This window comes from Salvia hispanica, chromosome 4 (genome assembly GCF_023119035.1).
Source record: "Salvia hispanica cultivar TCC Black 2014 chromosome 4, UniMelb_Shisp_WGS_1.0, whole genome shotgun sequence".
In the NCBI taxonomy this organism is placed as follows: Eukaryota; Viridiplantae; Streptophyta; class Magnoliopsida; order Lamiales; family Lamiaceae; genus Salvia; species Salvia hispanica.
Genome location: NC_062968.1, coordinates 54,355,596 through 54,494,001, shown reverse-complemented (window position 1 = coordinate 54,494,001; position 138,406 = coordinate 54,355,596). Strand labels below are relative to the sequence as shown.

Sequence of the window (138,406 nt, the reverse complement as noted above, 5' to 3'; positions counted from 1 at the left end):
TTTTTCTTCTTATTTTTTGGTTGAATTCTTCTAGTAGTGTATATATATAGATAGGGAGAAATGTGATTGAACTTAGAGTGCACGTTTTCTGAATAAATACATTTCAAATGAGGAAAGATAACTGTTAAGCTGGGTCTCTTTATGCTTTCATTTTAAATTTCTATTTGTGTTTCATTGTTTGCAATCATGATTTCTTTTTGATAGACATGCACGTTGCAAGTCATTTGCACACTGACGGATCCATTAAACGGAACTCGATTTTGGGGTCAGATACATTGAAAAAGGTAGTTGTCGGGTATTGAAAGGCAGATACAGTGTGACAGTCGCCGTTGAATAAAAAAAGAACGGAAATGAACCACAACTCGAAAGATAGAGCGAAGTTGTCGTGCTGTGGGGACGACGACAACTCCAAAGACTGAATTTAATGGAATTTTTCGATCATCATGAGACGTTGGTTGGATCGGTTGACCCTCGGACACCACCTGACCCTGGTAAAACGAGACGTTGTGATCGATTAATTCATGCATATCTCTTGTAACAAGGGACGTCTACACACTTTCACCCAAAAAAAAAAAGCACTATAATTCATGCATATCTCTTGAAATTGATTGAAGGGGGAAAAGGTTAGATAAAATTTGCTACAAAAAAGATTGCAAAAAATAATTTTCTCTAATTAGTCATGAATTTTCGTAATTGACTAAAATTTCCTAAAATGCAATATGTGAATCTATATTTAGTAATCCAAAAATCATGAAATAATAAGGCATCGTTAATTGCTTAATTAATGTGCCTATAGTGGAGCGCTGTTACCATATTCCATGCCTAAATAAGTTTATGTTCAATTAATTAACCGCTTAAGCAGTAATTTGACCCCTAATATACACAGTTTTTTTAATCTACTTTGAAACATTTTTTTTGGTTTTATAAATAAACGTTCAAATACATACATACAAGTTGTAAATTCCAAAGTGATTCCAGCATAAGTCAACTAATTTTGAGTGGATGTTAGTTAAAGATTACGAGAATGTTAGCCAAATTTTCTTTATTTTGTACTTTAAGCCATGTCAACTTGAAATTATATTATTATATCTTATAATCTTAGATTAGGCTGTATAGATTATTGATTATTGCTATAGTTACTACAGTACTATATTCAATTATTGACTAATTCTTGGATTTGTGAATAACAATAATTGTGTAATTTTATGGTACATGAGTTGGCCATGGCTTCTACGATTCAATAACACAAAGTCTATTTGTGTCAAGCTAAAGGCTGCTATAGATATGGGTCTTTGTCTCATCATTTACTTATTATTTCTTTTGAGTACAAGAAAATTAGGTGACATATATTTGGTTTACATAAATTTTAAAGGCTGTCAATTAATCATAATTTGGCTTGCTAAATAAAACACAATGCACTATCATATTATGGAAAATGGACCAATTCAAATAAACCTAAAATCAAGAAAAGTGAAATCTTTTGAAATCCTCCACACCCAAATGCATTCCTGTTTTATCTAATTTTTTTAAAATACGTTTGCTAAAAAAGATGTTTCTAGAATTTTGTTTGTTTGGCCAATAGATTATTATATATGTGGTGTGTTAAGGTTTATTGCTTGTCCGTATCGATTCAGTTGGTAATAACAGTGAGTACAATTATGGAAAGATATGCAAGTTCTTAGAAACGAATTCATCTTTCTAAAAAGTGGAGTAATAATATAATCAATTGCCACACAAATGTAATGTAATTAGGAGAGCAAATTTGCAAAGAGTTGTGGCTAGCCCAATTCATTGTGGTCTTATCTACTAGTGTAGTATATAAGCTTTTCACTGAAATGTGATTCAAAATTCAGATTCCTGAATATAAATTCAAGTTACAATATTGGATAAACAAAATCAATTCAAGAATCTATCCACTTTCCTTGTCAGCACCAGCCAACTCAAACATATAAACTTTCATAACAAAGTAACTGTTGCAGTATGAAGCTATTCTAACAAATTAAATATATTCATGTAGCACAGTTGAAAAATTACTCATGTAGCACAATTTCAACCATACTCAAGGAAGAAGAGATCAATAACTACTCTAGTCTTGAAGAACTTGTAATCTATGGCATCAGAAAGCTCACAGTCCATGTTATGATGAGCTTGGTAGTGATATATCACCTTTTCCTATGCTCGAATAAGTCCCCTTTCGAAACCGTGCTTTTCCATGATGAGAACTGCAACATTGGCCTTCACTTGATCAGAACTGGAAGATCCATCAAAAGACACAACCTTGATTACCTTCAAGAAACAACATAAAAGAATTAAAATCAGCTCTAGAATGCATTGCAAGAGCCAAGAAGCATTCTGATATCATTCACATAGTTTAATAGACTCAATCCAAGAAGTGAAAGCAACCTTACTTTCTATGCAATCTATCAATCTCTCACTAGTATATTACAAAAATCAGTCTTTAGTCCAAAAACCAAAATATTATAGTTCTTTCTAACCAAAATCAAGGAACCTTGTACAAATTTGCCGCTAATAACTTCATGACACTAACCCAACATTACTTTTATCGAAAGATAAAAACTCAGAATCTCCATTATCCTAAGAAACAGTCACCAAGTTATTTAGTGGTGAAACAACTAAATCAACCTATATTGGCACTATGCAGCAAGATATTTGATTTGAAATGACAAATCAATAGTTTCACAAATCACAAGCAAAGACCTCTCAAATTAGCATAATACTGTATCAATAGTTATTAATTTCACAAGCAAAAACCTCACAAAGTAGCATAATATATCAATAATGAATAACCAATCAAGATAAACAACAAATTATACCACATTACCACCATAACGGATAACTGTGGCCAATAAGTTCAAAGCAGGAACAATACCGACCTAATCGCCAAAATTCCATATCTAAACCACTGCTCTACGCTGCTGCACCTTCGCCTTCTCCGCATCAATGATGGATTCCATCAACTTAACCGAACCCTCCAGCTCACCCTCCTTATTGACAACCACATAATCAAAATCCTTCACATGCTTCAGCTCCTCCTTAGCCGATGCAACTCTCATCAGCAAAGCCTCCACCGTCTCAGTCTTCCTACCTATCAACCTCTTCACCAGCGCCTCCTCACTCTCGGCCACCAAAAACACGAAAACAGCATTATCTCTCAAGATCTTCCTCAAATAAGCCGCGCCCTGTATATCCACCCTCAACACGACATCACACCCTTTCTCCATGTAATCCCTAATCTGCTGCTTCGGAACACCCTTATAATCCCCATACACCATTGCATACTCCAACAGCTCATTTTTCTCAATCATCGACAAAAACTCCTCTTTACTCATAAAATAGTAATCTTTGCCATCAACTTCTCCCTCCCGTTTCGGCCGGCTAGTTGCCGTGACCACAAAATGCAAATCCTCCCTAACTTCCCTCAACCTCTTAATCACAGCATCCTTTCCTACACCACTAGGACCACTAATCACGATTATCAGAGGGTTAGGGTCCGGGATTAGGGGTTCAGAGCTGAATGATGACCCCAAAGAGGCTTCTAGAGCCCGGAAAACTTCGGCCCGGCCCGCAGAATCAGGGTGCGGAATGGGGCCCACTGGAGGTCTTTTGGAGTCATCCATATGCGAATTCGTGGAGCTTTCTGAAACGAGACTGTTCGGAGTTGCGGAAATGGCTCTTCGCGAGGCTAATCTTAGGGTTTTCAAATTGGGCGAATATACTGAATAAGAGGTTGGATTGCGAGAAGGGTTTGTCAGTATCGGGGAGAGGGAAAATGGGTTGTGATAGGATTTGGAAATGGAGCAGCAGATCCTTCGGAATAGCATTGAATGCGTGGAATTGGGGACGGAAAATGGTCTAATTGGAGGATTCGGGCGAGTTCCAGAATGAAATTGAAAAGTTATACAATCGAACTTACAGATTTTGCCGCCAATTTGGAAGAATCATGAGCACAATACCTGCAAAACTGAGATCAGGGTTTATCTGGATAATAATAATATTATTCAATTCCAAGTTTTTTCATTTTGTATTAATTTATAATCGCATGGGCTTCATGTGCTCAACTTTTTGGTTTTGGGCTTTTGGATTGGATTTATGCCGATCTAAATTGATCCATGAAAATTGAAATATCAAAAATCTAAAACCCGAACCGAATCAAATAAAAATTATTTTATATATTATGTTAGAAATAATTAAATAAAATTATTTTGTTTGAATAAAACCATATACTGTAGTAGGGTCCTATTCTAATGCTTATAGCACCCTAATCCAAAATCAAGACTAAATCTCCACCCTTGGATTTTAAAATGAGTGGATGAGATTAAAGCTCACAAATCTCAATAAATAGTAGACAAAATATCAACAAAAGGGTAATATCGTCATTATGTTATCATATGATAATTTTCGTGAGTGTTTTTTTATATCAACATTGTGTATTACAAATATCAACAATATGACATTAGAATATCAATACAAGGACAAGAAAATATCAACACATTTTTATTGAGATTGGACATGCATATGAGATTTTTTCTACAATATATTGAGATTTTTTATTGAAAAAAGCCTGCTTATCAACATGTACGAAAATTGAAATATAATTTATCAAATTTCATCACCCGAACATCGTCGGAATATATGCAATTGAGATCTCGTTGGAATCCTTATTAAATTATCTTTAATTTGATATATTTTTTGCGAAAAAATAATTTAAATTGAGAGAGTTACGTAAATTTAAAGATTTGAGATGATTTTGAGGAGAGAGAAAGTAGTTAGTTATAATTACTACATATATGATTTGACATTAATACCCTTTTAATTTAATTAATAATTATTTAAATTTAAAATATATTACACTTGGCATTATATTAACCACAAGATCTTCTAATCTAATGGTTGAAAATTGGTCTCAATTTGGGATTGGTAATTAGTTAGCAATTGATTACATCCCATATATATAATATAAAATTAATACAATATATATAATATTTATTATATAAAAGTATATTAGAAGAATAGGGTCTTATTCTAATGCTTATAGCACCCTAATCCAAAATCAAGACTAAATCTCCACCCTTGGATTTTAAAATGAGTGGATGAGATTAAAGCTCACAAATCTCAATAAATAGTAGACAAAATATCAACAAAAGGGTAATATCGTCATTATGTTATCATATGATAATTTTCGTGGGTGTTTTTTTATATCAACATTATGTATTACAAATATCAACAATATGATATAAGAATATCAACATTAGTACAAGAAAATATCAACACATATTTATTGAGATTTTTACATGGTTTTATTGAGATTTTTTGATGTATTTGTTGATAAAAATCTGGGTATCAACATTTACGAAAACTAAAATAAAAAATATCAAATTTCATCATCCGAACGTCGTCGGAACATATGCAATTGATATCACGTTGGAATCCTTATTAAATTATCTTTAATTTGATATATTTTTTGCGAAAAAATAATTTAAATTGAGAGAGTTACGTAAATTTAAAGATTTGAGATGATTTTGAAGAGAGAGAAGTAGTTAGTTATAATTACTACATATAGGATTTGACATTAATACCATTTTAATTTAATTAATAATTATTTAAATTTAAAATATATTACACTTGGCATTATATTAACCACAAGATCTTCTAATCTAATGGTTGAAAATTGGTCTCAATTTGAGATTGGTAATTAGTTAGCAATTGATTACATCCCTACTATAGTATTAAATATAACTAGTGTTATCACCCGTGCTATGCACGGGCCAAAATAGTTTTCACATGCAAATGAGAAACAATATTATTTTGCGGGTTTTAAAAATCAGATATGCATATAATTCTCCGTCTCATAAAAGATGTCACACTTGAATAATAACATTAAATTTTAGAAAATGTATTTTGTGTATTAAGTGGAGAATTTTTTTTATAGTATTAATATTGGGGAGAGGGGGAAGAAACCAATTTCCAAAAAAAATTAACAACTTTTGTAATACAACCTAGAAACAAAGGATCAGAGTCTAGAAAACTATTACTATTAAAAAGTAAAATGTGACATCTTATCGAATAATAACTAAAAAATATAAATTTATTTATATTAAAAATTAAAATAACATGGCCGCATATGTTGATTGTAACATCTAATATACGAATATTATTAATTATGGAAAATTTAACATGCATGCACAAATTTTAATAAATATTATCACTATTAATAATGAAACAGATTATTTGCACCCGTGCCTTGCACGGCGGAAGAGAATGATGTACCTTAACTATTTATTAAAGAAATATGCCACAATGCGGATGGAGTAGTAGGTAGTTTTAAGAATATAATAAAATTTGACATTATATGTTTAAATAACGATTGTGTTACTGACTTTAATTATAAGAATTTTATATATTTTTTTTAATTCTTTTTTTATATATTTTTTTTAATTCTTAAGCTTTAAAACTATTCCCTCCGTCCGCGATTAGGAGTCCCAATCACTTTTGCACACTCATTTTATAAAAATGATAAAAAATAGTTAAAATGGAAATATGGTAAAGTAAAAGAGAGAATAATGTTGAGAAGACTCTTGTCAACATTATTTTCTCTCTTACTTTACCATTTCTCCACTTTAAATTTTTTTATTATTTTTATTAAACGGGTGCGCAAAAGTGACCGGGACTCCTAATTGCGGACGGAGGGAGTATATAATTTCATAATTAAATTCTTAATATTTTGAAATAACATTAATGTTGTAAAGCTATATAAAAAATATTTTTTTCCTTGGTAAAACCATCTAACTATATTAAAATTTAATTTGACGGAAATGCAATGAAGGAAGAAGAAGTTTAAAATATTGATAATAATTCGCATTTGATGTAGATACAACTTTACAGATAACCATTCACTATAAACATTCCGATAATTTGTGAAACCTCAAAAATTAAACAAATCTCTACTCATTTTTAAAGATGTATACTGCCTTTAGCAATTTAAATAAACATATACGTACCATTTACAAATTACATAGCATAAATAGTTGATACAATAACAAAGTGGGGCCATAATTCTTTGTCTCTCGATCCAAGCCCAACTCGCTTTCGGCCACCTCAACCAGAGTCCTGATTGCCTATCCGGCCAGCATCGCCACCATGCTGTCACTCTGTCTAGCTGTTTTGTCGCCCACCTGCTTCACCTGCGTGGATTCAGAAATGCTCAAACGATTTCTGAAAAACCTGCACCTTTAACTCTGACTTCAAGAGTTTCCCTTTAATGAGAGAGAGCAAAGGAGAAAAAGATGTCCGTTTTGTGAAATACTCAATTTTAGAGCCTCTCAGGCCACGGCGAGCAAATCTATGCCCAACTTAACTCTGTCTGTTTATACTTGGCGCGTTGGCGCTCGAGGCAGTCTGATAGGGACTCAACCACCAAGTCCAATGATACGACGGACGGAGAGAAGACAGCCCAGCAGCAAGGTGATGAACACGAACCAAAGACAAGAGGAAGACGGAGGGCACGATTGACTCCGGAGCAGGCGCGGAAGGAGAGACCGCCGAAGAGGAATGCATCAAGGCCCGCAAGGTTCAGGGACTTCACGTCCCATTAGTATTAGGATTATTTTGATTAAAGTATTTTTGGTATTTTTGCTTTATTTATTTATTTTGAACTTTAAGTATTTTAGTTATTAAATCTTTTCGGGTTTTCTTCTTGATTCTTTCCCGAATCGTAAGTCGAATCAAGCAGGGTCCGAACTCTATATATAAAGAGTTCATTAGAGAGTCAAAAAATCATCGAGAATTAAGAAATAAAATCTTTTCTCGAAACCCTAGCCTCACGCTCTATTTTTCTTTTCGTTCTTGCAATCACAAACGGTGCTCTGAATCAATCGATAGACCCCAAGGTCTATCATCTGGTGCTTTACATTGAGTTCTCTTCTCCCACCATTCGCAATGGCATCTGTTTCTTCTCCACACAATGACGAGGAGTCGCCGCATACTGTCTATTCGAATGAGGAATTGACTCAACTGATGTTCGACATGAAAATCAGATACGCTAACCAGGACAAGAAGTTGTCGTCCAACCAATTCGACCTCGAGGCCTTCTCACGACGGCAAGAGGCAACCAATAGGAAAATCGAGGAAAGCCTCGCTCTGCTGCTCGACGCGAGCCTTCAAAACAAACCGCCCGACGCAGCAGGCCCTCGCGCTACCAGCAAGGGATGGCGACTTCCGCCTTCCCTCGATCAACCACCAGCGGGCATCGTAGCGGAGGAGATTCCGCGGGTCAAACCGGAAGCACCACGGTTTAACGGTGATCACGCGGCTGAGTGGATCCGGAAAATTCAGCGGTATTACAATTACCACTATACACCACTGAAGGATCGTCTTTATCTCACGGCTTATCTGTTCGATCATCCGGCATCAAGTTGGTTGACATATTGGGAAGATAATTGTAAGCACAAAACATGGGAGCGATTCCTATTGGCCGTCAAACACAGATTTGACCCGGATTTGTACGTTGATCATGTGGGATGCCTTGCGGAGTTACGCCAAACTACGACAGTAGAGGCCTATCAATCAGCTTTTGAGGACATTATGCAGAAAACGGTGGACGTGGGCGAGACGACATTAATCTCACTATTTATCACAGGCCTACAGGAGCCGATGAAACATGAACTCCTTACGAAACGGCCGGAAACTCTTGAGGAGACGTTCGTACTGGCCCAGCGTTCCGCAGCATGCCACCGCCTATCTGCGCAACCACCAGCCGCGCGCAATCCATCTTGGACAGGTCGGGAGACCCGCCCACGCCAGCAGCAGCCGCCCCTCTCTGTATCCCAGCCCCAACGGAACAACCAGGCTTCCCAGCCGCGCTCAAACATTCCGGTGGTGAGGATTTCTGCAGCAGAGCGCGCTGAACGGACCCGCCTAAAGCTTTGTTGGTGGTGCCCTGAGAAATATACCCCGGAACACGTCTGCAACAAAAAGTTTTATGCCTTAATAGGCGCAGAGGACGAAGACGATGTTCCTGAGCCCTTCCAGGATGTCGAAATTGATGAGGAGGGTGAGCATATGGCCATATCCGGTGACGTCTCATGCATTCACGCCATAGGCCCAAAGCTGCGTCCTCGCTCATTACGTCTGCAAGGCCAGATCCAGGGCTCACGAGTGTCCGTACTGATTGATGGTGGCAGTACCCATAACTTCATCAAGCCCACCATCGCTGAAAAGCTAAGTCTACCGGTTCATGCTATTACTCCTTTTCGTGTTTTTGTTGGCAATGGCGCCTCTTTACGCTGTAAATTTGCCTGTCTGAAAACACCTATCTCCTTGCACGACCACATTTTCGACATAGATCTGTTTATTCTGCAGGTTGAGGGTCCCGATGTGATTTTGGGAGTACAATGGCTTCAGGAACTTGGAAAGGTCTCCATTGATTTTCGAGACTTGACGATGGAATTCAAGTGGGGTAATCGGGTGATTTTATTGGAAGGGGACGAGGCGCCTCCGAAACAGATCTCTTACAACCATTTGTTCTCTCTCATCGAGCAAGAACAAGAGTGCCAGTTGTTCGAATTGATCCCGACTCTGCCGGAAACCGACTTCGCAATCACCACCGTGGACCAACCCCCAACAGACCTGCGAGTGGCCTCGATCATTGAGTCCTTTGGCTCGGTTTTTCAGGTGCCAACAACGCTTCCTCCACCGCGCGAATGGGACCATAAGATTCATTTGCCCGAAGGAACTCGCCCGGTGAATGTCCGACCGTATCGGTATCCTTACTTCCAAAAGGCCGAGATCGAACGACAGGTTAAAGGTCAGATCGCGATACAATTTTTATGAGTGATTTTTGGAAGGAACTCCTGACGATGAGCGGTACAAAATTGCAATTCACTACGGCCTATCATCCGCAAACCGATGGTCAATCCGAGGTGACGAACCGTGCTCTTGAGCAGTACCTTCGCGCTTTTACCCATGAACAGCCAAAGAAGTGGTTTGAATTCTTGCCATGGGCCGAATTGGCTCTAAACTGCAGTGTTAATGTGAGTATAGGAATGTCTCCTTTTCGTGCCCTTTATGGAAGAGATCCTCCTAATATTTTCGCCACGCCGGCGGGACCAGCGGAAGACGCGGCGGTTCGTGCAAATCTAGGGGAGCGGACTGCCTTGTTACAGGAACTGAAGCAGAACTTGGCACAAGCACAATCTCGTATGACTGAGTCCGCGAACAAACACCGCAGGAATGTAGAGTTCAATGTGGGGGATCGAGTGTTACTACGCCTTCAACCATATCGGCAAATCTCTGTAGCTCGGCCTGGTTCAGCTAAGCTTAGTAGGCGTTACTATGGTCCGTTTGTCATTACAGAGCGGATTGGTAAAGTGGCATACCGTTTACAGCTACCTCTGGAGAGTCGCATCCATGACGTGTTTCATGTGTCGTTGCTCAAACCGTTCGTGCCTCCCCTATCAGACACAATACATCATCAGCTTCCGGCCAACTTTAGCAAGAGTCAACCTGTTGATACTCCTGTACGGGCGTCCGCGGAGAGGGTTGTATTGGTCGACGGGCTGCCTCAGGAACAATGGCTTACACATTGGTCATCTGACCCGGCAACGCCATCTTGGGAGTCAAAGGAGGTTCTGCTGCACCATTTTCCGGCGCTCCGCCTTGAGGACAAGGTCGGTTTTAACGGAGGGGGAGTTGATAGGGACTCAACCACCAAGTCCAATGATACGACGGACGGAGAGAAGACAGCCCAGCAGCAAGGTGATGAACACGAACCAAAGACAAGAGGAAGACGGAGGGCACGATTGACTCCGGAGCAGGCGCGGAAGGAGAGACCGCCGAAGAGGAATGCATCAAGGCCCGCAAGGTTCAGGGACTTCACGTCCCATTAGTATTAGGATTATTTTGATTAAAGTATTTTTGGTATTTTTGCTTTATTTATTTATTTTGAACTTTACGTATTTTAGTTATTAAATCTTTTCGGGTTTTCTTCTTGATTCTTTCCCGAATCGTAAGTCGAATCAAGCAGGGTCCGAACTCTATATATAAAGAGTTCATTAGAGAGTCAAAAAAATCATCAAGAATTAAGAAATAAAATCTTTTCTCGAAACCCTAGCCTCACGCTCTATTTTTCTTTTCGTTCTTGCAATCACAAACGGTGCTTTGAATCAATCGATAGACCCCAAGGTCTATCACAGTCTGAATAACCTTTCCAGATTTTCTTCAGTGAAGACATCAGGAGAATTGTTCCAAAGCTTTCTCCAATCCATTTCTCCACCACTGCACTGTAAAGAGAAATGAAAATATCTCATGTATGTAACTTCATTTATATCCTTTGTTACATCAGATTAACTAATAAAGAATTAACGAAAGTACAAAAAAGGGAGGAAGTATGAAACATCAAAACTAAAAAATTCTTAATAATGTTGAGACAACCTACTAATAACCAATTCACAATACCAATCTCAAAAACAAACCATCATAGGACCAACCTTGAACTGAAAAAGAGAGGACATCAACATAGAGAGAGAATTTTCTTAATGGAGTTTTGAAAGTTTTGCTCGTATTTATAGAAAAATATTTCAGTTTTGCTCTTTTAGTTATTGGGCAAATTGAAAGTTGGCGTGCCAACTTTTTTCCCTAAATCAAGATTGCCAGTTTTCTTATTGGAATATGAACCATCTCTACACATAAATATAAAACCTTTTCCATATACACTCATTTTTCCCGCTTAACTGCACAGAAAAGGCATTTTAGATGGAGCTACACTCATTGTAGCTATAGCCTTATTAGCATCTGCAACATTACATAGAAAGATGGATCATCTCAAAAGAATACAACCGGTTGTCCTCTTCTTTTCCATTTTCCTGCCAAAAATGCCACCCAAAAACTGTCATTTTATATAATGAAAGATTTGGATTTTAAGATTCTTTGATTTTCTCAAAAATAATTCGAACCAAATAAAAAATTTGAACTTTGATGAAGAAAAATCTAATCCGATCCGAAAATGACCATTACCGTAAATGATATTTCCATTTGTTTCAATTCAGTTACCCGGAGTACATATATATATTTTGCTTACCCCTATATGATTTCATAAATGGGCATTTGACAATTTTGCATCTAAAAATGAACACAATGCTAGGTTTTGCATTGCAATTTACACACATAGATTTCATAAACAAGTACTATTTGTCATTCACAAAACTTCACATTATTTGCCACACAGTTTTATTGGTATAAGTATTACTGTATTACATAAGCTACTAACAACAGAGACAGAAGCAACAAAATTGTAAACCAAATTCAGTTGAGATACTTAACAAACAATCCAGCATGTCTTTGTGAGCCTCCTCAGCCCTCTTCACGGCCCCTTCGTCTTCGTCTTTGTACCTCACGGACCACCCATGTGAACACCCCGCGAATATCTTCACAAAGCTATCCACCTGCACCAATTCATAATCATTAGCTCCTTCCATTTTTATCAAGAAATAGATAATGAAGTGCAAAAGGAGTCGTTCGAGCTTTTCACCTCAGGCTTTGCGTTTAAGGCAGCTTCGAATTGCTTGACAACCTCTGGTGGAGATACACGATCAATCTCAGCTCCTAGTATCGATAATGGGACCTTCACTCCTGCGATCGATAATGTACAATTATTGACGGATTGCTCGTGTTTTCTTTTCTTCATCCATTATTTCAAAATAATTTACCCTGAATATCTTCTACTGAGACGAGGGAAGGATGTATGAGCACCGCAGCTTGGATGTAAGGATGCTTCGACAGCTCCACAACCACCTTGGCTGAAGTCATAAATTCATCAAAACATGAATAAGATGTAAAAAAAATACTATTAACAAACCTCCCCAGCAGAAGCCAGCAGCTCCAATCTTGGTGATCCCTTTGCTTTTCAGAGCTTCAATAACTGGTTTTGCATCTTCAAATCCCTGATCCTGTAAAAGTGGAAGTAATGTTGCTTTTATCAGTTTATGTAATTAAATTTCAAATGGCCGGATAGAACAAGGGTAACTGACAGGTCCATGAGTTTTAAGCCATTCAGTAAACGTATTCGGATCGGGCACAGTGGGATCTCTGTGGAAGACCAAATCGGGCACCACGGCCCAAAATCCAGCTGCCCCGACTTTGTCTGCAAGCTTCCTACATCATTCATACAAGCCAATAACCATGAGTTAGTTACAGGTTGAACATTTGTCATAATGCAAAATCTAGAAAACTAATTAGTGAGAGTACCTCAAATTTGGAGCTTCATATCCTGCACATAACATGATTGGAAAACAAAAAAAAGATAGAAACTTTACAAAATCCCAAATCAAGAAAAGCATGTACGAGTACATTTTTATTAGTATTACCATAAACATCAGAGACTAAAATGACAGCAAGGTTGGAATTAGAAGGGCCATAAATGTAAGAGCTAAGGCCTCCAAATTCTTCAACTTTCCCACTTCCACTGCCTGAGCTTGCAGCCGGTGGATTATTATTTCTGTGTGTGATCGTATTGGAAAATAATGCTTACTTTAAAGACACTAAAATTCCTAGGGATGTAATCAATTGCTAACTTTTGAAGTTCTTTTTCATATACTCTATTTGTTTTCTCATTTTGTACTTTCCAGTCTCAAAAGCATTATTGACCTTTTCTTTTTATCAGCTTCTCTCTATTTCTTATATTTATTTATGATTTCTATCTCTCCTCTTAATTTCTCTATTGACTCTCTATATTTTCTATATTTAATTTTCTTTCTTATTTATTTAATATAACTCTCTTAATATTATTAGTTATACTTCACATGTAATTAATATTTTGAAACACTGAATGAAAACTAAACTACAACTGATGAAAAATTAATTTCAATTTTCTTAGTTATTTCTATTCAAATTCAATTAATTATATACATTTTCTATCAACATTAGTATTAATTAGGTATTTATAAACTTTATTTGAAAGACTTATTTTTTCTTTGACATTTTTCTTTTGCTTTTACTTATTAATGATCATTATATAATATTATTATTTAGAAATTATTGTTTCTATTAAATGAGAAAGAAGGAAAATAGATTTCATAAATGGCCATTTTGACAATTTTGCTTCCACAATTCAACTAAAAAGTACATATACTTGGTTTTGCATTACAGATAGAGTTCATACACAAATAGTAGGAGCCGTTCACAAAAACTCACATTATTAGCCCCACAGTTTTATTGGTACATTTCAAAAGCTACTAACAGTGAAGATATAAGCAATAAAATAGTGAACCAAATTCACTTGAGATACTTAACAAACCAATCCAGCATATGTTTCTGAGCCTCCTCAGCATTCTTCACGGCCTCTTCGTCTTCGTCATTGTACTTCACGGACCACCCGTGTGCATACCCCGCAAATATCTTCACAAAGCTAGCCACCTGCACAATCAAGATCACCACCATAGCTTTATTTTTGTCATAAGGAATTGCAAGAAACAGATAAGAATAGTAGAAAAGCAAATGCAAATGAACGGCAAAAGGAGTCGAGCTTTTTACATCAGGCTTAACGTTTAAGGCAGCTTCGAATTGTTTGATAAGCCCTGGTGGCCATAAATGGTCAATCTCAGCTGCAAGTATAGATATCGGAACCTTCACTCCTGAGAAAAATGTAGAACTATTGTCGGTTAACAGGATTGCTCGTGTTTTTTTCTTCATCCGTTATGCTCCTCACTTCCAATATTTAAGTATGATACTACAAAATAAATTTACCCTGAATATCTTCAATTGAGACGAAGGAAGGATGTATGATCACCGCGATTCTTCAACTTTCCCATTTCCACTGGCTGAGTTTAGAGTTGGTGGATTCTCACAACATTGAGCTCCAGACATATTTGACTTCTTGATTCTTTTCACTGTATCGGTTCCCAAAATAAAGTGTTACTAATGTACTACTATATTCCCAAAATTTTCCCTTTTTAATTTTAAACCCCTTTCCCCCAAAATTTGTCCCATTTTCCCTTTTTCTTTTTGGGAAAAAGGGGCCCCTTTTCCCCTTTCTCTTCCAATTAAGTTTTTTTATAAAAAATAATAAAAAAGTAGGACCCCCAATCCCTAACTTTTTCAATACTTTAAATTCTTTTTAAAACCCATTGATCCCAAAACGACCAATTTTCTGGAAAGGGGTAGTATCTTTTTGTAGGGGCAGTTTTGAATATATCTACCAGCAAATCCAACAATACATTGTTAGGAGCATATCACTTTTGAAAATTAAAAATAACAATATTTATTATATTAAGTGAAGAAAAAATACAAAAAAGAGATCTTGGTAAGCATTGTAATAGTCGCCGTAGACTATGACAATATTGGGATTCTCTTGTTTGAGTTTGAGGATGGCTTCTTGCAGAAGCTTGTTGTGGTACTCTGCAAATTCATTCAGCTCCGTCACACAATTTTGTTCGTTAAGGGGTGCGCCTTGGAATGTTGTTTTGTATATCGGAAGGCAACCGATTGGAAAGTTTCCGGGAACAACCAATCTTACTGCCCCCATCTCTATGGCTCTCTGCAAAAGTATTCATAATCATAACTTTCAGTCCCATAACTAATTAAATAGCAAATTAAATCATAACTTTTCTACTTTTTGCAATTGATTAAAATTTTGATTAAATTTGTTTGCATTTTTTTTGTTCGTTTTATCAATATATCTTCAATGAATCATCTAGCAAACTTACCACCATAATGTAGAAGAATGCAAAATTTTGGATACGAATTAATCATGAATTGTAAAGGTAGAAAAGTGAGAGTATATTAATTTGATATTTCAGAAAAATGACAAGTTTCTCTAATTGATGCATAGCAATATGTCAACTCACCTTAGTTCCATTAATCACGGCTTCAACCACTTGAGGAACCATGCTTATCAATTCCTTCATTTGTTTCCTTTGAAGGATTGCATAGTTGTAGTCATTCCCACCGGTTTCTCCCACCATGAACAGAGCACTTCGGAGTTTCTTGAAACGATCTATATATACTCACCAAACCAAATACTCCATATTAATTATTCTACTACATAATATAGAGTAGATAGTAAAACATGATATATATTGTTTACCTATCTCATCAAGGCTGGTGGAATTGAAATAGGAGTCCATCCAATCCAATTGAATGCCAAGAGAACTATTTGTCACCGGATTCGTTACGTTATGAGCAGCCAACGCCTCAGACGACAGTGCGGTCGAACCAGCCACGGCAAAGTTGACTCCGTTCCCGAACCAAGTCCCCATATGTTTGTACGGTGGAAGCAAAGGAAGCCCAAAAGCCATTGCTGTTCATTGTGAATATAATCATATATTCACAGTTGTGATTGTAACAAAATTAAAAGCAACTATAATAATTAACCAAAACAAATTAATATTAATCTTACCAATATAATCGATCATTAAAAGGCCATTGGAGCAACGCCCTGTAGCTTCCTCAAAGAACGTTTGACCGTATGGCAATCTTGCGAAATTTGTGGAGGCCCCGACAAGGAACTCTCTAATTAAATTTCCAACATCGCTCATTGAATCACCCAGTTGATAAATTTCATTAAAATGACAATACCCCAAAACATTACGGACAGCACCAACAGAAAAAAGTAAACCAAAAACGATCAAAACACTGAATATAGCTTTAAAAGCCATCGACAAAAATCTAAAAACCTAAAGTGGATTATCACAAGAAAAAAGACAAACACTAATGTATATAAGAGGCTTATCGAATTCCAAGTTATCACAAGAAAAAAGACAAACACCAATATTTATAAGAGGCTTATCGAAATCGAAGTTTGAAAGGATTAGCAATTGATATGCTTGGATTTTTTATATTATACTACTAAGTATATACTAATTTTATGTTGAAGATAATTAATCGTGTATATTAATATTATTTTTATGCGTATTACAAGGGATCAAGAAACATGTACGTCTAAAGGAGTACATGTAAATAGGAAAATAATCATATTAGTATTATTTTTATTTAATTTTAATATTTTCCTTTTCTTACAAACTAAATTACTTGTTAGAATGTTACTAAATCTATTTTTTTTTTATCATGATTGAATTTAATTAGAATAAACATGTATTTGGTACTCCATCAAATAGGACTCGAATTGAACTATATTTAAATACTAGTTAAAGCATATCTCTAATAAACTAGTAGATTATATTCTAACAACAAATCAAACAAAACTAAACCAATAATATAAATACCAAAGAGAACAAAGCGACCGAAAGAAAAACAGCATGGGCGATTCAGATGAGAAAATCTCTCAACAAAGGCAGCCTATTCCACCTAAGCCTCATCATGTAACATGGAAAGGTATGATTTTTTGGCCTCCTGTTTGCATTAAATAAGATTTAGTTAACATATCATATGTTTTGATCTTGTTCATGTAGGTTTTGAAGAAAATTCAGTTTTAGAACCAAGCGGGAACAGGTGTTTCTTGTGCAAACTGGATGTTGTATACACGGCAGGAGGAGGAACAATGTACGAGCGCACAAATCTGCCGGCTGTTGCTGTTCTTCCGTGCGGACATATATTTCATGACCATTGCTTGCAACAAATCACGCCGCCACAAGACTCCAAAACTCCTCCTTGCATTCCTTGTGCCCTTGGTGAAACTTAATGCAATTTTTGAAGAAAAAAAACGAATCCTTTTTAGTTAGGGTTTTTAAGTCCTATTATCTTCTTGTGAATATTTTGACATGTAAAAAAGGAGCAAAGTTTAGGACTCAATAACGATTATATTTTGATAGTATCACATTTCTATTTGATAATTGCTTCAAATTGATCTGTTTAACTAATTGTTGTTTTGTTCCCTCTTTGCTTACGTTAACGTACTAACCGGCTGCGGTATGGAGAAGTGAGAAACTGCAGAAAAACGCAAACATATTTTGTTATTACACATTTGATAATTTTAAAATGTTAATTATCTAATAATAATAAGGGATTAGGGGTTTACTGTCTTTTTATGGTTTTAGATACCAGCTTTAGATTTCACCTATATTTCATGCATTGGTTATGGATTTAAATTCTGTAATTTTCCTGGTCTAATAAGGTTTTGTAAGCCAGGTGTGTAGAGGAAATGCCAGATCCAGGAAGAAAGGAGAAGATTGCCTGGAGACGGAGAGAGTATTTCCTAATTTTGCCCAATCAGTTTTGTAACTCATGTTCAATCTGAAATATCGTGTCTAAAGACCTCTGCTTGCAGTCTACGAGATCGACGATGGCCTCAGTCTCGGGGCGGGGGATGAGAACGCCTTCCTCGACGCTGAGAATGAGATCGCGCCAGTGCTCGCACCCGACCACGTACTGAAACGGCCGCCTCTCCTCGATCCTCTGCCTCAACAGCTCGTACATATCTCCAATCACGCCCTAATTGCTACCTCCGCCACGGCACTGCATTCCGTCGAGAGTAGGGCGGGGTGCTCGACGGCGTCCTCGACCAGCCAATTGAGCTCGCGGAGTAGGAGGGAGGAGTCCGGGCCGCCTTTGCTTCCATGCGAAACAATCTTTCTTTAAGTGGCTGGGCTACTTGCACCAGTGGCAAGAACGCATTTCCTTTTGATCATTGGTAGCATTCTTGGCATGTTCTTGAGATTTCTTGAATGGTTTCTTTTCCTTGAATTTCTTTTCATTCAAGCTTTCTATACTTGAATCAACGAGCTTGATTTCCCCCTTTTGCAACTCCTTAGCCCTCAAGGCCGACTGCACTTCCAACAAGGTGATAGATCTTTCGCGTCCATAAAGAATTGCATCGCGAAGCTGGTCATACGATCGCGGGAGCGCATTCAACAACAGGATGGCCTTATCCTCATCTCCAATAGTGACATCGATGTTTTCGAGATCGTCGACTGTCTTGTTAAAGTCCTCCAACTGCTCCAATACTCCCTTTCCCTCCAAGAACTTGTAGGAGTAGAGGCGTTGCTTCATGAACAACCTATTCGCCAGACATTTCGTGAGGTAGAGCTCTTCCAATTTTGTCAAAATGCTCATCGTGGTCTTCTCCTTTGCAACCTCGCGTAGCACTTTATCGCCTAGGCATAGGACGATCGCGCTATGCGCCTTCGCCTCAATTTCAGCCTTCTTCGCGATGGCCTTCTCATCCGGAGCCACCTCCTTTTCTTTCGGATCTTTCTCCTCCACCGTCAATGCCGATGATAGACCTTGTTGAATTAGCATCGCGCGCATTTTCATTCTCCATAGGGCAAAGTCATTTTTTCCGGCAAACTTCTCCGCCTCAAATCTCGAGGCCATCGTTTTCGCAGGTCCGATTCCAAAACACCGAAAAACAGAGCTTCGCAAGAAATCCGCTGGTTCCCACAGACGGCGCCAATTTGTTAGAACTCGATGATTGATCGGAGAAGATGATAGAGCGAATGAGAAATCTTTATTGAGAGAAAAATGAGCTCACCGAACTTGAGATTACGATTGAAGGAATTGGAATGAATCGAAAAACAGAAATCGGAAATTTTACAACTAATTTTTGAACCCTAACTAATTCCAACGGTCATATTAATCTCACGGCTCAGATTAGTTCTCAAATCTTGAAACTCGGCTTAAGCAAAGCCTATTTTCATTCCAAACGATCCACATCTCTTTGTAGCTCGATCCAGCTGAACATCCAGCTCACATTTTTCGTCTCTCCGAAATTCGAATCCAAATATGCAATCATCTAGCAAGAAATATACATCTGCAATAAATTACACTGTAATAAGAGGTTAATAATTTCTAATCGCAAATTACTAAATCCTAATCAAACTCTATCTACATTTAATTTAATTAAGAGTGAACTACGAAAATAGTCCCTAAACTATGCGTTTATCTCGCCAATGAACCCTGGACTTTAAAAATATCCTCAGACAACCCTGGACTAAGCGTTTATCTCAAAAATGGTCCATTTTCACTGTTTCGTGACGAAAATACCCTTTTAGGGGATTTTAAGAGGTTTGGGAAATTTGGTCTTTTTACATTTTAAATCAGATATTATTTTTGTGATGTACTAAATATGATATTATTTCAAAATTATCATTCTTCTTTTCTTTTATAAAATTAAATTTTAAATTTTAATTTTTAAATATCAATAATTTTTTTTAATTTGATAGTTTCTAATATTTAATTAATAAGGTACAACGTCACCTTAGTTTTAATCAATAATTAATAGTTTTAATCATAAATAGATCATATAACACCATTTATTCTGAAATAAATATGCATCTAATGTATAGGAGAATTTGACTAAAAATATTATGAAGTTGACTAAAAATTTGATATAGGAGATTTTTGTTGAAATTTTTTAGTTAATTTTGATTGTTTTCAAATTAATAAACGAAAATTATATTAGTCTTACATTCGATGCATATTTATTCGGAATAAATCGTGTTATATGATCTATTTATGATTAAAACTAAGGTGTCGTCGTACCTTATTGATTAAATATTAGACGCTATCAAATATTGATTAAAACTATTAATCTGTTATTTAATAGTAACTTTAATAATTAAAAAAATTATTGATATTTAAGAATGGAAATTTAAAATTTAGTTTTATAAAATTAAATATAATATTGAAATAAAGAAACAAAGTGAAGGATGACAAAATGGAAGAAGAATGATAATTTTGAAATAATATCAGATTTAGTACATAACTGAAATAATATCAGATTTAAAATGTTAAAAAGACCAAATTGCCCAAACCCCCCAAAACCCCCCAAAAGGTTATTTCATCAAGAAACAGTGAAAAAGGACCATTTTCGAGATAAACATTTAGTTCAGGGTTGTCTGGGGATATTTTTAAATTCTAGAGTTTACTGGCGAGATAAACGCATAGTCCAAGGACTATTTTTTTAGTTCGCTCTTTAATTAATTATTGACAAACACTTAATATTTAATTAACACTTAATTACAACCTCGCTGAGCGAGCATGTGGATCTCTTTTAATTAGTATAATTATTCTTACTTCCTTCTAGAAAGGAAAAGAAAACGCGTTTCTTAATTAATTATGAGATTTTCAAATATTCATGATTTAATATTTAGTATCTAAAAATTCAGAAAATTATTTTCTATTTGATCGATTAAGTATATTACCAGATATTAATAGATCATTAATGGGGTAGTCACATTATCAAAGCGCAGTGCACTCCTCAACTTATTTTTAATGTTATTCTTCTATATCTCTGGATTTCATATAATAAGCTAAAGTCAACAAGGTTGCATTAATTAATTATTTCTACAACGTGAAGGTTGCATTAGTTAAAAAAAAGAGAATAAGATCAAAATGATTGATCATCAACAATTAGCTGTACGTATCAAATAGAAAATGATAGTAAAAAAAATAAAAAAAATATCAACATAATTGGCACAATGTTACTACTATAAATAAGGTGCTAATCATTAATCACCAATCATCTACTTTGGGATCTGAAATTAATCTCAAATAAATCAATCACAAACTAGTAGATATGTCAGATTGTCCAGGCAAGAATTCTAAATCTATTTTCATTACATATATGTTTGACACTTTTTTTTTGGCTGAGTTTTGTATGTTAGTACTTGTTTGTTCGTTGTGGTTGATTTGATCCGTTTACAGGGAAGACTTCGTGGCCGGAGTTGGTGGGGGTCAATGGCGAAGCTGCATGGACGATGATTGAGGACGAGAATCCGGAAGTGGAAGGGAATATTGTAAGAGAAGGAATTGATCAGGTTACTGCAGATTTCCGTTGCGATCGCGTTTGGATTTGGGTCAACACTAATGGATTTGTCAGTCGTGTTCCCACTGTTGGTTAAATTAAAATTTCTTACTGTATGTTATTTGGTTACTATGAAATTTATCCTGTTTATCTTAAAGTTATAATTCAATAAATTGTTGGATATGATGTGAAGAGTATTACTCTTGATATGTTATGAAATGCCCAATGAATATTTTGTAATGTCTTATTTTGTTAAAATGCTTAGTGTTTGAGATGTTTTTTTGTGTAAATCAAATTATTTTTTAATATTTTTTTGGCTTCACGAGGGAAGAATTTATAATTCTCTGCTTCATTAACTAAAATAGGGTATTAATTATAAGTTCAATCTCAACACAAGCACTCAATTTCCAATCTCATGTAATTATTATAACTTGAATCAAGATTATATGAGTAGATTAATAGATTTTCTCCACGTATAGGCAATAGGATGAGCAATGAGCTTTTTCTTCTTAAATCGCCAACATCCAACATCGATAATTAGCAATTACGACTATATAAGTTTTGTATTCTTAATTTTTTGGAATAAAAATCTGAATCAAACTTTCAACTAGAATTTACTCGGAATTTCATTCAATGGTGATAGTACTTTTAATGCTACCTTCATCCATAAAAAGTATGTTGGTCGACAAAACAAATTTTAGTATAAAATTAATAAAATAGAAAAATAAAATTGAAGCATTTATTATTAATAGAAAATGCAACCCACCTTATAATATTGATATGGTTGCAAAAAAAGGTTAACTGCGTGTGGATTCAGTTAAATCAATAATCTGTATATTTGATTGGGTAACTAGATGTTAATTAATGATACTCTCTCCGTCCTGCTTTAGCAGTCTCATTGACTTTTCTGCCCTCTTTTTGTAAAAATAATAAAAAATAGTTAAAGTGGAGAAATGGTAAGGTAAGAGAGACAATATATTATTCTCCCTCTTAATTTATCATTTCTCCTCTTTAACTATTTTTTATCATTTTTACAAAAAGATGACAGAAAAGTCAATAGGACTGCTAAAGCGAGACATAGGGAATATAAAATTAGTAGTCACGTTTATTTATTTATATATTTTTTTAATTTGCATAAGAGGATAAAATTAAACGCGTGCATGTGGAGGAGCGAAGGCTACTTAATTAGAAGTGGGAGTGAAAGTTTGGATGATAGTATCTCCATTCTCCGCATAAATTCATTACAATCAAAATTGAAAATTATAATCCCCTAAACAATAAATAAAAATTGCAATGGTCCCATTTTTCAAATTTCAACTTAAACGTGCAATTCTCATTCTCTCTATAAATATGGTGTGAAGTGTGGAATCTACCATCATCAACCATTTCATCTACTTCACTCACAAAGAAATCAAGCATGCAGCAATACTAGAGTATTTCATATATAACTTTACATATGTTTGTATTTCATATATAATACTACTATGGAGTATTTCTATAAATAACTTGTCATGAAATTAATATTTGATTTTAATGTGAATATAGGTATAGGGAAGGAAGCATGGCCGGAGTTGGTGGGGAAGAAGGCGAAGAGGCAGCAGAGGTGATTGAGAGTGAGAATAAGTTCGTGAGGGCGTTAATTATACTAGAAGGGACTCCCACAACCAAGGAAATCAATTGTAGCCGTGTCAGGGTTTGGGTGGACGCTTTTGGTTACGTCGTTACTGCTCCCTATGTCGGTTTAATGTCTATATAAATTGAGATAAAATATTTAGGTAATTTTAATATGAATATTGTATGTATAGGGAAGAACTGCTGGCCATAGTTGTTGATGAAGAAGGGTGAAGACGCAGCGGTGGTGATAGAGAGTGAGAATAAGTTTGTGACGGCAATAGTTCTAAAAGATGGAAGTTCTACTAAAACCTCTCCTTAACTGCTTCAACATCGATAATATATAGACAACATTTTATGTGAAAAACCATTATTTATAGAGAGAAATGGAAGATAGAGATTAATCATTATAGTCTGCATTTTAGTCTGCATTATAGTCTGCATTTTATGTGTGGATAATAGACAACATCGATAATTATTTTTGGGTTTATTTTGGAACTTTTAATTTATTATTTAAAAAAAAAAAAAAAACTTTATACCTAGGGCTCGTTGAACTTCATTTCATTCACACCAATTGTGTTGACAAGTTTCTCTCTCTAAAATATACAAATTTCATTTCTAAATGGAGTACAATAGGAACTCCCCCAACACGAGCGGAGGAAACACACCCACGTTTCCCGCCGGAACGGAGGGAAACTTTTAATGCGGGGATGAATCCCCAAATGGGGGGGATGAATCCCCAAATGGCAGGGATGGCGGGGATTACTCCCCAAATGTTCTTAAATATGTACAATTGGATGAGTCAGATGGGTGGGATGATGCCCGGGGCAGCGGGGATGGGCGGTACGTCGCCAAATATGGCGGGGGTGGGTGGGATGATGCCGGGGGCAGCGGAGATGGGGAGTACGCCGCCAAATATGGCGGGGATGGGCGGTACGCCGCCAAATATGGCGGGGGTGGGTGGGTCGATGCAGCACAGGAGCCCTCAGACGCCTAGGGGATCTGTCTATCGCCCATATATAGATTTGTTGGCCGATGATTCCCCTAGTAGTGTTTCGGAGACTCAGTACGCTGGTATCGAGACTTTCTCCTTTGAGCAGTTGGGGCAGGAGTTAGGGCTATCGCCGATCCGTGAGACTCCCGATGAGGCGGAGCCTGCTGCAAGGGGCAGGGACAAAGGCAAGGGCAAGGCCAGGGGCGGTGGTAAGGGCAAGGGCAACTAGAAAGCCCCGAACACTTCCTCGCAAACGGGGGCAGAGGAGGAGGGTGAGAAGAGGTCGATCTAGACCGTGTGGGAAAACGCCGCGCTTGCGAAGGCCTGGGTCGGTGTATTCGAGGATCCCTATATCGGGGCGAATCAGTATATTGACTGATTGTGGAAGCGCATTAGTGAGGCTTACCTAACACACAAACCGGCTGGGGCGAGGCCTCGCACTTCCGAGCAATGCCGGAAACAATGGGATCGGTTGAGGCCTAAGCTCAGTCGTTTTGCCGCCTTCTACCAAAACAACCTGCGCATGGTGACCAGCGGCATGTCTGAGGAGGATGTGAAGAACCGGGCCTTGGCCCAGTATCCCGAAAAAGAATTGAAGTTCAATGAGTTTGACCAATGGGAGGCCTTTCTCGTGGTTAGAGATTCGCAAAAGTTTTGTGCGGGTGTCGACTCGGGCTGGAAGCGGACGAAGATCAACTCTTCGGTGAGTACAGTAGCAGTGTTGGTTCGCACGAGCTCTCCGAAGCCGGGGAATTGGCCCCGCTACCACGATCAGACTCCCGCCGTCGTCGTCGCCCGATGGAGCAAAAGGATGCGCAACGGATGGCGAGGGGAAGCGTCAGCCGCAGCGGGTCCTTCGAGGTAGAATCGGAGGCCCCTGAAGCCCCAGATGAGTACGCTCGTCTCGCCCGCGCGCAGCTAACGAAGACCCTGAGTCAGACCATGCATAGGTGGTATAGCACGCGCGATCCTGTGTACAAAAGGATGTGCAAGGATGTGGTCGACACATGTCGGCGCGAGTTAGGAATGCCACCTATTGATGATTATGGCGTCGAGGTTGGGGGCGGGGACGTCGGAGGCGGCAGCGGCACGGGCGACGGGGACGGGGACGAGGACGAGGACGAGGAGGAGTGAGAGCCGAGGGTTGTAATTTTTAACTTTTTTTTTTAAGTATTATGTAATTTTTTTTTTAATTATGTATTTTTTTAAATATTATATAATTTTTTTTAATGAAGTATTCGAATTTTCTCGTTTCCAATGGCTGAGTTTAGAGTTGATGGATTCTCACAACAATGAGCTCCCGACGTATTGGAGTGGATCACCTACTCCAAAACACCAATATCTGTTGATTGATTCTTTTCACTGTATCAGTTCCCAAAATAAAGAGTTACTAATGTACTAGTATCTTTAAGAAATTATTGTAGGGGCAGTTTTGAATATATCTACCAGCAAATCCAACAATACATTGTTAGGAGCATATCACTTTAGGTGTTTAATTATCTGTCTATGCAAAAACAGCAAATTCAACAACTCAGTTTTTGGAGTAGTATATCTTTTTTGGTCTTCAATTATTTTTCTATGCAAAAACTTACTATTAAATTGTTCTACTATAAAAGTGATGGATTTTTTTATCATAAGAATTAAGATTAACAATATTTATTATATTAAGTGAAGAAAAAATACAATAAAAATGAAAAATTAAAAATGAGTGGTTTTATGCCCAATAGAAATTGATGACGAAAAAAATATACTGGTGAGACGAAGATAGTAAGGGTAATAAATATACCACTTACTTTATTTTCTTATTTAAGTATATATTCTTGCTTTATCTATCGATTTTATTTTTTCTTCGCTTATCGTATTCGATTGTGACTCGTAATGCATAGTAATTTGCTTTATGAACATAGATCATCGGCTTAGGAGCCCTATTTTAAGATGGTTTCGAAAAAAGTAGAACAATAATCAGCCTAACAAACAAATCAATATTTAAAATTTTGAATTGATAATAGTTCGTTTTGATTCAAAATAAGCGATTTGTTTCAATTTCCTTTCACGTTTCAACGTTCAGTTTTCTAGTTTTTCTTAATCATGGATTAAAATCGGCGATTATAATATATAGCCAATGACAATTTCTAAATAAAGCCTTCTCAATACACAGATTTCATAAACAAAATACTCATCCACAAAACCTCACATTATTTGCCCCACAGTTTTATTGGTACATTACACATATAGATTTCATAAACAAATACTCATCCACAAAACCTCAGCCTCACAGTTTTATTGGTACATTACAAAAGCTACTAACAACAGAGAGAGAAGCAATAAAATAGTGAACCAAATTCAGTTGAGATACTTAACAAACCAATCCAGCAGGTCTTTGTGAGCCTCCTCAGCACTCTTCACGGCCCCTTCGTCGTCGTCTTTGTACCTCACGGACCACCCGTGTGAACACCCCGCGAATATCTTCACAAAGCTATCCACCTGCACAATCAAGATCACCACCCAATATTGGATACAGAGGGACTAACATGTGCTATTCATAATATATGAACATAGATTATCTGATTATCATTAGCTCCTTCCATTTTATGCAGCAACCTCAATGTTTGAGAAGGTTTTATTTATGTCTTAAGGAATTCCAACAAGAGTAAATACACAAACGCAAACGAACTGCAAAAAGAGTCGAGCTTTTTACATCAGGCTTAGCGTTTAAGGCAGCTTCGAATTGTTTGGCAACCTCTGGTGGACACATATTGTCAATCTCACATGCAAGTAAAGATAATGGGACCTTCACTCCTGAGAAAACGTAGAATCATTGTCGGTTAACAGGATTGCTCATGTTTTTTTCTTCATCCGTTACACAAGAAAATTTACCCTGAATATCTTCTAATGAGACGAAGGAAGGATGTATGATCACCGCGGCTTGGATGTAAGGATGCTTCGACAGCTCCACAACGACCTTGGCTGAAACAAAATCCCGGGTCATAAATTCATGAAAGTGAGCAAAATATGAATGAGATGTAAAAAAACAATAAGTAACCTCCCCAGCAGAAGCCAACAGCTCCAATCTTGGTTATCCCTTTGCTTTTCAGAGCTTCAATAACTGGTTTTGCATTTTGAAATCCCTGATCCTATAAGAGTTTTTATGTAATTAAATTTCAATCCTACAAAAATCGAAGGCTAATTGATCGTAAAAAGGCAAACTGACTGGTCCATGATCTTTAAGCCATTCAGTGATCGGCTTCTGATCTGGTACATAGGGATCTCCGTGGAAGAAATCTGGCACCACGGCATGAAATCCAGCAGCCCCGACTTTGTCTGCAATCTTCCTATACCATTGAAATGCCACATTATGAGATAAGAAGCCAATAACCATGTTACAAGAAAAGAAGCATGAGTTAGTGAAAGAATAAAAATTGTCATAATACAAAATCTAGAAAAGTAATTAGTGGTTCATGAGATTACCTCAAATTTGGAGCTTCATATCCTGCACATAACAGCCAAATGAGTAAGCTAATTAAAACATCAATGCTAAGTTTCCTAATACAAAAAAAAATTGTTAATATTCACAGTAGGTAACATCAATTTAAGTAAACACATGAAATCCCTCTCAATATTTAACAGAATAACACTAACTATTCAAGAACCTAATCAATATTCAACTCACTATAATTCACCAAAACCAAAAAATGAGCCCTAAAAGAAGCAAATATCAACAAAAAACTCACCTCCAATCCTAAATCAACACATACCCAAACAAAATATCATAAAGAACATCATGTTTGGTAGCAATAAAACACAAGAGTGCATAATGGAATAGCAAAAAAAGCCCGTTGACTCAACACAAACATGATTGGAAAAGAAAAAAGATAGAAACTTTACAAAATCCCAAATCAAGAAAAGCAGTGGTATATTGTTATTATTATTATTACCAAAAACATCAGAGATCAAAATAACAGCAGCGTTGGAATTAGCAGGGCCAGAAATGTAAGAGCTAAGGCCTCCAAATTCTTCAATTTTCCCATTTCCACTGCCTGAGTTTAGAGTTGGTGGATTCTCACAACATTGAGCACCAGACATATTGGATTTCTTGATTATTTTCACTCGATTGGTTCACAAAATAAGATTATAAAGATTCTATCTTTAAGAAATTATTTGTAGGGGCAGACGTGGAATATATATCTACCATCAAATCCAACAACTCGATCATAGGGGTATCTTTTTTAGTCTATAATTTCTATGCAAAAAACAGCAAATCCAACAACACAGTTTTTTGAATATATCTTTTTTTGGTCTTTAATTATTTTTCTATGCAAAAACTTATTCAATTGTTCTACTATGAATTAAAAATAATACTTTATTATATTAAGTAAAAAATACAATAAAAAAGAAAATTGAAAATAAAATAAGCATAAAACTAAAGTATAGAGAGTAAATGGCCATTTTGACAATTTTATTCTTAGCTCCCCAAATTACAATACTTGTTATTGCAATACACATAGGTTTCATAAACAAAATACTCATCCACAAAACCTCACATTATTTGCCCCACAGTTTTATTGGTACATTACAGATAATAGATTTCATAAACAAACTCATCAACAAGACCTCAACCCCACAGATTTATTGGTACATTACAAAAGCTACTAACAATAGAGAGATAGAAGCACTAAAATGGTGAACCAAATTCACTTGAGATACTTAACAAACCAATCCAGCATGTCTTTCTCAGCCTCCTCAGCACTCTTCACGGCCCCTTCGTCTTCGTCACTGTACCTCACAGACCACCCGTGTGAACACCCCGCGAATATCTTCACAAAGCTATCCACCTGCACAATCAAGATCACCATCATTGGATACATAGTGAGTAATTTGTGATATTTAATAGAATATGAACATGTACACAATCATTAGCCCCTTTCATTTTATGCAGCAACCATAATGTTTGAGAAGGCTTTATTTATGTCTTAAGGAATTGCAAGAAACAGATGAGAATAGTAGAAAAGCAAATGCAAATGAACGAGCAGAAGGAGTCGAGCTTTCTACATCAGGATTAGCGTTTAAGGCAGCTTCGAATTGCTTGACAAGCTCCGGTGGACACATATTGTCAAGCTCAGCTGCAAGTAAAGATAACGGGACCTTCACCCCTGAGAAAACGCAGAATTATTGTCGGTTAACAGGACTGCTCGTGCTGTTTTCCTCATCCGTTACACTCCTCACTTCCATATTTTAAGTATGATACAAGATAATTTACCCTGAAAATCATCTACTTCGACGAAGGAAGGATGTATGAGCACCGCGGCTTGGATGTAAGGACGCTTCGACAGCTCCACAACCACCTTGGCTGAAGTCATAAATTCATGAAAATATGAATAAGATGTAAAAAAATACTATTAGCTAACCTCCCCAGCAGAAGCCAGCAGCTCCAATCTTGGTGATCCCTTTGCTTTTCAGAGCTTCAATAACTGGTTTTGCATCTTCAAATCCCTGATCCTATAAAAGTGTTATTTATGTGATTAAATTTCAATCCTACAAAATCAAAAGTAGATTGAAATTATAAGGCTAACTGACTGGTCCATGGTCTTTCATCCATTCAGTAAATGGCTTCTGATCAGCTACGAAGGGTTCTCCGCGGAAGAAATCTGGCACCACGACACGAAATCCAGCAGCCCCGACTTCGTCTGCAATCTTCCTATACCATTGAGATAAGAAGCCAATAAGCATGAGTTAGTTACAAGTTGGAAATTTGGCATAATGCAAAATCTACAAAAGTAATTACTGATTACCTCAAATGTGGAGCTTCATATCCTGCACATAACAACCAAATGAGCAAGCTGAATAAAACATCAATGCTAAGTTTCCTATACAAAAAAATTGTTAATAAAGGACTAATTAAAAATACAAAGCCACCACCTCATAAAGGACATCTTGTTTGGTTGCAAGAAAACACAAAAGTGCATAGTGGAATGGCAAAAAAAAGCTAGTTGACTCAACACAAACATGATTGGAAAAGAAAAAAAGATAGAAACTATACAAAATCACAAATCAAGAAAAGCAGAGGTATATTATTATTATTATAATTATTACCAAAAACATCAGAGATCAAAATGAGAGCAGCATTGGAATTAGCAGGGCCAGAAATGTAAGAGCTAAGGCCTCCAAATTCTTCAACTTTCCCATTTCCACTGCCCGAGTTTAGAGTTGGTGGATTCTCACAACACTGAGCTCCAGACATATTGGACTTCTTGATTCTTTTCACAGTGTCGGTTCCCAAAATAATACTATTATTTAAGAGTTACTCTTGTTTCCCGAATAAATTGAAAAAATTAGAAAGTGGTGTTGAAAAGTAGTAGTAGTACTAATATAGAAGAATAAAATAGAAAAAAATAAGATATAGCAGATGATTAAATAAAGTAAAAATAATTGGGAGTTTAGTTTTTTTGTCAAAAAAGAAATGACTTAAATTATCAATAAATTTAGTTGGAACGCAGGGAATACTATAATTAAATATGATCGTTTTAAAATTGTACTCCCTCCATCCCCTTAAAAATAGATTATATTTGAAATTTTGGAATGTCCTATAAAAATAATCCAATTCTATTTGAATTTTTTTTTTCTTTCTAATTAGATGGATCTCACTAACAATATATTAATCACTTTTTCATTTTATCTTTTTATTTTATTTTATTTTATTAATTATACATTAAAATTTGTGTTATTTCAAGTACTCCTTCCGTTCTCCATAATTCGTCACCATTTGACCCGCCACGAGTTTTAAGAAATGTAATAGAAAGTGGGTTGAAAAAGTTAGTGGCATATGGATCCTACTTTTATATACGGAGTATTAGTTTTATAATAAAATATGAGTAAAAATGAGTTAGTGGAATGTGGGATCTACTACTAAAATTAGTAAAAGTGAAAGGTGACAAATTTTTTAGAACGAACGAAAATAAAAATAAGTGACAAATTTTCAGAGAGGAAAGGATGAAGGGAGTATTATTTAATTTTTAGGAACAGAGGGAGGATAGGGAGACGTGGACTATATATATACCAGCACCTCCAACAACTAAGTTTTAGGAGTACTAGTATATCTTTTTCGGTCAGCAATTACTCCCTCTATACCACATTTGGAGTCACTTATTGTTATGGTTTGGATTTTAAGAAAGAGTTGAAGTGTGTAATATATGAAGTGAGATGGTGGAGTGTGTAATAAATGAAGTTAGATGGTGGAGTTGGTTGAAGGTGGGTCCCTTTTGACTTTTGATTTTTGTTTTGATTTATTTTAATGTATATAATAGCATTTTTATGTAATTTTGTTGAAGAATGGGGTAAAATTGTATGACCAAATATAAAAAATTCTAAAAGTGACTTTTAAACTGGAATTGACTTTTATGGCAAAAAGTGACTTTCAACGTTTGGTTTTCCAGTTTTTCTTAATCCTGGATTAAAATGGGCAATTGATAGCCAGTTACAATTTTAAAGTTCTTGAATCTGAATCATATTTATATATTATGTATGGCGGTTACAGTTTCAACCTATGTAAATTAGTTTCCAAAACTGAAACTACTGATCTATTTAAATCGAACCTATAATTCTAATTTAATCATGCATCTCTATTTACAAATAAATTATTTTATTATTTGTAGTGTCAATAAAAAATATTCATAGAAGAAAGTAACACACATTTTTAAAAAATATTATAAGTGAGTAAATATATTGTAAGAATATTCTAAATAATGAAAATAGATTCACATATTAGTTGGTAATAAGGGGTGGTATCAATTAGTACTACTAGTAGATAATATCCATGGATAAAAAAATTTAAATTTTATGACGTCCGAAAAACAAAATTATGTATATGTTTGGGTTTGTTTTGATTAAAATTTTTGTAAGTAACTAGCCTTAATGTATAAGGTAACGGTGCCTCTTAATTTATAGGTTTAATTTAATGTGGTTGATTTACTTTTTCCGTTTTGAATACTTACTTTATTCTTGAGTTTCAAGATGAACCAAGTAATTTATAGGTTTAAAACTCATTAAAAGAGAGGGCCCTAAGTTTTTGTATAGTCTCTTAAACTATATTGGATACTTAAAATAATCAAAAGGGTGAACCTCTTATTTTTAATGAACATGAACCTTTTATTTATTTATTTTTTATTACAACTCTATTTAAATAAAACAATCTATTTACTTAAAATTGACCAGAATTTAATATTTTCAAAATTGTAGCTATACGTTTTACCTTATGCACCATTGCCACTTTGATATTCCAAAACAAGGGATTGACTAAAATAAAATCACATCTTATAACAAAAATTATGAATAATTTTCAGCACTTTGATCATAAAAATCTATCACTTTGTTGAATAAATATAAAGTTATTATAAAGAAGGTTTTTAGCATAACCTTTCCACAAGAACATAAACCATAACACACAGATTTTGAGAAAACAATAAAAATCACTCAACAAGAAACCAACTAACATCAAAACACACATGGTTGAACTTTAACCAACATCTTTACTTGATGTGTTTGGTAAACCAGTTCATCACATCCACATGAGATTCTTCAGCACTCTTCACACCAAATTCGTCGTCGTCCTCGTACCGCACGCTCCATCCGTGCGCGACACCAGGAAATATCTTCACATAGCTATCAACCTACACAACATTAATTCACATCCTTAGCATCAAACAAGGCTAAAATAACTGTCTGAAATGAATAACAATTCTTGCCTCAGATTTCTCTGCTAAAACCTCTCCTAACTGCTTCAACAGCTCAGGTGGTGCATAGTTGTCAATCTCTGCTCCCAAGATTGCAATTGGACATTTCACCTCTAAATTTTCAATCAAACACAAATGTCAATGATCAATCAATCTTGAATATATGTAAATCAAATTATTGCACCATTAATTTGGTCTTGTGTAATAGGGCCAGGATGCAATAAAACTGCAGCATCTATGCAATCATATTTTGCTAGTCTCACCACAGCCATTCCTACAACACAAGCACCAACCATGTTAGTTGAGGAATACAACGAAAAGGTCCGAGGCAATGGGCTGATCAAGAGAGTGTTGCTACCTCCCCAACAGAAACCGGCAGCGCCTACTTTAACCACACCTCTGCTTCTCAAAGCTTCAACCACATTCTTGGCATCATCACACCCTTTGTCCTAAAATGTGGAGATAGCGCGATTATTAGCAAACGGACTATAGGGTCGTCTTTCCACTTCACAACTGGCCTAACTAGATGTGAAGTGATGGAGAAAAGGAAGGAAGGCAAGATTACGAACAGGGGTGTGAGCAGTCGACCAGGCTTCTCGTGGCTTCTCGAAGCTGAATGGATCGCCGTGGAAGAGGTCAGGAACCACAACTAAGAAACCTAGAGCTGCAATTTTGTCAGCTAGGCTCCTACATTTTAGAAGAGGTGGAGTTTAGTTTGGAAAGATCCAATAGTACTAATGTAATCACAAAATTATTTAATTTAGTCCATCTAAATATGTGATGAATTAGCCAAATTACTTTATCTATTTAAGTAATCACCCTAAATAAACACCTCCAATGTCCTATGGTGTCTAATATTGTGAAATCAAGAAATCAAGAAAAATTGAACTATGATTATGATAGAAAAAGACATTACAGACCAAGTCAACTGATTCAATCAAGAAATATGAAAATAAAATCAAGACATAATAACTTAACAATCAAGAAATTTTAGAATTATAAGTTATTACCTCAACTTTGGAGCTTCATATCCTACACCAAAAAAAAAAAGTCAACTGTTGATCCATGAAGAAATTAGGTGAAAATGATGTTGTTTATTACCAAAGGCATCAGCAGCTAGAAGAATAGCAAGCTTGGAGTTTTGATCTCCTGTGACATAAGTTTGAAGGCCTCCAATTTCTTGAATATTTCCTGCTCCACATGTTGAACTCAGACTTGGGGGATTTTCTGTGCAGTGAGGCCCCAACATTTTTGCTTTCCTCTTTTCTCTTTGCTATAGTTTTAGTATAGTGCAAGATTGTTCATTAGGGGATTTCATAATTTTATAGTATGCTTAAGAATATTCCATTAATATTTAAAACAAGCTCATGGATGTCAAGGTTTGCATAAAATATTTGAGATTTGACCATGACCCAACTAACTTATTTTGACCAGTTTTGGGTTCGGCCCGGCCCGGCCTGGCCCGATTGTTCTAAAGCTAAGCGCATCAGCGACGTCGTGCCCATCGGCGCATGAATGAACACGAGTTGCGTCATCTAATTAGTAGACGACACAAGCTTTTTTAAATATATAAAACCGTACTTCCTCCGACCCTTAGAAATAAAAAAATTCTAAATTCTTTACTTTTAAAAGTAGAGCACACAATCCACAATACTACTTTCATTACATTTTCTCCTCTTCTCTTTTATTTTATTAATTTTTTTTTTCTGTCTTACTATTCTAATTATTCTTTCTCATTTTAACAATTGTACATTTTTGCTATAGTGCAAGATTATTAATTAGAGGATTTCATAATTTTATAGTATGCTAAAGAATGTTCCATTATAATTTAAAACAAGCTCATGTATGTCATGGCTTGCATAAGCTGGACTAAAATATTTGAGATTTGACCATGATCCAACTAACTCATTTTGACCGGTTTTGGGTTCGGCCCGGCCTGGCCCGATTGTTCTAAAGTGAAGTGCATCAACAACTAAATATTTGAAACTTTCTATATTTTCTATATTTTAAAGTGGCTCCACAGACCACAATCCACCAACACTACTTCTATGATTTTTTTTTCTTCATCTATTTTACTTTACCCATTTTTTCTTCTCTTACTTTACTAATTATTCTCTTTTATTTTAACAATTGTATATTAAAACTCGTGTCGTTTCAAATGTATCTATTTTTCAAGAACGGAGACAGTATTCTTTTAAAGAGAATTTTAAATTATTTAAAAGCCAATGATTTTAAAACAGATTTTTTTCAATTTCTTAAATTTCAAATTTTCAATTTTAAATGCCTCACTTCCCATTCATTTCATTAATATCAAAATTATATTTTCCTTCTATTTTCGTTTCAATTTCTCTCCACTGTTTATTTTTTGGTTGTTCATATTGTTGAAGAAATTTGAGCACGCTTCAGCCTTCGGTCCACTCAGTGATTAAATTTATTTTAATTTATATAGTATGTTTTATATAAATTATATAATGTTTATATTTATCTCAATTACGTAGTTTTTTCAAAGTAAAATTTTTAAAATGAAATTTTTGTATATATATATTACTCCCAATATAAGAATAAAAATAATCCCTTCGTTACTCCAAAGGATTGAATTTTTGAGATCCCCAGGCCCAAACAATCATATTATAAGCTCGATCATACATTCTCTATTTGGTTTATTGGGCTTGGGCCATAATTTTGAAGTCTTTGAGCCCAATTCATTTCTATTCTCTTGTTTGGTTATATAAATATGCTACTTTTGTCTCTCTTTTTTTAATTTATAGCTGAAATGGTACAAAATCGACTAGACCAGACTCTTTTGTTTGCTCCACTTATAAAGAGTAATTTTTTTGAGAGAAAAAAAAAATCATAAATTAAGCTTTCGGCCCGTACCCAACTCTTAACCAACTCACACTAAACCCGCAAACCTTAGTAGTACTCCTACTTAATCATAATTCACTACCAATTTAAAATTAAAAATGTTTAATCTTCGTTCCATAGTAATAAAGTCATTTTGTCATTTTGGTACGTTCTATAGTGATAAAGTCATTTATCTTTTTAGTAAAAGTCAACACATTTTTCCACGCCTACTTTACTCAATCTTACTTTTTTCTCTCTTCGTCTCTCTACCTTTTTCATTTTTCATTTTTTTCTCCATTTACTTAACTCACCTAACATAATTTTTCTTAATTTCCGTGCAAAAAAGAAACGCCTTCATTACTATGGAATGGAAGAAGTATAAAAATATAAAGAAAATTAAAGTCTTATAATAAATGGCGAACCCAAGAAATATGAATAAGGGATCCATTTATTTATAATTTTCTTACACAATTATATATACTAGAAAATAATGTATCAAAAATACTACTACGAATGAGGGATCCATTTCTTTTAAGAATTTCTTCTTCCTAACTTATTTCTACAATCATTCTTTTTCCTTTTCTTTGCAATTTCAGCCCCTCGCAATCCTCCAACTTCCAACATTTCGATCTTTAGAAATTGATTTGATAAAGACCGAAAACAATTTTCAATAATTTTGTATAGGGATGGGAATACGGATATCGGGTATTGGGTTTACCCGTACCCAACCCGATACCCATCAGGTATTGGATATTCAATATCTAATTTTATGAGATTGGATTTTGAAATTTAAGATAAATCGGGTATTGGGTAACCCGAATGGTATTGGATATTACCTGAATATCCAATTTATTATTTAAATTTTTTTTTAAATTAGGTTTAGTCATTTTGGGCTTCAAGAGATGGACTAATTTATTTACTAATTACAACTTACTAGGTTAACTTTCTCTAAACTTATATAAATAAGTCAATCTCTCTTACTAGGTCACGGCTTCTCCAAACTCTCACCTCGTATTCATCATTTGGAATAATTATTTTGACTTTTGAATTATATTATCGGTTGCTTCTACAGTTTAATTAAATGCGTAACATTTATTATTTTATTTACATATTGCATAACCAATTCTCATAAATATAATAGTATACTTTAAAATAAAAGTGACCAATTTTTTTTAATTTTATACTACCAAATAAATGCAACATTAAACATATTAGTCAATTTTGATATTTTTATATTTATATTAATATAAAAAATTTGAATTTTTTTATTAGTTATTAACGCACTAAAGAGTCGGGTATTTGGGTACCCGATACGTCGGGTATGAATACCCAGGGTGGGTATTGGAGTACCCGAAAATATATCGGGTCGGGTTTTGGATAGACATTTACATGATTTTCGAGTTTGGGTGCCCGACTTTTTCGGGTTGGGTATCCACGGATACCCGTATTTCCACCCCTAATTTTATAATATAAAAATAATATTTGGTAGGTCTCCACTTGTCCAACCATGCTTATATTTCAGATCTTTTTGAATTACTATTTATTTATCCTACATTTATGAAATACTATAAATAAAATATTTTTTTGACGAAATTCGACAAAATAGTTAATCACATTTCTCGATATTAAGGACTAACAATAATTGTTGCTTGCTTTGGCAATATTGTTTAAGGTTAGTTTGCTCCCACTTAAAGTCACGTTTTTACATAAATCTAGTGCGAAATAAAAAAAATCCAGTTGATTACTGTTTGATGCAATTAATATAAGAAAGTAGTAACGCGATAGCAACATAGTCAAATCAGTTGAAACCTAAATAAACAAAGATAAAATGTCAATTACAAATTTAGGATTATCATGCAACCCCACAAAGTCCCACCAACTCAAATAGAGGGCAGGTTAGTTTGTGTACTTGCTTTGTATGTTTGTTCTAGTAGATGACCAAAACAAAGCACCCCACCTAATTTTACCTTGTGATTTTGATATATTTATAATTATAACTTTGATACGTTCATAGTGCTTGTTTAAGTAGTAGTTGGTGATAAGTAAAGACACATGCAACATCATGTAAAAATAACTCTGACTCAGAGTGTGATATAACGTTAACACAATGTTGCAGAGTCTTCTATACAACATGTAACAAGTTTTCTAAGCAAAGTTATGGGCATGAGCATCACGTATCGTTGGGCAACAAGCGCCCACTTAGATCAATGACGTCGTGAGTGCTACTCACTCTATTAGGAACTGGTTTCGATATCTACATTTTATTTTCCAAACAAGAAAGGAGAAAATGAATAGCATTTGAAATTTGCCCCATAAGACCCTTAAATTGCACATATGTTTAAGCCTATGTCTCGATTTATGTGTATTATCCTTGTGCAATAATTATTCTAATCTTCTTTGTCTCATTCCAATTTCATCAGATGTCAAAGCACAAACTTCCATACGTAATAAATTTGTGAATAATTCAAGGATTATGTTATTTTTCCTAAAGTATGAACTTTAACATACTTGTACATGCGTAATTCGTATTTATATGTCATTCTTAATTTCCACGAAATTTTTATCATTCTCGACTAATCTTTACCATATTGTATATAATATAATATTACTATATAATATGTGATGTGTGGGCCCATATTTGCACTTGCTAGTACGCATGGGCATGAACATGACCAAGTCACACTCACTTGGCCCTCACCAACCAATCTACTATAATGTGTAATCCAAGTATAGACAATAAAGCTGCCACACCACACAAATTACACACAAAAATCCATTTGCAAAAATATAATTTTATAAAACCAAAAAGGACCCATTTTTTGTATTACTACCCAAAGCAATATCATCACAGAGGCCAACCTTTGATAGGGATGTCCAACCTGTCTTCATCTCTACCTACCCCTAACCACTATCAAATTTTATTCCATTTAATATCTTGAAATCTAATATTCATAAACAAAGTAATTTTATCCATGATGCTATATTATACGAATATATGTATCGGGGCATGTTTATATAAGAGCTAAATTTCCTAAGTTAGCTTAGGAATAATGGTCACTTATAATGCTTTATTTATGGTATTACTTCCATCAAACAAATTGAATCAATTCTTGAGGGAATTTTTGCAAGATGATACTCCCCTATGTATTTTAGGTCTTACATGAAGTGAGTTTATTACTAGTATAAGTTTAGTTTAGAAAACTCAATTGGAGTTATTATGTGAAATATGATCTCTAATTAACCAATGAAAAAGTGGGCTGAATATGAGTTGGTGGGCCATTGAATTGGTGCATCATCAAATGCTTAAATAAGTGGGGGGTTTTTTGTGATAATTTTTCATAACTTTTAATGTGTGCAAAGGGAATGATTCTCAAAACCTTATGTTCTATTTCTTGATTTGGTATCCAATCAAATAATCAATCATAGTTCATAATTCAATAGCTCTTAACTATTAAACATTCCATGTTACCATATTTACCTCATGGGTTTCATCAAATTAATCTAAATGCGTAGAATATCATATTAATTATTACCATAATCTTAATTATTGTAATCATATTCGCTTTAAAAGAAAGCGTTGGTTCTGATTACAACTTATCTCGGTGTCAATGTGTCATCATCATTATCACGTTTAATTGATTACTATTTTTTTTTATTAATGTCACATTTTTTATCTTTATCAAATTGTTACACAATGTTTTAATATTTTTTTAATTGTATACCATGAAAGCTAATTTTCTAGAAAACTGACATTGTCAAAACACATTTGAACATATATAGCAATTTTATAATAATTTAAAAAGTAATTTTTGGAAAAAGCTTTGATATTCATTTTGCCACATTTTCACAGATTTTCTAAAAAGAAATGATCACATGCTCATGGGTCGAAAATGTGGCTGTACCACATTCACTATCATGTGATTACAAACCTTTTTTTAATTAGTAGTACTTACATAATATAACTAGACTATGAGTTATGAGTGTGATTCATTATCATACAAATAATTGAAATATTTGGAACAATGAGTGTGATCAATTTTCATTCAAATATTGGAAATGTTTATAGAGTCAACTTCTACCACAATTTTTTTGTATTAATTATATAAAATAATTGCATAAAACAATTGCCCCACCTCGGTGTATGGTTTGAATTCAGCGAAGCAAATCACGCATACTAAAATATCTAAAATAAAATTTCCGACCTAAAATTTCTAAGTGTTTAAAAGATAACCACAATTTATATAGTTGGAGTGAAATAAATGAATAAATAATAGAGAGACATTACTATATGAACACATTAAACTTAGCTTAGCAGTGATAATAAAACAAAATTAAATAGTAACAAGAGTTTCCAAATATGATTGGAAATTAAGAGAGTATTTTTATCTACTAAAAAAGTAGTTGGGGAAGCTTAATCCACTGGAATCCCACTTCCTTGGGTTTGACATTCACAATAGAAAACCAACCACTTTTCACTTTGCTGCATTCTTGAATTTCTCCCCTTTCTTTAATCCCACAACCGAAAACTGGAATCTTTTTTGTTTCTAACCAATGATGAGCTTGTGAGGAAGAAGATGGCAATGGAGGTGAGCTGCAGCACCATTTGGGACACTATTTTGGTGCAAACTAAGGTGGCCCAAGACAAGGGCAGTGACCCATTGCTGTGGTCAATCCAAATCTCCTCCAATTTGAGCTCTGCTGGAATCACTCTGCCTTGTGTTGAATTGGCCAACCATTTGGTTTCTCACATTTGTTGGGAAAACAATGTGCCCATTGCTTGGAAATTCTTGGAGAAGGCATTAGCTCTCAAGATTGTGCCTCCCTTTCTTGTTCTTGGATTGCTTTCGCAAAGGTTTCTTTAACTTTTTTACTTGAAAAATGTGTTTTTTGGCCAGCAAAAGGTTTCTACCTTTTGTTTTTGTAGCTTGTGATTTTCTGTCTTTAGATTCTTCTTGCTCTGATCTTTAGTGGTGTGGTTGCAGTGCAGTGACTTTGGCTGGTGTTAAATGGTTGAATTTGATAATATGGTGTAGTTTGTTTGATTTACTTTTTTTTTAGAGTTGGTGTATTATGCTTTTGATTTCATGATGCATAGAATAATTAATGTCAATATTTTGAACCATCATATGCAGTTGCTTTCTTTTTTCCTTCTTCATGTTCTTACATTATGATTATGGCATGGATGGAAAATGAAGAGTGTGTCGATTATGCTCTCTATCTCGTGTTCGTCTCAAGTTTTCTTGCTTATTGTGGATCTTTTGCAATATGCGGAGAAGTGTGTTACACAATCATTTATTTTGTTTTGCTTGAATTCTTAAGTTTCTTATTTCTCTATCCGTGAACAGAGTGATCCCGTATCGAGGTTCTTGTCCAGCAGCGTTTAGGTTATACCTGGAACTCATCAAACGGCATGCTTTTTCCCTGAAAGAGTACACAGATTTGCCAAACTATGAGAAGTAAGCATCTTAATGTTCATAGACTTCATGTTGCCTCATTTACTGGTGAATCATATCATTTCCTATCTTTTAGTGTTGCCCGAGTTAAGATACTCTGAATGTCATTGATGATCAATCTTGTTCTTGTAGGACCATGTTTTCACTGGACGAAATCCTCCAGTTATCTCACCTATTTGGCTTGCAAGCGAATGAAGCTAGTGTGCTGCTGGTTCTCTTCATCTTCTCTATCGTTTGGCAGTTGGTTGACGCAGCATTGGATGATGAAGGGCTGCTTCAGCTTGCGGAGATGGAGCCTCGGTGGCCTGTCAAACCTCAAGATATGGAAGTTGATAATGTCCCCGGCATTTTTGAAGGGAAGAGGAAAGAATATAATGAGAGACTGAGAGCTGTTAATACTGTCTTTGCCATCGAGTTATTGGGGGAGTTCTTACAAAATAAAATAACTTCAAGGATTCTTCACTTGGCTGGCCAAAACATGTTAGAACTCAAATCCCTTTTACCAATTTTTCCCCTCAAATTTTCACATCTTATTTTGTTTTTCCCTTGAATGATTCTTGATGGGAATAAACATAATTTCACAAAATTGGTTGAATGAGTTTCAGTATCTTGTAGCATTGTAGCAGGTACATTTATGTCTCTCTCTCTCTCAGGTGTACACATTGGAAAAACTTCACTCAGCGAATGGAACTTCTTGTTGAAAACTCCTCATTTCTGAGAAACTCGAAAACCATTAGACCCGAAGCTCTACTTCAGTTTCTATCAGACACTCAAAGAAGCAACCATCATCACTTCAAGCCAAGCTTAGTGCAGGAGTTCCATCCTACGTTACAATCCAGACCTCTCATTAACTATGCTGGCCTCTGTCTTGGAACTAGCCGGTCTGCTCTCTGGCTTCCTCTCGACATGCTTCTAGAAGATGCAATGGATGGTTCACAAGTGAACGCTACAAGTGCCGTAGAAATCATCACAGGTAGCAAGAAGTATGTTTGAGGTCTCAAGTTTCTGTACAAATGCATCAAAAATTCTAATTCATGACTTCATTTTCTGCAGGTTTGGTTAAATCTCTTCAAGCAACTAATGCGGCCTCTTGGGATGAGATCTTTCTCGGACTTTGGATGGCTGCTCTTCGCCTTGTTCAGAGAGTGAGAACATAACCGAAGATAACCTTCGCTAATTAGTTCTCTGCTATGATAGTGTATAAGTTATAAATGAATCTGCATTGCATTTGCAGGAGAGGGATCCCATTGAGGGGCCGGTGCCTCGACTGGATACTCGTCTGAGCATGTTGCTGTCAATCACAACTCTCATAGTTGCTGATCTTGTCGGGGAAGAGGAAAGTGCAGCCATGGATGAGATCGGATATGGTTTTGGAGCCGAGCATCACGTCCCTGGGAAACGAAGAAAGGATTTGATATTTAGTCTCCAGAATCTACAGGATTATCAGAGCTTGCTCACACCACCACAGTCAGTCATACTTTCTGCTAATCAGGCTGCTGCTAAAGCCATGCTGTTCGTTTCTGGCATTAATGCCAGTGCATACTTCGAGTGCATCAGCACAATGGACATGCCGGTTAACTGCTGTAAGTAACACATCGTCTTATTCAGCATTATTATGAAACAAATATAATACATCAGAAAAATGAAAACCTACATTTTCTGCTGCAGCTGGAAGCCTTTACCATTTAATTGTTGAGTCATGTATAGCTAGAAATCTCTTGGACACATCTGCCTATTTGTGGCCCGGTTATGTAAATGGTCGCATCAACCAGTTACCGCGCAATGTACCAACTCAAGTTGGGTGGTCATCATTTATGAAAGGGGCGCCTCTCACTCCCATGATGATCAGTGCTTTAGTCTCTACGCCTGCTTCAAGGTATGCAGCGCCTTGCTCATACCCTGTTAATCGACAACAAGAAAATCAGCTAAATTTTAAGAATACATTCTCTATTCACAAGCTGTGGAATAGCTTTTTGTCAAGTGATTTTTTTCCTTGAGTGTTGATTCAATGATTTTTTCGAGTAGAGTAACTAAATTTGAGCTCATGGATTTAATGGAAGCTTTGCAGAGATTGAAAAAATCTTCGAGATAGCAACCAAAGGATCAAGTGATGAAAGGACAGCTGCTGCTTCTGTTCTTTGTGGGGCCTCGTTGATTCGTGGATGGAGCATTCAGGTAACGGAGATTTTCTTGTTCCTACTTAGATAGTTATGGCTTTTCGAATTTTACCCTCGTTGCCAAAGATAGATACATATCTAACTGCATACAAACTCTTCCTTGTGCAGGAGCACATTCTTTATTTTATAACTAGATTACTATCTCCTCCGGTTCCTGTCGACTATTCTGGGAGCGAAAGCCACTTGATAGCCTGTGCTCCCATGCTCAATATTCTCCTTGTTGGAATCTCACCAGTTGACTGTGTTCAGATTTTCTCCATTCATGGCTTGGTATGTAACGTCAGTCAAGATCATATTTCTAAATCAAATATACTATTACTAGGAAGGCGAGAGTTTAGCCTTGAGACATTGAGGACGTCAGTAAAGAGGACTGTACTTTCCTTTGACAGGTTCCGGAGCTTGCTGGTTCATTGATGACAATATGTGAGGTCTTCGGTTCATGCGTGCCGAACATCTCATGGACCCTGACCACTGGAGAAGAAATATCAGCACATGTCGTTTTTTCAAATGCATTTGCCCTTCTTCTAAAGCTGTGGAGATTTAATCATCCTCCCATTGAGTATGGAGTAGGAGACGTGCCTCCGGTAGGATCCCAGCTCACTCCCGAATACCTGTTACTGGTACGGAATTCGTACCTAGTATCATCCGGTAACTTACTCAAGGATCCAAACCGGAGGAGGCTTGCTCAGGTAGCAAGTTCTACATCATCCAAACCCATATTTGTGGACTCGTTCCCCAAACTAAAAGTGTGGTATAGACAGCATTTGTCTTGCATAGCTTCTCCTCTCACCGGCCTCGTCAATGGGACTCCTGTTCTTCACACTGTTGATACACTACTGAACATGATGTTCCGAAATATAAACAGAGGAAACCAAACCGTGACAATTGTCTCATCCGGAAGTAGCAGCTCGTCCGGACCGGGAAGCGAGGATGGTTATCTGAGGCCTAAGTTACCTGCATGGGATATACTCGAAGCTGTCCCCTTCGTGGCTGATGCTGCTCTAACTGCGTGTGCTCATGGAAGATTGTCGCCTCGCGAACTCTGCACAGGTCTTTTGCCTTATCAATTTCAATAATATTTGACACTCGGCCTTAACGGTTGACATTCTTGCTGGACAGGGCTGAAAGATTTGGCTGATTATCTTCCGGCAACTTTGGCTACCATCGTGAGTTACTTCTCGGCTGAAGTGACTCGAGGAGTATGGAAGACGGTTTTCATGAACGGAACAGATTGGCCGAGTCCGGCTGCTAATCTCTCCAATGTCGAGGAACAGATCAAGAAAATATTAGCAGCCACCGGAGTCGATATCCCAAGTCTTGCTGCAGGTTTTCTTTCAAGAATTTGATTCTATTGAGATATAGACTTCATAAATGTGGCAACTTATTACTTCTTCTGTAGGAGGAAGTTCTCCGGCTGCACTTCCATTGCCTCTGGCGGCATTCGTGAGCCTCACCATAACCTACAAGCTCGATAAAGCCTCCCAGCGTTTTCTGGATCTGGCCGGACCAGCTCTAGAGTCCCTTGCTGCAGGCTGCCCATGGCCATGCATGCCGATAGTTGCATCTTTGTGGACTCAAAAGGCAAAGCGTTGGAGTGACTTCCTCGTCTTCTCTGCTTCTCGAACTGTCTTCCTGCACAGCAATGACGCTGTTGTTCAGCTCCTTCGGAGCTGCTTCAGTGCCATCCTTGGATTCAACAGCAGCTGCAGCATCTCAAGCAATGGTGGGATCGGAGCTCTTCTAGGCCATGGATTCGGGTCTCATTTCAATGGCGGGATCTCTGCTGTCGCCCCGGGGATCTTGTATCTGAGAGTTCACCGCTCGATCAGAGATATCATGTTCTTGAGGGAGGAGATAGTTTCGTTGCTCATGCAAACTGTGCAAGACATAGTCCACGGGGGCCTCCCGGGAAGGCCTAACAGCGGGAAGAACCATGGCGGGGGTTCTTCTCTCGCTGCAGTGTTAACGAAGGTGAAGCTAGCAGCATCGCTCGGGGCTTCTGTCGTGTTCTTAACCGGGGGGCTGGGGCTCGTGCAGTCGTTAATCAAGGAAACTCTTCCATCTTGGTTCATGTCAATGAACCAAGGAGGAGAGAGGGGTGGAATGCTCCCGATGCTCCGAGGCTACGCGCTGGCATATCTTGCTGCGCTGTCGGGAGCTTTCATCTGGGGCGTCGACTCATCAGCATCATCAGCAGCTTCAAAACGGCGGCCCAAGATCCTCGGGTGTCACATGGAGTTCGTGGCAAGTGCGCTAGACGGGAAGATTTCACTGGGGTGTGATCGAGCTACTTGGCGCGCTTATGTGTCGGGATTCCTGAGCTTGGTGGTGCGGTGCATGCCTACGTGGATACAGGACTTGGACGTCGAGCTGCTGAGGAGGCTGTCGAAGGGTCTGAGGCGGTGGCACGAGGCCGAGCTGGCCCTCGCTCTGCTCGGAGCTGGTGGAGTTGGGGTCATGGGCTCAGCAGCTGAGCTAGTTGTGGAGAGTGAGTTGTAACTTCTGTTTTCTAACTTCGGAAATTTTGTAGATCAATTTGAATGATTTGTACAGGAGATAAGTAGTTACTAATTTTAACAGAAACGTGTGTACAAAGTAGACAAGGAAGGTTTATCATTTCAAATGTTGCAATTTCATAACGACCACCAACCAACCAGTGCACAATTTGATTAGTAATAGTACTTGTAGTTTGATGTGTCAAATCAACGACAAAGCTCTAATCTAGATCATTTAATTATTGTTCATTATTAGTTGGATAAAATTTTAAATAAAATATTTATAAAATTTGTATTTATGGTTTTACTAAGTTAGAAAGAGTTTCCAGGACTTTTGCTCTTTAATTCCTGCTCTATGATTCGAAAAAAGATTTCTAGAAAACTAAAAGGTATAGGACTATGGTAGTTTTTTAGATAAGACAATTATTGGATTAAATCTAATTAGGGAGAAGTATTTCTTTATTTGAAGTAATATTAATACCATTTTAACGTGTGAATGTAGTTTCAGCCATTTTGTTGTATATATAATTTAATTTAATATTCTATAGAGTTTAACTAAAATTAAATCATTTGGTTTTATCTTGTACGAATTTAGTTTAATTTTAAAATTCTCTCAACAAACAAATTATTTCAGTAATACAAATAAAATGCATAATCAAATAATTTAATTGGGTGGTGCCTTATATTAAAACTACAGCAAAAGTTACTAAAGTTGATGTAATACGTATTTCTTACATAACTTAGAAACTTTAAAAAAAACATGCACGTTAATAATAAGATGTGAATGAGGTATTGTACAAAATAAATTAAATATATTTAGTGAGATTGATTGTTGCTATTGTTTTTGTTTCCGTATCGGTACGAGCATGTTGACCTCTTATTTGTCTCGGAGGGTTTTCTTATGGCGTCGTATTCGAGTTTGGCCTTATTGTGTCACGTCGTTATTGTATGACATAATAACAACCCAACACATGATTTGCTAGGCCTCCCTCTCTCTCTTGTATCGACATGATAACAACCCAATGCAAACACATCAATGCAGATATAATTCTGGTAAATGATAATATTAACTTATTTGTCTATTTATTTTCACTTTGGTATATAAAAAAGAGAGAGATACTTCCCCAATAATGTGGGCTTTAGGGTTTCAGTTTCTATGTAAACTGGTAACAATAATGAAACCAACTACAATGGATGAAAATGGTAAGAGTCCTAGCAAGACACTCACCCGTCACCTTTGATCTCCTCCACCATTAAGAGACAGACTCCTATCGAATAAAAGCAGAAGAGCAATGTGAATTTCTACCAATCGAGAAAAAAAGAGATAAAACGCGCATATAATGTGGCAGATGATATGTAACATGAAGAGTGTCACACACTATACAAAGGAATAAAGAGTTTAGCAAATTATAATCATATGTTGAAAACCGGTACTAGATGAACAAATAGACCACATACGATTGAAGAGCTTGTCTATTCTCATCGATAGAAAAGCATATATACTAAAGTTTTGGTGTAGCTTCGACAAGATTATACTTGTTGATTAGTTCAGTTCAGGGTAGAATACGCCAATCAGATTAGCAATAGCTATAAAAGAACCTCACATGCTAGTGAGATGCAAACTTTTAAATGAGCAAACTTCGCCCCTCTCCAACTAGTCAATCTTGAACTACGGAAACCATGGACATGTGAAACATCGGGTGTTTTAACAAGTGTATGAAAATCAAGTCGGTCATCAGAAGCAAACAATAGGACGCTATGTACTAATGATGATCTGCATCCTAAATACAAATACTACCTTGTCTAAGGAGATATCAAATGAATATATGAATACTTCAATAACTAGAGTATAGGAAATACCTAGATGCATAAAGGCAACAGAATCACACGAAACAAGATATTCAATATGTCAGGGCTCAAGTTCCGTTATAAGACATTATATGGTCAGAGGTATCTTAGGATCCTTACTACCTCTGTCTATAACCAGTACTAGATTCAGACAACATAAGACCCAAAAAACCCAAAATCGACAACAGAATCAACACTCCTTGCAAACTCCACCTAAGTTCATCAACTCAAAACATTAGTTCAGGATAAACTAGGATCCAAATCCAGACATTGAGAAGATCAGAAAGATACATTTCAGTAAATTAACAATCAAAAGCTATTTTTACAGACAAACTAAAGACCTTACGCCTCAAACAACTACAAGCCACAACATACATATAATCAGTCAACTTGGCATTTTCGAAACTATACTAGCTAATCAACTTATCCATACCAATAACTAATGTCTCAAAAGTCCATCACCCATAGCTTACTATCCAACCATAGATAACTAGACATACTACAAAGAGAAGAATTAACATCAATATGTTCCACATTGACCTATTGTTGAAACTCTGAACTGCGGTACAAGGGAAGAATAGCAAGAAACGTGTCGTCTCAGAAAATTAATAATCTGGAAAAAGCTAATCTATCAACGAATTGAAGACTAATTCACCTTAAACAACCACTAACATTAACATATGATGACACAATCGGTAGAACATAAAACTAGTCATCCCGGCATTCAGTTCCACACTATCTAAATCCAATCACAAATAATCTGAATAACTTCGAATACGAAACAAATAACTTTCAACATGTTTGGCATAGTTGATACAAGGGACAATCCTTACCCAAATTAGCTCACAACTATGACACTACCAAATCAAACAAGCAAGAGTCTATGCTCGCAATAGATTCATCTCACAAAATCGATCACAAATCCCTAAGCCATGCTACAATGCGCCAATTCTGCAATCCAAAAATCAACACTTAAAAATTGAAAAAAAAAAAACTTGACTCACTTCTTGTGGCGCCGGCCGCGTTTCGGCCCCCATCCTTCGAGTTTGGCGACGGGGCAGCCGCATTTGTCGCGGAAGAGCAGCACAGCGCGGCCGTTAGGCGGCGCCATCTTCCTCAGCTCCGCCCGCAGGCACTCGTAATCAGGGTTATCCTCAACGCCGCCTTTCCACGGCAGCTCATTGACGTCTCTCACAGCCTTATTGCCGGAGCGGAGCAGCTCATCGCCTTGCAGCTGCAAATCGAACTCCATCGCCTTCTTCAGCCCTCTGCACCCTTTCCTCTCGCACCTCCTCGATCTGTGGCCGCAGCAGATCTCGAAGAAGATCACGAATCCGACGAAGGAGAGGGCGAATAGCGTGAAGAAGATGAGCTGCGCCTGCGGATTGGAGGCGAGATGGCGGTGGAAATGCGCGGCGACGGTGGAGAAAGGGGGCAGGATGAGAGAGAGGGACTGGAAGAGGTAGGAGAAGCAGGAGACGATGAGGAAGGCCCCGGAGAAGAGGACGAGGATGAAGATGAGGAGGTCGAGGGTGGCGGAGGGGGAGTGGCGGCAGAGGGAGGGGCAATTTGGGGAATTCGGGTGGTGGTGGTGGTGAGGGGCGGGGGTTTTGGGAATTGGGGTTTTTTTGAGGGAGGAGGAAGGGGCCATGGCGGTGATGGAGTGGTGGAGATGGCGCATGTTAGTGATAAAGGGAGGGGCGGTGGAAGGGATTTCAGATGGAAAAGTTGGGGGAAGAGAGGGCGGTGCGCATGTTAGCAGGGGGCGGCAGGCAGCGGGGGAGAGTGCGTACGTTACTGGAGTAGTTTAAAGAACCTATGCTGAAATTAATTAATGGGTGTGTATTTGATTTTGTGAGATTTGTTGCCTACACTTTCCCCTCCTAATTTAGTGGGATTTCTAGCTGATTTAAATTGTTTTATGAGTGCCATTCAAACTTAATTTTCAATATTTTATTTCCCATAAGGAAAATATCTCCAACTTTATTTTGGAATATATTTTAAATTACCATTTAGAAAACAGAATATGTGGGATGGATACATTCAAAAAAATTATAAAAATAAAATAAAATTGAACCTCTCGGATATACTATTAAAAAAACATTAAAGAGGATCAGTATTGGAGTCTAAAGACATATTCGGTGTCATTCGATCACTATTGATGTCACATAACTATACTAAGACGGTGTAAGGGTTGTCAATCACTATCGATTGTGACAGTTCTGTGGCAGTTTCCAATTCCATAGTGCATAGGGCGTATGAGTTGCTCCTTGATTTTGATTCTATCGTGATTCATTATGTGTATAGGAAAGAAAATTTTGAGGCGATTTTCTTATTAAAATATGTGTACATGTACCATAGAGACACATAAGACATGTCTCATTAATTGGCTCATTTGTGATTGAGTATTTTCTATCTTTGTTAAGGCTTGTCTGGTAGGCCAACAAATATTAACACAAACCCAATGATAATGGTGTTTCATAAGTAGGCTGTTAGACTTGTCCAATATTTGGTTCAGCCCATTTGTGCTGATTGGGCTTTAGTCTATGGTTTGGTTGAATCAGGGTGTGTAGGAAACAAATATTAATGGGTCTAAATTACCCTCCCAGCGTTGAGGAAGAAATTGGCGGCCTTGAAACCAAATTTGATACCAAATTATGCGCTAAATTGGTTCTGATTCCCGCCATTGCTCTCCAAAACCTCATTATTTAGCATAACTAGGTTATTTAAGTACGAGATTGTTATTCCACTTCATTGTAGTGAGAACACCGCTCTGAGCATCAGCAGGATATCTCCGCACCAAGGTTAGTGATAGAGCAATGTTAATGTTGAAGTGTATTTATGTTTGTATTGTGTATGCATTCGTCAATGCTATTTGACCGAGTATTTATTAACGCAAGCGCTTCTGATCTTGTTTTCTGCTCCAAAAACAATTATATACAATGGTGTTCAGCAGTGAGTGTTGTTTAGAGTTTCTCGTCTTCATTAATTTGCTCAAGTAACGTTGCATCCATGACGTCAAAGGGAAAGGCGAAGGTGACGAACACCGGGAGTCTTACTGGTATTCAATCGTCCATGTAATTCAGTTGTAGTGATTGCGTTTGTGTTGAGTGGAAAGTTACTATGCACTGTGCTGTATGTTGTGGTTGTAGTTGGCGTAATGGGTGGTCCATCTGGTGTTGGTAAGTCGGAACGTACGCGGAGGTCTTGGTCGAAGCGCGAGGAAGAGGTTATGATCATGGCTTTGCACGACATCGTTGCGGGAGGTTGGAAGGTGGACAACGGTTTCCAGCCCGGCCACTCTAAGATGATCTACAACGTGCTGAAACGGGAGATCCCATATACTTAATTGAGGGTGTCGCCGCACATTAACTCCAAGATTGCGACTTGGAAGAGAGATTACAACTCGTTGACCAACATCCTAAACCGTAGCGGAGTCGGCTTCAACTCAGACAATGGGCATCGAATTAAGTGCAACGATGATCAATGGGCTCAAATTGTGAAGGTATATTATGGGTAGCTTTGCCACATTCACATTGATCATTTCATTTAACATCAACTCTGTTATGTAGGCTGGCAGCCACGCCAAGCATATGCGGCACAAATCTTGGCCCTTCTACGAAGATTGTAAGCTAACATGTCATATGCATGGTGATTGTTGTTTGAGACTAGGGTGTACGGTGGACAGTTTTGGTGGAAATAGCATTAGGTTTACTAATCATTTTTTATTTTCGGTGTTTATCATCTTCAAACAGGCAGTAGCCACACGGTGGTGTCCCTCCGTTCGAGTTCACGATCTGCTACACCGTCGCGGAGCATCACGACTTCATGGTAAACTGTAATTACCATTTTACACCCTTGATACATGCACTTCTGCCTACAATAAATCACTGAAGATGTGTTTCGTTGTTTTGTTAGCCGTTCCCCGATGCATGGGTGCAATTCTATGAGGCTAATCTGCTTGTTTTCTGCCGTGTTGGACATCCCGATCATGCCCAGTGGCATGTCCAACTTTGTCATCGCGGCGGCCACAGTGGAATGGGTCGCGGTTGGCCATTGTTTGCCCACTACTGTTGTTTCCAAGAAGGGGACTTACTAACGTTCACATACGACATGGTGGACGTTTTCATTGTTCGCCATTTTAACTATTCGCTTGCGCTCCACTTCCATGCGGTTCAACGTAACTTTTTAATGTCGTTGGATTGACATATGAAGTACAACACGTTGCGTAATTTTTTGGTAATATTTTGTTTGTTTTTTATGTAGCTTTGGATCTACCACTTCCTATGCTCGATGGTTTGCATGATGACATCCTAGATTACGATTGGGGTCTTGGTTTGTTCGACAATATGGCTGATGCCGACGCTGATGTACCTCCATCAGCCGGGTCTGAGGAACCGCCCGCGCCGGAAGTAGTAACTACGAACGGCGAGGGATCAAATTCACTTCACCTCCAACTGCCCTCGGCCTCGGTTGCAGCATTTCCCGGGGCCCAAAAAGACAAAGGCAAAAAGCCGGTGGAGGACCACGAAGAAACGGACAACACCGGGCCGCCCCCGGACCTCGATCTGAAACTGAGCGTCGCCCGCTCTACCCGGTCAGCCACCCCGAAGCTGCCTGGTCCATCATTCACTAACACACTGACCGCAACGAACATATCGTCGACAATGGTACCGAAAACAACTCATATACTTCATTTGTTACTTCTTTTGCTCGCGTTTATGACTACTCTGTTTGTCGTCATTGTTTTTTTTAGACCATTCCCAAAGATTTTTGGGATAAGTATATCAAGTTGAACAAGTCCAGGTGCACGTTCAATCTAGAGTCCTGCGGTTTGGAAGCTGGTCGTCTCAACGGCTAGTAGGAGGAAGCGGACCGACATGGGATGGCAGACGTTTCTAAAAGGCAACAGAATCAAGGTTGGAGATGTTCTGGTTTTCGAGATGGTTCCGGCTCGTAAGCTGTACTTCATCGTGAAGATCAACAAATGAGCACTGGTTGTGCGTGTGGTGTGTTAGTATTAGTTATTTTGTCGACTTGTTGGTGATTTTATATGTTGTGGTTGTAGTCGTGTAGTGTGTGGTGTTTTCTATTTTGTGTTTCGATTTAGGAAGGTAATTGCGGTGGTAGCACCGCAATTACTATTAATGTTTCTTCAACCGATGGATGTAATTTTACGGTCGGCCACGATGCCGTGGCTTTTAATCAACATTTCACCGGTTTTGTGTACCACTCTGCCTCCATTTAGGTTGCGATATAAATCTCTATCCCTATGTGATAAAACTTGGAATAAATCCTTATCAAAGCTAGTATTAGTCAATGATCAAAAAATGTATTAATAATGTCACAACATCTGTTCAAATCGACTGATTCTGATTCTACTTGTATGAAATTATTTGCCGAACATGTATGAAATTATTTGTTTGAGAACAGAACACACTATGTCATAAACAAGTAGCTCAACATAATCATCTGCCAATTGATGTATAGTCGAGACAAGTGCATCATTTTTCAAGTACAAAGGGATGAGGAAAATGGCAGTACTACACAATCCAGAAGCAACCATAACTAAACAAAACACCAAAAAAAAGTTTAGAGGCTTGCAATCTCAGTCCACAACACAGTAATCATTCATGTAATGACTATCGATTTTCCCACATATAGTTAGCCAAATTGACGCGCATTTGATTCCAACCGGGGGACGCTTCAATTGTATCCACGAACTCGACGTTGGCCGCTGGTTCAGACTGCGCACTGTCATCGTCCTCGTCACCATCCCCGTTTAGGGCATCCAGTTCAGATTCAACAGGATCGACACCCATCTCCCCTCGAATATAGTTGTGCAGTAGGAAGCAACACATAATCAAACGGGTTTGAGTTTCGATTGGGTAGAAACTAGCGCTACGCAGTATACCCCATCACATCTTCAGAATGACAAACGCACGCTCGATTACATTGCGGGCCATTGTGTGTCACATGTTGTACATTTCCTTTGGGGTGGATGGCCTCTAATTGTTAGGCCCCCATTCCTTGAGATGATAGCGCACACCTTTATAAGGTGTGAGGAAACCTTCGCTGTTGGCATACCCATTATCACACAAATAGTAGCAACCTAAGTTAAAATGCAAGTAATCTATATCAGGAGGTACTTTCAAACATAAGAAGACACCTAAATCCAACTAAAACGCAAGTTCAGTGTATAAAAGTTCTAACCTTTTGGAACTTTGAGACCATTGTTACGAGTCACCGCATCCCTCAGAACCGCTGCATCTGCAACAGACCCCTCCCAAACCAGAAGAATGTACACAAAACGAAGAAACCTATTGCACACGGCTAGTGTGTCTGTAGAAATGTCCCCCTTCCTAGACCTATACCGAGGAGCATCTGCAGCACTAACGCGGACATTAATATATGTCCCGTCTAGTGCACCTAAGCAGCCCTATGAAACGAACAAGTTAATAAACATAACCATGAACACGAAGGCAATTGGTTAGAGAAGACTTTGTTTACCTTAAACCACTTACATCTTGCATCGTCACCGCTGTCATCGACCGGAGTTGGTTGCACGAATAGGGTTCGATGAAGATGAATAACACCACGTATAACCTCATGGATATAGCAACTCACGGTATGTTTGGACCGAAGAAATTGGAATCCAATTACACGATTCTTTGTGTGGTGAGCAAGAGTACTAAGGAACATAGCAACCTGCTCCTCGATGCGGACATACCTTTGATCAACTAATCCACACCTATCACGCAGAATCCGACAAAGCCGCTCGAATGCATTGCGGTCCATACGCAGATTGTTGATGCAGTCCACGTCGGTCACTTTTGTGAGCCGGTTCATATGAGAGACTTGAGCCGGCATTTTGTCTGACATGTTGTAAGAGGCTCGCGTTTCCTCATCCCGGCCGTTGGCGAAGTGTATAACAATCTGTTGACCAGATTCAAAATTGTGAAGCAGTTATGTTGATGGTGGGGGATGATGTCCTCGATCATGACTACCGCGGCCTCCATCTCATTTCTCTTCCTATCTCGGGGGTCCTCCATCCTGAAATGGAAAGTCGGGATCTTAATCTCAAAGGGGCAACACAATGGAATTCGTGGTGGGTGCCTTAAATCAATAGATCATTACTTATTTTCAAAAATGTGATAAATAGGTAAGTAAGACCAAACAACAGAATGCAAAAACTACACATGAACATTGGAAATTTATTCAAAACAATCCCAATTTGCAGCAACGAATGCACAATGCAACATCTAAACCACACATATGACGAGTATTCAGAGCTGCCCCATCCGATGGAGCTTGTAAAAACTGAAAATCTGCATTGCAGACTGTCAACATGTAGACGGAGGGAGTAAATTGTTCTAATCGTGCCGGTATGTACACAAATCCATGCTGAAATCAACATCACAACCACAAACATTGCAAATATTCTTCACAATCCGAACAGATTGACAGTGCAAACAATGCATTTCCAACTTGCATAATCATCGGCCACACACGGAGGGTCAAAATTGAAACTATTTCAACCCAATTTCATACATCAACAACAAATGCATAATCATAGCTAGCAGATCAAACCAAAAAAACCGATAATTCGACATACTCGGATGAATATAGGGCGAATATACCGGAATTGAAAATAGGCGGTCACCAGATTGGATTGTCGGTCGAATTCGAAATTAGGTAAACGCCTTTGCCGACCTCTGAAGCTTTGCAAATTCAGGCGGAATAACGTTCACCTGCAGCGTTGCACCAAAGCAATACATCAACTTTCAAAGGGTAATTTGGTATAATTGGACTCACTATCGGCGTTAACGGCAGATTCATGAAAACTATACCACTCCCTCCTCTGATAGGGCTAGCACACCTCTGCTGATAGTAGTATGTAGAACCTTGAAACCCGCTTGGAGTATGTCGGGTCGGCCGATTGGAGGGACTGCTACCAAACGGGAGAATTGCCTAGTTCTAATGGTGTTTCACAGCTATTTAGGGCTACCAGACGGGCCCTTAGTTTGTTATGTATTCCAACTTTGCCCGATTTCATTAGAAATAGAATGCTAGTACTATATTGGTTCCTCAAATAAACATTTGAAGGGGCTTAAAGACAGTTTGATTAGAAGGGATAAAAGGCATTTGAAGTTTACACTTTTGCATTAGAGATATAATACTAGCAATTAACAACAATATAATTACCGTAAAGGAAAAGTAACAACAAGCATATTTGTGTAACAGTTTTTGCAATAAAAATTGGTTGGATTTCACTAAAGTATATTCGGAACAATTTGTAATATCTATGTCCAAAGTCCAAACATAGGAAACTACACATCAATAATTTCACTGTTATTATATTTTATACAATAACCATAAAAAAGGTTCTTGTGATGCCCAGGCACAAACACTAGTAGTACTACTACATATCCAATTCCAAGTCTGTAACATTTTATAATTTATATACTAACATAATACATATATAAGTCTGATTCGACTCCAAAGTTGAGTAATTACAACAACACCATCAATACATGTCACGTGTAATGTAGCAGTTGGTCTAGTAGAACTCCCGATCAGGAAAGATTATAGGAGCGACAAGGGACCAAATGTACAAGCCAGCCGTGATCCACTCCGTGCAGATTCGGACCCAAACCGACGTCCAACCCACATCAATGAGATCGGAGTTCTCAGAGTCGCTGGTCCATCCCGACAGAAGCATGGCCGAGTACATGCTAGCCAGCGCAAATATAACATGGAAGAAAAAGTACGAGTAACTAACCGGTCGCGCTTCTGCACCCCCGGACTCCACATCCCCCGACTCGAGAAGAGGCTTTTTCTCACCTGCGCATTTTGGGGAAAGACTAACTTGAATATTTTTTATCAATCTATTCCATCACTCAAAGTTTAAATTGATCAACCCATCAAAGTAAACTCTCTGAATAATTTTTTTCATTCTATCATATCACTCAAAGTAAACGCTACCCACAATGATGTAATTATAGCATTGAAATGTGGAGATTTGACTAGTAGGAAAAAAGCTCGGAATCGTTGGTTCAAGTACCTGCTCGAGGCGAAGATGGAGGGGATGATAAGAAAGTGGTCGATGATCCAGCACGGAGAGCAGAATATAGGACGGACAGCACTGTTGTGAGCATCCCTAGTACGAGGGTGCTCGTGGAGACGGCTGTCGACTTGTGAAGACCGTTGCAGGCATAGTCTCGAGGTTCACTAGAGAGACCGGTATAGCACACATAAGCACAGTAGAGAGAGATCACAGAAGCAGGCAAGAGGCTGCCATTAACCTGCCCGAATCACCAGTCATCACTCACAATAATGTATTAATTCGTCGCATCATCCAACAAATGTCGAACAAAAATAGAATGACGTTTACCTTTGGATGCAGAGCGATGATAGCGAAAGCAAAAGCAAGAATGAAGTTCGTGACTAGGAAGAAGATGTTGAGGCCGCAGTCGTTCCCGGAAGGATTGAACCAGATGAATAGAATCCCCGTAAATGTAAATGCTCCAAGGTAGCACGCCACTGACACGACGAGCAAGGCAATGTACCTGAATACAGCACCACACGACATGATCAAGAACTCGACCAACGTGAAGAGTGGGGGTGAAATATTACTCGTAAGTAGTAGCCCCTACCACTTCTGCTCATCTTTAGCAACCCATGAATCGTTCCACGAATGTGTGGCGTCTAACAATATCAAAACCTGGACCAATAAGAAGCACCCGGCCCCAAACTTTGAAATCACTCCTGCATAGACAACAAATTTATTAAAATTAACATTATACGTTACACACAGAAAAAGGCTGGTATGGGATTCAATGGAACGTCATGTTGACACTAGATTCGTTGGAATATATGATAGCAAGACACGAGTGTGATCTTAGCTTCCATAGATCAAGATTTTGCAAACCATTAGGCAGTTTAGATGCACAAAGACCTTAGAGGTAGTAAATCACAATTCAAAAGCAATCCAAGGAATCAGCTAAGTGGTCTTTTTCTATCTCTTTTATTTTCCTTGACAAGAGCTACTCAGAACTACCAAGTCGTGCTTCTTTAACACCCCTACCAAGACACGGAATATCTACTCAATTTGTGGGATCTAAACTTTATCTTAGTAACATGCTCAATATATATGCATGTGTGCGTGCAAGAGACTGACCATATACGTCTATAACAACATTGGGAACGAAGAACATGAGGATGGTGAGCAAAGCCCAAATTATCATCTTAGCAATCCATCCACCATGATGCCAGGCATCGCGCCTGTCATTCTGATCCTTCACACCAATCATAATGAGAGCTAATGTTCCAAAGAACAAGAAATTCGCCATGCTAACACGAAGAACTCCCTGTATTTGGAACCATTGGTCTGTAAGGTCATCGGAAGTATTTATCCCTGCAAACCAAATGATCAACAGATTTCTCAGCTACTCTACAATTGACCAGAGGAAGTGGAGATGGTCATTTATCTCAACAAGAAAATTTACAAACTTAGCAAAGCATTCGACACAGAGTTACTCCGCTTCTGCTATGATTGACCAGAGGAATTGGAGACAACCATCTATTTCAACAAGAAAATTTACAAACTTAGCAAACCAATCAAGATAAAGATTTCAGTTCACACATTTCAGAGGCGAACCGGGACCAGTTCAACAAACGGAGTTCAATCACTAGGCATCAACAGGTTTCAAAAGCATTAGCTCTTATCCGGAATGCTTCTACATTCGATCCATAGTTCATACACATTATCAATTGCCTCATCACACACTCTGGCAATATAAGTATCAATGAATTAAACAGCTAATTGAAAAAGAAATCATTTCAACTGCAAAACGTGTCTACCTTAATGAGGATAAGCACTATTCATCTCTATCATGTACTTCCACTGAAAACTAAACAATAATCAATACATCTGCAACTAAAACACTCATCAATTCGGCCATTTTGCTTACCTGTGAGCTCATGTATTAATCAATGCATTCAAAATACACCAAACTAACATGAAACCAGAAATTAAAGGGGAAATTTTCACACCAACACAAAATTCCGTAGTAACCCTAAAAGCACCAATCACAAATCTTAGACAAAATCAGGAATAGATGAATCTGATAAAACATGCTCTTTTTTCCGAGCTTACAGGAGAATTGTTTGAGGAGAGGTGCGCCGACTTCTCTGAGGATCCAAGAAACAATCAAGGAAACACCAAACAAGCCGCAGTAGGCAAATCTCGCGGAGCGCTTAGTGATGCCAGACGCCACCGATGTGCACAATCCACACGTCAGAGACGCACAGCACGATGCCAGGCACGACATCTCAATTTGGTGATTGGTTTCTCAAACAATTATGCAATCAAACGATGATGATGCCAGTGATAATCTCGAGCTCTCGATCCTTGGAAGTTGAAAACTAGGCTTTCTTGTGCTGATTGTTTTCCCCAAAATTCGAATTATTTTATTACAATTATTTTCAATTTATCCCCAAAATTTGAATGCCTGCGTTAAATAGAATTGCTCATGGAAATCAAGATGATAAATTCCAGAAGCACTGAGGCAAAATTAGCTATATCCATTAAAATCATGGGCTTGATACAGCCCAATAGATTTTAGATCCAACGAAATCGGGTCGGCCCATTCAAATCCGGGATTAGTTTGACTTTCATTTATGGACATGAATCATGAGTCATGATATTAAATTATTAATGATAGTATAAAATTATAGTACTTCTCAATAAGAAAAATAATCTCACTTATGAACGAGTAGAATTTTTGTTTATATTAATAAAATAAGAAAAAGAAAAAAAAAGTTTGCAAAATAGGAGTGAGTAAAGATAAAATTACGATAAAACTAATTTTAATAGATCGATGTGAAAAATAAGACTATTTTTGTAAATGGAGCTCGAGCTTATTTGTAATTTCTCATTTTAAAAAATTACAATATTAAATTTTAATGGACTAACATGAATTTTTTTTTCTGGTTATCAGAGTAGCATTTGATGAAATTATTAATACTGATTAGTAATTTGAAATATAAATTTGTTAATAATGATAAAAGTATAAGACACAAAACAAACACTACTACCTAAAGAATATAATTTGCATGTCAATTATAGATAACGAAAATATAACTTTCTCGATTGCAGAAAAATGTGTTGATTCTTTATGAAAGGAAAGGCCCTACATACTAGTACTAGGAAAATGTTCAATAGTCCAAAAAAGATATAAATATATGGAGTAGTATTTAATTTCTCAATGATGTAAATGACCTTTTGTCCATCAAATTAATGTAACTCCATTTTTAGAAAATAGCATCGTCTATAAACGAACAAGTTCCTACAAGTTCACAAACGTCTTCTCCCATTTGTCTTCATATTTTCATGTCTCGAAATAAAAAAGAATGTCAGACAGAATAGAATCTGATACTATATGCGATAGAGAGAGGCGAGACTAGTTGAACTACACCTAATATTAATTTAGAGTTATAAGCGATATCATAAAATTTAATTTCACTGACATTTAGAAGAATTTTTAGCGATGAATGATAACCTAAAAACTCTTATTTGTAATAAAAAAGACTGTTATATGTATTATTTTTTTTTCACTTTAACTATTTAAAAAACTCTTATTTGTAATAAAAAAGACTGTTATATATATTATTCTTTTTTCACTTTAACTATTTAAAATGACTCTACTATCATTCACAACTAAGACTATTTCGAGTTATAAATGATACATTATGACTTATTTATAATCTAGAGTAATTTTGAGTTGTGAATACTAGTATAAATCTCTCATTCAATTCAGACTATATATTTCGTGTTGCCGAATGATAGCATAAAACTCTCATTTACAATTTAAGATTAATTTTGATTTAGAATTATGAATTATGAAAGTAAAATAGTAAATGTGGACATATTAAAATAGTATTGTCAGAAAACCTCTGATTACACGTCATTTACTCTTTATATCCTAACTTTTATCTTTGACTAAAGTTTAAGACTTTGTCGTGGACTCATGGCGTGTGGACAGTACATACACGATCAATAACAAAATTAATTTTTAATAAAATTTGAGGATATTGTGTACGGTTTGTGTTAAAATGACAACTCCTCTTAAAATGACATCGTGACACTACTTATACAGCAATATTATAAATGCTACACAGCAATATTCAATACGGTAGACAACAATCTATAGATTGCTGTCTAGCGTGTTGGATATGGATGTTCAAGAAAAATTGTTGTATAAGGTATTAAATATTGCTGCCCGTCTTTTTTTTATCCTTGAAAAAAAAAATTGGCTACGTGGCAGCTTATTATTCGTCCACATGTACAAATGATTGGCTAGGAATGGTGGTATGGTGTTATTTTAAGGGGTGGTGGCACCCTAACACTCCCCTATTGTATACACGTACAATTTATGTATATTTTTTTTTTTCTCTATTTAAAATTATTACTGTAATTTTTTAATTCAGATAGCTACGCTACTCACTAAATCAATATCCACAAAATATTATTGCACATTCACTTTTGAGCAGAGACCATTTGCATGAGATAAAGACAGAGGAGAGAACAATGCAAAGAAAAAAAACAAATCATCGGCCTAAGCGGCAACAGAAGACGAGGATCAGTGACGTACCAACGAGTTCCAATTTCATGAATTCTATTTTCTAGATCTATCACTAAATAACGGCTATGAGTTTCGCCTTAGGACTTGTTTGTTTGGAATTCTCTTCTGAAAATTATAGTATTTCAAATAATATATATGGAGTAGTACTACTATATATTATCACTCCATTACAATTTAACTGAAAAAATCTGACTTTTATTATTATGTGTATCACTTAATCTAATTTAATACAAATTTAAAGTCCTATCAATTTATCTTAATTGTCATAAACATGTGATAGGTAATTGATAAAAAAAAATCACATTCTTATAAATCATAGATACCATATTCTTAGACACCATTACTTTCCTATGAAATAAATGGGCTATGCATACTTGTCCTAAGATGCTATCATTCAATATATGGCAACTTCCAAGCAACTCCACTGCTCTTATCACATGCAACAAACAGCAAACAATATCTTCAACAGTAAGACCCCATTTCCCCTAAGTTATGTGTCCACCTTTCAACCAGTGTGCTACTTCAAGGGGAATATTGTGATGGAGCTGTTTCAGTTAGTCACATCTTCATAAACTAAACTGCTTTTCTTGAATCATTATTGTACTTTTTTTGTAGGATAATGCAACAGATAACCACACCCCCACCACTATTGGATTATGTCTAAAAACAGGAGATGGGAGAAATAAATGTCCCAATGTTGTTAAGACAAGTGTTTGTTAGTCTTGGACAGTAACCACAACTTTCTAGTTCCTGTTTGAGCATGTGTACATGATAAATTTGAAAATTTATTTCAACAATGCAGTATTTGAGCTTATATTAGCTGGATGTATGTGTGTAATCAATGTGATGGGAAATTTTAATTTTATCATAAGGTCCACTGTTATCATGTCCTATAGTAGTTGAAGAGATATCTTATCTTTGATTCTTTTGCTTTAACTTGAGATAGCCTAATCTTCTTACTGTGCCTCTCTTTTTCCATGCTAAAATGGGACACATTTGTTTGGCAAGTGACAATGAAATTATGATATGACTAGGAATAGGGTACAAGCAAGGCTCTTTAGCTAGTTCATTTGAAGTTTCAACTAATACTAGGTCATGACTCATGTCAATTAACCTAACTCTTTTATAAATATCATATACTTAATAAACTTAGGCAATAAAACAACTCTAACAAGTACAACAATTTGATGCCTCGTCGCATCCGACCCTAAAGTGGGAAAGTCTGCCAACCTCATCCACCAAAGACGGTCAACAATGATTTGTCTACTCTAAGAAACTGTTCTTTGGCCCGTAGAACTTGGCACATGGTTAGAATTTTAGCTCTTTTAGAGTGACTATACAGTAAAACAATTTTCAATATATAGTATAATCGTAATCATAGAATAGAACTCAACGAATTTGAGAAGTTAGTAAGAAAATGAGACGAAGATATTAGTAGGACCTCAAGAAAGTTATTGAGGGCCAACACTCATCTAATCTTTAAACAAAGTGAAAAGAACCATGTTCAAAATAAGATAATGAGGTGGGGCTTAAGCTTTGAAATGATCACAAATGATTAATATCAAATTCTTTATAGGAAAAAGAAATAGAAAATTGGTAATAAAATCATTATGATATATGATTTTAATTTTATTTTTGTTAATTAGGTGTAAGAGCCACTTTTCTAGAGATATAGTTTGGAAGTTCACTCCAAAATAACAATGCATGATCAGTTGTGATTAGACAAAGATTGGCATACACTTGCCAACAAATTTGATAGAAACGAGTTAGGAAATGGTAGCCAACTTGAAACAGAGTGAAAATGACTATCTCCAAGAGAAGAGATAACTTGGTGGGGCTTTAGCATTGAAATAACACAATAATGATTAATTATCAATTTTTGGTAGAAAATCGAATTGTGGAAAAGTGGTTTAAATGTGTATTAAGATAGGGTTAGTGCACGTGATGTTTGTGTAATGTGAGGGTACAAACTGTCCCTACAATTTGAACTTCATTTGGAGTTCTTTTCAAACAGTTAGTTCAAACAAGTCTATTAAATTGGGAGAAGTTGTGGTTTTCATCATATCAAGAAAATGGGGAAGAGATTTGGGAAGTGGAGAAGAATGGTGAGAGAGATGAGAGCCAAATTCTACATCATTAGAGTTTGTGTTACTATGCTTCTTTGTTGGGACAAGTATTCTTAGTTAATGTAACTACTCATTTTTGTTGTTTTATAAGTTAAATACAGTTTGATCGATGTATCTTATTCTCCACTTAGAGAGCATGTGCGACGGTTGTGCCAAAGATTTACAATGTGTTCTTACAAAACGTGTCACACGTTGCACTGTGTAAGAACACAATCATATGCCAAAGAAACAAAATCACTCATTCAATGCAAAAACACCATCAAAAATATCACCAACAACACCCTACAAACATCATAAATTTGATTAATCAAAACACAAGTACACACAATAGCAAACTCCCAAACTCCCCACCCCTGATTTTAAGGGCTTCCGATACGTCCATTTCCCACACACTCACTTTGAGACAAACATGTGAGAATGAAATTTGTTGAGTCCCTTTCAATTGGAGTTTGGCACCAGGTGGGACACACTACAAATTGATGACTCTGCAGCATCCCCCGACGAAACCGGGCCCCGCGGCGAGCTGGCCTCGCCACCGCTCCAATCGCCCCCCGCCACCTGTCCACCACTATCCATCAAGATTGCTTCACCTCTATATATACACACACACATGAGTCATGACACACCCCTCATTATTTTCTCACATTCATCAACTAGTGGAATTCAATTTCTTTTCTCTGTTGCTACATTCATCATCTTAGTTCATTCACAACATTAATGGGCTTGGCGCGACAGAAGATCCGGGCATGGGAGAAGTGTTCGCGCTACTTCCAAGAGCAGAGGACGCGGCTTCACATCATGTGGAGGTGCTCGGTGATTCTCATACGGTTGAAGCTCGAAGGCGTGAGCTTCGAGGACTGACACAAGCAGAAATGTGTTGGGGCTGTGATGCATACAATGTGTTGCTCAATTGTAAAGTGAAATGGGAGTAATCTAGCTAGTAGTAAGTAGGAAATCATGAGTAGTACCAAAATTTTGTGCATTGAATAAGATTTGTATAATAGTTCTGGGAAATTCATGTGTCAGTGTCACTCTTGGATCTATCTCATCCAAGATCTGAATGAATTTCTGCAAAAATTGAATGATTTTAGTAGAAACCAGTCATTGAAACATCTCCACCAAAAATAATACTCCATCAATTCATCAAAATCAGAGTATTCCTATTGACTTGTAAACACAAACAACAGCAATTGAAATGATGAAAGATCATGACAAAAAATAAAATAAAAATTAAACCCATAGATCAAAATTCCACTTTTTATTTTACTGTCATCAAATATTCTTTCCTTTTTCATCAATCCCAGAATCACAACCTATATATACATGTTTTGTTGTACACAAGTCCATTTATTTAAAGTGAAAACTCTATTTTTATGCAAACAACAGATACAAAAAGGCATTATTAATATCACAATATAATAATTGGACTTATTACAATAGTATCTTTTCAACCTGCAGAACTATAGATTATGTTTTTAATGCTTCTATATCAAATGGACTCATGATCAGAATGAAGGCTTTTACTTCTTGAACTCAATAATTCTAACAAAACCTTAAACTATATGAAATCAGAGAAAAATGTTTAAAGAAACTCTATTCATCATGTAATGGCAATCCAAAAGATTAAATTTATTTAAAAGAACTTTAGGATTAGTTATATTCTTGATGATAGAAGCATTAACAAAAGCACAATTATCACAAATTCACGAAAATCTTTACAGATGACAATGGGATGAGAATCCAAGATTCCCACAGAAATCAATGTCTCCTTTTTCAATTAGGGATTATAGCAAATGGTGCAATGAGATTAAGCCACCACAAAGGTTGATTTTGACCACTAATTATGTGAACTTCTTTTCCACTAGTAGCATAAGAACAAATTATGTCTTTTTATCTTGTGCTGCTATATCACCCTTGTTAGTGAGTGGATATAATAAATAAATACATTAATCAAAGTTAAATCAAACTATTTTTAATTCAATTTAATCAGTTTGACAGGTGACAGCCATTATATAGTTCGCGCTGTATAATTATGTTTGATGAAAATATTGGACAATTAAACTTTAACAAATCTCCTAAATTTTAGTGAATCGAAATTTTAAGTTAGAATGTGGGCTAAAACTAAAAAATAACTAACTCCAACAATATATCTGAGCTTTAAAAGTGAGCTAGTTCGATAAAGTGTTAGTCCAACAGATTGGAAAAAAGTTTAGATTTGAGGGAGGGTGTAGGCAACTGAAATTAGAAATAAAATACTATAATGATCTCACATCGTTGTGAAGAGAGAACTAAATTGAAAAAATTCGACGATAAATATTGATGCTAAATTGCAACTTTTTTTAGATTATAAGGTTAAACAACTTGTAGGGGACTAACATGAAAGTCTCCAAATTATTTTTCAATTAAACTTTAAAGAAATAAGGAAATACAATATGTGTGTAGATGCATATAATGCTAGAATAATTTGGGCATTTCTTTTTGTGGATGGAACACTCACAATTACAATTGTTTTGTGTCTGTCCTTCGATTCCCATATTACCTTCACTTAATGGGCACAAAATTAATTGTTGTTACATGTTAGGTACCTAACAAAATATTCCATTTTTTCATCATTTGTATCAAAGGTCCATTTTATGTCCATTTCCGTACTATAGTAGTACCTGGGACTCGAAGTCGAATATTGTAGTACTATGATTTTACGAGTAATGTTGTCTTTTTTTTTTTATTACATATTCCATATACGTGGCTCAAATACTATATATACATAAAAATGAAATACAAACTAATGTGATTGTAATTTAAGGAAATAATTTCGATACTGGATATTTCAATTTTTTTTTTTTATAAATTAGTAATGATTGCTCTAGAATAAGAACAATTCTTAAGATAAGAAATTAAGAAGATTCGAGAGACACCCATTGGGAAGATTTCATCTTCAAATCTTGTTAATTATAGCCTTATAGGGCAAAGAATTGTGTGTGTGAGTCGAAGAATCAAAATTTCATCGCAAGCGCAAATAAAAATAAAAATAAAAAACAAAAACAAAATTCCATGGAAATTGGAATGGTAATCAAAGTAAAATAATTTAAAAGATGTTTATTCCTTCTTAATTAATTAATTGCTCATCAAATATAAGTTAAATTAAATATAATCTAATTATTATATCAGTTGATTTACTAAAAATGAGTGAAAGTTAAGAAAATAGACGTTCAGTCCTACTTACTGTAATTAATTAATTAGCCAATATAAGGGAAACTAGAATTATCTATATATCCGTTGATCTACTAAAAATGCATGATTGCATAAAAATTTATTTCTTACGTTCTGACAATAGTATATAGCTCGATCGATATGTGTGCGACGAAAATATTGTTGAGAACTCCTTCAAGTCTTGATCGAATGTCTTAGAAAATGTTTTTAAGATTTATGAAATTAATCAACAAAGACTAAATTAAATATCGAAACGAATGTATATTTTAAAAACGTGTTCCCTTCGCTTTTTTGGAAAAAGAATCCAACTTATTTTTTTTGTAATATTTGGCCTTCGGTGATTGGAACTCAAAAGAGAATCTTGAAATACCGAAAGACGATTGGAATAGATTTTGACAAGACATTTCAGCCGCTTGAAACTTAAAAATGGCTAAAATATTAGTAGTAGAAAAAATTAATGAGAGGATGCAGTAGCATAATTAATTTTTTGTAGACTTTGAGCCATGAAAAAAAAAGCAACAAATTAAAATAGAAATACTAAAAAAATTCAAAAAAAAAGTCAACAAAAATAAATATCAACATACTGGCGTAAAAATATGAAGTTTGGTCATTTTTATTCTGATCAATTACGTGACTTTAATTTTTTTTTTAATACACAATTACAAATACCCAATTTATTTGTATTTAGAGGAATTTGTTATATGGAAGCCGAAAATCAAAGTTTTTTTTTTTTTTAAATATTTGTTTATCACTAATAAAATAGCGCAACTTATGTTGAAAAGCAACTATTCTTTCCGCATGTACCTAAAGAATAATCTTACCGCCACGTCTCTCTGCATGTACCCAAAGAATAAACTTAGCGTCTCTTATGTTGATGAAAATCAACTATTCTTTCTGCATGATTCAATTACTACCAGTTAATAACTTAGTATTGTCTCCATGTTTAATTCATTTTAGAACTCTAGATATCCTTTATTCATTTCGTATCGTACTATTTAATAATATACTTTTGATGTGATAGAACTTGGGCAAAAGTCTAACTCCATAATATAAGGAATGTGATTCCCATAAAACTCTTCATGATTAAATTCTAACCTTCACCAATATGAAAATATTCACAGAACCACTGAGTCATTACATTCAAGATTTCAAGTCATACATATATTTATAAAATATATCCGATCGAGTTGTCATATCCGCGAATAATACAGCTCTTTACTAGAATACACAAATATACACCAAACATAATAATTAAAGAGAACCAAATAAACCGAAATTAAAAATAAAATTTTAGAAAAATAGTCACTTCCTCTTTTCCCCAAGATTTCCCAACTGTACGGCCGACCAAGATCGAACTGCTCAAACTGCAGATAGAGACAGCAACCTAGATTACGAAATTTCAGCCTAGCTAGATTCCACCCCAGCGGGCCCACAACCAGTGCCACGTAGATCTCGGAAAAAAATAATTCTAAGTACTAGAATTACTATCATACTTGTTCAATTTAAGATAGGCCAATTTTTTGAATGATAGTGCTAGATTTTAAGTGGAGCTATTAAATACTCCTTCGGTTTCGCGAATAGAAATTCCGATTCATTTATACTGTCCTACATTACACTAATTCATTCATTCTCAACTTTTTTTTCTCCTTTTTCTTAACATTTCTTTTAATTTGTACCGGAAAAAAAATGAGACTCTTATTCATAGATGGAAATATTTGAATCAGCTGAGAGAGTGTGACCATCTTAAATGGGACCGATAGAGTATTAGTATTTCTTTTTTCCTTTTTCGGGATGGGAGGGTCCCACTAGCGGCCGACGGCGGAAGTTATAAGTTGACCGGCGGCTGGCCGGTTTGGCCCAGCCGCAATCGCTGACACAAAGTCCACGTGATCCTCGCGCAGGAACTGCGCGACGATCCTGGCGCTCAGCCCCTCCACGGGCCTCTCCCCGTCGAGGCGGTGCATCCGCCGCTCGAGGTGCTCCGCCAGCCGCATAATGTTCTGCCGCTGGCGGCCCGCCAGAGCCCGGGTATTAAATTTTATCTGATCAATTCCCTTCTCGAGCAGCCTCTCCCTGTAGCCGCCGCCGCCGCCGCCACCCTCGCTCCTGAAGTACCCGTCGAGCTCCGGCACGCCGATGGCGCGCCGGGCCCCGCGGCTGTAGTCTCCAGCGGGGCTGAAGAATCCCCGCGCCTCCTCCACCAGGCCCGAGCCCACCATCCGGTCGACCCGACCCGACACCCGCGGGCCGAGCACGTGCGCCGCCACGTCGACCCACAGGAAGCAGTAGTCGTACCTCGACCGGAAGTAATGGTCGTCGACGACGAGCGCTTTGACGAAGGAGTTGGATCCCCCGGCGATGATGGGCATCCGCCCCCTCGCGGTGATGTCGTCGGCCGCCGCGGAGGCGTGGCGGACGAATTCGCGGGCCCCGAAGTCCGCTGCGGGGTCCGCGAATCCGAGGAGGTGGTGCGGCACGCCGCGGCGTTCGTCCTCGGTGACCTTGTTGGTGACGACGTCGAGCCCCGTGTAGACTTGCATTTTATCGGAGTTTATGACCTCGGCGTCGAACCGGGTCGCCAGGTCGATGGAGAGCCGGGACTTTCCGGTCCCGGTGGCCCCCACCACCACCACCGCCTTCTCCTTCTCCTTTCGCCGGTGGCGCGGAATGAGGTTGATCACCATCGGCGTTTGCTTGGAGAGTGAAATATTCATGCTTTACCTGTAGTAGTATTAGTTACTACTTTTATTTACATTAATAAACATTGAATTTAAGTAGTAGAAGGGAATGAAGTGAAACAATATTGTACTATAGTACTACTATTATTATATGCACCTTAGTGAGAGTGAGAGTGAGAGTGAGGTTTGTAGTATGAACAAGTGTAGTGGGATTATATTATATGTGTAGAATAGGTTCGAGTAGAGACGTATTTATAGTAAGGAAGAGGGGAATTGGAAGGCATGCATGATGTGCATGTAATGGGGTCAATTATAAACACGTCTCAACCGCATCTACTTGTATTCTCTCTGTCGTTTGAATCATTTTTTATTCCTTCGTTGTAGTATATTTTATTTTGTATATGTCCTATCATGGACATATATCATACATACATTGTTGTTGGAAAATTAAAATTTTGTGTTTTCCGTTAAGGAGAACTAATCATTGAAGTATCGGTTCCGCTATAGTTACGAACATTTAGCTAGGAATAGAAAAACAACTACTCTCTCCGTCCTCCGATACAAGGCTAAAAGCATCCACAATAGCATCGGATCAGCAATAGCCTAGCCAAAAACTCTTCTTGACACATCATCATGCTCTTCCCACAGCCTAGCCACTAACAATAGCCTAGCCAATGTCCTAGCCCAACAAATAAATTGACAAATACGATTTAATTCATTTTAATTGTTGGTGTTTATCAAATATTAAAAAAATGAAGTGCAATCAGTTGTAAATATAGAGTATAAATAAAAAAAATAGAAAAAAAAAATAATCGGACAGCGATCGGCTAGCCAGTTAGTCTACGCCCGACCTCTCATCCGCTCCGCGCTCGTCCTTACCGTTAGCCGATTGCAATAGTGGACTAGCCGTCCGCCCTAGTTGCTAGCCTGTGGCTAAGGCGGGCGCTAAGTTTAGAGTCTTAGTTTTTGTTGTTAGCTTAGTTGGGGCATGTTCTGGTGTCTCCTATTTTTAAGTCTCATTGTTTTGGTTTTTCGGGGGGGCGTTTAGGTTGTAGTGGCCTTAGTTGACCGTTTAGTTCTTTTAGCTTTGTATGGAGTATTTTATTTTCGATATATTTTGATATACTCTAGTACAGTAGAGTAGTAGTAATAAATTTTCATTGTTTAATCAAAGAATGTTTATTTATACATGTAATATTGTTATAACTTGTGATTTGTGTATAATCTAATTGGACGTCCCTATTTATATATATAATCATCATGTATTTGCTTATACAAAAAAATAAACTATAGAATTATACTTAGAATAGCTAGCTTAAATAGAAATTTCCTGAAAGGGCATTAATAGGCATATTAGCTTATGTTATATTTACTGGTTTACATACGAATAATTTTGTTTTAATTTGAAGATCTGTTACCCTACCTTAATGTTTGTGCTGTCCTCCTACCTATGGATACTTCTATTTTATGTAAGAATAAATCTAAGTATAGAAAAACGTTAAGCCCTAGTCTGTATATAGGAGTATTATACTATAAGTAGGTGGCAGGTGTCACGCAATAAACTAAGATTCCCTTAAATCTTCTTGCTCAAATTCTACAATTTTGAGAAGTTAAAATAGGGCTTTCATTTGTTAAGTTTTACCGAAATAGACCATTTCATTGTCGCACGCAATCCCAATTCAATTTTCAATCGTATTTGATCAATCATATGCAAAATTTACTTAAATAAGAAAAAAAATCTAAACTTTTTTTATGGATTACGATGTGGTAACAATAATACACCACAAAGTATCCACCAACTAAGCAGGAATTGACACAAAGATCTAAACACACGTACACAAAAGCATCGAATCACATAAATGTTTATTGAATAACTGCAAAAACAAGAGACATAAACTCACAGAAGCTCAACAAAATAACTAAACCATAGAAATACTTAACATCAAAGAAAATTAAAATAAACAAAGAATATCAACAAATAAATAAATAGGTAGATAATTAAACTGCTTATAATTAATTAATTAATTAATTAATTACCTTTATTTTGCAGTTTGTTAAGGTTTATCAATATCTTGCCATTTAACTATAAAAACTGATCACATTATCAGCAGAAGGTGGGCAAGTTGTTTTCCGAAAAGCAGCGCCGAGAATCATTTATAACCAATTATTAATTAGTTAATCACACTTTAATTATACTATATTAATCATAAGCCTCAACTTTTGCTCGACCATTATTTAGTTTTAGTTTCCTAATCAATAAAGTTGACTACTTAGGTTAATCTAAAAGTATTTTTCTGTCATTAGAAAGCTTAAATTGAATCACAAAAGAACTAAAGGTGCCTGGCTAGGGTAAATTGATTAATAAATGTTGTTAACCCTAAGAGAATGGGAATTACTAGATACTCTGCCATACACCAAACAAGGTAAATTGTGGATGAGAATCTTTAACTTATTTTATGAAAAAATGTGAGTTTTGTTATCGTTATTTATACAAAAGAAATTCTTAAAGTCATAGTAACTCATACGTTATCCAACATTAACAGAGTACAAAAAACAAAAGAAAAATATATATACACAGAAACAAACATTCTGTCCAAAATCATTACAGACTAAAAAAAAGAAGCGTACAAACATAAGAAGATAGAACTAAAATAACTAGCGCTAATCCTGTCCGTCGTTATCGGCCTACCTCATTCACAAAAGATGAGATGTCTTACAACAACCCCTAGTTAAGAAAAAAATAAATAAAACAACAATCACAAAACACACCACAAAACATCCATCAGTCGAATAAATAGTGATTCATATTTATTCTCGCAAGCATGTAATTTTCCCTAATTAAAGAGTAGTCCAGTGACTAGCATAGTAGTACTCAATATAAATATGAGATTATCTGAATTAACTAGAGAAGCTTCTGAAAATATATGATGAGTTGATGGTGATCACGTGAATTTTTTGTACGGAACGTTTCATAATATGCTTTCACACTAATTCTTTCTTTAAATAACTAAATAACATTTTTATGGGTATGGGTTGCATCAATAAATTAGTGCTTAAAGTTAATTAGCATAAATTCATCTATCATATCAGCACATCTCTTTATATAGGGTCAAAAGTTAGATTGAAATGTCAAGATCAAAAGGGATTGCAATAGTGCTTAATTAAGTATATATAATTAAGTTATTCTTTCGCTTAAGTATTTGTTGTTTAGGTAGTTAATTATATAACAGTCCTTAATTTTATTGGGATCATCGACTGCACATTAGTTTGATATGTGGGATAGGTTTGCACCCAACAAACCTCCCATCAAAGCGAGACCACATCGGGAACACATAATCGATACATCGAGAAATTACGAGCCCGACTCAAACTAGAGTCATCCAGGGCCCCACTCGATCATGGGTCATCCAGGCCTGACCCTTTGGTCACACAGGGCCCAACCCAAAGCCACCTTGGCTCTGATACCAGTTTGTTGGGATCATCGACTGCACATTAGTTTGATATTGTCCGTTTTAGGTGGAGCCAAGCCCGCACGGATTTGTTTTTGGGTCATCCCCAAAAGGCCTCAAACTAATTAGGGATGGATAGCACTTATATACTAATCCAACTTCCCTCACTCATGTGGGATAGATTTGCACCCAACAAATTTAGTATAATTAATTATTCTTCCTTTTAATAATTTATTGTTTAGGTAGTTAATTACCATCATAGTATATATATATGCTAGGAGTTTAAGCCCATTTACTAGGATTTTAAGTATATTTTAATACAGGTTGGCAATGGATGCAATATTATGCATGCGTCAATTAATCGTATAGCTAGTTATCACCATGTCGATGACCATGAATTTTGTCAATATGATAGTGATAAATAATTATGCATCTTATACAAATGTCATTATTAATTATTTTTAAGTCATTTTATTTATAATCTTTGGAATTAAGGTCATTTTTAGATATTTTAGGTAATGTTTGTAAAAATGACCCATGTATTTTTAGGAAGAATTATGTGGTAGAGATATATGCTAAAGCAATTTCTTTTTTCCATAGAGAAAATTAGTCATCTCAATCGGACTTTTTTTCCTAATAAAGCTTTATACCTTTGCTTTGATATTAATAAGCAATCATGATAAGAGTATCTGTTGGCGAAAAAACTTTTTTTTTTTTCTAAAATAAGGTAATGTAAAATTCTAATTATGACCCCCACTCCACATATGCACACTAATTATTTTACTACTTTAATTCCGAAATCAAGCATGCTGTCTTTTCACTAGATCATCATGCATTATTATTGTAATCTTGGCTGCTCCAATTGAATAATATTTCCATCATCTCAATGCTTATTCCATTCTGACTCCACGTCTTATTTTAGAACATAAATATGAAAGATAAGGCTTAGATTTAATTAATAGTATGAATTAATTAATTATAATTGGCCTGGGAATGACAATCATACTCCAATCATATACTATATATATGTAATATTTTCTCAGTATATATAATTTTGTGAGAGCGCATTTAATCGCTTGAGAAATATTCTAAATAATGTTGAGAGTTCTATGGTAAGTTCCTTAACTAATTATAATAAATTCTGTTAAGTTTGACTCAATTTTAGTTTTGACCATAACTTAAAAATATTCAAAAGTGTACAACAACCTTTTAAAATTGAACATTGATAATTTTCGATTTTTTTTTGCCGTTCAATTTTGCATGCAATCGTAGAATGAAGGGGATCTCTCCTACTAATAAATTGAATTAATAAACAATATGAAAGGATTAAACGGATCTACTTTGACAAGGAAATAACAGAAATAACGGAAATCACTCACCCAAAACAAACACTTAAAAAGGCAACAAGAAATGAAGACACCAATTAACACCAAGACACCTCCTCTCCACCCCAACCGCCGCCGTCAGCCGCTCCTCCACCGCCATGGCGCCCAACTCCCCAACCGGAGCCGCCGCAGCCGTTAACAATAAGTATAAGCTTAACGGGGTGATGTTCAAGTATGGCCCAAAACCGATTCAGGCAAGGAAATAAATAACATCTTAATTAATTGTTACTAAACCCTAGGAGTTTTTTTTATTTAAATATTACTCATATATTTTTGTTTAATTATTCATCCGGATCTAGTAATTAATGGAATAACTTTTCCAAAAAATAGGAAATACTCCATTTTTCTTTATGGTATTTTAATGATTGATTTAATTAGGTGAAATGTTGTTGCAGGTTGCATTTAAGGTAGGAAATTTCAAGCAGCAAGTTGTTTTTGTTGGTGGATTTAAAGAAGGAATTTTGGCAACTGAGTAAGGATATCCGCAACAGTGTGCTAAAAAATTTGTGTTTACATACATATAGTGCACAACATGCGTGTAACACGTAAAAACACAGCTTTGCACGACACAGCGATGTGTGTTGTGCAATTGCGCGAAATCCAACCAACCACACATCGTATCTTTAATTATAGTTTTGCAGATACTTGGAACCTCTGGCATTTGCTTTAGAGAAGGAGCATTGGTCGTTAGTTCAATTCCTATTTTCATCTTCCTACAGCGGATATGGCATCTCCACCTTGAAACAAGTTAAATAATTTGTTTCCGATGTCAAATTTGAGATTAATTAGTATATGAACATCTTGTGAGAAGATGATTAACTTTGTAGCCTTTTCTTGTTTCATAAATTAAATTTGGATTTGCTATATTTGTGGTGAAGGATGCCAACGAACTTGATCAACTCATAAGTTATTTAATCGACAATGAGGACTCTCATGGTGTCATCCTATTAGGACACGGTCATGGCTGTCAGGTTCGTTAGTTGATTTTTTGTCTTTTGTTAGTTTCTGTTTACATATTGTATATGTTGTTTCGATTGTCATCATTCTTGATGGACTCTGCTCGCTAATTCTTGCTTTGATCGAATTTTTGTGTTTTTTCAGTTTTTGTGTTGCTCTGCTGTGTTGATATTGTACTGTTTGGATGGTTATCATTAATCTTGGTGGATTCCTGGATTGTTTGGACAAAAAAAATATGGATGGAATATGAAGCAAAAATATGTTATAATAACGATTTTGAGGCTATGCAGGATATTGTATTTTACTTGGATAGTAATGCAGCATGGTCAAGAGCAGTTACAGCAGTCATTTTACAGGTCCATTTTTATACTCCCTCATAATTAATTTGTGTGCTAGTTTAAGTTTTGTTATCTCTTAATCTCATTATTAATTAATGTTTAGGCTCCAGTTAGCGACCGTGAATACTTCCAAGAGGCTGGCTCCATGATTGATCTAGCCACAACTATGATCAATCATGATCGACCGTACGATTTTATGCCGAGAAAAGCACATCCAGACGCTCCAATCACGGCCTATAGGTCAACAATTTTGACCTTTTTTATCATATTGTCCTTTAAATGTATACATGTATTTTTGACCTATCCTCTCGCTCAAATTAAATTGTCTACTCATGATGGCTCGCTCAGGTATCACTCTTTACACACGAGGAATGGTGAGGATGATATGTTCAGTTCCGACTTGAGTGATAAGGAATTGAAGGAGAAGCTCGGGCACATGTCCGCTACGCCTTCCTTGGTACACCCTCTTTCATTTTCTTGAATGTATTGTTGAGTTGTTGAGTCTGAAAGTACTATGTTTGAAAGGTCATCTACTCGATGGCGGGCGAGCACGTGCCACAACACGTGAACAAACAAGAATTTGGTGGCAGGCAAGATGTATTTTGTGTTTTAATTATGAGAGTTTTTTTTTTCAAAAAATTATTATAGTACTATATTTGATTTCGTGAGTGTTTTTTTTTTACGTAGATTATGTAGAGCATTGGGTGGAGCCGAGATGGTTGAGATTGAAAGTGCAAACCATTCTCTCTCTAACTGGATCAAGGAAGCCGTGCATGCTATAATGGAGTTCGTCAAGAGGGACGGACTCAAAGGTTGCGAAGATCCTTGGAGCTAAGCTCGTAAATGAGTCGAATCGAGTTGAGTCAAATTAAGTCCGACTTCGTATTTCTTTAATTTTACTCCACATGAGACATTATTTGGCACACACATTCTCTCACTATATTCTTTGCGCTAAAAGGCATGATGCCAAAAAAAATCCCCCAATATTTAATTCATTTTAGGCCTCAGCCCATATATATTGGGTTTCACCCGCTTTCCGAAGATCATCATGCATTATTAATGTAATCTTGGCTGTGGTCCAATTGAGTAATATTTCCATCATCTCAATGCTTATTGTAGTTTAGATTTAATTAATAGTATGAATTAATTAATTGTAGTTGTTCTATAATTTAATTAGTTAATGTAATAATACGTAATGAGCCCATTGGCCTTGACATGACAATATTGCCCCAATCGATATAGTATATGTAACAATATATCTAAGTCAATGGAGATAATCCAAATAAGAATGTATCTAAATCAAAAATTGCAGCCTAAATTTTAGCTCTAAGATTAGGTAATCTAATGGTCAATAATTAACTAAAAAAACACTGAATCTCATTATTAATTACTTATAGGTCATTTTATAAAAACTGAGTTTGATGCCATTTTAAAATCATTTCAGATCATCCTTCATTAAAATTACCTAAAAATAAACTAACAATGACCTAAAAATAACATACGTATGATTTTATTCCGCGTTTATGTATTTAAATCTAGTTTGATAGCTCAAAACCCTATCTTTGTATATACTACAATTTTGCGAGAATACATTTAATCGCTTGAGAAATATGCTAAATATTGTTGAAGTTCTAGATAAGTTCCTTAACTAATTATAATAAATTCTGTTAAGTTTGACTCAGTTTCGGTTTGACCTTAATTTAAAAAATATTCAAAAGTGTAAAACAACATTTAAATTTGAACATTGATAATTTTCGATTTTTTTTTTTGCCGTTCAATTTTGCAATCGTAGAATGAAGGGGATCTCTCCTATATACTAATAAATTGAAGGGAAAAGATAAACTTACATGAATTCTACGTACATAACACTCTTAAATTTTTAATTAGACCGAACCGGTTTTATTTGAACCGGTTTAATTATTATTTATATTACTTATTTACTAAATTACCCTTTATTATATTTAATCTTGAAAAAATTAGTCTTGATATTTAAATATCACGTCCAACTAAATTGATCATATCCAATGTTCCTAATCTATTATGATCTAAGCCCTTAATTTGAATATCTAATGGCTATTATTTAGTTATAATTAACAATTAAGTTATGAGTTAGCAATATAACACTCCCATATACATACAATTAATAAACACCAATTAGAAATTTCACAAAGACGTATCACAATATTTACATTCAAATACACACGAATTTTTTGTGTAATGCCAATAGTAGTTTTTCAAGTAAACTGACAAAACTCACTATACAGGTGTCCATTTCCCATCTCTTTAAACTAATGCTGTTTCTTATCTTATGAATCTGAAATATGCCATCAAATCCTCTCTCACTCCTCACCCACATATATTCAACTCAAACAAAAATAACTAAAAACCGGATAAATATTTACATTCTATTCAAGAATAAAACAACAATTTCTTTTTTTTGGAGAGACATCGAAATGAATTCCTTCGCTACCGATCCGCTTTCGTAATTCCCGTTTCATTCATATATTCACTGAAAAATTTTCATCTTAATAATATTTTGTGACGCTTAATTAGTTACGTATTCTGTTTCAGATTGGATTACGAAGTGGCGGATCTGACGTGGGAAAACGGCCCGCTGGCCGCGTCGCGGGCTTTCAACAAGCTCGCGAATTGCGTGGGAAAAGTCTCACCTGCGCCCGGCCGACACGCTGGAGTCCATAGTTGGTCAGGGCACGTGCGGCCTCTCACGCGCGGCGGGCAAGCTCGTCCCGTGGCTCGACCACAGAGGCGGAGGTAAAAACACGTCCGCCTTTGCGGCCAGCATGGACGCGCTCGTGCCGTGCCACAAAGGGGGGAGCGACGGCCCCGAGAACTCCGCGGAGGTGCCGGGGTTCGGCGCGTGCACCGTGGGGTCGTGCAGCGGTGCCGGTGTGGGCCGGGGCTCGTGCACGTGTTACACGAGCGACACGTGCGGCGGCGGCGGCGGGAGTGACAGCGCACCGCTGACGATGGATTCATGCGAGAGAGACTTTGGCCTCACGTCCACCTCTCTCTGGTCGCCGGAAAATACCAGCTCCGGCGAAGATTACACCAGGACTTCCGGCGAGGAAAACGACACCATTTATTGCAGTAGATCACAGGTGGAATATTTTATTTTTGCATGCACTTTATGAAAATTTTATGTCATTTATTTTAAAATAAAATTTAATCAAAATAAATATACTGGGTACATTCGATAAAAAAAAATTTAAAAGTGAAGAGTGTTTTGTGATTTATTTTATTTTATTACAGGGTCAGGCAGGGAAAAAAGAAAACAGAAAATTTGGGAATTAGAAAATCCTCAATTTCAGCTAAAGTCAGGGCAGCTGCTAGGAGGAGTATATAAAAAGGATTTGCATTCAACTAACTTTTTAATCCACTTTCTGTTACTACATTTTATAGAACCTGAACGAATCAAAATGGACACACATTGAAGAACGATTGGAGTATAAAATTAATACTCCTTTTTGTAATTTCATTTGTTGACTTTTGTTATTTTCATATGATTTTGTAAATTTTAATTTTAATTTTAATAGTGGAACATTATGTATTTTACTTCTTGTTCTTTTCGTATATTTATATAAAAACAATCTAATTCATTTTTGCTTTAATCCTAAATTTCTGCAAGAAATTAATTTAATATTATAATACTCTAACTTAGAGTTGTTTGAATGCAATCTAAGAAACAAGTACACCCTGAATAAGATATATTTGCATGCTAAATAAGAATAGCAAGCAGATGGAATAAAATGAATAGGCAAACTATTTGATGGAGCTCTATCAAAATCATGGAACCATATTCTCTGTTTATCGCATTTAAAATGACAATTTATCCACAGAGTATGTAAAAATGAACATCAAACAAATGAATACTTAGATAAAAATACAAGATTTGATTGAATCCCTGATGTCCAAAGCAAGGCATTGAGAATGAGTCTGAGGCAACAATCAAAAGGAATTTCAAATTCAATTGAGTTGAACAAAGCTTTCAAAAAATGGAATCACCTTTGACATCCAGCAATCGACACCAAGATGGTTCAACTTTCCAGTGGAACGATCAAACATGACTAACTCATCATCCACGCTTGCAAAATACAATAGCTTACCATCCTGCGAAAACCATAACGGCTTGGAAACACCATGAACATGGAAAATAGATTCTCTTGTCCACGATCCAGCGCTCCTAATCCAAAGTTCATATTTCCAAGGTATTTCATCATCTAAATCTTCATCCCACCAGCATGCAAGAACACTTAACAACCCTTTATAGTCTAGAAAATAATGCCTGTTGCAATTTTTGTTAGGTAAGGATAAAGTGGATAGGGTTTCAGTATTAAAATCAAAGGAAAGGATAACTCCAGTCTTATTTAGAGATGCTCTGCAATAAAAAACCCCAGCTACGCAGACAGATTCATAACCACAGTACTTAAAGTCAGGGCATGGTATTCTCCTCCAGGAATTAAGTTTGAGCGAATACAAGTCAATGTAATAACTGACGTCCTCGGGTAACCGACCACCTCTTTCATTAGCACGAACAATATTCAACACTTTGTAATCTTCAAATCTATGGTCAGACCACACTCCATTTATATCAAATTCATGACTACTATGAGGACGGAGTTCTACAGAGGACTTAGGCAAGATTTTATACCCACCCGTTGTCGGGTTCCAAAGAGCTTGACCAACCGATCCCCTACGATGAAAATCTCCATCATGAAAATGAAGCACGCCATTACAACTAGCTCCAGTGAAGACATAATCTACAGTTGGAAAAGAGGGAGGATATATGAAATATTTGGGTGAGATGGTGTCATCCTCTTTAAGGGAAAATGCAACAAAATATTCCTCATTCTGATATTTATTACGATAAGAATCCCGATAGTTGACAAAAATGTCCGGCTTAGGCTTAGGCTTAGGCTTAGGGAAAATGTCGCATGAAGACAATGTTGTCTCGGATACGATGGGACCATTCTCACGGCCTACACAATAAAAATGAAAACATTATTATGATCCAAAATAAATATTCCTTGCATCTTTTTTTTTTCTCTTTGGTTCGTATGTTGCAATATAATTATTCAGAATGTTTGCAATACCTACCCAATTCATTTCCATTATTCCTCATAGGCGGGGCACCTTCAATTCTCGTATTCACCTCCACTCTAACAAAATAATAAATTCACAAAATTTTAATTTGTATAAACAAGTAAGAATATTTAATTTTTTTAAAAAAAAAATAGAACCTGGGAGCCAATTGAGCTCTGGACCCTGAAAAGGAAATGGCAGATCGAACACGGTTGCATAGAGGAAGTTGTCGAGTGGCGGATGTAACCAAGCGGAAAGCCATGCCATCCTTAAGTGAACAAAAAATAGGAGTCGACGAGGAGGAGGAGGAACACGCTGGGTTTACTTCTGATTTGATATTATTTCTCGACTTTGCAAAACAAAGAGAAACAAACAAGTAAGAAAGTTGAGACAATAGTTCATCTCCTGAAAGACACATATAAAGATAATAAATTACCAATAACTAACTAATCCCAATATCCAAAATTGATAAAGATAACTAAGTTATTTATTTCTTCATAGATTCATAGTATAATTACTCAATTTATATATAAGCAAATGAAAGGAATTGTACCTCCTCAATACATGAAATTCCATTGAGTTGAACAAAGTTCTCAACAAACGGAATCATCCCTGTATCAAAGTCTGACGGGCTATCCACACCGAGATGCTTCGACTTTCCAGTGGCACAATCAAACACCACCATGTCACGAGTCCGGCTTAGAAAATACAATAGCTTACCATCCTTTGAAAACCATAAAGGCTTCCGAACACCACGAGTATGGAAAACAGATTCTCTTGTCCACAATCCATCGTGCATAGCCCAAAGTTGATATTCCCTAAGTACATGACAAGCTGCATCTTTCGAGTATACAACACTTAATAACCCTTTATACTCTAGAATGTGAGGTTCATGGTAGGAGCGGCAACCCTTAGGCAAGGGTATGTTAGAAAAGGTTTGAGTAGAAATGTCAAAAGAACGGATAGCTCGAATTGCTGTAAAGTACAAAATCCCCGAAAGGCAAACACAAGTTGTACCAAAACCAAAGCAATGAGGGCATGGGCACGGTATTATCTTCCATGAATTAGTTTTGAGTGAATACAAGTGAATGAAATGAGAGGAGTCTGTTTTAGTTCCCAGCAACATATAAGTACGAACAAGATTAACCACTATGTAATCTTGAGATGTATGGTCATGCCACATTCCCGATGCTACAACTAAATAAGAAAGGCAGCGGGAGGGGTGCGCATAGGGCTCGGGGAGGATTTTATACTCGTGCGTTGTGGGGTTCCAAAGGACATGTTTCCCCTTCGGATAACGAAGATAAATTAGACCATCACAACTAGTCCAGAATAAGAAAGGATCTTCATCTTCTTCCAATTCCATTTTAAAGGAGGGAAGATATTTGTTATATTTGGGTGACCTGGTGATGCTGCCATCGTCTTCAAACAAATATGCACCAAACATCCCAAACTCTCTGTTATACCTCAAAAAATCAGGCTTTGCCTCTGACTCCGATATAAATTCTGTCTCCGCCCACTTGTACTTGTAACCTTCACAATAAAAACAAAGTTGTAGTATATCAAGTTTAATACAGTAGTAATTGGAGTAATTCATTTGGAAATTTCACGAATACATTACCCAATCGATTTCCATTGGTCCTCGCCTCTCTAATCAAAATAAAAATTTCATGACATTGCAACAAGTAACAATATTATTTTAATCAAATTATTTTGAAATAGAACCTGGGGATGAATTGAGCGCAAATTGTAGATCGAAGGCGTCGACTGGCGCATGTAACCAACCGGAACGCCATGACTTAGATGAACAAAAAATAGCTTGAGGTTTCTGTTTTATTTTCGTCAAACTTCCCTTAATTTTCTCTCTGAATTTACTGGAGTGATCTTCCGTATACTACAAAATCTATTGAAGTAGATCTTTCCATATATTTACTTTTTTTTCAAATTGAAGTATATCTTTCCATATATTTCCTTTTTCGGTTTGTCCTATACCACGTACTGTATTTCTTTTTTAGTTGTCGATATCACATTTAAAAATAAAAAAACTAATATAAATTATAAGTGCTCGTTTGATTAAAAATAAAAAAACTAATATAAATTATAAGTGCTCGTTTGATTAGAAAGATGAGATATAACAAGATTTGTTAAATATGATAAGAAATGCGGGCTTCGGGTCAAGATAAGCTTGGATGAAGATTTTTTCGTTGTTGTTTGGTAGACAAGAAATTATCTAGATTTTGTTTTAATAAATCATAATAAATGAGGTAGAAATGCTATCCGACCAAATTTGTGAGATAAGTACATATCTTTGTATTTTAAGGAAAAATTTGCAGGCTCGGATGGGCCATAGAGAAAACCACGGACTGACATAATAGGTTAACTATGATATCAAAACACTAAGAAATAGTCATATAATTATCTATATCTTGACATTACTAACTTATCAAACGGACCCTAATTATATTACAATATTTTTTCTTATGCACTTAATATACAAAATAACATCTTCTCAAATATCATATAATTACTAAATGTGTCATCTATTAAACGCGCGAGCAGATGTACAAGGTCTTCCAAGATTGGAAGGCCGCCACTGACCCCACGGAGAAGATGTTTCTTCACAAGATGCTCGAGAGCATGCGGGTTGATTTGGAAATCGCGCGGGCACGACTAGCGGGTTCCGACGTGGCCTCGATACCACGGGTGGTGGCGGCGGCGCAGCTGGCAGCGGCGACGGCGAGGACGACGGCGACGAGGAGTAGAGAGTGGCGGGGCTCGTGTGTTGAAGCCCTTTTTTTTTAAAAAAAAATCATGTACTTTTTTTTAAAAATCTTTGTACTTTTTTTTTTAAAAATCTTTGTACTTTTTTTTAATGGAGTGGATTATTTTTCCCGTATATGTCTCGTAAATTTAATTCCGTATTTTAATCGTAATTTTAATTCCGTAAAATGTAGTATATTTTGAATTATTTTTATTGCGGATCGGCCTATGGCTGGCCTAAATCTGATGTGGCAGGTGGATTTTTTAGTGTTGCTGACGTGGCAGGGGAGAATATAGCTGGCCTATTGCTGGCCTAAGCACTATTGCGAATGCTCTTATAAGACGAAGGAAATACAACAAGTCACCAAAATTTATAAACAATTCTACCTTTATTTATTAATAATGTCTCGTCATACACAACATATCGTATTTTTATTATTATGAATTGTAGTACTAAAATAAAAACTCATTTATTGTAAATAATCTATATATAATACAAAAATACTGCAAAACACATATCAACAATATATAATTAAGAAAATATACACTCACAAAAAAATAAAAATACTATTGCCTTTGTCTCATTAAAATTAAACATTTATTTTTCGGTATGAGATTTTATTGTAATCTTTTTATTTAGTTATCTTTAGGGATGTCAATCGGGTCGGCCCATCGGGTTTCGGGCCAACCCTATTCAGGTTGCGGGTTAATCGGGTGCGGGCTAGTCGGGTTATGATTTCTTTCGGGTTATAAAAGTTCAACCCTAACCCTAAAAGCTCGGGTTTCGGGCTAGCCCATCGGGTTAATCGGGTTGCTATCGATAGAATTAACATGCGATCAATCCCATAAATAATGATGAAAATTAGTTATATTCATTAAATGTAAAATATTTAATAATGATAAATTTGAGATATATGCTTAAACTCAATTATAAACATAATCAAATACTAATATTTGAGATATTTCGTAAAATTTTAATGCATATTTTAGAAATTTAAATAATTTTTTAGTGAATTTAAAGTTTTTAGTTTATATATCAATTATTATATTAATAAAAATTCAATATATAATTTATATATTTAATATAAAATTGAAAGTTACTTTTTTTAGTTATCTATAATTAAGTCGAATTAGGAGCAAAAATTAGAATAATAAAAATTTTATCGGGTTTTCGGGCCAGCCCATCGGGTTTTCGGGTCTGGCCCTAATGGGTTGCGGGTTAAGCGGGTGCGGGCTAGTCGGGTTGTGATTTCTTTCGGGTTATAAAAGTTCAACCCAAACCCTATAAATTTGGCGGGCTATTCGGGCCAGCCCACGGATTGCGGGCTACATTGACATCCCTAGTTATCTTGCTTGGAAGAGGGGGTGATAGCGTCTTCAATTTAATGAATCTTGCTGAAGATCATCTCCAATATCTTTTATTTTAGTTAATTATCTTTATTTATGTCTTAGTTTGGAGATGAACTAAAATGGCATTGTAAATTTATTTATTTAGTTATTAATTCTTTGACGAGTGAAATTATAGCGCAGATTCTCAATTTTCATAATTTTAAACAAAAAAATAATTCTTTAACAAGTGGAATCATATAAAATTATAGTAGTGTTTAACGGTATTCATTAATGTTTCCCAAATCTATAGGCCTTCCATATATAATTATAACTATAGTGATAAGGATGCACTAATGTCCTTCTATCCTTGAGTCATTAGACATTTATAGGGATGGTAAAAAAACACCTTAAATACGGATTACTTTGCCTTTCTTTTATAGTTGCATGAGCTCATCAACCAAACACAAAATAAAACTCAATACTAATTCAATCAAAGACAAAGCCCATCTTACCCTATCCTATATTGTATCTCAATACTAATTAATTTAGTCAACCGAACACCATCATAGTATAATTTCGGATCTTGGTGTAGTTTATAATTTTGTAAAAGTAGTATAATTGAGGATCTTGGTGGATCTTGATCAAGAATGTCATTGAGCATAATGTCATAATAATTTAAATGATTATTCTGTAAATTCTTCTCCCTTGATGGTTGATTGTGCACAAACCATCAAATATAAATTAAATTATGAAAAAAAAAAGGTATGTTTTTGTTTAAAAAACAGAAAAAGGAGTAAAAACAGGGATATTCCCCACCGGCCACCACCAACCTATTATTCTATACTTCTAATCAAAAGAAAGAAAAAAGAAGTGGGGGTGGAGAGGGGTGAAACAAACTTAAATTATAACATAAATTAGTGTAACTATTATAAAATAAATCATTAAAAAGAATCCAGATTCGTTGATAAAATGGAGATGAATAATAATAATAATAATAATAATAATAATAATAATAATAATAATAATAATAATAATAATAATAATAAAGATACAGGATCGTAATAGTATGATTTCGCGATTTTATTGAAATTCGTTGCGTTATGGAAATAGAAAATAAATATTAAATACAAGCAAGCCAATATGGGCCTAGCCCAATTTAATTATCCGCCCTAAATCTCACTCCTTATTTATACCTAGATCTTACCTCCTCTCTCGCTCTCGCCATCTATCTCCTCCTCTCTCGCCATCAACCTCATCTACTCCTCTCATCTACATCTCTCCTCCTCCTCCTCCTCTCATCTACCTCTCTCCTCCTCCTCCTCCCATCTACCTCTCTCCTCCTCCTCCTCTCTCGCCATCTACCTCCTCCTCACTCGCAATCTATCTCCTCCTCAATTATTCAGATCTAGATCTATGTTTTGTCAATTGTTTTTTATTTATTTATTTAAAGTATGTGTTTTATATGATTTTACTTCCGACAGGACCGAAGATGGTTCTACGACGGCATTCATTCAACTGGGTAAAACTCGAAGTAAGGTAAAACTCGAAGTTTTCGCTGCTTATTGAAATTTCAACATATGAGAGTTGTCTGCTTATTGAAAATTTATTAAATGAAAATTTATAAAATGAGATTACATTGATTCTGAGTTTTCCGATTGATTTTCCTTCCAGCCCATAAGGATGGGCTTATGGGCTTATGGGCCCACCCCAGCCTATAAGCCCATCACGTATAATCCAGTCAATTCGCGCCCCTATTCCATTTCAATTCGATTAGCGCTTAACAAGTCAGTTCCTCACCAAGAAGAGCATCAATTGCTCTCAATTCGAAAATCTCTTCGCCTCACTCATTCCCCAATCACAACAACATGCAACTACGAGCAATGTCTGCTAAATTTTTCGTCAATGCTTCAGGTTTTTTTTATGTCATTTCTCAGTCTCTATCTCTCCCCCTCTCTATTTATTCCTAATTTTGGTTTGGTTGTAAATTACAGTGTTCTCTCCATGGAGAATGGGGCAGAATGCCCTATTCTCAAGCAAAGGGAAAGGGAGTAAAGGGGTTAACAACAAGAAGTCTGGTTCCAGAGGGAGAAATCCCCGCAGGACTGAGAAACGTGAATCTCGAGTTACACCTCGATCATTTGCAGAAAAAGTCCTGAGGAAAGAAAAGAAGGCCAAGGGCGCCACTACAAATGAAAAGATTTCCGAAGAAGAGAGGATGCTCCTTCAATACCGAAGGTACAATTTTTTTCATAATCTTGTTTTTGCATTTATACATAAATCTCTCATTTGCAGTCAAATCAACTTATGTCTTCTTGATAAATCTATGATCGTTGATTTGGTTCTTTCTTTAAATCAGATGTCATTCAATTTTTGTTCTTTCTTTAAATCAGATGTCATCCAATTGTGTATCCTCTTGATAAATCTTCTGAATCAGTCATTGAATTCTGTACCCTCCCTATGATCGTTGATTTGGTTCTTTCTTTAAATCAAATGTCATCCAATTGTGTGCTCTTGATAAATCTTCTGAATCAGTCATTGAATTCTGTACCCTCCCTATGATCGTTGATTTGGTTCTTTCTTTAAATCAGATGTCATTCAATTTTGGTTCTTTCTTTAAATCAAATGTCATCCAATTGTGTGCTCTTGATAAATCTTCTGAATCAGTCATTGAATTCTGTACCCTCTATATGAATCTTGTCCCTATTCTTGGCCCATATAAATCTTTGATCGTTGATGTGATTCTTTCCTTCAATCCGTTAAATCAACCTGATGTTATTCAATTGTGTAGCCTCCATTTAATTGTGTACTCTCTGAATAAATCTTGTCCCATGATTTTTTTGCATTTTGACAAATCTCTGGATAAATCTTGGTTGAATGTTGGTTGAATGTCTATTTATGATCTGTGAGTCACAGTCTTGCTTGTTTACTTCTAACAGGTTCTTCTGCAATCACGTTATATGCGGGTTTTGGAAGGAGCATAATGCTCTCTCATCTTTTACTAAGATGAAATCACATTGGATTGCTGTCCATTCTTACCTAGGGAAGAAACATTGCCCATTTTGTGGTAATGCTATCATAGATGAACTTCCTTGCGCCTCATTTGGGCTTCATTGCCCATTGTACAGCCACAACAGCCTCGATATGTTTTATAATTACCTGCGTGATGTCCGTAAGAAGGTGATGATTTAATATTATGCTTGTGGTTACAATGACAAAGGTACTAATTCATTTCTCTTTGATGTTGATGTGTTGCAAGCAGGAGCTGGAGGACCAGGGCCATGGGGAAGAGCAGGGCCATTGGGAGGAGAGGGCCTGGGCCAGGGCCACGGGGAGGAGCTGGGCCAGGGCCAGGGCCACGGGGAGGAGCAGGGCCAGGGCCAGGGCTACGGGGAGGAGCAGGGCCAGGGCCACGGGGAGGAGCAGGGCCAGGGCCACGGGGAGGAGCAGGGCCAGGGCCAGGGCTACGGGGAGGAGCAGGGCCAGGGCCAGGGCCACGGGGAGGAGCAGGGCCAGGGCCACGGGGAGGAGCAGGGCCAGGGCCACGGGGAGGAGCAGGGCCAGGGCCACGGGGAGGAGCAGTGCCAGGGCCAGGAAATTTGTCAAAAATAAGGGAAGGTTAACATGTTGAGTTTAGAAGTGTCTTGATGAGATACTTGATGAGATACTTGATGAGATACTTGATGAGATAAGGAATGTTAACATGCTGAGTTTAAACACATGTCTTGATGAAATACTTGATTACTAGCGTTTAGTAAATTGACTACTATTCCTTATTACATAAAATGGTTTTACTTCATGTCCTATTCTAAAATCAGCTAGTAATTTATATTTATTCTGTTTATATCTTGTTCATTGATTTTATATCCTCGTGAGTATGGGCTTTAATTCGTGAGTATGATATATTGATTTTATATCCTCGTGAGTATGTACTGAATTAATAAACAATATGAAAGGATTAAACGGATCTACTTTGACAAGGAAATAACAGAAATAACGGAAATCACTCACCCAAAACAAACACTTAAAAAGGCAACAAGAAATGAAGACACCAATTAACACCAAGACACCTCCTCTCCACCCCAACCGCCGCCGTCAGCCGCTCCTCCACCGCCATGGCGCCCAACTCCCCAACCGGAGCCGCCGCAGCCGTTAACAATAAGTATAAGCTTAACGGGGTGATGTTCAAGTATGGCCCAAAACCGATTCAGGCAAGGAAATAAATAACATCTTAATTAATTGTTACTAAACCCTAGGAGTTTTTTTTATTTAAATATTACTCATATATTTTTGTTTAATTATTCATCCGGATCTAGTAATTAATGGAATAACTTTTCCAAAAAATAGGAAATACTCCATTTTTCTTTATGGTATTTTAATGATTGATTTAATTAGGTGAAATGTTGTTGCAGGTTGCATTTAAGGTAGGAAATTTCAAGCAGCAAGTTGTTTTTGTTGGTGGATTTAAAGAAGGAATTTTGGCAACTGAGTAAGGATATCCGCAACAGTGTGCTAAAAAATTTGTGTTTACATACATATAGTGCACAACATGCGTGTAACACGTAAAAACACAGCTTTGCACGACACAGCGATGTGTGTTGTGCAATTGCGCGAAATCCAACCAACCACACATCGTATCTTTAATTATAGTTTTGCAGATACTTGGAACCTCTGGCATTTGCTTTAGAGAAGGAGCATTGGTCGTTAGTTCAATTCCTATTTTCATCTTCCTACAGCGGATATGGCATCTCCACCTTGAAACAAGTTAAATAATTTGTTTCCGATGTCAAATTTGAGATTAATTAGTATATGAACATCTTGTGAGAAGATGATTAACTTTGTAGCCTTTGCTTGTTTCATAAATTAAATTGGATTTGCATCTTGTGGTGAAGGATGCCAATGAACTTGATCAACTCATAAGTTATTTAATCGACAATGAGGACTCTCATGGTGTCATCCTACTAGGACACGGTCATGGCTGTCAGGTTCGTTAGTTGATTTTTGTCTTTTGTTAGTTTATGCTTTACACATTGTATATGTTGTTTCGATTGTCTTCATTCTTGATGGACTCTGCTCGCCAATTCTTGCTTTGATCGAATTTTTGTGTTTATTTAGTTTTTTTGTTGCTCTATTATGTTGATTTAGTTTGTACTGTTTGGATGGTTATCATTAATCGTGGTGGATTCTATTGTTTGGAAAAATATATGGATGGAATATGAAGCAAAAATATGTTATATAACGATTTTGAGGCTATGCAGGATATTGTATTTTACTTGGATAGTAATGCAGCATGGTCAAGAGCAGTTACAGCAGTCATTTTACAGGTCCATTTTTATACTCCCTCATAATTAATTTGTGCTAGTTTAGTTAAGTTTTGTTATCTCTTAATCTCGTTATTAATTAATGTTTAGGCTCCGGTTAGTGACCGTGAATACTTCCAAAAGGCTGGCTCCATGATTGATCTAGCCGCAACTATGATCAATCATGGTCGACCGTACGATTTTATGCCGAGAAAAGTACATCCAGACGCTCCAATCACGGCCTATAGGTCAACAATTTTGACCTTTTTGATCATATTGTCCATTAAATGTATACATGTATTTTTTTACCTATCCTCTCACTCGAATTAAATTGTCTCCTCATGATGGCTCGCTCAGGTATCACTCTTTATACGCGAGGAATGGTGAGGATGATATGTTTAGTTCCGACTTGAGTGATAAGGAGTTGAAGGAGAAGCTCGGGCACATGTCCAATACGCCTACCTTGGTACACCCTCTTTCGTTTTCTTGAATGTATTGTTGAGTTTTTGAGTCTGAAAGTACTATGTCTGCAAGGTCATCTACTCGATGGCGGATGAGCACGTGCCACAACACGTGAACAAACAAGAATTTGGTGGCAGGCAAGATTTTTTTTGTTTAATTATGAGAGATTTTTAAAAAAAAAATTATTATATTTGATTTTGTGAGTGATTTTTTTTTTTTTTTTTCGCGCGTAGATTATGTAGAGCATTGGGTGGAGCCGAGATGGTTGAGATTGAAAGTGGAAACCATTCTCTCTCTAACTGGACTAAGGAAGCCGTGCAGGCTATAATGGAGTTCGTCAAGAGGGACGGACTCAAAGGTTGCGAAGATCCTTGGAGCTAAGCTCGGAAATGGGTCGAATCGAGTTGAGTCGAATTAAGTCCGACTTCGTATTTCTTTAATTTTACTCTCCACATGTGATATGTACATTATTTGGCACACATTCTTTCTCTATATTCTTTGCCCTTCAATAGGCGTGATCTGGAAAAAAACCCCAGTATTTAATTCATTTTAGCCCTTAGCCCAACTATATTGGGCTTCGCCCTTTCCCAATAGCAAAGTTTAGAAGGCTTATTTCATGGACCATTGGCCCATATATATTGCACTACCTAATTTGTATTGGTTATTTTTTGTTTAATTATATTTAAAATTATGAAATTTGGTCAACACCTTTCAAAGTTTAAGTACTAAATTATAATGCTTCAAATATTCTTGAGTTGTTCCATGATACATTTTTACTGCAATTTCAATACTAAATTGGCATATACGGGTAAAATTTTGGTATTCCCATTGAATAACATAAATACTATACCATGTATTAATGTAATAACGTAAATGACTAAAAATAATACTAATACAGATCTGGTCAAATAAGAATAGAGATGCCCAAGATTTTCGGTTCCGGCGGTTAACCGCGGAACCGTGACTTTTTTCTTGAACCGGAACCGCCATATTTTGAACCGTGGGCTGGTTTCGGTTTCAAATTTTACGAACTGAAATCGTGTCGGAACCGTCGGTTCCGGACGGTTCCAAACCGGAACCGTGAAAAACCGTCGGAAAACCGTGAAACCGAGCCGGAACCGCGAAAAACCGCTGAAAACCGGTGGTTCAGAACCGTGCAAAACCGTAAAAAATCACCAGAAAACCGGCGGTTCCAAACCGGAACCGGAACCGGCGGTTCCGAACCGTGGGCACGTCTAAATAAGACATTTGAGAATTTTTTAAAACTTCGTCATTTAAAATTTGAAAAATACGGAATAAATTAGAATTTCATAAAACATTGTAATTTTATTTTTCTAATAAATGTTATTCTTGGGATACGGTGTGGGAGTAGGGGTGTAAATTCGGGTACCCGCGGGTACCCAAACCCGAAAATTCGGGTATTCGAACCCGAAATCTCAAAAATATCATACCCAATACCCGACCTGTAACCCAAATAATCAGGTACCCATAAACCCGAAATTATTATATTTAAAATTTATTCTTTTATATAAATTAAATTGTGACGAGAATAGAAACTATTAAAAATAACACAATACTTATAATATTTATTGATTATAATTCTATATTATATAAAATAGACATTAAACAAATAAACACTACTTAATTTTAAAATCAATTATTTTTTGGTATATATTGAAATATAAAAGAGATTAAAATATTTTTTTAAGATATTAAATGAAAGATTAAAATATTTTTTAAGACATTAAATGAACATGTAAATAAAATGGAGAAAGCATAATTAATTAACTATATATTTTCAAAAGATGACAAGTAAGAACATAAATAATGCAACAGAACCGAACACGAATATAAAGAAGTATTAAAATCGAGATAATAGAACAATAAAATGTCAAAGCAACCAAACATAATCTAAATAATGTCAAAGCAACCAAACTAATACAAATAGTAAACTAAGAACTTTATAACCCAAAATATTTATCACAAATACATAATTTATCGGGTTTAATCGGGTATTATTCAGGTAGTCTAAACCCGAAGAATCCTAACATTAACTACCCAAACTCGTACCCAAACCCATAATTTTGGGTTTCGGGTACCCAAAACCCGTCGGGTATTTAGACTGGGTCGGGAATACTATTACTAGATCTTATGCATATTAAAATTCACAATGAGCTTGAACTTTAAAAATGATGAGTGTGTAAATAAGTTAATATTTAAAATAATGTATTTTATATCAATGTCAGATCTAAGATAAGATTAGCCAAATTGCAGCAGTTTTTTAGTCTACGGATTATTTCAATATTTAAACAGTAAAGTCGGTGCACAGTGTAGAATTTGTTTGACGACAAAGCCATCAATTCACCAACTGCTAACACCAATTTTTTCCGCGCAGAATCATCAGAGGACCATTGTGTGTAAAACCTCCACGATCTTTCATACAAATGGGATAAATCCCCTTCACCTTCATCGTTTTCTTACTCACTAATCGTCTCATTTCTTCTCTATTCAATCAATCAATCCCCCAATTCAATCAATCTGGCAAATTTAGGGGGGATAAATTTGCGGCCTCGCTTACCATTTAAGCAAGCTCTGTCCTTTGACCCAGACGACGAAGAGTGCCGGCCGTGGCGCAGAAAGATCTTATTTTTATCGCCGCAATCGATTACTATGGCGTTCAAATTCAGTTGGGCTTCGCTGTGGAAGATTTCGCTACTTCTGTTGCTGATTGGGGCTATTTTAGTTGCTTGTTTTACTCTCCCTGTTGACAAGGTTGGCTTATTTTTCACTTATCCATCCAACATTAATGATCTGAGTATATTTTAGTTTAGTTCGCTTGACTCTGCTTATTTAGTTAGGGGGTTTGTCAACTGCTATTGATGTTGTAATGTGGGAAATCTTGGTTGCCTTTTTCGTGATTCATGTTTGTTTAGTGTTTACATTTGATTGATTTTGTTTTGTCATTTTCATGAACTGAGCTAACTATGTCAATGTCAGTTAGTTATAAGCTTCTCAATAACTGGAATGCGGCAAATTGTTTTTTTATTACTCCGTATTATATATTTATATGTGCTTCGAAATGTAGCAGCGAGCTTTCGTTCAAATGTGCGTTGGAAGTATGATAGTTTGTAAGTTATCTGTCATTGATCGATACCGGTTTTGCTTGATGATTTTGAACAGATACTGAAAGATTTCTTAGTATGGATAGAGCAAGATCTTGGTCCTTGGGGTCCCCTAGTGCTGTAAGTGCTGTTTTCATTTGTTCGTGTTGGGTGCATATTTTTATTTCGTGCCTGAATATGCAGGCATTTCCTTCATGCTTGTGAGTTGTCTTCTAATGTACTAGCATAGGACTAAATAACAAAGACAATTTACAGAAGATATGATTATTCAACTAGAATAAGAGCGAGCAAATTAAAAAATTGTTCTGGTTACATTAGTTCGGTCTAGGGTTATTTGCAGTTACAAAGAGTTGACTAGTCATTGTAATCCGATCATATTTCTATGTAGTATCTATACATACATATACACCTTACAGATGCTGGGTTGTTTTGTTGTCTAGTTGTTTATATGCTGAAGAAATACCATGCTTGATATGACTGAATTGACTTTTGTTACTCCAATTGGTTATTAAAGAAAATGTTGATGTAGTGGTTACTAGAATCATCAGAGACGAGGATCAGTAATGTAATGTCATGTTTCATTTCAAGTAAACTAGAGACTAACTTTGACCACCTAACCTAGATAACTAAGAAGGCTTAATAGCATAGCATATTTTTCCTTATACTTTTACTGATGAACTTCTCTGTGAATCAGTCAATTTTTGTATATGATTGTCTTCTTTATTGCTACCTAGGCCTCAGTACATGTCATGCAATATTCATGGCTTAGTCATAATTAGAAGCGTCCTTCATAAAACATTAAATCTATCCTATGATAGCTTTTGATATTAAAAATAATGTTTTAATAGTGGGAGAAATTTGTAGTTATTTGGTATTTGTACAAGGCAATGACTGATTAATTTCTTAAAAAATGCTTAAGAACTTTCAATCTACATGTTGATTTGGTTTCCCATTGGTTATGAATTTGCAGGGCTGTTGCATACATTCCTTTAACAGTGTTGGCTGTCCCAGCTTCTATACTGACGGTGAGGATTAGCATCTCTGATAGTAGTCTTTTCTCTGTTGTCCAATCATAAATTCCTTCAGTATCTTGAAGTACAGATTTATACTATGTTGACTGTTGTTCTAGTAAGTTAGTAATGCTGTTGTCCGTGGCACCTCATTTATATCTTATTTCTCTCTTGGTTTTAATTTTTTTTGTGTCATCTAACTTTACAAAGAGATGTTTTTTTGCTTTAATTCTTCCATAATATGGTGGAATAGTGACTCTTTAGATCTTAGCTTTGCTCGTTGAGCTAAAATTATTTTGCGAATTTATTATGTTTTTCAGCTGGGTGGTGGATATCTCTTTGGCTTGCCTATCGGTTTCTTTGCTGATTCTATTGGTGCAACATTAGGTGCTGGGGCTGCATTTCTTCTTGGGCGAACAGTAAGTTTCTACTATATTCTAATAAATCTATATCTTGTTTAGTATTATGTGTTTAACATTCAAGCGTAAGATGCAACTTTAGATTTATAATTCTGATGTTATACCTTTGCAATGTGGAGGGGGACTTCCTTTACTGGATGCTCATTACTGGTTTTCTGTTTGTGTGTTTTCTATCTGTTTACTCTAAACAGATAGGAAGATCCTTTGTTATTTCAAAGTTAGGTGATTATCCCAAGTTCCGAGCAGTTTCCATTGCAATTGAGAGATCCGGATTCAAGGTTTGTGCTTATTGTCTGTTTAGAATCCTATTCTTGATTTCCTAAGCTGGTGCTGGACCTGCTTATTATAGTCAGATTTAATTCTTTTACTTGCGTAAATATCTGATAATTACAGATTCATATTATGCTGAAACGGCCTTGCACTTGCAGATTGTGTTGTTGCTCCGTCTTGTTCCTCTACTTCCCTTCAATATGATGAACTACCTCTTATCCGTCACTCCAGTACCTATAGCTCATTACATGCTAGCATCATGGTTGGGCATGATGGTATGTAAATCTGCATTAGCGTTTCCATATTCATAGCTCCATTTTACTTTTAATTCATTTTGTTGAGATTACTGATGTCATGCGTGTTTCTCTATATTCACTCACGTCCATTCACGTCCTTTGGCAGCCTATCACTTTTGCATTGGTCTACGTTGGAACAACATTAAAGGATCTTTCGGATGTAACACATGGATGGCATGAATTCTCCAGAACCCGATTGGTAATGTTTCACAAATTATAATCTCTAGAACCTATTTTACAAAATTAACAAAAACTTGGTCATAAACTATGCTTATCCTTGTCATTGTGCTTCCTAGAATGTAAGAATGATTTGTTAATCTTGCATATGATATTTGAGCAACTACGTTTTGCGAGTCTAATCTATTTTACACTGGGCACTACGCTCATGTTTAATGATGGCTGAAGAGCTGGAATGCAATGGTCGTTGCTCGAATTCTGTTGTTTTGACTCCATCTTCTACTTTGATGCAGGCATTTATCTTCCTCGGTCTTGTGATGTCTGGTAAGTTTCACGTCACATTAGTCATTTCAATTTGACATGCCAATTGCAGAAACTAAGTGTTCGTCATGTGTTTACCTTTGGTTAAAGTTGGCTATCACATGAATTATTTGAAGCATGACACAATATATATATAAGGCCTTTTGAGTTATTGGGGTGCTTTTGAATCACGTTGTTCGTCTAGTAAAATTATGTAGTTGCAAAAGATACCCAGAAAGCTTGAATGTCATAAGCTTCTGCTTTTGAATCACGTTGTTTGTCAAAATTCATATATGGTCGATTTGCTATGCTTGCAGCGGTGTTGATAACATGCGTCACAAGAGTTGCAAAGGCTGCGTTGGAAAAGGCATTGGCTGAAACCGGGGAATGTCTAGAAGGAGATACCATGTCACAATCGTTGCCTCTCACATCGAACCCTTCTGTCAACCTCCACGAACCACTTATAATCAAGATTGATACTGATCAAGACAACCACGAACACTAGTTCGTCTCGTGTAAATTCTCTCTACTCCTAGTTGTCATTTGTAAATACTGCCTCTATGAGATGCTCCATATTCATCTGTACAGCTGGAATCTTTAGCTTTAGCTACATCAAACTTCATGGTTATTCCATGTCTACTTTTACCTTCACTTCATATAGTTATTCACGTCAGAAACTCGACCGTTGAACGATTGACCTTGCGTTCTGAGTCCTCGATTTTTGCCTGGATTGATTAAATTGCCTCCAACTTTGGTTTATGATCTCCAGTTGGATTGGTGTTATTAATCGAGGTCTGAGTAAATATTGATGCATGGTAAAACTGAGACCGTGTCGGTCAACATCGGTTTAGAACTGTAACTAGAACCGCAAACTAGACGGCCTGATTTAGGCTCCAAACTTTCTGACCCATGAACCGATAATTCAGTTCAAAATTGAAAAAAAAAATTAAAAATTGGGAAAAGCCGGAAAAAACTCTAGTTTCGGCTCATTAATCACAACCGCTAGGGCCCTTCATTGACCGGTTTTGGTTCGACCTACGTGGAACCAGAACTGGTTCCGGCTGTTTGGAACCAGAATTTGCGGTTTTCGGCCCGGCGGTATCACTAGGAGTGAACCCAATAAAGTGTCTTCAAGAGTGTATGACCTACTTTGAAATATCTTCTCAATTAGTTGTTACAAAGCACTTTGTTAGTGATGCTTTTTCCAGATGGCTGAGATAATGGTTGTGAAAGAGATATTTGACTTGGTAAAAAAGATGTTTGCGCTCTCACCAATTCTCCATTTTATAATGTTTATGATCATAATTAAATTCTTTCTTTAAGAGAGAGATTATGAGGTGCACAAAAGTATGATGTCCACTTACCTTACCAATTACCAATTATTGTTCACAATTTCTTCAATGTGCATTGGATATTTTAGTTATTGCACTTAAATATATCAACTTTAGATTTATTCTATTTTTTCCCTAAGCTTGCTCTGAGTTTGTAATTGATAATTGTATCGCTTATTTTGCAACAAAATAAATAAATAACCCTCCAACAAACACAACGAGCAGTTTAGTAATTGATGCACTAATTGCAACTAACGAATAAGGGACCAATACCTCAATTTGACAATTTGCAATTAACGGTAACCACTTAAAATATGGTAAAATGAGATTATTTTTCGTGGACAGATAGAGTAATTAACTAATGAGTAAAGACCTACGTAACTAGTTGACACCAAAATAATTATATAACACTTCAATTACTATAAAACATTATGTACTCAATAGTTTATATTAGGGGTGGAAAATCGCGTGGGATGAGTCGTTATCGGGTCAACCTGATAACGACCTAAGGGTCTAACCTAAACCTGGCCTGTTAAAAAAACTGTAAACCTGACACAATCTAATACCTTTAAACCTGACCACGACCCACACTTGACACAACCATTAACAACACATATTTGACACGATAACGATCTAAACATGATATATTACACTATTAAAACCCGATATTATACGATTAAACCCAATATTACATGATTAAACCTGATCTACACGATAAAAATCCGATTTACATAACTTGAACCTAATTTACAAGAGCTTAGAGAATAAAATTAATGCAAAACTTTTTAGAAAAATAATATGAATAATTAAAATAGTAATATAATTTTTTAACTGGTTACTCAAATGCCAAATCCAACCATTTCCAACCTGAACTCAGGTTAAAATTATCAAGTTTCTAACGGGTCAATTCGATAAAGACACGAACCAATAAAACTTGACCCTAACCTATTACTCCCTCCGTCCGCAAATAGGAGTCCCGGTTGAGTTGGGTGCGGATTTTAAGAAAAGTTTGAGTGTAATAATTTAAGTGTGTGATAGTGAAATGTGGGACCCATTTATATTATTATTTGCTTTATTCTTTGGAATAATGAAATCTAACATTAAGAGAGAGTGTGAGAAATTGCAATCAAAGTGGATTAAAATTAATTGCAGCTTCTAAATTAAGGGAAAAGTGGGGTCATTTTTTATACTCCCAAGATAAAATGTCTAACCGGGACTCCTAATGGCGGACGGATGAAAATGGCCAACCGGGACTCCTATTCGTGAACGGAGGAAGTAATTTTTTGTGTGTTCAAATTGGATTACCATGTCGTTTTAAAATTAACAACACTAGTCAATATGTTTGTGTGAGAGAGTGCTAACTTATTAAATCAATTACATTCATTCTCTCTTCAAAATCTACGTAAATAGGAAGGTTGGAATCTATTAAATATTTGATTTGCATTAGTCTCATATATCACTATTGGAGTACTAATCTATTTTAACAAATAATTGAATATGTGGGCACGCGTTGCACGCGTCGCGGAATCAATTATCTCTGCGCTGGAATATGCCACGCCTCCTCCACCGTCACCAATCGGGTGGTGGTCATGGGTCGTATGGGCATATAATGAGCATTTGCTCACTTTCTATCGTCAAAATATATGTAGATAGGAAGATTGAAACGTATTAAATCTATTAAATATTCAATTCGTATTAGTCTCATATATTAATACTCCTAATTTATTTTAACAAATACTTATGTGTGGCATGCGCTATACATAGCTCAAAATCAATCATCTCTCCTATGGAATATGCCCTACTCCCTCCACCGCCATCCATCAAGTGGGGCCATGGGCGGTATGGGCGTATAATGAGCATTCACTCTCTTTCTATCTTCAAAAAATATATAGATTGGAAGATTGGAACGTATTAAATCTGTTAATATTCCATTCATACTAGACTCGTGTATTAACATAATTTACTTTAACAAATATTTGATTGCATGCATGCACTGTACAAATCGTGCAATCAATCGATCTCACCATTGAAATGTGTTCGATCTCATCATAGGAGCGAACCTCAATTTTTTTTAATAGTCTCATATATCACCTTTATACCTTAATTCGCAATTAAACCAACCATACATAAAATTTGGAATCAATAATTGTTTACTTATTGTTTTATTTATCTTGTATTCTAATAACATAATTAACCAATAAGTAGTAACCTTCATAGTCAATTGACGCCAAAATGATTATACAACATTTCATTATAAACACATGAGGTACTCATTAGTCAATATGTGTGTGAGAGATAACAAGCTTATTAAATCAGTTACACTCATTGACATTCCCCATCTTCAAAATATGTAGATAGGAAGATGAGAACACCTTAAATTGTTAAATATCCGTATCAATCTGCATTAATTGGATACGCGTACATGCGCTGTACGCGCTTCAGAATCAATCATCTCTGCACTGGAATATGCCTTGCCTCCTCATCCGCCATCAACCGCGTGGGGGCCATGGGTCGTATGAGCGTACAGTGAACCCTCCCTCACCGGAATCGCACCTCAATTTTATTTAGACCCTCTCACATATCACCTTTATACTAATTACTTTTTTATTTACACTTAACTAATATACTTAATCACTCAACCACTTACCTACTAAGCTTCACTTTATTTCCTACCATGACCATTTCTCTTTGTTACATCATCGTAATCAACCCCAGTAATCATCACAATTAAAGCCTTAATCCACTTTTCCCACATAAAGAAAATTCACAGCAATAAAATTAAAAATTGACACCTGTAATATCGATTCCTTTTCCAATTGTAAAGACTCAATTTTTATGAGAGCAAAAACCATGAAATTTGACATTCAATTTGAAGGTCTCTCTCCGCTTTCCCCAAATCGAGAGAAATGGGCATTTCATTCAGCACCACCACCACCGCCACCGCCACCACCGCGCGGCGGAGAGCCCCCACCCACCCCTACCACCACCCCCACCCGGCCGACTACTACCCGGCTTACCCCCATGCTTACCCTGCCGCCTCTCCCCCAGTCTACTACCCCTACTACGAGTCCAACGGCTACGCCGTGTGCGACCACGCCGCCATGGGCCAGCCCTATTTCGGCCCCTTTGAGCTGCAGCCACCGCCGCTTGTTGCGGGGGAGCGCGAGGAGAAGCCCACCAAGGTTGTGAACAGCGATGTCAATGTGCATAAGGACACCTTGAGGCTGGAGAGTGATGAGCTCAACCCGGATCGCTCCTTGGTTTGTTTCGTGTTTGATGCTTTGCTTGATGGAAGGTGAGATTTTTGGTCTGTGTTTTTTCTGCAAAGTTTTGATTTTGCTTTTCTTGTTGTTTGATTGCTTGGTTTGTTAGGCCAAATTGATCTCGATATGGATTTCGAATGAGTTTTGCATGCCGAATTTCGATTAGGTTCTACAGTGGACTGAATTGCATAGCTCGATTTCTTAGGAGGGAATCAGGCATTTTGTTAAGCCAATTGAAAACTAGAAAGCTTGCTGTGTGATTAGTAATGTTGATGAATTTGCTTTTTTTTGTTACTTTCCATGTCAATGTTTTGATCCAGTAAAGTATGTTGTCGTAGGAGTGAAATCGAGTTTTTGGAATATAAGTGGTACCGTTTAACATGTAATTCGATTCTTCCAAGAAACTTGAAGGTTTATAATGAGGGACTCGGTGAGAGCTAGTATGTTAATGTATGTCAATGGCCATATTGTGATCTATCTGCTATCTGCTGCATTTGTCCTTGTTTCTGTTTTAATTGTTCCGAATCTTTTACGTTTGAGTTTTAACTACTTGAAAGTTCATATTTCTCACTTATGTGTAGCAGAGAGACCACGGTTCAACCCTACCTCCCCCGACTAACAAAAAAGAAGTTCAGTTTAGGCAATAAAGTCAAACAACAAAGTTAATTTTAGTTAACTGAAGGTTGCATCATAGACATTCTTATATGAAATAATTCACTTTTTGTAAACTTTTGCTGCGTGTGTAACTTTGATGTAGATTTCCCAGCTTTCTCTCTGTAGTCATGCTTTGTTTACATTGTGGTTGCATCCCTAGAGCTGTACAAATCCAATTTGTAAAGTTAGGTAGGATTGGCATGAGTGCCGGGATGCACTATAATGCTATGTAGCATGCTTCTTATTAAAAGCAGGCATTCACGGTTTCATATTAGACTTTGCAATATTTAGTTGTTGCGTTGAAGTTCTTGTGTGCTTTTATGCCTATGCACATAGTGCGAAAAATAGAATTAGAAGAGTGGGGGGACTGATTGGATTGATGATCTCATTTCATTGTGGTGGCTTTTCAACTGGAACAGTAGTTGTTGTGGCTGTTACTTGGTTTCAGGTCGAATTCTGTAAATCTGACCTGTTATAAAATACTTTCAAGAACATGCTAGTAATTTATATGAATACTGTGTGACTGTGCAATGCATTTGTTTTTCATCTCAAATGTTTTCGACTGATTCTGAATCCCTTTATAAAGAACCCAGCCACCTCATTTAAACACTATTTGGTCACATCTCTATTCATAAATAAAGTATCACTATCCAATGTTTTGAATGTTGAACTCTGTGTGAAACATGTTGATAAATTTGCTCTGAAAATTAATGAAATTATAAAAAGAGAATTTTTGTCATCCATGGATACCCAAGCCTTAGGTAATATATAGTAGTACTACCTGATTATGATCATTGATTGCGAAAATTTGGACGATCCAGACATGTGTATTATTCTAAATGTGTTCTGACTGTTTTGCAATTTTTTGTATTGAACTTTAGCGTAAAATATGGTTATACTCCGACTCCACGATGAAAACCCAGTCAAAGTAAAAGAGAGAACAGACCCAAAAAATATTACTCATTTGTTTAACTTACACACGCATTTTGTGCTTAACATCATGCCTTTTTCTGTTTTAAAGTATGCATTTGTGTACTTCTGTGTAGAGATAAGTTCCAGGAAATTGTAAAAAGTTTGAATTTACTTTATGCATATTTTTGTTTAACATTATGCATATTTGTGTTTAACAATATGTATACAGTTTTGTGTAAGCGTAATATTTTGCTAGTATCTGACGTTAAAAATCTGTGTATTGTTTAAATAACAAAATCCCAGCCATTTGATAAACAAGATCAATGGAGGCTTGGGTACTATATGATCATTCTGTCTCTCCATCCTAAGAGGGGAAAGTTTCTATTTGATCTTCTCTCTATAGAGATAGGAACTAGCAATTAGTGTGTGCATGTGTGTGTTGGCATAGTAGCAGAGTGGTTAATGCCCGAGGCCAAAGGTCACATGATCGAGTCCACTGTGACATGGCCTTTACAAATTTCTGTTTATTTATCCATTCAAAAAGAGGAGCGAGCATTTAGTTTGAACCATTGATATTTGATTATTTGTATATCGTTAAATGTAATAGTATAAAATCACTTTGTTTTATTAATAAAGAAGCATCACCATGAAGAAGCACTGTTATATATTTCATGTTTCCTAGTTCCTAGTAGGATAAGTTTCAACATTATCTCATCCCTGTATTTATATATGTAATTACACATGTGCACCCTGTGCATATATGTATATCAGTATATGTATGTAAATTAACATGTATACACTTGAATCTGTAGATGAGTTTACATTTTGTCTGCATATATTCATAAATACCACACACCATCACTCAACAATAATTTTACAAGAAATTACTCATATCCCTGCATACTCTCATCCTATATTCATTCAGCATATCTCTCATCACTATTCTTTTATAATAAAAGAAATGGAAGTTGGTTCTTCAATTGCCCGTGCATTTCAATAATTTACCTTTAGTTGTTTACTTGTCCCTGAAGACATACTATAAAGAATCATGAACTTCCTTTTTTTGCTTGCCTTTCACTTCTTGGTGAACCTTTGAAAAAGTTAATTGTCTCTTTGATTGCGCCATCCCGGTGCGGACATTTTATAGTGGCTTCTTTCTGGTATGTTATGTGCTCTCAGAATATTTATCAGACTTAAAAGACTAAAGGGTATTAGTTTGGTGCATATATATATAACTAGTGCATCCTAATGAGCCTATCTTCTTTCATTTTGAGAGCTTTTCTAATCGTCATGATTTCTATAACAGCATCACGATATATTACTTCGCCAAAGAAGAAGCCAACCGCAGAGTTGTCCCCTTATTTCCAGATGCATATGTTCCCATCAAAATTCCTTTCAGGAAAGGACTTCACCAGGAATTTCGTCAGCCTTCAGGAACTGGCATCGACTTACATTATTTTGCAATGGATGATTTGTCACATCCGTCGTCCAGACATGATGTTTTTCCAATTGTAATATCGGCTGATACTTGTGTAACTCCTTACATAGTTGAGGATAGAAGCTACCATTATGCACATACGTCGCCTCAGATGCAGGTAACTCAGGTGGTTCTGCCCAAAAATAACGAGGGACAATTTTTTCCCAAAGCTGTCAGGCAGTTGCTCTGGACAGATGATGATTGCTATGAATTGAGAGAGATATATGGGCTAGGAAAATCTGGCCCAGGTTTCAGTGATAGTGGATCGGGAAAAGAATGTGTTGTCTGCATGACTGAACCGAAGGATATCGCATTGCTTCCTTGCAGACATATGGTGAGGACAAATTCTAAATTATTTGTTTTCAAGCTCAAATAATATCCCTATCAAACCTCGCCTCGATCATTTGAATTGATTTTTCTTTATATTCCAGTGTATGTGCAGCAACTGTGCGAAGGCACTGAGACTTCAGTCGAACAAATGCCCCATCTGCAGAGAAAACATTGAAGCAGTCATTGAAATCAGGATCGATAATTTGGATCACTGAGAGGCCGTAATTACAAGATAATGCGTTCCAACGACCAAGCCATTCTATGTTTGGTATATTTTAAGTTTTTGTGCAACTGTCAATATCCATCCATGGTCCATTTTTCTTCTCTGCACTCTTATCCAGGATTATTTATATTCTATACATATCGGAAATCTCTTCAACAGAGACGTGCTGTCTTGTTTGTTAAATATCAATATATGTACACTCAATAGTCATTCATATAGTTTGCCTTATACTACTTTTTTGTTATCTTCTTAAATATGATCCATTTTGCTTTCTGCCTTCGTAATTTTAAGTGCGTATAATGTTTTTTAGCTAGTTCTTTGAGTTCCACTCTTCTCTGTACTTGCCTGCTTAAGAAGGAAAGAAACAGAGGATTTAGGGAAATTTTTATGTGTGCAAGTGGGCATTAGATACCCGAATATATCTAGATGTAACCGTTGGATACTAGGGGCTGCGTCATGAGCCGTGCAGGAACATCCCATGATAACAACTTAACTGCCTTGCTACTCGTAGTCGGACAACAATAGCTGTCAATAATGCCGCAATCACTCACCCCTCCGAAACAGCCAGAAAAGGGTGTGTTGGAAAAGAGTGTTTTGCCATAGAAGTTAGCAACAGCAGATAGAAAACTGGCCTCTTTGCTGTTGGGGCTGAGACTTGTGTTTTTTTCTGAACACAAAATTACAAAATTTGTCTCAGACCATTGAGTATTATATATATGGTTTGTCATTACTTGCCAAGGTTTATCTCCTCCATTATTACTCCACATTGCTTCAATTCCTCTAGTTTCTTGGGTGTGTTTGCTTATGAGGTCTTTGTATGTCGCCTAAAGATGTCGGTCTATTTGAGCTAGGAGTTTATCGGGAAATTTCTCAGTTTTAGGCTGCATTGACATCACGCATTTTAGGCTAATTAACTCGATTTTGGACTACATTGACATCCCTTACTTAGCACCAGACACATAGTTGGATTACTCTATCTCTATGGTAAAGAAATCTAGAGTGAAGGGTGAAAATTGATTCTTATTACTATAAGATGGTGATGGATACATGTATCTACAAAATGAGTAGACAATAAAATCTTGAAATGATGCATAAAAGTTGGCATATAGCAAAATATTATTGACAAGTGACATGTATATGATGTGAGATGAAATGTGTCATTCTCAAAAAGGGTCCATCCCACTTAGGCTGTCTATATGCAAATTTCCAATTTGTCCTTGCAGATTCCTTTTCCTGCACACCCACATTTTACCTTCAACTCTTTCATTTTCTAGTGTTTTTATGCAATTATGATTTTAGTTTTAGTTTATAAATATGTGATTTTTATTTGTTATGCGGTTGGATTTTACTTGCTTTTTAGGGTTTATTACCTTCTTTTGCTTTTATTATAGTAGTATTCACTTATGATATTCACTAGAGAATCAACAAAATTTCGCCCGTAATCCATGGATTATACGCTTTCATACATGAATAACCTTTCGGGCATGTGCATTTCACATAAATGGCAACCTATGCTATAAAAAAATACTCACTCCCGTCCGTAATTGTTTCATTTGAGATTGACACGAATTTTAAGAAATGCAAAATAGTATAAGAGAAAAATATTAGAGAAATATAAGTTCTATTTCTTCATAATAGTTGCACCCGAGGGAGCATTTAAGATTGAATCACAAATGTAGTTTCGTTGTTTCACCTTAAATTAAACCTAGTACACTATGATTTGTTTAATTATTTATGTCGGTGAAGTCGTTTGTATGAAGACAAGGGGTTAAAATAACATGAAAAATATTAAGACTTGGGAGATAAGATATTTCTTGGTCCAAACACATCCGTACGCCCGTGGATATCATAATTATGTTTCCCATGACTCTTGCTCATTTTACTATGCACACTAACAATTTTTTTCCTAAATATTCCTTTTGGATTCACACATATTATAATTAAATGTGGCATGTTCTCATAGAAAAACGATAAAACGAAATTATGAGTAAACAAATAATCCTTGAAGATTGAAAATTAAGACTATTTTATGCCATTCTAATCAAATCAATAATAATTGTCACGTGTTTTCGCAATCAAATTAAGCTGGCTATAAGTCGTAAGAATTAGGAGTATTTCTTCATATTCACATTAATATATATGATTTCGTATTGGAAAAATTAATACTAGTACGTATTTATAATTAATACTAGTAATTAGCATTTTGTATTATTTGTTACTATATATGTTTGTAAAATTTAACAATGTAAAAGTTCTTTCTTATAAGATAAAGACTCCTTTGAGTGCATCCTTATGGTGCTCGCGGGCCAGGCAGGCCCAACCGAGCCCGACACGGCCCAAACCTGACCGAAGCTAACACGAGTTTGACCTAACTGTCACATTAGCCATCTTATAAAGTAACACTTGCAATGAGTAAATGTAACTGTTGTGTAAGACGATATTTTTGTGAATAAAAGTGATTGTTCTTACACTTAAAAGCGACTATTTTTGTACAAAAACTGATATGATTAGGTTATGCCAGACTCGTATCCAGTCCGGGTTCATCGTGTACATAGTGCATGAGCTTTCACAGGAGCGCGCTCTTATCATAAAAGTCAATATCAGCATATTTGAAAGATTTATTATTAGATAATATCAAATACACTATAAAAAAATCGTGTTTTGCGAACACCAAAATGCTCAGTTGACAACCGAATGCACTTAAAAAATTATATTAGTGAACTATAAAAAAAACGCTAGTTTGCAAGCACAAATTTGCAAGCACATCATGTGCTTGCAAAATCTGGTAGAATTTCGACCAAATCAGCGACCAAAATGCAAAACAGATGGTTGCAAAATAGACGTTGTGGATGAGGCTTTGTGCTCGCAAATTTGGCGAGATACTTATGCTCATCATTTTGATTACTATAATTTAAAGTAGAAGAAAACTTGCGCATAATAATTCAAATATTTTATTTTTTTTCATGATTAAATTACTTACAAATATATTACTGTATTTACAATATATACAATCTTAAATACTATAATTCTAAATAATTTACTAAAATTATTTTTAAAATGTATTAATATTATGAAATATTCGTACAATTACATAATATACAAAAAAATGTTCATGTGGTTATAGATTTACTAATATGATCCTCGTCGGTTGATTGATGAACAACGAGGATTATGCAAAGAATGTGGTGGAAGAGATGGTAACATATAATATGCATGAAGCCACAAACAAGATGGATAGATCATTTGATAAGTCATAGATGGAATGATTTCTATCACAAACGTATGTGAAAGTTCATTTGATAAGTCTAACAAAATACTAAAACATAAAACAATAAAGAAATAAAATGATACATTAATTGATAGAAGGAAATAATATTTGAATTATTTAATAAAATTTTCAAATAGTACTTATTTTTCTGAGTAGGAAAGCAAATAGTAAATGTTAAAATAACTTGAGGAGCCTTCCAAGAAGTCAATTTTCATTTTCTATGTTAGTCCTAATTTCTTTGGGCTCCAATTTTGGCCAAACAAATCATATTTTTTAAAAAAAATTTGTCCACTTGCATATAATTAAATTATTGCAACTTTAACTACTCAAACCACCATCTCCAATAATCCTCTTGAGTAATTTTTTAGCCCAAACTTCATGCATAAATCGTGTTATTCATCTTTGAAGTTTTTAGCTCATCTCTTGTGATCAGTCCAATACGCATTTCATTTGGTTTGGGCATGTCGATCCTCAGGTTGTATCAATAACTACGAAAAAAAGCTGTCGATTGAGCTTGTATGGGTTGTTTTTTGAGCCCGTTGAGAATCCATCTTTTTAGTTCGGGATGACATCTAAGATTTCATTGCGGTTTTTGGGCTTCCAGCTCGCCGTATAGATGTTCATTACCAAAGTGCCCTAAATCTTATGATTTGTACTTATTATACATTTACTTGGTCCCATTTCATTAAAAATAGTGGTGATTCTAAGTTAAACTCAGGTTTGTACCTTATTGTAAACTAACCTACTTTTAATTAACTTCAATAATGCCACGACTTATCGATTTGAAGTAAATTCATCCCTTCAATTTGTTATATAGTTTCTAGTTGAGATTTAGACATTTAGTGTAAACATATAAATAACTAGGGACTTTTAAATCGATGGTTGAGTAAATTGAATCGAGACTACCATACCACTCTCTTGTTTTAATCAAAATATATTTCAAATAAAATTAACTGGTTTGATTTACTAATACGTTTCAAACCACTCTAGTCATTCCGAGCTATAACAATTTTAATTAGATTTTTCTAGAGTAAGCTCTAAATCAATCTGAATTTTTATTTTTTGAATGAGTTATGATTATGGCATATATTTACAATAAAAATCTTATTCAGCTAAATTAAACCCATATCACCTAAATGACCAATTAAACTTTTAAACTTTTTAAAAGCACCTACTAACCATATTAATAATAACAAACAACCCCTCTCCCCCCACTCCCAAAAGAAGAAAAAAAAAAATTATTAATTAAAGCCCCTTTATTTTTAATATGGGATAAGAAAAAGGCAAAACCAGTATCTGAGGGTGTGAGATGCAATCTTTTGAGTAAATAGTAAGCAAAAGTAGAATTTTGAAAGAAAATAATTATGAAAGCATCATTTTAGCAAAATCTTTTGAAAAATAAACCATTTCCGAAAGTAGAAGTGCATTATTATAGGAGTAAAAAGTTATTTTTGAGTTTTTTTTTTTTCCAACCATTTATGCATTTCTTTAATTGCTCAAAACTCACACGATTCCCCACCTCTCAAAGGGTACACTATTTTAATATAAGAATACAAACCCTTTTAACATGAATTAGGCTTTCAAAAATCACAACTACCTACATAATGCCTAAATTAATCTATTTCCAAAAGAGTTGATCATTATTTAATGAAAAAATCTAATCCATTGCACAATTTTAACACGATTTGTTATATACCCTAAAATCGATTTTAAAATGTTATAGTATTAATTTATACTATAATTATCTTTCAATTTGTTGCTGAATTATAAAAAATAATTAGGGATTTAATTGTTCTACAAAATGAAAGGTGGTGAATCTATTACAATATTTTAAATATTGTATATTATAATATTAAAATATAAAATGGGTTCGTGCATTTAATTTATACGGGTATGAAAACGTGTTGGGGATAATAAGCTAATTAATTGCAGATAAAGTCAAGTTTAATGAGAAAATATCTAGTCAAGGTAGAGTGTCTTAATGGTGAACTATGACTATTGAAATTCAAAATTTTAATTACTGATATGCATATGATTTCGTTAGCTTTTTATATATCAATACTCTATACACAAGATTTTATTTTGAAAATTAGAACAGCAAATTCCTCAACCATTTATTGTAAGAAGTTTCTTCTCTATTTAATAGTTCGAAAACTCGAGTCATCACCAAATAAATAATAAATCATTATTAATTATCTTTTAAAAATTTCTCACCTATTATATTTTCTTTTTAGTGTAAAATGCTCAAACTCGTGAGTAGGGCCTACCATGAGTGCAGATAATTCAAACAATTCAAAATCAACACAATATACCAAAACAGCATAACATAAAGTAATAAAATACAAAAATTAACTAACTTAGAGAAAAAGCACACAGCCTTATTAAGTCATTCCTATCTCCTTCAACAAATTAATGAATCAATCTCATAATAAAGAGCATACCCAAACAAAACAGCTCACACCCATTAATGATTTGTAAATCACAAAAAGTAATTTAAAAAAAGGAATAATGTGACTACCAATAGTTAAATAAATCATAGTTTAAACTATGTCAATTTTCAAACATTTAAATACAACCTATGCCACTAAAACTCTGGTAAAAACTAAGGATCTTAAAATGAAGATGATTTAGCCAATTTATCAGAGTGACGTTTAAAATAGGTGTTACATCATTGAACCAAAAGTCAAAATTAAAAATATTTTGGTTTATCTTTTATTATTGTCACACTATTGACGTTTGGGATGAGATGAGTTGGAACACGGTTTGTGAATATTTAGAAATACAAAATCTAGGTAAATTATTTGGTTTTATTTTGGAAGATTGTAGGTATAATAACATGCAAAAAGAGGCAATCTTAAATGCCATTTTCCATTTTGCATAAGAGGTAAATAAACTTTTCAGGATAAACAGGAAAGCTGTTCAATTCAGTCAAAAGAGGGTCACTCAAATTATGCATTTTACTCGAGTGCATCAATTTTCAAATTTGGCAAAACCATAAAAGCAATTTTTTGAAATGTCAAATTGAATGTCCAAATTTTATCTGAGAAAATGTGTGCACAATATCTAGTTCGGTGCACCAATTATTACAATATACTATGTGTATCAACTATAGAATATATATTAATATAATTATGCCATAATTATTTTTGAAATTGAAAATAACCTCACAGCCATAAATACTAATGATGTAATTAGCAAATTGGTAAAAGGAATTAAAGTTATATAGGCATTTATATTAATTTCAAGAAACTAGTATATAGGTACAAGGAAAAAAAGAATAAATTTGCACACGAAGCTAAGAATATTATGCTTTTATGAAGTGAAGTAGGATCCTAGGCAGATTTTAGAATAATTATTTGGAGTTACATATATTTACACTGTCCACGTTAATTTTTAGTCATCATAGTTGTGTCCCACATGAAATAAATTGGGTTGCAAGCAAACATGGCCTATAAATCAGTCAATGAACTTTTGAATTTCATCGTAGTAATTCGTAGTCCCTGCTTTTATATGCATTTTAAAAAATCATATACTCCATTTCTACATAATTATCTTTAACTTATTTAAAAAGTCAAATTACTAAACAGTTATACCGCATTCATTGTATTCTTATCTCAGTCGTCCTAGACCTATGTGCCACACCAACAATTATCTCTACTTTGTCATTTTCTTCCAAACAATTATCTTTACTTCGTCATTTTCTCTCTAAAAATTATCTTTACTTTGTCATTTTTGTGCCGCACCACCAATTATCTTTACTTCGTCATTTTCTCCACAATAATGTTATCCCACAATGAATATTAGTGTTTTCAACGTATCTATTCGATAGAGTAACTGATATATTTTGTGCAGTCAAGTGATAAATTCACAAGTTTTCATTTTAAAATAGTTCTCAAATGAGCCAATTCCTTTATAAAAATGAAGAATAATGTACATTATCAAATTTGAAAAAATTACCTAAATTACTTGTAATCAATTTATGATGAATTACTTTGATACATACTCCGTACTAATTACTTTGGAAATGTTATTTTTTCTTTGCTTTTTAGTCTTCAACGAGGAGCACACCATTTCAAAGTAAGACTAAAGATTTTATGTATAGTAAAATAATTATGCCAATTGCATTTGACGAATAGTTGTATTAAAGTAGTACTACTATACTAAATCAAAACTACCTACGAATATAGATGGTAGTACAAACTATAGTATTTCATGTGTATGTATATCCTATGTAGACAGTTTCCAGAAAAACTTTTTCCTAAAAGTTAAATATCGTTTTATAATACTTAAGAATTGAGTCACCCATCTTATGAAAAGATGTCTAGGGATATACTTGCACTTATCTACACATCTCCTTTTTAAAAAGTCAAATTATACAATGAGGTAAAACATAGGAGCGTATTTTAAATACTCGGTATATATCATTATATCTCATGACTTATTAGCCAATCACTACAATTTAACAAGGGTTAAATTATTTCACGAAATTATTAAACATATTGGAAAATCTAGTTTTAGACCGACTTAATTTTTTTATAGGTAAATAAATGGGTTTTTAAAGACCGTGCCATGGTGCACTCAACTTAATTAATTAGTTTGTGCAAGGTGCGCGCAAATAATTACTCGACTTAATTCATCAGTATGTGCAAGGTGCGCGCAAATAACTATTCAACTTAATTAATCAGTTTGTACAAAGTACGCGCAAATAACTACATTCCATATAAATCGATCCATAATGAAATGCTTATATATTTCTAAAGGTCAATTTTCATAATGGTCAATATAAATCGGTCTCTGTTTATTCAACTTTATAGTAAGAATTAGTCTTGTCGTTGGTTCTGGATCAAGGGAAAATGGAATAATAATTGGATTGGTAGCCTTATTCGTAGTTTCATTTTAAAATTGAAAACTGGCAATTTTGGTTATAGTTCACAATTAATAGTTTTCGCCATTTTTTCTCAGTTTTTCGATGTTTTTTTTTGATCTTGAGCCAAAACAACCGATCATTTCGGTGGTGGCTTTTCTGAATTGTAAAGATCGCCGATAGGAATTCTAGCACCAAAGAGTTAGGTATGACTTTGTGGAATATGAAATCAGGTACGGGTTTTACAAGGTCATCGAATTGTGTTGTAATTATGGAGTTGAAGGCAAGAATAGAGTTGCGACGATTGCCAGCATGAATTCCGGCATCAAAGAGTTAGGTATGACTCTCTTTGCAGAAGACAAAATAAGGGTTTTCAAGGTCAATGAATTGCGCCGCAATTATAGAGTATAAGACAATAATAAAATCGCAACGATCGCTGACTGGAATTCAGGCACCAGAGAGTTAGGTAAGACTTTGCGGAAGACAAAATAGGGTATGGGTTTTTCAAGGTCAGCGAATTGCAGTACATGCTAGATTGAAACAGTTCTTTAGTATTTAACGCTAACCGACAGGAATTCAAGGTCGACGAACTGCAGTAAATGCGGAAGACGAATTGCAGTAAATGCGACGATCACCGACAGGAATTCAAGGTTTGGGATATTCTTGAGACACTTCTTCTAGAGCTTTGTCGGATATTGATCTAAGATTGACACATCGGCTACTTTTTACCAATTACCCTCATGAAGAGGCATTTGTCTTTAAATGCTAAAACGACAAAATAAGATCGAATATTTACCTTATATTTTGTAATCCGATAGTCGATCAAGAAAAGTGCCCGTAAAACTTTTATTACCTAATAATTTGCCTATAAAATTTCTATTACCTAATAATTTTCAGTTTCTATTTCAATGCAGGAAATATTTCTCTGATTATAAGCTATATGATGACACAATCATTCCAGATCTGCAAATTCCATGAATGTTCATCACCCATTTAAGTTCAATTATAGTATAATTGATCTCTTCTTTAAACAAAATACTAAATAAATACAAAATCTTAAAATGAAGCAGTTTCTTAGATTTTAACTAGAAATTCATGAAATTGACTTTAAACTATATGTAATTGTGACTTGAGATATTGTAGATTAAAAGTCAATTTCACAAACTCCCCAATAGTTGCTATCTCAATTCTAAGAATTTACATTATTTTCTTCAACCAAAAGCAATATTTTTTTCAAATATTTAATTCAAAGATAAATTCCATGAATTTTCTTTCAATTCTCCATCTAATTTCTTAGTAAATGATTTTTCAAAAATTACAAAAGAAAAAATAAGAATGACCTAGTTTCAGATGTAGGCTGTAATTTTTTCTAAAACAAGGTATCAATAAACGAGTGAAATTTATTATACCAACCAGTTTTTAGAGTGGGAATCTCACTATATACCCAGGTAATAAATGTATTTTATTTTATTAAATTTTTTCCAGCTAACCACGGTTATTTATTGGTAAATCAGAGTCAAGCCAAGCCAAGAATGAGAAACCCTATAAAGCCAAGCTCCCCCACAAAATTGATATACTACTCCTAATACTATTATATGCTTGTATTCAAATCATCTTTGATAAACTGTGTATCAATGGCGATTGAATAAAGAATAGGCATAAATAAAGCCCCGAAACCAAGGGAGTGAGAGTGTGACACCCTTTCTTCTGCGCCACTCTGCACTTTGTTTTGCTTTCTCTCTCTCACAGACAACACACATTGGTCACTCCCTCTCTCTAATAGTCCAACTCTGAAATAGAGGAAACCAGACAAGAGTTTTCAACTTTAATTTCATCTCTCTATTTCTATTTCATTTCAACATGAGTAAAGAAGAGTTCTTGAAGATCCAGGTAGCTTCTTCAATTTCAAGATTCAATTTTTATTCAGTTTCTTGCTTTTGTTTGGCTCTTTTGAGTAATAAAGTTTGGATCTTTACTTCTCACAGACTTGTGTGCTCAAAGTCAATATTCACTGTGATGGGTGTAAGCACAAAGTGAAGAAAATCCTGCAGAAAATCGATGGTATTTCTTGATTTGTTTATTTAATTGAATGAAAGATTGAATTTTGATAGGAGATTCTGATTCCCTTTTTGATTAGGCGTTTACACGACCAACATAGATTCCGAGCAGGGGAAAGTTACCGTTTCCGGCAATGTCGACGCCGCCACTCTCATCAAGAAGCTTACCAAAAATGGAAAGCATGCCGAAATCTGGGGCGCCCCCAAGCCCAACGCCAACAACAACAACAACAACAATCAGGCCAAGAATGACAATGCGAAGGCTGCTGCTAAGAAGGGTCAGCCGCCGGCGCCGCAGAAGGGTGGTGGCGGTGGAGGTGGAGGGAACAATCAGGTGAAGGGAGGCGGCGGGATGCCGCAGGGGATGACGCCGCAGATGCTGCAGCAGCTGCAGCAGATGAAGGCGTTGCAAGATCTGAAGACGGGGCCGCAGTTTATGAAGGATGTGAAGGCGGCGGCGGTGGGCGGCGGGCCGAATCAGAAGGGGGTGAAGCTGCTGCCGGAGGAGGGGTTTAGTGATGGTGAGTTTGATGACGATGATTATGATGATGAGGATGATGATTATGATGAGGAGGATGATGATGAGGAGTTTGAGGATGATCTGGATGATGGGCCTCCGCCGCCGGCGAAGATGAAGCAGCCGCCGCCGCCGCCGGCGATGAATCATGGGCAGCAGATGATGATGCCCAACATGATGACTCCGCAGCAGCAGATGATTATGATGAAGGCCGCCGCGGCTGCCGCCAATGCCAAGAAGGAAGGCGGCGGAGGAGGAGGAAGCGGTGGCGGCGGTGCTGGTGGCGGTGGTGGGAATATCCCAATGCAAATGTTGAATCTTGGTGGTGGTGGTGGAGGAGGGAAGAAAGGTGGTGGTGGGAATGGAAATGGTGGGAATCAAGGTCAAGGTGGTGGTGGTGGAGGGAAGGGTGGGAAAAACGGTGGCGGGCAGCCGCAAATGGGGGGCGGGAACAAGAATGGTGGCGGCGGAGGTGGTGGTGGGGCTGGAAATGTCAACAATTTCATGGCAAATGGGGCCAAGAAAGGGGGTGGAATGAATGATGGGGGTCATGGCATGCCACCATCAAACATGATGATGTCCATGAATGGTGCTGCTGCTAATGTGGGCCATATGCCCAAATTGCCCCCCATGGGGAACCAAGCCGGCTTTTCGGGCCTCCCGCCAATGAACGGCGGCCCTGGTGCTCCTCCCGGCTACTTTCCGGGCGGAGGGCCCGGGCCGGATCAAATGGCGGGAAACCCCTACTATCAGCAGCAGCAACAGCAACAACAACAGCAACAACAGATGGCGACAATGATGATGAACCAACAACGCGCCGCGGGGAATGAGAGGTTTCAGCCAATGATGTACGCGCGCCCGCCTCCCGCGGTCAACTACATGCCACCGTACCCATCGTACCCTTACCCACCGCCTCCTGGCGAGCGGGCTGATCAGTACTCGATGTTCAGCGATGAGAACACCAATAGCTGCGCGATCATGTGAGCCGGCTCGGCTCCGGCTCAAAATGGCCGGAGTCCGGTGTGCCGGTGAGGTTTGATTTCATAGGCATGGATGAATGATGGTGGTGGTGGTGGTGGTGGTGACATGATATGCCATGCCATAGTATACCTTCAAATGGTTTTTTATATTTTTACTTTCATTTTAATTTATATTTCCCCCCTTATGAATCCCTAATTTTAGATTAGTGTTTCATGATAGGAAGTTTATGTCATAGAAAATAATATTATAATATTAAAAAAGCCCTTAGACATTGAGTTGTATGGCCGTTTTGATGATGGAGATGTTTATAGCATGTTTATATCTTCAGAAACTGAAATAAAATCATAGAGAAATTAATGGGGTTTTAATTAATTCTCTCTCTTAATTCCTTTTACTTTCTCATAATAGTATAATATTATTATGAATCTAGAGAAACAAAGAGTGTTAGAGAGGCAAGAGTGACTACTTTAAGACTTTAGATGTATCATAATTATGATAAGAAATCATGCTACATACTAAAAAGTTTCAGTTGCGTCTTGTTAATTATAAAAATGTATTTATGAAAATGTTGCATAGAGTAATAATTTACTCACTCTACGCAGAATCTATAAAACTAGGTGGGATAGCACTAGATCATTTAATCATAAAAATGGAATATTTCTTGAATTCTACACATGTGAATTAATTTTGGGATGTTTGAATTGAAGTTTGAGGGAATTTTCTTCATTACTAGTATTTTTTTTCTTAATAAGTGAGAAAGATGTGTACATGACTAGTTACTAGTTATTTGTTTTGAAGCAGATAGAGTGTATAGTGGTGGCCATTGAAATTATTGAATTGCCTTCCACTAAAAGAGTATGTGGAGAGTGATTGGAAATTATGGAGAGGGGGTAGGGTACAAATTTCTTAACATATTTGGGGTCCATTAATTGATGAAGAGTACCCACCATCCTTCCCCATTTACCTAATAGTTTAATGTATCTATATATTCATTATAGAGTTAAGTTTGAGTATTATTGGTTTTGGTGTAAAGCCAAATCTATGCATGTGAATATGTACTCCTTTGAAATACACCTTAGTCCACTACCTTATTCATTTCACAACTAATAGTATCAGTTTTTATTTTAATCCAATCTCCTAAAATTAATTCGACAATTCAGTTCATAACTAATAATCATGTTTCTCTGTCGCTTTTCTCCTATTTGTTCAATTATAATTCAAAATACTTCAAATTCAATCACTTTTTTACTCATTTTTATTATTAAAATTCGTATCGTTCCCTGTCAAAACAATTGATAGAGAAATGGGGGAGGATCATATTGCACATTAATATTAGAAAAATTATACATCCTTTCGTTCAACAGTATTTCCATCATAATCTTTTGATACTTCGGAATCGTTCGGCTGTCATCTTTATTTATTCTTAGTTCGGCCCGTGAAAATATATATTGGTTCGTTTCTACGGTGCCAAGATTAACATTGTATCTCATGGTCAATTGACCATACATTACACTTCATCTCCGATACTAATTTGATCATAGATAAATATGATTTTAATGTATTTTTATCTATTATTATCTTATGTAATAATGAGTTAATGGCGAATTCTATATTCGGAAAACTTTTTTTTTATGTTTGAGAAACGTGGTCAAATATTCATGTAGAGTTAAAGAATACTACTACTAAAATGTGTTATACGTGAATTTTGGATTTGGACTTCGCGTATTCTTTGGTTGACTCGTCGACTTTAATAGTACAATTTTTAACTCTAGGATGATTTTGAAAAAAATGGCAAAAATATCAAGACATATTTAATGTATGATATTGTCTAACCTCAGAAGCGGAGCCTCCACTCGATCTAATTTAAATTAATTCATGCTAGTATTTAAAAAAAAAAAAACTACATAAAAGAATCGTAAATTATCTCTCTCTCACTTCTTCAATTCATAATAAAAAAAAATGCTTATAATAATACACGAATTTTAATTTAATATCGTTTTACGTTTTTTTTTACTATTTTACTAAAATGACCACAAACTTTGGACCTTTTTACAAATTTAGTCACATCCAATATAGTCTATTTGAAATAAGTACTATCTTTAATATGAATTCGGTTATTCAAATTCTTTGAATTTAATCTGTGCATCAATGCATGTGAAAATTTACTTGATTACAAATACAAAAAAATTTTGGGCAACTTATTAGAAGAAAGGAGGGGGTTACTATTTTTATCAAAGAAAACTACATAAGTGCTACGACATTCAAATATTATTATATTTATTTTATGGGGTTGGAAACGCTAATATTAAAACAACCTAAAACATTCAAAAATAGGTCACTGAGCCCCCCCAAATACATGTATTATTGGAAATTTAGTGCATTCTTTTTTAGTGAAATGGAAATGGACGTCGTATATATATGTAGCATGTGAATTAGTTATAGGAAATGGGACCATTTATGTCGTATAAACCTATCTTACACATGCTCCCATAAATGTTAGGATGCTATAATTTCGATGGATCCTATGTGTTTAAATTTAGGTGGGTGAAATGTTTGTTAATTGAATGTCATGCAATGTTTGCTTTATTATTAGTTATTACTACCATGTCAAATTATTTCGATTGTTCTCCATTTATGTCAAAGTCTTCAACTTCTAGTTATGGTTGTCTAAATAGACATACAATCATCACAATCTATTCGCTCATTTAAACATAAAATATGTAAATAACACGATAAAAACAAACGTGGTATGTAAAACTTAATTTGGACAAATTTATCATTTATGATCCCGTTCTCTTATAAGTGTATGTACAGTTGCGGATGCTCTTATACTATCCAAGACAAAAGTACTAATATATTTTTATAATCCATTCCTAATTAAATGCTCAATTTTTAGGGCGTAGGTGTCAATAATATATATGCACTTTTTATCCATATATTGTATTTATTGTCTCGCTCCATCAGTAATTAGATATATTTACTATTTTAGCCCAAGAACGTTCGCATCCACGCGTTAATTGATCAAAACATTACTAGTATTTCGTGAATTATTTGTTCATGCTTTCTTCGTCGCTAGAAGACAATCTCTTTTTGTCGTTTTAGTAATAATCATTTTATTTTCATTATTAAAATTACCTCACAATAAATTGTACTCGATATATCACTTCATGGAGTGTCATTTTTACCGTGTGAATCACCACTTTAATTCATTTGCAATACATTTTTTACTTATTGTGAACATTATCCCTAATGCAGGACTCTTTCTTCACTAATATTTAATATACAAACAATTTTTATGAAAATTTGATCATACCACATCAGATCTATTACAAGGATTGGATTGTTAAAATTGTGGTGAACAGGGGGAGGTGCAACCGTGCAAGGCTAGGTGTGGATGCGGTCCGGTCCGATCACGACAGCGGCTAAATTGCATGGTGATGTGGAATCTTTTTTTTTTCTTTCTATAATTTACAAATTATGTATTTAAATTTATTTATTTATTCTTCTGTAAATACCCATCAAATAACATCAAACCAATCACAGTTTATCTTCATTTCTAAGACATAATGGTAGAGAAGCTTAAACTATGTGACTACTGATATTTAGTTGGAGTAGTATAATTTCAGAAATAATATGTAGTAATGCTTATTTATTTTGTATTTTATACTGTACATAACTAAAATTAAACCTTATATGTAATTGGAGAGTAAGTATAAAGTAAAAAAAAAAATTAAGTCGTGGTATGATTTTGGATATGAAATGAGGTGTGCTTTTTAATTGTTGTGCTAATGTATTAATTACTCCATGATTAATTTGTGATTTGAATGGAATGTAGATGTGCGAACTGAAAGTTGAATAGTATGATCTGAAATTTCAAATTAGATTGGACTGTCAATTACTACATTATACAGTTGAAGAATGTAGGTGAATATATATGATTAGCGTTTTGTTTTTATAAGAACCATAATCCAATAATTTGACAAAGACAATCTAACAGCTTATAGTAAATGTGACTATTTATTAAAATATTAACGGCCTTGATATACATTTTATTCGGGTACCAAATTGTCCTGACCAGTCTTTTCAATTGAAATAGCATCATAAAGAGTGTTCCAGTGTGGAGACCCCCACCCTTTCATTTGTACACTGTCCCTATCTATTGACCTCATTTGTCAGATTAAATGAGAGAATACTACATCCCTTGGGGCCCACCCAATGGGCTTCTCTCACATTTATAGAAAAAATATGGAGCATATCATGAATTTCAATGTACTACTCTAGTATTAATAAAAAGAATTTAAATAATCCATGTACTAATATTTAAATTATATTAAATGAATTTACATTACTCAACAATTACTTTGATATGTGCAAGATGATTGATTGTATGATGATAATTGATAAATAATGATGAATGTAACAAACTAATACTGTGATCTTTGACTCTCAAGTCTCAGTTATGAAGAGTTTTAGACTGTAGAATGTGACTGTGGTGTGATTCTTGTTGTATGATTATTCCTTCAAAACATGCTTCCCTTGATTTCTGGCATGATTTTGATTTAGAAATCCTAAGCAGGAAGTAGCATTTTTGCTATTGCTATTCATGTCAGTGATAATCATTTATCACAATCTTATTCAATTATTTGTAGTTAAATAGTAGTATTCATTTACATTGCCCATCTATCTTGAATTTATATGATTTCTATCAGCGACCTCTCTAATCTAATACAGTAAAATAAACTATATTTTTTAAAATATAATAAAAATTGCATAAATTATTTATATTTTAAATTTGCAAAATAAAAATAACACAAAACTTACGTACATATGATTTTTGTTTTTTCTTTGCGAAGGATTTTGTTAATTATTTTTGGTAATATTCACTCCTTCCTGCTTGAAGTGCCACATTTTTTTTAATTGTCTTACTCATATTATTGAAATTCTAATTATGAAAATTCTTTTCTCTAATTTATTTGTTCTCTATTTAATTAATACAGACGTCCTACCTCCGTTTCAACTAAGTAAAGTCATATTCCTTTGGGGATGTCCCAACTAAGTTGAATCATTTACTTTTTTTGATAAAAAATAAAACATTCAGTCAATCTTACTTTACTCTCTTTTTATTTTTTCTACTTTATTCATCTCTTTTAATATTTTTCAACACAATTTCTTAATATTCGTACCTAAAATTTTGACTCAACTTAGCTGGATAGAGAAAGTAGTATAATTTTTATACCGAAAAAAGTAATTATTCACTTTCATTACCTAACTTGATTTAGGGAGGAATTTTCCATTATGGAGTAATATTACTTACTATTTCATCTTTGACCTTTCAATCACAATTCGTACTACATTTTCCCTTTATATATGAGCGTCACTCAAATCAATAGATTATCCATTCTTCTGGTTCTACCATTGAAATCTACCCTTTATGAGTCAAATTATTATATAGTTGTGTATTTAAATTTGTTGGATTAATTATGATAGCATGCACTAAGGTTAGTTTTTCATTTTGCGAATAGGCTATGTATTCATGCACTAGCTAGGCACTTATATAATGAATTTTCTGTGTTTTTTCCTATATAGTTAAGAAAACAAAAATACACAAGAATATGATACACACGTACGTTGAGATTCAGAAATCAGAATTAATAGTTAGGTCCCAAAAGAATAAGCCAATCATATTATTGATAAAAGAAATGATGCACTTTCACAAATTTATTGCAAAACTATAAATTAGAAACAATTAGGCATTAACAGAAGAATTTCTGTGATTGCAACATGGATCTACCAAAATAAAATTATTAGTATTAAATAGTTTAGGGCCCTACAGCCATGAATACTTATATAAATTGAAGAGGACAAGAAAAAGAAATGTCACACTCAAATTCCATGTTCGCCTATTATTAATCAAATACCTAATTCTTATCCTTTGGAGTGAAAATTAAATGCAGCAGCTAACTCCAGATCCAATCACAACTTGGTTTCTTGAATAGTCCCAATTTCTTAGTAGTGGATGGTGGCTACATCCCCATCCTCATTCCTTTGTGGGCTAGCTACCTTAAATAATTTGCTCTACCATCTTAAATTACTTAGCTTCTTGCACTTTTGTTCCATAATCCATACTATCTAACGTTTCAAAATCTAGAAATGCCACAAAATTCAGTGCTAGATGACAATTGGGGCCGTACCTAGGTGCTGACGATCAATCCTATTGCATGCCGACTCATAATATCGTCATAAAATTCGTCTCTGCCCTAACCCTTTTCTTTATCAGAACTTCTTGATTCAAATAATTATGTCATTTTGCATACTAACTTTAAGTAGGGAGCTTTTCTACCTTGGGTGATGAATCGGTGATGACCTAATTTGCCTGATTTTTCAGTTGGCAAGTTATGTTTTCTAGATCCGTCACTGTATAACTATTCAAGATCATTTAGACAGACCATTAATTGGATCCAGACACCATTGATATTGCAAATATTTCAGTGGATTCGAATTCGGAAGATGTAGTCTGAATGATCTTTATTTATATGGAATATTTTATTATTTTATGTAATATTCTTATTTAAATTTTTTGAAGTATGTACTTAATTCTAATTGTTACTCCTACTATATGGTACACTTACATTTTCTCTGTCTTTGTTGAATGAAAGATGAAGAAAAGCTGCTCCAAAAACGACTTTAATAAGCAAATTGTAACCTCATTCACGTGTTTTTTGTACATGAGAAGTATAACAATCATGTTGTCTAACAATGATTATCTCGTTTAAAACCAGCTGCTACAAGAATGGAATCTTTGTTTTTCAGCTTTTTAGCTGTTGATTTATTACTAACAAATAATGTAACACCTGAGATAATACATCGTTTGTTTTCATAATTGAATTTAAGAAGGTTATGTTTAATGAATTAAACACATATAAACAATGGCGGACGCAGAAATTTATTAGAGTAGGGGCTATATATTCAAAATTTGTATGGGATAATAATTTTCTTATACTTTTCTATTTTGGTAGGGGCTTTTACACATTAATTCACACAAATTATTAACAAAATTATAAGATTTTATAACTAAAAAAGTAAAAAAAAAAAATTGGGGAAGGGCTTAAGCCCTCCCCCACCATAATGTGTGTCCGCCAGTGGATATAAAATAAAATAGGAAAGCAAAGAGAAAGAATAGAATGAAAAATAATAAAGTAAGTGAGATTACATATTTTATTCTTAGTTATAATGGAATAAATTTAAGTAATTTGAGACAACTGAAAATGGAATACGACTTAAATAACTTGTGATGGAGAAAATATATAGTAATGGTTTATACATATAAATTAAAGAGGTGCATGAATGAATTGAAGCATAACAAAATGATAGGTCATAGGAATTTCGAAAATATACAGATAAAGAGTGCATATTCAGTAAAAGCTTAACAGATTTTCATTACTTAGTCAATAGTAATATGGGGAAAAAATAGTAGTAGTAGTAAACAAAGTTAATTAGGAAAATATAAATTCACTTTTATATCTAGTACTACTTTTATAGTGAAATATGAGTATTCTGAGTTTGTGGAATGTTGGACTCAGTTATTAAAAATAATTAAATCAGATTGACACTTCTAAATTGGGATTAAAAAAAATAAAAATAAAATAAAAAAAATTACCCTTATTCCATTATAAAGCAATTAATCGTAAAAGGTATAAATGTCTACTTTATTTAATCTACTAAAATCGATCCATAAATTTTGAGCTATAATATTGATACTATCGCTTTTCTTGCATATCTAAAGACATGTTTGGACGAATCTTTTTGGCTATAACTAGAATGTAGATATCTTGTAATGGTTTCTCAAAGTGGGACAAAAACATGCACCACTAAATATGTATGGATAACCCATCAAATAATTAAAATTATAATACAAAGAGTGGAATTCCTTGCTTGCTTCGAAGCTATGGATAGATCACTTACATTTTTTATTGCCACACTTCATCGTTATCTATATATTATAAGATCGATCGATCATCCACTGTCGTTTTAAATTGAAAAGAAATAGTATTACAATTATTTGCATAATTCGTCAATAATGTGCGTGACTCCATTTAAAAATATTAATTCCATGGCTCTTTTTGCCAAATACAATGCTATCAACGATTAAATATTGGGTTGGAATTAAAGGAAAGTCTAAAAGGTGTTTAGATTAACTGAACTGTTTTCTATATAAATATATGCAAAAGCAAATTCCACAAACAATTCTTTATTTTCTTTAATACTACGATTTTGGCTGCGATGGCTACCTTATAAAATACTATAAAATCTGAAATTTAGTACTTTTTACTATCTATTTTGAACACTTGGAACTTTTATAAAAGTTTAAAGCTTCAAAGACTACGATAAAAAAAAGAATAAATAAATAATGAGTAGGACTAATATGATTTTATTAAAATCTAATCATCCCTTATAGTGAAGCCCAAATCTGAAGGAGTAATACATAAACTCTATAAACTGAACCATCGATTTTATTCCTATTTAATTTCATAGTAACAAACTCTTTTTATTGGTGAATATTTCAGTCTTGGACCCTAAGCGATAACATTTCTTATCTTGACTAATTATGGTCGGACCTATAAAAAAATATACAAATATTATTTTAAGCAAGTAAACCTTAATTTATAATAATACTGAGAGTCAGTTAGATACCCAAGAAAAACATGCATTATCCATTCAAGCATGATAATTGTTAAAAAAATTAATCGGCCATTAAAAAAATAGTGAAACGGTTAAAAAGAAAAACCACATACAAGCATAACATTTCACATGCTAGGAGAATAGGCTTAATTGAAAAATGATGCATACATAAATGTGTGTGGAAACCTAAAATGAAGTTGGTTTTGTGTCTCATTTGAGTTACAAACTCATAAGTCTTATTATTAAAATATAAACATTCTGTAATTGAATATACCAATGCTAGTTTTACTGGTATAGTTTTAAAGAACCAATGCAGTAAAATGTTGGCTAATTTGGTCAACTTTGTAGCAGCAAATAAAGAGAGCTAGGATGCTGCAGAGGATGTCTTAACTTCACATTGTAACCCCAGCTTTTTCTGATTTTGCGTAACTTGTTTACTCTTTTAAATTCATAAAAAATTGTGATGTTTAGTAGGTTGTTGCAATTATTAAATGTAATTATAAATATTAAATCCAATTAATTAGTAAACATTCGTCAGTAAGTCAGGATAATTCAACCTGCACAAATAGGTTAAAAAACTTAAATATTAGTAGTTCCAAATAATTACTTGTATACATTGGTCAGTAAGTCAGGATAAATCAATCTATAAGCTAAATTTTTTTTACCAAGTAGTTTAAAGAATTTTTATGCTACGTATGAGTACTTAATTTTTTATTTACTTTTATATATTAGGCTTGAATCTATATCTTAGAATTGTTATTACATTGTTAAGTTGATAAATTTTATGTAAACGAATATTAATCTCTATCTTAATTTTTTATTTACTTTTATATAATATTAGGCTTGAATCTAATTTTTTATTTACTTTTATATATTAGGCTAGATTGTTATATCATTTCTAAGAACAATAATAAATTTAGGTGTTATAACTTATAATCAAAATAAATACTCGGTGCATGTAACGTTTATCTATGTGAATATAGTCCTCCATGAGTTTGTAGGCTGACATATTTATACTTCTAAATATCTTAATATAAAAACCTTGTAGTATTTCATTAGTAAAATATCTGATATTTGGGATGATGTGATGGCACTATACTTTATAAAAATTTTAACTAGCCTTAAATAGTTCCTAAAACTCCCAAGTGTTCCAATGAATTGAAGTCAGACGACAATCATTATCATTTTCCATGATTCAATAGTGCTCTAAATTCAATTTCATACAAATGCACATGTAAAATCCTCAATTAGGCCTTGGAATAAGTGTTTAGATACCTATTGTTTCCCGCAAATTGAGTTTTAAATTTTTAATAATAAGCCAAACAAGACTATTAGCAGTATTAAATTATTATAGTACTGATAGACCCAATTTATAAAATAATGGAAGAAATAAATACTTAAATTCAGAATCTGAATGATAGAAGTCAAAAAGCGTGGTTAGATGGGGTTAATTCCGAGGGGAATTATTCATTCAAAGCTCAAATTCCAAGGTATTATTTTTAGCAGAATATCACGAGGGATATGTGTGGAAATGGTTGCGCCACCGCCACCGCTACCGCCGCCGCCGCCACCTCTCTTCTCCGCCGTGACCATACTTTGTTATATTAGTACTATAATTTATTTAATGCGATAATTTTGGGTTTAACCGTGTAAATTAAAGCTTAAATTCTCATTTAATTAATTACTAAGTGAGTATATATATGCAATCGGTTCAAGGAAGTGAGTGTTTTGGTTTGACACGATAGAGTATTAATTACAAATTCATAGTAATTATTCTAAGAACATAAAATAAGTGACATAGTCCAATAAAAAGTCTTGTATTTATGATTGAAATATAATTACTGGAGGCAGATAGGACTTAGGAGTCAACCACTTACATTGCAACATGTGAGGACCTGCACAAACTGCACTAAATAATGTTGCACAATCTTTCCCATTTTCATTTATTTACAATAATTATTGAATGCATGACTAGGAAAAAACTGGATTTAATATTTAATTGTATCTACATACCTATTGTCAAAATTCATTCTGCACAAGAACTAATTTTCCTGCCAAATTCCATTCCATATGTTACTCATCTTTGACCTTACAACCTATCAGTCTTATCCCCTCTCTCTCTCTGCATTAAGTTAGTGATAGACATTCAATTCTCTACATCTTCAATGTGGAATCATATTTTACTGAAATTATTTAACCTTATGTACCAAAATTTATTTTTAGTGTACTATATTTGTGTATGTCGTTGAAAATTGAAATGGTCATTTTTTTTCTTTTTGTTATTGACTTTGAGGTCCAAAATCAGGACAAAAAGTAGTACTATCTCAGAATTGTCACAGTTTTCCATTACATTGGATGTGCTTTTACTAGATTTTTTATTTATTTGTTACAGTTGGAAGAAAGTAAAATAATTTTCACTGATTGCTCATGAAATCTAAAATAAATGCTTAATAACAGATGGGAATGTGGTAGCACGCATTAAATTTTATTTTCTCAGTCTTCTTTTGTTATATACAAAGTTTAAATGAATATTTAATTTTTGGGCTAAAGTTGAATAAAACAAAAAAAAGATGGAGAGATTCTAAGTTGAAATTTCACTCAAACTCACTAGCAAAATTCATGATTGTTTTCACTCTTTTTTGGGCTCTTTATTAAAATCTTCCGAAAATGAACAGAAAAGAAAAGAAAGTGAGAAAAAGAATTAAATAGCTAGCCGGCTGGAAGCCGGTTGAAGCCGAGAAGAAATAAGCCGAGCCGAGCGAAATTAGAATGGCAATAATGATATTGAGAGAGTAAGTGAGGACAAAATGGGAAATTCGGAAGAGTGGGGGGTCAGTAAACGGCAAGAATTGTCCGTTAGCCTGTCACGGGTAAGTTATGCAAACAGTGCATTCGTTCGTTGCGGGTCCCACTATGCTATTTTTCAGTTTTATTTTTTTGTTTGTAAAAAATGTGAAAAAAATAGAATTATCAACACCATTTTATACATTAATTTTAGTATTTTAAATGAGATTTAAATTATAAATATTTTATAATAATAATAAAATGAGACATTATTTTGCGGACGAGAATTGTGAGACTATGTCTTCACCATAACTTTTATTTGAGTTTACACTTTGAATTTGTTTCGATTTTTATTACTTTTTTTTTATAATAGGTGTCGCATTTAGATGATGACATACAATATTAGAAGATGCTATTTTGTTTGTTAAGTTGAAAGAAAATATTTTTTATATATTGATGTATGAGAAAGAATTTTTTCAAAAATAAAAATGTGACGTCTATTTTTTTTAACTAAAAAGGAAAATGTGACATCTATTATGAGACCGAATAAATACCAATAGTATTATTTATCAAGTTAATTATTTTATATCCTATCTCTAAGGGGGTGTTCAGTTTGCAAGATTGTATCCGAGAATTAAATTTGTTGTGTGTTTAGTTTATGAGATTCAACCTCACAACTCAATCTTAGATGAATAATCATGGGATAATTAGTCATAGCTAACCCTCTATGACTAAAATAATCTCACAACTCAATCCTAGATTGTATCTTGACATTATTTTATCTTGCAAACCGAACACCACCTAAATGTATATTAATTTTATTTTAGTTTTATGTTATTCAATTCTATTATTGAATAAATAATATCTAGTCGTGTACACTTTTACACTAATTAATTCTAAATGTCGCATTGAAAATATAAAATTTTCACTAAATAAAATTATTGTTTATATTAACATGAAATTTACAATATACTATAATAGAGAAGTTATTTATAGAAACAGTGATTATAAAACTCCTATCGAGGACAAAATTCAAATGATTATTTGTGGAGATACTATATATAGTTATGGACCAAGTACGAATTACCATTATTTCTGTTTTACAAAATTATTGACATTTTATGTATTGTCATTGTGAAAAAACTCTCATCGCCAAATTGAATTGTAACAGAATGCGTTTTTGAAATTGTTAATTCGATATTAAGAAAATAGAGGCTCGCTTCCAATGATTTATGTATCATTATCGTATGGTAGGAAGGAAAATCAGATTTAGGAATAAAATTAGCCAAAGAAAGAATGGTGATATATGCATGTCCAAGAAAATATAAAAATGATGAGGTCACGTGGTAGTGATGGTCAAATTGCTAATAATACCACTTTCGTAACCGAATGGATGATGTTGCTACTGAGGTTTCTATATAAATCAGCGTGAGAAATAATCACGGTGGCCTATCAATCAGGCAGTGGATACTCTTGTTAAGTATATAAAAAATATACTCCCTCCGTCCCAAGGTATTAGACCAACTTTCCTTTTTGGGATGTCCCAACATATTAGACTCATTTCTTTTTTAACAAAAAGCATCTATCTTATTTTATTCTTCACCTACTTTTTCCTCTCTTTTCTCCCCTACTCTTTCCCTCTCTCATACTTTACTCTCTCCACTTTAACTATTTAAATATCAATTCCTTAAATCATGTGCCCAAAAGAAGTGAGTCTAATACTCCGGGACGGAGGGAGTACAACTTAGTTGAATTCGACGTTTTTCATTCGATTAATTAAGAAAAAGTTTGAGTTATCAAAAGTACAGATGGATGAATAGATCACTATTATTGATTCACTTCACAAAATAAATACGGGTTGTGGTTATAGACTTATAGTACTAGTTTGTATGCATGTTTAATCTTCGAAAAGAACTCACAATCTTTAATTATTACTAATATTGTAATGTTATCTCATTGTTTATATTTCAAGTGCACTGGTCGAAATATAATGTTTTGACGTAATTTCGAAGAAAATAAACATGCTTCAAAATAACGACAAGCCTAATTTTAATAATTTCTGTTTAATTTCACAGTATCTATGATTCTAGAAATCTCAGATTCAATTCTCACAGCCTACAATAAATATATATGGAGTAGTATAATAGTAAATCGAAAATTAAATCTGTAAATTCTATTGTTTTTCATTGACAAAAATCAGCCCCCATATTAAAAGGGAGTCCTTACCCAGTTAGGTCTCGTGACTCTTCCTCATTTCTCTACTTTCTTTGTCCAAAATGAGGAGTTTGGGCCCAAAAATCTTTTATATCAGTAAATAAGATCTCAATATCTTATTTTATGTTCTTTTTGGTGCAGCACACTCCTAAGTGGTGCGGCCGGATCCAAAACTGTCGGTTTCGGTTCAATGAAAGGTGAAGTTGGAATCGACTCATGAAGGGTCCAAAAAGGTTCGTTTTTAAATTATTTAAAACCTTCATGATTAATGTATAAAATCACCCGACTTTTCGGTACGATTCCATTTTGGACCCGCATCTGAATTGTCTAGCTTTTGATTCCGGTTATGGTTCGGCCTGGAACCGTATGTACTGAACAGATCGGTTCCAAGCCGAACTATCGGATTCGGTATTGAAAATATTTAATTTAGTTGGATCTTAATTACAAAAATCCAAACATTAAATAAATCAACTCCAGCTAAAGTTGACTAGAGATTTTTTCATCTCATTTCACTGGTCATAGTGATATATGTATATAGGAGTAGTACTATATTAAAGCAAAATGAAGGATTTGACACCTCTCCCACAAATGTTACAGAGATTTTCCTGTTCTTTGTTGAGAATTAAAATCTAATGTGATTAGGTTTTGACAAAGACATTCATCACACCATTCTCACATTATACATAAACAATTATTTAGATAGATACGTGCTTGACTAACTAATAAAATATACTGTCAATTGCATTTTACTGTATAACATTAACAATTAGTCCAACCACAAACTAGCATCAATTCAAGCATTATTGAATTTGGTTCAATTAATTTAGACTTTGATTGGTTGTTGCAAATGAATTAACTTACTCCATAAAAATTATTTTGTCCCATTTGTTTGACCATAATATATATATGTATTCAAAATTCAAGTTACATCACCTGTACTCATCACTCGATAATATTTTCTAACAAAAATGTTTCACGAGTGCAATATACTATGTTTTTTAAAATAGGACATACCACATGCACTCTATTATTACACTATGATTTCTCATTTTGAATTATATATCGCTATATCAAATAAATCATTTTGTCATTTGTTATCTCTAAATAATTAATGACAAAATTGAGAAATAGTAGCAGAGGTCAATCACTCCTTATCCATTAGTAGACACAATTATTTCACACACGAAAATATGAGAGAGAATATATATTTTTGATATTTAGAAAGGGGATTTTGAACTGTTTCTACACAGAGTTATGAAGAAAATATAAATAATAGTCTTGCATGTGATGGACATTGACAAAGATAGTACTACAATTCATTGCTATTTCATGTGACACAGCAATCATATTGATGTGCAATATTCTAAGTAAATAAGATATGCATCATTGCGAAAGTAATTGTAAAATATAATTTGAATAATATATTTTTATATGTATGGATATTGCATATTGTGGGCCATAATAAAAGTAAAAAATTAGTACAATCTTCATAAACAAAAGTTCCTTGCTTTTTTTATAATTGTATTTCTTGTTGTCTCAAGTTGGCAAATTAATTTTTCAATTTAAAAAGTATGGGCTTGGTATTTTCTGAAGCCCAAGTTGAGACAATCAGTTGAAAAATAATTAAAATGGGCCATATTTATTTCTTAGTATGGGAAGCCAATATTTTAAATTGGGCTTTATCCTCTCTTCAATTTTGATAGTACACCAAGAATTAAAGTCGCTATATATTGGTCTTCATAAAGTCGTAATATATTGTAAATATTTGATTGTGGATGTAATTTTCATATTATCCTATTTAAAACTCAATTAAGGTTACTCAAGTTTGTTTAATTAGTAAGACCAGTTAATGTAAAGACGTGCGCTAACTCAAAAATAAATAAAATGTTAATTCTCTATTTGATTTATATTTTTATAGCTTTTTTAGAAAACTTATTAGTTATATAACCTTAACAACGCTCGTTTAAGCTCGATAATAAACTAGCTTATTTTAATTCAATGATCTTTATAATTCTTGAAAAGGAATGAAATAACGTAATTAATAAATACCACAATTTAATATGTAGTACTAATAAAAATATTGAGGAAGATGTACAAGAAAAGAACCAAGTACTCCATCTCATGTAACCCTTACATTTAGATAGTAACAACACATATGAAGTGAATATTCTCACTTTCTTTCCCTTCATACATATATAGAAACCTAGTTAACACACACATACAAACTCACTATATATATAGGGTTCATGTTTTAGGGTTTAGGATTACATTGATGAGTACATAGAAGTCTAATTTGTTAATTTTTCATGACAAAATTTGTGCATGTTCCCTAATGTAGACTTGTTGAGAGCAGAAACTTTGCTGAACTTCAAATGCGAGCTCCTCCACACTCACTTGGCACTCCAACCCTATCTGTCATCATCAAAAACAACTACTATAAATTCTCACACACATACACACATCAAAAGCATTTTTGCAATATTGTGAATCTTGAATAACATTTTATAGTATGTTTTTCTTGGATTTAATTTGTATCCCTATACAATCAAGTGTACATATATAGCTTTGAAAAATAGTAACTCAAAGGTGATCAAATTGATTCGAATTATTAGCCTCATTAAAAATTATAATCTTGATCAAAATTAGTATCTCTTAATTAGTGTGATCAAATTAAACACACACATATATAAATTATACCTTGACAACAAAGGAGTAAAGAACGGTATCTTCCATGGTGCTAATGTTCAAGTGAAGAATCTCAAAGGAAAGCCTCTCCAAGACACCAACGATCCTCACGATCTGCCCCGGGATTCGTTTCGATATAGTTCTTAGAATCACGTTGGATCCCGAGATCTTCGCCTCCACGTCAGCAACCGGGGAGTTGCAGCAAGCTCCCAACTCCTTGAAATCCCCAAAAAAGGGGGTTTCCGGCTGAGGAGGACTGAGCCTGAACTGCCTAGGGCTGGGGCCCGGGCTAGGGCTCAGGCTCTTCCTCCTCTTCTTCGTCTCCAACGACTGTACCACTTGATGCAGCTCCTTTATGAACTCGATCACTCCACCAATAATCGAGGCTTGATCACCCTAAACACACACGCAAGCGAAAACTCGTATTCAGTGGCATATTTGTAATATTGCTAACATTATTATGTTGATTTTTTTTTCAAAAAAAAAAAAAAAGAATCGGACCCGTTTGATGTAGAAACACGGTGTTAAGGAACGTAGGACTTTGAGGTGGTCGTTCATCTGCTTGCGGCGGTTTCTCTCGACAGCGATATGAGACATTGGATCAGGAACTCGACGACAACGATGTATCACGATGGATGATTTTGTTTTGAGTGTGTGTTGGAAAATGTGGTTTAAGTTAAGGGTATTTATAGAGGAGGAATTGAAGAAAGATGTAGCTAAATTAAATAGGTACGACGTCGTGTGTAGGTGGGAATGTGTTTAGGTATTGGCAACTAGGGTTGGTCAATAAATGCGATGTGTTACACTCTCGTGAGGTTAATTTATAGAGATTTTACTCTTTTACTTGTGTGTTTTAATTGTGTAGTAGGAGTAGTATGTTATGTGAATGTACGTGTGTAGGTAGTATTATACATCACGTTTATGAAGTTGGGATAATTACGTTGTACGCGTGAGATAAAATAAAGAAGGGGAGAGGGTATGATTAAACTATGGATGTTTAGTCATGAAAGATGAGTGCTCTCATGCATGCCACGCTCTACACCAAAACCTAGCTACATTCATTCATTGTCATCTCTCTATATTGGATGTGGCAAAACCTAAGACATCAAAAGACTTTTCATACTCGACCTAGCTTCATCAGATTATATATAGTACTATTTTAATAATTTGGGTACTAGTTTGATTACTAGCTAGGTGGATTTTTAAATACTAATTATTTATAGTAGCAAACCATGTGTAAGGAGTTTGATAAAATGGTTGAATATAGATCGTATTTTTGTATACTCTTTTCATCCATTGCCAATGTAAAATTGGAAAGTTGAAGTTGAAATTAAATAAACATGAGAGACGGAAATAAAGTAGGAGGAAGAGAAAAATAGTGGTTGGTCGTATTATCAAAAATAGAAATAGAAACAGTAGTATGAGTAATTTTTATGGATGAACCAAAAAAAATAATACTAATATACTTCCTATGTTCACGATTACAAGTCCATATTTGACATGATATAGTAAAAAGTGGGTAAAAAGAGGATAGTGAGGTGAGTATATTAGTTTTATAATGAAATGCGAGATAAAGTTAATAGAATGTAGGGCTCATTATCAAAAGTAGTAAAATGCAAATGGGACATTTATTGGTGGACGGACAAAAATAGCAAAATGGGACGTTTATTGATAGAGGGAGTAATAGATTTTGGATGGAGGCTAAGGTTTTAGTATAAAACTATAAAGGATGGTTTGGTTGGCCATATTTGAAATGCAAAGATAAATTGAACACTTTTTGAAGATAATTAAGGCATAATAAGATCCGAAATAAGACAATGCAACCTATGACTTTCATTTCAGCACCCAAATAAAAACAACAGCATAATCTGTTGGTAACTTTGATTTGAAATAAATAGAGCAAAAACAGTTATTACAGAATCTAAAATTCTAAACACAGGCATGATTTGATTAGCTCAACTAATTTGAGCTGCTTCAGACAGAATGAGTTTGGTCCATTGTAATCCATGTGGAAAAATGTGTCCTTATTCACTCCAAAGAGAGAAATGAACGAGCCTTGATGTCTATAGTTTACTGCTGCTTCGGAAACAGAGACAACAAGGAGCGATAAGAATGCTTCTGTGTATATACATCGGTAGCCATTGGAGGTGTCTTTGTAACTATACTGAGCTACCCGACTTTTCAGGCTCGTGTGCTGCTCTGTCTTTGTTTTTTGCATCTACTGGACAAATGGAAATGCTGAAAGTTGTGCCGTGGGAAAAGATGTCTAAACATTGGGTTAAATATCTATCAGTACTAAATGAGAGGAGAGATCACCTTGAAGAAATTTCGCATACTCCTCGAGTTGTGAAATGAATCCTTGGTTGGGACACATCGTTGGTCTTTTCACCCTCACGTGCTCCACAGCTTCGGATAAGCTCATGCCGTGTTTAAACATAAGATAAGCAATAATGATGGTAACGCTGCATTGTACATCAATAAATCAAATTCAGAACAACAAACAAACACAAGGAGATAAACTGCCCTATCCTTTAATGTTATGATTAAGCAAATAGATGCCAACGTTGCTGGTCGTAACAAACTTAAGATGTTGTAACCAGCATTGGAGATTTTGTTTTATCGAAAGGTACCTAAGATGCTTTCCTGAGAGTCTAAAGCAAGCCACCCTGTATAGTACCATGATTATGTTCGATGATGCCATGGTTTAGAATAATCTATACCACAGAGCGTATCGAAATTTTCTATAGCTCAACAACTAGGGTCTGCTTCAGCATGCACAAGTAACAGATTTGAACAGCTAATACACAAGGGCTTTAAACAAGTTTTGGCATATGTAATTAACAACATTGCTTATTCTGGCACTGACGGCACTATAACATCGACAAGTTCAGGAATTTATTTATTAGATATTTGGTCATGAAAGAGTGGAGACATGAAATGGATCTCAACAGGTATATGATAGTAATTAGTTTCATATCAGAAAAAATAGCAAATTAATGCAATTACCTTTAAAACTTCAAAATCCAAATTTTCATTAACGGATCAGCTCATTTATTAAGAGACACTTCTGTCAACTAGAAATCCAAAAAGATACCTTCTTGATCGTCCAAGAAAGCAGTGAACCAGTACACCACCTCCTGACGCCTTAGCTTCATCTATAAATGCAAAACACTCGTCGAAGTACTGAGATAGTTTGACATCTTCTGTGTCCCGAACTGTTCCAAATCAAAATGAAATTTTGGTTAATTCCTCGAGTCGAGTACCTTACACGCAACAACCTGGGCATATTGATTTAACATAATAAAAAAATGTAGTGCAAATGCCTTGAAATAAAAGGAGTGATTTTATGTTTGTAATATCCAGATTAACAGTCATAGCATCAAAGTTCTCTCCACTGTGATAGCAGATCCACAGATTCACAATCACACAACACAGTTGATTTCAAAATAAACCAAGCAGTGAAAAATGAAAAGCGCAAAATCATCTTGGAAAACCTGCCTTGGATAATTTTGTAAACAAAATCGTTAGGGTGAGAAGGGATCAGCGAATGGGCGACAGTCAAAATGTGTGTGACGTTCAATGCTTTCAGAGCAGTCTTATTATTGGCAGCTCCAAGAGATCCTAAAAAAAGGCCCTGCACGAGAGAAAAACAATCAGACTAGTTGGAAACAAAACATCACTAAACAATCTCAGACGTCAATACATCTTCAATTAGGCAAGGAATGTTGTCCTCTTTGACAATTTTCGAAGCTCGGATGACTTTCAATAGCCCTGCAACATGTTCCTTATATGCCTCACCAGCCATTGCTAATAAGGAATTTCTGCAGTACTTTAGTCGCCTTCCGAGATGAACCTGTGTTGCATCAGAGATTAAAGATTACTCCATATCATATTCCATCCAAAACTCAACCTCCTTCTACACACGAAGGATCGTCTACTCCTTATTCCTTCCTTTTCAAAATTCAATCCGAAAAGACTCTATCTCGTTACAGAAACAAAATTCCAACGAAACAGATTACAATCATTAGATGTAGTGATTTGCACAAATGTGTTTAATCAAATTATGAGCTAATAAAGCTAATGCTTAAGTAATTAAACAATGACACAACAAAGCTATATGCACACACACATATATAAGCGTAAATGTGATGAGAATTTGGGGTTTGAATGCATATTAAGGGCAACAGCAACAAAACAGAGTGTTATCACAAAATAATCAAACAGTGTTATCAACCTACAAACAGCCCAATTCGGAAATCAGAGGAAGGAGATCGCGCACAGAGAGGAAAAGGGCAGAATTGGTTTTCCTTACATTTGAACCCTCAAAGAAAAGGGGGCAGAAATAGTCCAATTTAAAGAAGAATTCGAATCACTGACGCAAGGAACAGTGGAGATTAAAAGATGGGAGTTGAGAGCGGATCACGTACCCTTTGAATGGAAGGAAATGATGGGAATTTCGTATGAGAAAAAAGATGTCTTCTTCCTTCCTTCCTTCCTTCTTCCGCAGTGATGTGAACTGTGAAGCAGTTGTTTAGACTGAACTGCCTCAATTTTACATTAATTTAATTTTGTTATAATAATTCAACACTTGACTCATTCTTTGATTTATTTTAATTGCACTTGGAACTCAGGCCCAATTTTGAGCTATGAAACACATATACTCCCTCCGTCCCGGATAATTCATCCCAATTTTCCATTTCGGTTCGTCCCACATAATTTATCTCATTTCATTTTTACCATTTTTGGTAGTTGAACTCATATTCCACTAACTCATTTTTACTCACATTTTATTATAAAACTAATATATAAAGGTAGGACCCACATTCCACTAACATTTTCAACCCACTTTTCATTACAATTCTTAAAACCAGTGCCCGATTAAAGTGACCCGAATTATCCATGACGGAGAGAGTATTCAGAATAGTGAAATTGATCTCAAACTCAAAACTTTTAGCATTAACCATTAACTTCTCTGTCATTAAACAAACTCATACACATCAGGTTCACTTTCGATTATGAATTTTGGAGCGTTTTGGTTCCCAGTGATTGATTTTCATTTTTAACTAAAAATAAAATATCTAATCACTCTTATTTTACTCTCTATCTTACTTTATTTTCTCAACACTTAATTTAATAAATAGTAGTATATTTTTATAAATGTAATGTTTAAAAGAACTCAATCATATATTTTGAAGTACTCCATATGAGAAAAGATATGCTGCGCAACCAATTTAAGCATCTGTGAGAGCGCCTTATTCCCACGTCGCCCATTTGCTGAGTGTCTCTTTCCTTGATCTACTTCAGCACATATCTTTTTTCCTTTTTTCTCTTTTCTGTCTCTCAAAGTATCTATTTTCCTCAAATATATTCATCTATTTTATTCTCTCTAGGTTTTACAAATTGAGCCGTTCTATTCATCATCTTCCTTTTCACATTGATTTTTGGAATTCTCTCATATTTTTTGCATCCATGCAACAAATTAAAAAACCATAAAAGCATGAAACTGGAATAAACCACAAAAACCATTTACACAAATTCATACAAAATTTTAAAAATAGAATAAGCCAATTACAATATTTTCATAATTCTGAGCAGGCCAACAAATGCAGACATTCATAAGCCCAAAATTGTTACTCTTATTATTTATACAAAACTTATTAACTTAATACTTACACTAAGTAGGGTAATTACATGTTTTTATACAAAATATTTTACCTTTGCTTCAATTTAGTACAAAAAAGTATTAAGTTACATGTTTCGTACAAAAGGTTTACTTAGTGTTCCAAAATAATACATCCCGTTAAGTCCTTACTAACACCGTTACATCCAATTACATTACACATACAAAAAGTTTCATCAATATTTCAAATTTGTACAAAAAGTTCTAATTAAAACTTTTCATTAATTATTTCAAACATAATTATTTTTATTACTCACAAAAAATGAAAAACACATAGAAAAAAAATCACGACTCTT

General features: G+C 35.3%; 21 protein-coding genes, 1 long non-coding RNA gene and 1 other non-coding gene across 31 annotated transcripts in view; 9 read left to right on the top strand and 14 right to left on the bottom strand.

The window, feature by feature from the left end:
- LOC125222950 overlaps window positions 1–73 on the bottom strand; it is a 2,751-nt gene extending 2,678 nt beyond the window's left edge. Inside the window, exon 1 of the mRNA XM_048125856.1 lies at window positions 1–73. This exon is cut by the window's left edge and continues 2,059 nt beyond it. The gene's annotated coding sequence lies outside the window, so the exon portion shown is untranslated.
- Window positions 74–1,836: 1,763 nt separating this feature from the next.
- LOC125217877 (guanylate kinase 2, chloroplastic/mitochondrial) lies at window positions 1,837–3,999 on the bottom strand. Of its 2 annotated transcripts, none has more exons than XM_048119448.1 (2): window positions 2,895–3,999; window positions 1,837–2,286 (listed from the first exon to the last, which is right to left on the bottom strand). In XM_048119448.1, exon 1 carries the CDS (start codon window positions 3,840–3,842, stop codon window positions 2,916–2,918), a length of 927 nt encoding a protein of 308 aa, XP_047975405.1. In that variant the 5' UTR covers window positions 3,843–3,999; the 3' UTR covers window positions 1,837–2,286; window positions 2,895–2,915. The 2 variants fall into 2 exon arrangements, with proteins under 2 accessions (XP_047975405.1, XP_047975406.1); XM_048119449.1 differs by having other exon boundaries at window positions 1,837–2,251.
- Window positions 4,000–12,185: 8,186 nt separating this feature from the next.
- LOC125223526 (endo-1,3;1,4-beta-D-glucanase-like) lies at window positions 12,186–14,923 on the bottom strand. Its single transcript, XM_048126711.1, has 8 exons — window positions 14,814–14,923; window positions 13,380–13,463; window positions 13,261–13,282; window positions 13,044–13,167; window positions 12,872–12,962; window positions 12,723–12,812; window positions 12,545–12,645; window positions 12,186–12,458 (listed from the first exon to the last, which is right to left on the bottom strand). The coding sequence occupies exons 1-8, from the start codon at window positions 14,875–14,877 to the stop codon at window positions 12,279–12,281; spliced, it is 756 nt and encodes a 251-aa protein (XP_047982668.1). The 5' UTR covers window positions 14,878–14,923; the 3' UTR covers window positions 12,186–12,278.
- Window positions 14,924–15,127: 204 nt separating this feature from the next.
- Window positions 15,128–16,667, bottom strand: LOC125221409 (acetylajmalan esterase-like). The gene is made up of 5 exons (XM_048123527.1): window positions 16,409–16,667; window positions 16,097–16,309; window positions 15,858–16,006; window positions 15,299–15,547; window positions 15,128–15,205 (listed from the first exon to the last, which is right to left on the bottom strand). The coding sequence occupies exons 1-5, from the start codon at window positions 16,665–16,667 to the stop codon at window positions 15,128–15,130; spliced, it is 948 nt and encodes a 315-aa protein (XP_047979484.1).
- A 9,809-nt stretch (window positions 16,668–26,476) lies between these two features.
- LOC125223527 (endo-1,3;1,4-beta-D-glucanase-like) lies at window positions 26,477–28,450 on the bottom strand. The gene is made up of 7 exons (XM_048126712.1): window positions 28,253–28,450; window positions 27,786–27,807; window positions 27,529–27,649; window positions 27,361–27,451; window positions 27,195–27,284; window positions 27,016–27,116; window positions 26,477–26,801 (listed from the first exon to the last, which is right to left on the bottom strand). Exons 1-7 carry the CDS (start codon window positions 28,398–28,400, stop codon window positions 26,661–26,663), a joined length of 714 nt encoding a protein of 237 aa, XP_047982669.1. The 5' UTR covers window positions 28,401–28,450; the 3' UTR covers window positions 26,477–26,660.
- A 373-nt stretch (window positions 28,451–28,823) lies between these two features.
- Window positions 28,824–30,652, bottom strand: LOC125223528 (endo-1,3;1,4-beta-D-glucanase-like). The gene is made up of 7 exons (XM_048126713.1): window positions 30,408–30,652; window positions 30,107–30,128; window positions 29,892–30,012; window positions 29,723–29,813; window positions 29,575–29,664; window positions 29,367–29,467; window positions 28,824–29,149 (listed from the first exon to the last, which is right to left on the bottom strand). Exons 1-7 carry the CDS (start codon window positions 30,553–30,555, stop codon window positions 29,009–29,011), a joined length of 714 nt encoding a protein of 237 aa, XP_047982670.1. The 5' UTR covers window positions 30,556–30,652; the 3' UTR covers window positions 28,824–29,008.
- Window positions 30,653–32,641: 1,989 nt separating this feature from the next.
- Window positions 32,642–34,345, bottom strand: LOC125224277 (endo-1,3;1,4-beta-D-glucanase-like). The gene is made up of 7 exons (XM_048127654.1): window positions 34,145–34,345; window positions 34,054–34,075; window positions 33,613–33,730; window positions 33,402–33,492; window positions 33,228–33,317; window positions 33,056–33,156; window positions 32,642–32,980 (listed from the first exon to the last, which is right to left on the bottom strand). The coding sequence occupies exons 1-7, from the start codon at window positions 34,290–34,292 to the stop codon at window positions 32,840–32,842; spliced, it is 711 nt and encodes a 236-aa protein (XP_047983611.1). The 5' UTR covers window positions 34,293–34,345; the 3' UTR covers window positions 32,642–32,839.
- A 3,872-nt stretch (window positions 34,346–38,217) lies between these two features.
- Window positions 38,218–38,323, bottom strand: LOC125185737. The gene has a single exon (XR_007170239.1). It is a non-coding gene; the product is annotated as a U6 spliceosomal RNA (small nuclear RNA).
- A 2,018-nt stretch (window positions 38,324–40,341) lies between these two features.
- Window positions 40,342–46,162, top strand: LOC125223519 (mediator of RNA polymerase II transcription subunit 33A-like). Its single transcript, XM_048126697.1, has 12 exons — window positions 40,342–40,739; window positions 41,233–41,343; window positions 41,473–41,820; window positions 41,994–42,313; window positions 42,394–42,485; window positions 42,575–42,923; window positions 43,009–43,216; window positions 43,401–43,515; window positions 43,626–43,787; window positions 43,907–44,567; window positions 44,637–44,843; window positions 44,917–46,162. Exons 1-12 carry the CDS (start codon window positions 40,462–40,464, stop codon window positions 46,014–46,016), a joined length of 3,951 nt encoding a protein of 1,316 aa, XP_047982654.1. The 5' UTR covers window positions 40,342–40,461; the 3' UTR covers window positions 46,017–46,162.
- An 887-nt stretch (window positions 46,163–47,049) lies between these two features.
- Window positions 47,050–49,711, bottom strand: LOC125218804 (uncharacterized protein At5g19025). Its single transcript, XM_048120576.1, has 2 exons — window positions 48,865–49,711; window positions 47,050–47,280 (listed from the first exon to the last, which is right to left on the bottom strand). Exons 1-2 carry the CDS (start codon window positions 49,539–49,541, stop codon window positions 47,244–47,246), a joined length of 714 nt encoding a protein of 237 aa, XP_047976533.1. The 5' UTR covers window positions 49,542–49,711; the 3' UTR covers window positions 47,050–47,243.
- Window positions 49,712–56,191: 6,480 nt separating this feature from the next.
- Window positions 56,192–59,350, bottom strand: LOC125223419 (probable serine incorporator). The gene is made up of 6 exons (XM_048126556.1): window positions 59,019–59,350; window positions 58,041–58,277; window positions 57,517–57,628; window positions 57,255–57,429; window positions 56,925–57,165; window positions 56,192–56,704 (listed from the first exon to the last, which is right to left on the bottom strand). Exons 1-6 carry the CDS (start codon window positions 59,191–59,193, stop codon window positions 56,421–56,423), a joined length of 1,224 nt encoding a protein of 407 aa, XP_047982513.1. The 5' UTR covers window positions 59,194–59,350; the 3' UTR covers window positions 56,192–56,420.
- Window positions 59,351–63,420: 4,070 nt separating this feature from the next.
- LOC125221408 (small polypeptide DEVIL 5-like) lies at window positions 63,421–63,789 on the top strand. The gene is made up of 2 exons (XM_048123526.1): window positions 63,421–63,437; window positions 63,554–63,789. The coding sequence occupies exons 1-2, from the start codon at window positions 63,421–63,423 to the stop codon at window positions 63,687–63,689; spliced, it is 153 nt and encodes a 50-aa protein (XP_047979483.1). The 3' UTR covers window positions 63,690–63,789.
- A 4,192-nt stretch (window positions 63,790–67,981) lies between these two features.
- On the bottom strand, window positions 67,982–69,732 carry LOC125219798 (adenylate isopentenyltransferase 5, chloroplastic-like). The gene is made up of 2 exons (XM_048121868.1): window positions 69,678–69,732; window positions 67,982–69,563 (listed from the first exon to the last, which is right to left on the bottom strand). The coding sequence occupies exon 2, from the start codon at window positions 69,554–69,556 to the stop codon at window positions 68,648–68,650; it is 909 nt and encodes a 302-aa protein (XP_047977825.1). The 5' UTR covers window positions 69,557–69,563; window positions 69,678–69,732; the 3' UTR covers window positions 67,982–68,647.
- Window positions 69,733–74,314: 4,582 nt separating this feature from the next.
- Window positions 74,315–76,682, top strand: LOC125218035 (UPF0613 protein PB24D3.06c-like). 2 transcript variants are annotated; one of them, XM_048119632.1, is made up of 9 exons: window positions 74,315–74,548; window positions 74,750–74,826; window positions 74,996–75,101; window positions 75,233–75,325; window positions 75,602–75,667; window positions 75,753–75,889; window positions 75,998–76,106; window positions 76,175–76,239; window positions 76,337–76,682. In XM_048119632.1, the coding sequence occupies exons 1-9, from the start codon at window positions 74,453–74,455 to the stop codon at window positions 76,482–76,484; spliced, it is 897 nt and encodes a 298-aa protein (XP_047975589.1). In that variant the 5' UTR covers window positions 74,315–74,452; the 3' UTR covers window positions 76,485–76,682. The 2 variants fall into 2 exon arrangements, with proteins under 2 accessions (XP_047975589.1, XP_047975590.1); XM_048119633.1 differs by lacking the exon at window positions 75,602–75,667.
- Window positions 76,683–78,046: 1,364 nt separating this feature from the next.
- Window positions 78,047–79,175, top strand: LOC125185692. Its single transcript, XR_007170211.1, has 3 exons — window positions 78,047–78,131; window positions 78,221–78,768; window positions 78,920–79,175. It is a non-coding gene; the product is annotated as an uncharacterized LOC125185692 (long non-coding RNA).
- A 400-nt stretch (window positions 79,176–79,575) lies between these two features.
- On the bottom strand, window positions 79,576–82,625 carry LOC125223995. Of its 3 annotated transcripts, none has more exons than XM_048127323.1 (7): window positions 82,475–82,625; window positions 82,371–82,399; window positions 81,303–82,282; window positions 80,908–81,098; window positions 80,765–80,826; window positions 80,533–80,646; window positions 79,576–80,427 (listed from the first exon to the last, which is right to left on the bottom strand). In XM_048127323.1, exons 1-7 carry the CDS (start codon window positions 82,543–82,545, stop codon window positions 79,634–79,636), a joined length of 2,241 nt encoding a protein of 746 aa, XP_047983280.1. In that variant the 5' UTR covers window positions 82,546–82,625; the 3' UTR covers window positions 79,576–79,633. The 3 variants fall into 3 exon arrangements, with proteins under 3 accessions (XP_047983280.1, XP_047983279.1, XP_047983281.1); XM_048127324.1 differs by having other exon boundaries at window positions 79,810–79,952; window positions 80,323–80,646; XM_048127322.1 differs by having other exon boundaries at window positions 79,576–80,646.
- A 3,476-nt stretch (window positions 82,626–86,101) lies between these two features.
- LOC125224136 lies at window positions 86,102–88,634 on the top strand. 2 transcript variants are annotated; one of them, XM_048127493.1, is made up of 5 exons: window positions 86,103–86,374; window positions 86,510–86,749; window positions 86,830–87,073; window positions 87,775–88,015; window positions 88,098–88,634. In XM_048127493.1, the coding sequence occupies exons 2-5, from the start codon at window positions 86,704–86,706 to the stop codon at window positions 88,464–88,466; spliced, it is 900 nt and encodes a 299-aa protein (XP_047983450.1). In that variant the 5' UTR covers window positions 86,103–86,374; window positions 86,510–86,703; the 3' UTR covers window positions 88,467–88,634. The 2 variants fall into 2 exon arrangements, with proteins under 2 accessions (XP_047983451.1, XP_047983450.1); XM_048127494.1 differs by lacking the exon at window positions 86,510–86,749 and having other exon boundaries at window positions 86,102–86,374.
- A 173-nt stretch (window positions 88,635–88,807) lies between these two features.
- Window positions 88,808–91,180, top strand: LOC125224137 (UPF0613 protein PB24D3.06c-like). The gene is made up of 9 exons (XM_048127495.1): window positions 88,808–89,046; window positions 89,248–89,324; window positions 89,494–89,599; window positions 89,728–89,820; window positions 90,094–90,159; window positions 90,247–90,383; window positions 90,493–90,601; window positions 90,670–90,734; window positions 90,831–91,180. The coding sequence occupies exons 1-9, from the start codon at window positions 88,951–88,953 to the stop codon at window positions 90,976–90,978; spliced, it is 897 nt and encodes a 298-aa protein (XP_047983452.1). The 5' UTR covers window positions 88,808–88,950; the 3' UTR covers window positions 90,979–91,180.
- A 1,761-nt stretch (window positions 91,181–92,941) lies between these two features.
- On the top strand, window positions 92,942–96,836 carry LOC125219109 (TVP38/TMEM64 family membrane protein slr0305-like). Its single transcript, XM_048120986.1, has 9 exons — window positions 92,942–93,369; window positions 93,778–93,839; window positions 94,690–94,744; window positions 95,050–95,148; window positions 95,340–95,426; window positions 95,577–95,693; window positions 95,821–95,913; window positions 96,185–96,215; window positions 96,509–96,836. Exons 1-9 carry the CDS (start codon window positions 93,268–93,270, stop codon window positions 96,694–96,696), a joined length of 834 nt encoding a protein of 277 aa, XP_047976943.1. The 5' UTR covers window positions 92,942–93,267; the 3' UTR covers window positions 96,697–96,836.
- A 3,556-nt stretch (window positions 96,837–100,392) lies between these two features.
- Window positions 100,393–104,635, top strand: LOC125218749 (probable E3 ubiquitin-protein ligase LUL4). The gene is made up of 3 exons (XM_048120490.1): window positions 100,393–100,817; window positions 103,658–104,162; window positions 104,260–104,635. Exons 1-3 carry the CDS (start codon window positions 100,429–100,431, stop codon window positions 104,371–104,373), a joined length of 1,008 nt encoding a protein of 335 aa, XP_047976447.1. The 5' UTR covers window positions 100,393–100,428; the 3' UTR covers window positions 104,374–104,635.
- Window positions 104,636–114,088: 9,453 nt separating this feature from the next.
- Window positions 114,089–116,343, top strand: LOC125222964 (heavy metal-associated isoprenylated plant protein 33-like). Its single transcript, XM_048125881.1, has 3 exons — window positions 114,089–114,403; window positions 114,499–114,574; window positions 114,651–116,343. The coding sequence occupies exons 1-3, from the start codon at window positions 114,374–114,376 to the stop codon at window positions 116,069–116,071; spliced, it is 1,527 nt and encodes a 508-aa protein (XP_047981838.1). The 5' UTR covers window positions 114,089–114,373; the 3' UTR covers window positions 116,072–116,343.
- A 15,478-nt stretch (window positions 116,344–131,821) lies between these two features.
- LOC125185401 (transcription factor MUTE) lies at window positions 131,822–133,069 on the bottom strand. The gene is made up of 3 exons (XM_048081924.1): window positions 132,932–133,069; window positions 132,443–132,826; window positions 131,822–132,157 (listed from the first exon to the last, which is right to left on the bottom strand). The coding sequence occupies exons 1-3, from the start codon at window positions 133,025–133,027 to the stop codon at window positions 132,050–132,052; spliced, it is 588 nt and encodes a 195-aa protein (XP_047937881.1). The 5' UTR covers window positions 133,028–133,069; the 3' UTR covers window positions 131,822–132,049.
- A 1,230-nt stretch (window positions 133,070–134,299) lies between these two features.
- On the bottom strand, window positions 134,300–136,987 carry LOC125219924 (dual specificity protein phosphatase 1-like). Of its 4 annotated transcripts, none has more exons than XM_048122018.1 (6): window positions 136,858–136,987; window positions 136,134–136,283; window positions 135,929–136,064; window positions 135,525–135,645; window positions 134,747–134,892; window positions 134,300–134,668 (listed from the first exon to the last, which is right to left on the bottom strand). In XM_048122018.1, the coding sequence occupies exons 2-6, from the start codon at window positions 136,233–136,235 to the stop codon at window positions 134,649–134,651; spliced, it is 525 nt and encodes a 174-aa protein (XP_047977975.1). In that variant the 5' UTR covers window positions 136,236–136,283; window positions 136,858–136,987; the 3' UTR covers window positions 134,300–134,648. The 4 variants fall into 4 exon arrangements, with proteins under 4 accessions (XP_047977975.1, XP_047977974.1, XP_047977973.1 ...); XM_048122017.1 differs by having other exon boundaries at window positions 134,300–134,648; XM_048122016.1 differs by having other exon boundaries at window positions 134,300–134,651; window positions 136,743–136,878.
- Window positions 136,988–138,406: the final 1,419 nt, after the last annotated feature.

Bases quoted from the DNA above. Each gene is read 5' to 3' on its own strand.
- LOC125217877 (XM_048119448.1), bottom strand. From the start codon at position 3,842: ATGCTATTCCGAAGGATCTGCTGCTCCATTTCCAAATCCTATCACAAC.
- LOC125223526 (XM_048126711.1), bottom strand. From the start codon at position 14,877: ATGTCTGGAGCTCAATGTTGTGAGAATCCACCAACTCTAAACTCAGCC. The intron at 12,646-12,722 runs GTAAATTATTTT...TATCGATCGCAG, and splicing joins CTCAGTAGAAGATATTCAGG to GAGTGAAGGTCCCATTATCG. The intron at 12,459-12,544 runs GTGAAAAGCTCG...GAATTGGTGCAG, and splicing joins CCTTAAACGCAAAGCCTGAG to GTGGATAGCTTTGTGAAGAT.
- LOC125221409 (XM_048123527.1), bottom strand. From the start codon at position 16,667: ATGGCTTTTAAAGCTATATTCAGTGTTTTGATCGTTTTTGGTTTACTT. The intron at 16,310-16,408 runs GTAAGATTAATA...CACAATGAACAG, and splicing joins TTTAATGATCGATTATATTG to CAATGGCTTTTGGGCTTCCT. The intron at 15,548-15,857 runs GTGAGTTGACAT...ATACTTTTGCAG, and splicing joins CCGTGATTAATGGAACTAAG to AGAGCCATAGAGATGGGGGC.
- LOC125223527 (XM_048126712.1), bottom strand. From the start codon at position 28,400: ATGTCTGGTGCTCAATGTTGTGAGAATCCACCAACTCTAAACTCAGGC. The intron at 27,117-27,194 runs GTAAATTTTCTT...ACGTTTTCTCAG, and splicing joins CTCATTAGAAGATATTCAGG to GAGTGAAGGTCCCATTATCT. The intron at 26,802-27,015 runs GTAAAAAGCTCG...TTGATTGTGCAG, and splicing joins CCTTAAACGCTAAGCCTGAT to GTGGATAGCTTTGTGAAGAT.
- LOC125223528 (XM_048126713.1), bottom strand. From the start codon at position 30,555: ATGTCTGGAGCTCAGTGTTGTGAGAATCCACCAACTCTAAACTCGGGC. The intron at 30,013-30,106 runs GTAATCAGTAAT...TCAATGGTATAG, and splicing joins TATGAAGCTCCACATTTGAG to GAAGATTGCAGACGAAGTCG. The intron at 29,814-29,891 runs GTCAGTTAGCCT...ACACTTTTATAG, and splicing joins GGATGAAAGACCATGGACCA to GATCAGGGATTTGAAGATGC.
- LOC125224277 (XM_048127654.1), bottom strand. From the start codon at position 34,292: ATGTTGGGGCCTCACTGCACAGAAAATCCCCCAAGTCTGAGTTCAACA. The intron at 33,731-34,053 runs GTAATAACTTAT...TCTAAAATGTAG, and splicing joins TATGAAGCTCCAAAGTTGAG to GAGCCTAGCTGACAAAATTG. The intron at 33,157-33,227 runs GTGCAATAATTT...TTGAAAATTTAG, and splicing joins TACACAAGACCAAATTAATG to AGGTGAAATGTCCAATTGCA.
- LOC125223519 (XM_048126697.1), top strand. From the start codon at position 40,462: ATGGCAATGGAGGTGAGCTGCAGCACCATTTGGGACACTATTTTGGTG. The intron at 40,740-41,232 runs GTTTCTTTAACT...ATCCGTGAACAG, and splicing joins CTTGGATTGCTTTCGCAAAG to AGTGATCCCGTATCGAGGTT. The intron at 42,924-43,008 runs GTAAGTAACACA...TTTCTGCTGCAG, and splicing joins GGACATGCCGGTTAACTGCT to CTGGAAGCCTTTACCATTTA.
- LOC125218804 (XM_048120576.1), bottom strand. From the start codon at position 49,541: ATGCGCCATCTCCACCACTCCATCACCGCCATGGCCCCTTCCTCCTCC. The intron at 47,281-48,864 runs GTGAGTCAAGTT...TTTATTCGATAG, and splicing joins CGCGGCCGGCGCCACAAGAA to GAGTCTGTCTCTTAATGGTG.
- LOC125223419 (XM_048126556.1), bottom strand. From the start codon at position 59,193: ATGTCGTGCCTGGCATCGTGCTGTGCGTCTCTGACGTGTGGATTGTGC. The intron at 57,629-58,040 runs GTCAGTCTCTTG...TTGTCTATGCAG, and splicing joins TGTTGTTATAGACGTATATG to GAGTGATTTCAAAGTTTGGG. The intron at 56,705-56,924 runs GTACTTGAACCA...CAAAATGCGCAG, and splicing joins TCCATCTTCGCCTCGAGCAG to GTGAGAAAAAGCCTCTTCTC.
- LOC125219798 (XM_048121868.1), bottom strand. From the start codon at position 69,556: ATGAATATTTCACTCTCCAAGCAAACGCCGATGGTGATCAACCTCATT.
- LOC125218035 (XM_048119632.1), top strand. From the start codon at position 74,453: ATGGCGCCCAACTCCCCAACCGGAGCCGCCGCAGCCGTTAACAATAAG. The intron at 75,668-75,752 runs GTCCATTTTTAT...ATTAATGTTTAG, and splicing joins TTACAGCAGTCATTTTACAG to GCTCCAGTTAGCGACCGTGA. The intron at 76,240-76,336 runs GCAAGATGTATT...TTTTTTACGTAG, and splicing joins AAACAAGAATTTGGTGGCAG to ATTATGTAGAGCATTGGGTG.
- LOC125223995 (XM_048127322.1), bottom strand. From the start codon at position 82,545: ATGGCGTTCCGGTTGGTTACATGCGCCAGTCGACGCCTTCGATCTACA. The intron at 82,283-82,370 runs GTAATGTATTCG...TTTATTGTGAAG, and splicing joins GACCAATGGAAATCGATTGG to GTTACAAGTACAAGTGGGCG. The intron at 80,827-80,907 runs GTTCTATTTTTT...TTATTTTGTTAG, and splicing joins AGAGCTCAATTGGCTCCCAG to AGTGGAGGTGAATACGAGAA.
- LOC125224136 (XM_048127493.1), top strand. From the start codon at position 86,704: ATGCAACTACGAGCAATGTCTGCTAAATTTTTCGTCAATGCTTCAG. The intron at 87,074-87,774 runs GTACAATTTTTT...TACTTCTAACAG, and splicing joins ATGCTCCTTCAATACCGAAG to GTTCTTCTGCAATCACGTTA. The intron at 88,016-88,097 runs GTGATGATTTAA...TGTTGCAAGCAG, and splicing joins TGCGTGATGTCCGTAAGAAG to GAGCTGGAGGACCAGGGCCA.
- LOC125224137 (XM_048127495.1), top strand. From the start codon at position 88,951: ATGGCGCCCAACTCCCCAACCGGAGCCGCCGCAGCCGTTAACAATAAG. The intron at 90,160-90,246 runs GTCCATTTTTAT...ATTAATGTTTAG, and splicing joins TTACAGCAGTCATTTTACAG to GCTCCGGTTAGTGACCGTGA. The intron at 90,384-90,492 runs GTCAACAATTTT...TGGCTCGCTCAG, and splicing joins GCTCCAATCACGGCCTATAG to GTATCACTCTTTATACGCGA.
- LOC125219109 (XM_048120986.1), top strand. From the start codon at position 93,268: ATGGCGTTCAAATTCAGTTGGGCTTCGCTGTGGAAGATTTCGCTACTT. The intron at 95,149-95,339 runs GTAAGTTTCTAC...TACTCTAAACAG, and splicing joins CATTTCTTCTTGGGCGAACA to ATAGGAAGATCCTTTGTTAT. The intron at 95,694-95,820 runs GTATGTAAATCT...GTCCTTTGGCAG, and splicing joins CATCATGGTTGGGCATGATG to CCTATCACTTTTGCATTGGT.
- LOC125218749 (XM_048120490.1), top strand. From the start codon at position 100,429: ATGGGCATTTCATTCAGCACCACCACCACCGCCACCGCCACCACCGCG. The intron at 100,818-103,657 runs GTGAGATTTTTG...TTTCTATAACAG, and splicing joins GATGCTTTGCTTGATGGAAG to CATCACGATATATTACTTCG. The intron at 104,163-104,259 runs GTGAGGACAAAT...TTTATATTCCAG, and splicing joins TGCTTCCTTGCAGACATATG to TGTATGTGCAGCAACTGTGC.
- LOC125222964 (XM_048125881.1), top strand. From the start codon at position 114,374: ATGAGTAAAGAAGAGTTCTTGAAGATCCAG. The intron at 114,404-114,498 runs GTAGCTTCTTCA...TACTTCTCACAG, and splicing joins AAGAGTTCTTGAAGATCCAG to ACTTGTGTGCTCAAAGTCAA. The intron at 114,575-114,650 runs GTATTTCTTGAT...CTTTTTGATTAG, and splicing joins AATCCTGCAGAAAATCGATG to GCGTTTACACGACCAACATA.
- LOC125185401 (XM_048081924.1), bottom strand. From the start codon at position 133,027: ATGTCTCATATCGCTGTCGAGAGAAACCGCCGCAAGCAGATGAACGAC. The intron at 132,827-132,931 runs GTCCGATTCTTT...GTGTGTGTTTAG, and splicing joins CGTGTTTCTACATCAAACGG to GGTGATCAAGCCTCGATTAT. The intron at 132,158-132,442 runs GTATAATTTATA...TGATGATGACAG, and splicing joins TTTACTCCTTTGTTGTCAAG to ATAGGGTTGGAGTGCCAAGT.
- LOC125219924 (XM_048122016.1), bottom strand. From the start codon at position 136,235: ATGGCTGGTGAGGCATATAAGGAACATGTTGCAGGGCTATTGAAAGTC. The intron at 135,646-135,928 runs GCAGGTTTTCCA...GATTTGGAACAG, and splicing joins TGTTTACAAAATTATCCAAG to TTCGGGACACAGAAGATGTC. The intron at 134,652-134,746 runs GTGATCTCTCCT...CCATTTGTCCAG, and splicing joins GTATGCGAAATTTCTTCAAG to TAGATGCAAAAAACAAAGAC.